At 40.7% G+C, this 128,942-nt stretch overlaps 3 protein-coding genes across 6 annotated transcripts; 2 read left to right on the top strand and 1 right to left on the bottom strand.

Moving 5' to 3' along the window:
* Nucleotides 1-3,725: 3,725 nt before the first annotated feature.
* On the bottom strand, nt 3,726-33,414 carry Elovl4 (ELOVL fatty acid elongase 4). The gene is made up of 6 exons (XM_005073689.4): nt 33,137-33,414; nt 14,236-14,423; nt 12,246-12,326; nt 9,204-9,375; nt 7,711-7,838; nt 3,726-5,810 (listed from the first exon to the last, which is right to left on the bottom strand). Exons 1-6 carry the CDS (start codon nt 33,234-33,236, stop codon nt 5,535-5,537), a joined length of 945 nt encoding a protein of 314 aa, XP_005073746.1. The 5' UTR covers nt 33,237-33,414; the 3' UTR covers nt 3,726-5,534.
* Nucleotides 33,415-41,231: 7,817 nt separating this feature from the next.
* Nucleotides 41,232-41,450, top strand: LOC101838134 (60S ribosomal protein L39-like). The gene has a single exon (XM_040739931.1). It carries the CDS (start codon nt 41,252-41,254, stop codon nt 41,405-41,407), a length of 156 nt encoding a protein of 51 aa, XP_040595865.1. The 5' UTR covers nt 41,232-41,251; the 3' UTR covers nt 41,408-41,450.
* Nucleotides 41,451-59,515: 18,065 nt separating this feature from the next.
* On the top strand, nt 59,516-98,469 carry Ttk (TTK protein kinase). 4 transcript variants are annotated; one of them, XM_040740076.1, is made up of 22 exons: nt 59,516-59,666; nt 60,708-60,861; nt 62,691-62,904; nt 63,214-63,320; nt 66,652-66,795; nt 67,233-67,347; nt 67,503-67,575; nt 67,668-67,762; nt 70,627-70,714; nt 71,758-71,878; nt 75,137-75,267; nt 77,037-77,173; nt 78,816-78,954; nt 81,568-81,660; nt 88,851-89,008; nt 89,126-89,277; nt 90,202-90,326; nt 91,690-91,770; nt 95,516-95,692; nt 96,019-96,103; nt 96,621-96,718; nt 98,032-98,469. In XM_040740076.1, exons 1-22 carry the CDS (start codon nt 59,658-59,660, stop codon nt 98,113-98,115), a joined length of 2,580 nt encoding a protein of 859 aa, XP_040596010.1. In that variant the 5' UTR covers nt 59,516-59,657; the 3' UTR covers nt 98,116-98,469. The 4 variants fall into 4 exon arrangements, with proteins under 4 accessions (XP_040596010.1, XP_040596011.1, XP_040596012.1 ...); XM_040740077.1 differs by having other exon boundaries at nt 77,040-77,173; XM_040740078.1 differs by having other exon boundaries at nt 59,531-59,654.
* The last annotated feature ends 30,473 nt before the right edge of the window (nt 98,470-128,942 follow it).

Raw genomic sequence — 128,942 nt, forward strand, 5'->3', positions numbered from 1 at the left:
ACGAAGGCCTATGTCACCCAATAAAGGAAGAGGACCTGCTTTAATAGGTCAGGCCTAGGTCAAAGGGATTGAGAGATCGGGGTTCTCAGGTACAGCCAAATCTGCTCAAATGCAATGCAGTTCTTATATCTGTCATTTCACAACCAATCTTGCAACATTCGCACAGAAAACTGTTGAGGTTGTGGACTTAAGTTTTAGCTCTTCAACCCACAGGAATAAACTTTGGATCTCATTTGGAGGCATTTTGGGTCTGCAAGTACAAAGTACCAGGAAGTCTCTTGCAGCAGCCATAGAGGCTCCTTGTCCTACTCTGGACCAAGAATTTCAGATGTGAGTTAACTCTCTGTGAGATCAGTAGTGCAATCAAGAACAGCCTTGTCACTGATCTTCACATTCGGTAACTGATCTTCACATAACGGTAAAATACAGCAAACTTTTGGCCTGCCAAATGGTTGCCTTTAATTACAATCCCATTCTAGATAACCATGGGTCTTAACTTAGCCATATGCCTCATGGAAATATTATCGTATTTCCCACTGAACATGAAGTTACTGCTCCCTACAAATTCAACTATGGCAGACAACTAATTCCATATAGTCTTTAGAGCCATTTCTTGATCATGTTTAGTGTTGTAGACATGCTGAGTTATATATAAGGTTAAGTGTATAGAACAGATAGCATTCAAGGTATCTCAAACACACACACACACACACACACACACACACACACCACCACCACCACCACCACCACCACCACCACCACCACCACCACCACCACCACCACACATACACAAAGGATTGAATACTCTTACAATTACTAACTTGGAAACGTGAAGGTCAGAAAACCTCCTTTAGCTTTGACTTCAAATGTGTACAGCTACATCTGCCATGACTGCTGTTACCACAACTGTCTGCATCTACAACACTGACATAGACAGTAGAACATACAGGCCAGCTATTGCCAACTTGTCTGGAAGAGCCCATTGTTTTAAGTGCACTACCACAAGAAGGTGCATCTGTGTCCTCTGCCTTCTTAAAGTTTCAATCGATTGCCTTGGGTCGACAAAAGTTAAAGTTGTCAGAGAAGCACAGGTCACAAAGGAATGGAAGAAATGGAAATTTAGTTCTTCAGTCTCTGCAATGCTGAAGGAAAGCAGGCAAAGCACTTCAAATGGAATGGACTCATTGTGCGGGTCAGCGTCTAGCACACTAACAAAGATGGAGCTGGAGTAACGGCATGACTAATCTGTAGGGTAGACCTCTAGGATGACAAGTTCAAATCTCAATTGTAAGAAATCTGTTCTGCAAACTCCTCTGGTTGTGCTTTCGCCTCGCATCACCAGGATATTTTCGTAGGGCAGAAAACATTAGGTTTCACTTTTATAAGGGTTGGCCATAATTCTTCAAGCAAAACCACAGCTTTTTTTCTTCCTAAACACAAACTTAACAAGTGGCTTCTTTCTCTTTTGTGATCACGAAACATCTTTAAATTTTTCCTGATTGGAACTGAAATTAGAATAAAAAAAACATGAAATCTAGGGATGTAGCTCAGGGGTAGAAATCTTGCCTAGTATGCACAAGGCCTCAGTTTGATGCCCATCACTAAGAGAGAAAAAGATATATATTAAATACCTATGAAATGAGACTATGTATGAAGAGCTACTGCTCTTAACTATGTAATATGCCTGTGGAATGTGTTGTCCAGGATGCCCAGATTAAGGACATTAGAACGTAAGCCACAAGGTGGGGCACGACTTGTTAGCATAATGCTTCCATATCATGCAAGATGATGACATCTACCCACTCCCTCATTTCCAAATAGCTAGGTAATCATTATTCTTGCAAGACTGGTTCGTAGAATCCTTTCCTCACAGGGAGGAGAGACTTGGTTAAATCTAATGTATCACCGGTGACAAAAGAATTCTAACTCGGGCTTTCCTTCGCCCCCTGGCAAACTAACACAAAGAAAAGAATTCTAAACAGAGAAAAGGAACAAAGAACGGGCTTCCCTAAAACGGAAAGGAAGGATGGTTGAATAGGAAAGGGAGGGGTGCAGGGGAGAATTCAGACGGTAGAGGTAAACCTCGAAGGAGGAAAGAGCGGAGAGTGTGAGAGGTGGCCCATTCTGATGAGATGGAGAGTGGGAAACATTCTGTCCCAGTGGTCGATATATAGAGCTTGAACTGGTGAGGTACCACAATCGTACAGCACAACAAAATAATTTCTACTTCCAGGCATTTTTTTTCTCACATATATGAGGTACTTGAGAGAACAAATCTGTAAATTACGATTTTTCTTTTTTACACCTGTCCACTTTATCTTTTATTTTTAAAAGCCTGCAGCTTAGCTCTGTCCAAGATACGTGCAAGAAACTGGAAACAAAGCAAAAGCAACAACCCAGAACATTAAATTCTGGTGCATTTGTTAGGAAAATCCCTTCTTGCTGTCAGACTGAAATGCAACCTCCCAAGTGACAGGCCATCTCTGCCTGGCACCATTTGCATCATCTCTCCTGTGTAGACCCCATTACAAAGTCGCCTCAGAAACAGGAGAACCTACAGCAGACAGACACTAGCCTGGCAAGCAGCAGCCAGCCTGCCAAAGCCCACAGGAGCAAGTCAATGGCTCTGCTAACTGTGACTTTTATCTCAGGCTGGGGAACCCGGGGGCATATGTGAGCAATGCTACCAAGTGCCACCCAAGGGACAGCTGTATGACTCAGTTATGATGTCTCCTTTCTTTCTTCCTGCTCTTCGTTTGGGAGACAGAACTGGAAAATCACTGAAAGTCCTAAAAGTCTTTCACGAATATCCACCTGCCCCAGGCTTTTGGGACTCCCTCTGAGGACACTATGGCTCCTGTCCCTCCGGAAGCAGCAGCCCTCAGTCACAGGCAACAGAATCCACTAGCAAGAGCCGTGATACTGGGAGAGGTCACGTTTCAATACATGAGCATCTTGAACGTTCAGATGCCTGGAGTGTGGAATGGAAGAATGAATGAATTAGTAATGCTGAAGCTGAAACTAGCAGCCAGTCAGTATCTGTCAGGACACAGATACGAGTGCTGGAAGGTAGGGCTGGGGGAGGGGGACACTACAGCCATTTACTATATACTGGAAAGCTGCTGTTTCAGGTGTTTATAGTCAGATATGTGAATGTGCAACTATTTAGTAATTCTGTTTTCTACTTAGGAAGGTATTTTCACAAAAGATATTTGAATACAAAGGAGGTGAAACCCTTGTTCACTGGGTGTTGGCAGCAAGACATGACTGTTCTCTGATGATTCAGAAATTACCAAAGCTATTAAGAAACCCTGTCATTTCGGCATTTAAAGTCATCTTCCATAAACTTATAGTCAGGACTGAGTGATTTAGGCATGAGATTCTAAGAGCCTCCTCGGAATTATTTAGAATGATGTTTCATGTCTGAAAGCAAATAGAAGTAATTTTTAATATAAAAAATCTACCATAAAAACACACCTTTAGTTCTTCTGGACTCCTGTAATCACAGGACTGTGGAGCCAGAGACCAGTGGGCAGTGAGTTCATGGCCAGCCTGAGCTACATAACAGCACCCTGCCTCAAAAATAAACAAATGAATACATACAAAAATGACAAACTTTGAACCAAAAACTCAGAGACCCAAGACCTAGCTTCATTGCTTTTCTGTGTAAGAAGTGGTCAACAGAAAATAAATCCAAACAGAAACAAACTTATTAACAAAAAGAATCACTTTTCCCACGGCAGTAGTATATTTATTGTGCTGAAATCGAATAGCAGGGAGTGAAGGGGTCTGGGAAGCCAGTACAGAATGTTCACAAAGATTTACACATCTCTAGTCATTACACACTGGCGAAAAAACAAAGTGTTGAGCCTCTTAGACCACACTATTACTGGATGAGCTGCTAATTTTCTGCAATGTTCATGACTGCATGCCTTCGGGGAAAATGTAATCTCAATGCACAATAAATATAGTTTACAAAATATTCAGAAAGTCTGTACAAACAGCAGACATCCTCCTACACATGCAGTTTTGACAAGTTGAAAGCTTTAGAAATATTCATGCTATTTCTGTCACATTTTCTCTTTCCATATGATCCCTCTGTGACATCCCATAACAAATTAATCTATGTCTTTAAAAAAATTGTGGAACAACGTCTCTCCTGCAGCTGTCAGTTGTTCGTTTCTATTACATGAAATACTTCTTTTTTCCAGTTGTTCGGTTCTATTACATGAAATACGTCTTTTGTAAACACCGAATTTGATTCGAGAGACCTGACTCGGTCTCACATTTTCCCATCTTGCATTAACAAGTAACACCTTGTACCAGCAAGCACTGAATTTATCGATCATTAGCACCAAGGAGTCAAGATATTGCACCAAAATGCATTGATACTTCATTTCTAGTTAATAAAGAAGATTTTGCAACATCATCAAGGGGAATTAAGCATCACTCAAAATGAGACACACTGAAAGAGATGGATGACATCCCAGAAATGTTTGGTGTGTGCTATTTGTAAATAAAATAAAATAAACAAAAAAGTTAAAATTAAATTTTACATTAGAGGACTCCTTGATTTTTTAAGTAAAATTTATTTCATTTTATTTTGTTTAAATGTTCTTTCCAACAGAAGAGGTAGGTGTATGTCCACATATGAAAAAATCAGCAACAGCCACAAATCAAAACAAGGAAAGCCTGATATAATCAATATACCCTTAGAGTTCTAACTGTATGTAAATGTGACTACCTTAGATGTTACTAACAGAGGCATGAGTTGTTTCATGCTTCAATCATTCAATAATCTTAATCCTCATAATACATTTCTGATAATAATACGAGTATTCAAAGGCTACCTTCCTCATCACAAAAATAAAAAAAAATGTTTCCCACAGTGATTTGTGCCGTTAAGTCATGGTGGCCTTTGGGTCACAAGACAGGGTTTACTGTTATTCTTTCTTATTTTCACCAACACCATCATCATCAAGCCTCTAAGATTCTACAGAGATTAGCAGAGTTTTCAAATTTAATTACAGCCAAAAGGGACTATTCCGACTAGAGGTGGAGAGATTTGACCACAAGGGTCAATACATGAATCAAAATTCAAATGTATCCACAGCTCTATCTCTGGACAAGAAAATGTCAGATTTACAACCAGTGGGGAACTGGTGATTTAGAAAAAAATTTTTTTCAAAAAACTGCATTTCTGTGATTATCTAAAATTCAGACTGAAGAGGGAGTGGATAGAAGATGGGTGACATTTTCACCCACTGAGCAGGTGGGTGTAAACAGGAGGAGGTGCTCCAGGGTCACATTGGGATTGCTTTGGACAACATCGAGGCTACCAAAAAAAAGTGTTTAAAAATAAAAACTTCATAAATAAAACATGTGGGTACCATTTGGAAAGGTTTGCTCAGTCTGAAGGTGCATGGCGCACACCTGCCTCTCTCCCCACCCCAAACCCTCCGCTTCTGTTGCCCCTGAAATTTTATATGACACAGGAGTTTCCTCACTGTCAACCAGTTAAGGCCCACGTCAGTCTACTCTCCTTTTGGCTTTCCGTTTTTCTGGGGTTTCCCGTTTTCTAACACTAGCTGCTTTTCGGACTTGTTCACACCGTTTGCTGAGATACCATTCGTGGCTGCCTTTCCGGTTTTGGATTGCTTGGGCTCATTGTACGTCCGAGTGTAGAAGTTGAGAAAGAGGAATATGAAGCTGATTGCGTAGGCGATCAGGGCCCAGTGCATCCACTTGGGGAAGGGGCAGTCAGTGTAGAGAGACAGTGCTGTGTGCCCAATGGTGACGTGGAACTGAACCTGGAAAACAAAAACAGCAGTGCAGGGGACATTCAATCAGGGCGGGGCTGGGGTCACAGTCTCCCGGGTGGGGCTGGGGTCACAGTCTCCCGGGCAGGGCTACACCGCTTGAAAGGTCAATAGTCTTTGATTAAATTTTTAGGCAAGAACGCACACAAAAAAATGGGGTTCTTTGACATTGTCATCCATGGACACCACTGTAATTGGCTCAGTCAGCCTCCTTCTCCTAAATACTCCTCCTTCTGCTCCCAGGTCATATGGAACACATTCACCTTAAAGGTGAACTTGAGCTCATCAGGCTGCCTCATGGCCCTTCCCTGGCAGCTAATAGGGTCCGGCACGTTCCTATCAAAATGAACACCATTCTTTCAAAACTTATATTCCAGTTAAAACCAGTAAACATAAAAAGATTCACCTTCAATTTTATGAACCCTCAAGAAGAGAAAATTCTAAAGTTAGACATGCTCAAATGGTAAACTTAAATTCTGGCATGCTACCCACTGAATGCCCTGAGCCACAGAGTTACCCCTGCTGTAGCATTAGCAAGGGTTACCTTTTTGTAAGATCCATATATGATTTAAGAGTTTGGAGCAAGCCGGACTCAGAAATTGAAGTTCAGCATCCTATCTGTAATGGGCAACTACAGTTTCTTTGAGAAAGATAACACTACCCACATATTTATTTCATTAAATACTAAGGTTATTTGTCCCACACACATTGTCGGTTCATATTAAATTTAACAATTCCCATGGCAAAAATCCAAATTTGTAGAACTTTTGATTTCACAATGGCTCTTAGAACCTGTACCACTGAAATAGGGTGTGTATAGGGTGTGATTGAGTATGATGTGACTAGAAGAGAGCCCGGGGCAAACCCCAACAGAAGAGACTGAACAATTTCTATGACTTCGGTCACCTTTTCATTGTCTTGGGACCACTTAGCTCTCACTGAGAGGAGTGAGTTCTATGAACTGCATCAAGCTTCCACAAATTCTGTAAGTTTCTTGGAGCGTTTCTTTACTAATGAATCCTTCAAAGCCAGCATTCCCCAAAGGTTGTGGTTCCTGTTTGGTCAGGCAGCTATGTAGCAACTCAAGGCAGAGATGGATATTTCTAAATGCGATCCCACTGATAAAAATGGAGTGTACACTATGATTAAAGCATATTAGAATACACTCTGAAGCCTGGAGATTAGTTACCAGCTTGGATTTGCATTTTCAGATTGATTACAAGGCCACACCCAAGTTCTCAACAGTGCTTTGATGCATGCACTGGGGTGCAATGAGAAGTCCTGCAAGGAGGAGCTGCTGGGAGCGTCTGCCTGGAACACTAGGAGTTCAAATCCTTGGCTCTGCTCTTCAAGCAGAGAGTTTTACAGGACCAGAAAGAATTCTCTATCCTGTGTTCAACCCCTTCCCCCACCCGTACGCTTCCTTGGTTTTGTGCTTCCTCTGCTACATGTATAGAGTCTGTTAACAAGATCCAAAACATGGGGAAAATGGAAACTTAAACAAGAACAAATGAAATAGTTAAGGTAGGAAAAACACAGTCACTCATGGAAAGTATTCTTCTAGTCACCCCATGAATCTATGTATTTTGTGGCATATTTACATTTTAACCATCCTTTCCACAGGTAGTTTTACAGACTTGCTCTTAGAGGGACAGGTTCTGAAGTTGAATTTTTAAGGGTGGTACCAAGCAAGCGACTATGGCCAGTCTACCCACGAGTGACTAAGTAGAACCAAGCCAACCTTGACACTGCACCTTGCTTATAAAGTAGATTTTGTGATGGAAAACAATCTAAAACAACTTAGCACTAGACAAATAACAAACTCCAGGTATTTTAAGTATTTTGATTTTGGCAACAGCCAGAAATAACTTTTCAAAAACATCCAACTCACCAGCTGCAGCATGGTAAGGTATCGCTTCCACCAAAGATATTTCTGGATCCAGGGGCCGAATGCAGTAAGTCCATAGTAGGAGTACATGATCACATGGATGAAAGAATTCATCTGGGCCCCAAAAAATGCTGTTGAGAAATAAGAGGCAATTGAAGAAAAGTCTTATCGGACAATGCGGACACTGAGATCAAAAAGTGAATGAACCTACATTACCTTCTATTTTAGTTTAGAATCTAAGTTAAGTAATACTAAGGGGAAAAATTCTCAAATTAAGCTTGACTTTTTTTACAATTTAACTTTGAGGGTTTCTTTTAAAAAACATATAAATAAAAATGTGTATTGCTAAAATGCAAAGGGTTTTTGAAGCTGTAAATATTCAAATGGGGTACCTCAGCAAGCTTCAGCAAACAATGTAAAATGGTGTTGCCTCCTACTTTCCTCTATTTTAATCCAACCTAACAGTAATTCCTTGGAGAGAGATTATGGTGCCTCTAAGTGTTTATGGAGACTTGTAATACATTACATTATAGTCTCTATAGACACCAATGTGCACACCAGTGGCAAAGTAATGCCCATTTCTTTTTTCCTTTTTTTTTGGTTTCTCTGTATTGTTTTGGAGACTGTCCTGGAACTCGTGCTGTAGACCAGGCTAGCCTGGAACTCACAGATATCTGCCTGCCTCTGCCTCCTGAGTGCTGGGATTAAAGGCGTTGCACCATCAGCACTGGGCAATAATACTCATTTCTTATGTCTCTACATAGTGTTAAACATGACAGCTCTCTACATAGTGTTAACATGACAGTGTTACATACATTGATGATTAATCTGTTTAGTTTATATAGATCTAGCCATATACTACTCAGTCAAACACAACAGAATTCTTTCTCTCTAGAATATTAAGTATAATGCCTTTCATCACAATGTGGGCTATGGGATCAATTTATATTTACTAAATATCCTTAAAATTCGGAGTTTCACTTTAAATTTACTAGAAATTCTTAAGTGTGAAATGCCTAGGTTGCAAACAGTGACACGATGGCACCCGGTGTCCAGAGGAAAGGGCTGTTCCCAGCTCGGTAAGTACATCACCCTTAGTGGACAGCAATCTGAAAGACTGAAGGCAAATCTCTACCCAGCTGTGACTTCTCATCCTCTTTAGCATTAATGGGCTATGTAAAAGTTCACCTGAATGAGAAGCAGTGGGGTCATTCAAGGTCTGTAAGCTGAGGGCTTGGACTGAAAATGAGACATTCTGTGTCAGTTTCTATGGTTCCCCACTCAAGGTAATACTGTTTTCTGACATTTCGGCTACTATAGTGGTTTATGCTCATCTTGGGGGCAAATCTTTATCTTCACAGATAAAGAGCTGGAGTTTTTAAGAAGTGGGATGAACATGAATGGAAACGATTACTCATGAAAGCAAGTTAAATGACCCCAGGGTAAACACACTTCCCCTACTTGGGGAATCTCATACAGGCAGGCGGGTTCCTCACCTTGGCCCCCCGCCACCCACTTGATTCCAATCCACCACAGTGTGAACATGGTGCAGTGATGGTACACATGAAGGAAAGACACCTGGTTGTTTTTCTTCCTCAGGATAAAAAACACTGTGTCCAAATACTCAACTCCTTTCGATACAAAGTACCACCACAAGGCAGCAGCTATCTGTAAAAGGGAAGGAAAGGAAAACTGTCAAACAAAATCCCCCTGTTGTGTGGCCTTCTCCAAGGTATTAATACATGCAGAACAGTGCATGCACAAGGTGTACAGTCATTCTGCCACCAAGTAGGTTTGATACTAACCACATACCCACCAGACGACAAATCCAAAGCTTTCTCTACTTGCAGCCAAGCAGTGGCCAGCTGCTGAGCACAGACCTAGCCAGTCACACTACTATGCTTTGCACCTTGTAGAGAAACCAGCATACCTGTATATAGTTCAGGGTTTCTACAGAGCCTATGTTTGTGTAGCAGCTCTTGTCTTAACATCTCTCTCCATTCCCTTTAATTTTACAAGGTTTCTAATCACTGTAGCCTGTGTTAGCAAAATCTTTTAAATGATCAATTTTAAAACAACAACTATTTCCTAGGTCACAAACATAATCCTGTTTATACAAGTAAGTCTTTTCTCAGGCTCTAATTAAGACACCAGATGGTACAAAAAGATTATGTGATGTGCTGGGGGATTAAGGATCCAGCAAGGGGTGACCTCTATATATGTTTTAAACCATTCTACAAGGGTCTGATTGCAACAATGAACAAAACGTAACTTTGCTATAGCAAACATTTTCTAAATACCATATACACATAAATATCATATGTGGAAAATTTTAAAAGTCAGTTCACAACTGAAGTGTGTTTATAAATCTTTCTGTGACAGAAGGCTAAAATGCCTTCCTCAATTTACACCTGCATAAAATGCCTACAATGAGTTTTTGTTTATGTGGTTTGGTTTTTTCTTTTGAAAAACAAAATTCCTTAAGTGCTGGGATCATAACCAGGGCTTCATGGCAATTTAAAGTTCTTAATTCTAGAATCAGGCATCACTTAGAATAAGTGTTCCCTAACATTATAATTTTAAAAGATGGAGGAAGAAAAAAAACAGAAAGCAGAAACAAAAGAAAGTGTTACGTTTATCAGCTGACAAGCCTTCCTCAACCTGAGCACTACTGTTACAAAGCATGAAACTAGCTGAAAATCTGCCTGACTTCATTTAGTTTATCCACAGTAACCCTGTGCTTAATGTCCCTGCTTCCATTGCTGTAAGATGAAGTAACTACCCGTTTTAGCATGGTAAACTGTGGGACAAAAATCTTCATTTTCCTCCCTGTGGACCACTAAGCTAGCCCAGTTCACATGTAACTCTATTTCTGCTTAGTTGGCGAGCTGCACTACCTTTGAATGGGGCTCATCCCAATGAGGGGTGACACCTCATGGTGCATGCAAGGCTTACAAAAAAAGAGTCTGAATAGTGCTCATTTCACCACGTTCACTCTCAGACCAGAGAGGTGGGCAGAATGAGACTCCAAATGCAATCCGCTCAATTGTCAGACTTTTCGTCCTAGGTCGGTTTTCACAATAGCTCAGTTTTTACTGAAAGAGTACTGCTGAATTTGACTGTGTGGGAAATCCACTCAGTGAAGTGGGTGAAATGTGTGAGTGGTGGCAGAGTGGATTCGCAACCAGCAGGATGGAAATTGGCAGCTTTACCCTAATAATGTGAACACACTGTCTTGTCCAAGTGGCTTTCTAAGCATCCTCCTGGGAGAAGGGAAGTCTTTTCCCACCTTTAACAAGAAGCCAGCTCCCAACTTAGGAGATTCTTTGGCAATACAGCTATCAGAAGAAAATCTTTCTCATATCTTGTGAATCTGAATGAAGCAACCTCGCTCATTCTCTCAGCCACGCCCCGGGTTTTATTTTCTTAACTGTTTCTTGACGTGCTGATAACCTGCCTCCCAGCCTTCAGCAGAATATGAGCACTTTGCAGGTAGAGACTTAATCTATCTTCTTGCTTCTGTGGTCAAGGCCCTGCCACTGCAGACAAAGAATGCCAACTCAACTTGTGTGCACCGAGTGAACGAAGCCAACATGACCAGCAAAGGTGTGGCTTTTCATCTGTCTAAAAGCCCTTTAGTAGGGAAATTACACGGACATGAAGTACTAACGACATTACAAGAATTTAGTTACAGCTCTTGGTGAACGTCCATATATCTACTCCCTAAAACTCATGCCAAAAAGTTATTTTTCCCAATGAATGCTATTACACACATATGGTATTATTGTACACATATATAAAAGATACATGGAACATACAAAACATGCATTTGTATGTAAACTGGGTTTCAATATAATTTCTATAGTGATCAAAAGATACAAGAGTTCATTAAATATTTAATAATTTGCTCTCTCTTCCACTTAAATGATAATTTTACTAATGTAGGTAACTGTAAAAAGAAAATGTAGCATTATATTAGTAGTGATTTTTTTCACAAATTTAATAAAGACCAACTTCATACCCAGGCAGATTATCTTGTGTCTTACTAAATATTATATAATTAAAATATTTTCTACAAATAGGTTAAGCCTACTTTCTGAGTTTCTATTTTTTGACACAAAACTTTAAAAACAAAATTGGAGATAGGGTTTCACTATATAACTCTGACTAGCCTGGATTTGCTATAGAACTGGATTGTCCTTGAACTCACAGAGATCTACCTTCTCCAGTGCTAGAATTAGAAGTGCACTATTATGCCTGGAAAAAATTGAAAATACTTTTACATCAAATATGGAACAAACTGTTTTTAAAGTACTGTATACTAGCAATTCAATAATGTTCATCCTTATAACACCAAATAAAAGAGCACATTGGAGGTCTAAGAACAGATTTTCCAATGATGTGTTTTAAAGAAAAGTAGAGCTTTCTCAACCCCACTCAACACATTTCTCTCCCATACAGCATCATATTTTTATATACTCAGAGCCCATAAAATTAAATTACTTGTAGTAATCAATGGTATTCAGTGGTATACTTACCCTGACTTCATTAACGTTATTAGAATAATCCACTGTCTGACAAATATAGCTGTATCCTGCGTTGTATGATCCCATGAATAGCTGGAAACAAAATGATTAACATGTGGAGTGAAGGTTTAGTGGACACAACATTGAAAACAGTAAATTCAACACACAAAGTGTTTTGAAAGCAGTTATTTTCTTTAAAAAGATTCCATCTGCGTTACACATTTTAAAGTTATTTTCTCATTGTTTTGTGGTGTGGGGATCAAACTCAGGACTCATGTATGCTGGGCAAATGCTGTACCAATGGAGCTACGTCCCCAGACCTTGAATGGACATGTGATATATTAGAAGTTCTAAAATTTTTTGTGTGGTACTTTTTACTATAATTTTAATACAGACCAAATTAAAAAACAAGCATATTATTTTTCATAAGATATCAAATGCATAATATTCAGTCATTATTTAAAGAACATTAAACTTGCTTAGGCAAGACCTTACATATTTAGCACAGTGAACTACTTCTTTTTTTCTTTCTTTTTTTTTTTTTTTTTTTTTTTTGGTTTTTCGAGACAGGGTTCCTCTGTGGCTTTGGAGGCTGTCCTGGAACTCACTTTGTAGACCAGGCTGGCCTCGAACTCACAGAGATCCGCCTGCCTCTGCCTCCCAAGTACTGGGATTAAAGGCATGCACCACCAACACCCGGCTGTGAACTACTTCTATAAACATAAGAAAAATACATTTAATGTTTCTGGGCCAGTATGGATGCTGACTCTATACAATGCCAACTCAATCGAAGAGAAACTTTTACAGTCACTGTGCTGTCTAGTTTTATTGTCAACTTCACACAAGATAGTCATTTGGGAAAAGAGAAGTTCAGTTCAGAAAATGCCCCCACCAGACTGCCCTGTGGGCAAGCGTGCAGAGCACTTTCTTGATTGATGGTAGACACTGGAGGGCCCAGCTTGCTAGGGGTGGTGCCACCCCTGGGCTACTTATCTTGTGTGCTATAAGAAAACAGGCCGAGCAAGCCAGTGAGCAGTGTTCCTCTGTGGCTTCTGCTTCAGTTCCTGCCTTCAGGTTCCTTCCCTGACTCTGTCTGGATTGTTACATGGAAGTGTAAGATGAAATAAACTCTCTGGATACTGAGCCAAGACCTGTCCCACCTTAACCGGTTTACATCTTGATCCAAAGTGGTGTGTGCCCAGCAAACTAAGTGAAGGTATCCAAATAAAGCAAGCAAACGTGTCTGTGAAGCTAGGATCCTATCAGCTTAGTTGTTGTTGGAGGCTTGTCTAAAGAAGGCTTCATTTTCTTAGTGCCTGTGGTTTGGTATCAGCTCACATAGAATTTTAAGAAGTCTCGTAAGAATGAATTCCTTAGACTTCAGTAACTTGAAATGTGCCAATCCAGCCTGCAGGGTTTTCTTTCAAAATACCCTGGAGAATTTGCTGATGTCCAGAAAAGTATGATGATTAGCAGCCACACCTGTATGACAGCCAACTCCTTTCCGCTCCAACACATAACACAGTAAGTTACATAAGATGAAGGCATGAAGCTGGTACTTCCAAGTATTTTGATTGGGTGTCGGGCCTGAAACTGATGAGAAGTGGTCCAGGTAGCTCCTCTGGCTCACTAAGTGCTAAATATGTGCCGGACATCCTGAAAACTCACCTCTCTCACCTCTAGCCGCCTTCCCTACTTGGCAGGTACCTCCCCGCTTGAGAGATGAGACAGATGAAACTAGTAACAGCTGGATAACTCCCAATGTCAAAACTAAGAGTATGCTGAGAATCCGTTCTATGCTTCAAAGTCCCATCTAAACAGCTACCCCACACTCCATTTCCTACTTCTGCTACCTAGAAACTCTAAAGGTCAAAAACATAATCTTCGAGTAGCTAACAGTCATTCTGCCGTGCAAGGTTGCAATGGCAGTTTCAAGGTGTCTTGTTTTTACATTGTTCCCAACAACCCTGGGGAACCATTAGAGTGACATTAATAAACCTACCTCTCTGAAGATGAAAAGGTTAAGCAAAACCATGCCAAAATTATAGATTATGAGCACTAAGCGCATTTGAAACGGCTCCCGGTCTTTCATCCACTTTGGACCCAGCCACACGAACAGGAGATACAGTGTGCTTATGCTTAGCGTCGGCCATGGAGACTGCATGAGCGGCCAGTTTTCTACGCGTTTATCTACGGAGAGAATGGAAACAACCTGAAATTTACTGAGCAATACATGTTTTACAAAACAAAATACTCTTAGGAATTAAAATGTCCCAATTTCTTAAATTGGAGTAAGCACAGATCGCTGTCCCCGTGAAAATACGTGATATATAAAACAAATGCAGACACCACCAACTCCTATACGTATAATTGGAAAATCACTTCTTTACTTGGGTTACATGGTATGTTTTATAAAACATCAAAGAAACAGAGGAAATACACTAAAAATATAGGTGATGAGCTTGAAAGTGAAGCCTTCACAGCTTTAAAATAATTGCTTTAAGGAAATACTCAGTTTCTGCACTAAGCATGTGAAATGTATCAGGCAGTATGGAACTGCTCTCTATCTCCGCCCCTCAGCAAGCACAAACCGGACTGATGAGGTGCTGGGCAATGGAGCCATGAGGTAGGATAGCTGTGGAAATGAGAGTTGCCATGCAATCATACTTAAAGAATTAAGGCAATCTCTTTACAATTGTAATTTATCATAAATGGTAGCCATATTTAAGATATGTTTGCTCCTTTTCCATTGATAGTGTGCATCAATTTTACTATCTATGAAAACTCTATTTGTATCTTCACATCTCTTAATCCACATATGAGGAAAAACCTATAGTGGAACAAGTGATTTCATTTAAAGTAAACTGACTGACCATAATATTTAAATATGCACCCAACAATCAATTTTATACTTTAACATTTTCAAAATGAGGACATTTGTAAAATAAGAAATGATAATGAAATAACAGATTAAGAAAATTCTATTTATATGTAAGATATATTAAGATTAAACTTTATATTTCTAGAGTTAAACAATATTTCATTCATTTATAATCAAATATCTATTTTGCAATACAAAACACATTTAACATTCAATGTTTAGCATAGTTTATCTCAACATAATAAATTAAAAGTCTTTTGGCCAGGTCCTAGAATCCAGTCTAAATGAATTTAATGTAGTGTTAATTACAGTAACTTCTATGTAAACTGACTTGTTTACTAAAACTATGTATGCAAAAATGGTTCTGGATTAGATAACTAAATACTACAATACTGTTTTAAAATATACTAATCAGACTGGGGGTGTAGCTAAGAGGTAGAGAAAGGATCTCTTTCTGTATACACACATATAAACATTTGCTTAAATGTACATTAATCTATTTCTACAGACTGTCAATTGGAAATATGACATAAGAAAACATTAAGTTTCATGGAATAATCTTCCAAGTCGTGAAGAGCCACAATTATGGTTTCGGTGAAATAACAGTTGATAAAAGGTGACAAGGACAGGGGGCATTCAGGCAGAAGCGTTTTGAGCTTGAGGCCAGTCTACTAAATTGTAAGAGACATCCTGTCTCAACATAACAAAGAAGGGACTCCCTTTCCTAGGGTCAGATACATGTAGTTCTCAGCCCTCATCAAGGAAACTTTTCTTTGCAACGGTCAGAGGCCATTATAGAAAGTTACAAGAGATCAAAATGCAAAATTATAGGGCCTAGTCCCAAAGGATACGTCTACGACACAAATCCCACATCTATGGCTCAGGAATCATTGCAGGAGAGGGGGTAGAAAAACCCTAAGAGCTGTGAAGTGACGTCTCCTAGAAATGTCAGAAGCTACACAGCAAGTCTCACCAACACGGCTGCCTAAACGTGAGCTAGTAAAGGATGACACCGAGAGGGGTGTGAACATGGACAGGGTGAAACCTCACAAGGCCTGAATCCTGCACAAAGAACTACAGACAGCTAAGAGATGCTGAGAGTAGAACAGTCTTCCCCAGAGAAGAACATACCAACTGCTTATCCCACACCAAAATAGCTCTGAAAACATACATACAAGGAATAATACACACACACACACCACCACCACCACCACAACCAGCAGCAGCAGCAGTTAAAGAAAAAGAGACCATGAATTTGAAAAAATGCATTCTTATATAGAGACTTTAACATCTAAGATCCCGGAAAGAAGAGGCATTCTTCTATAGAGAGACCTTAACATCCAAGATCCTGGAAAGAAGAGGCATTCTTCTGTAGAGAGACCTTAACATCTAAGATCCCGGAAAGAAGAGCCATTCTTCTGTAGAGAGACCTTAACATCTAAGATCCTGGAAAGAAGAGCCATTCTTCTATAGAGAGACCTTAACATCCAAGATCCTGGAAAGAAGAGGCATTCTTCTGTAGAGAGACCTTAACATCCAAGATCCCGGAAAGAAGAGCCATTCTTCTATAGAGAGACCTTAACATCCAAGATCCTGGAAAGAAGAGGCATTCTTCTGTAGAGAGACCTTAACATCTAAGATCCCGGAAAGAAGAGGCATTCTTCTATAGAGAGACCGTAACATCTTGAGATCCCAGAGTACATCTCACCTTTTATCTCAGCACACAGAGGATTCCTACTGACTTCAAAGAAAGTTCTGAGCAGCAAGTGAAAAAGGAAAAAATAGAAAACCAAGTTCAGAGTCTGGAGGGACGGCTCGGGCAATGAAGTCTTTGCCATGTAAGTATAAGAGCCTGAATTTGATCCCTAGAATCCTGTCAAAGCTGGCTGTGGCACTGCATGCTACAGTCTAAGTGCTGGGAAGGCACAGGCAGGAGGACTCCGGGGGCTTGCTGGGCAGCTGGCCTAGCCCCGTCAGTGAGCTCCACATTTAGTAAGAGACTCTGTCTCAGAAAATGAGGTGCCAATTAACTAAAGAAGATATCCACTATTGATCTACAGATACAACACACTCGCTTACATACTCACACGCACACACACACCTATATAAATACATATGCACACATTAGCTTATACACAGAGGCACATATAAAAGAAAAAAAAACAGAAAAAGAAAACTGGGATATAAAATAAGCCAGAAATTAAGAGTAGACAATGTACTTCTTCAATTTTTTTAGTCAGAAGTAGGGGGTCTCACTCTGTTGTCCAGCCTGTGCCTGAACATGTGAGTTCAAGCGATTCTCCTGCCTCAGCCTCTCAAACAGTAGACAGGACTATGGTGTCCCACCATGTCCAGCTTGCCTCCTCGTGTTGATGTGCAGTGTGGTTACCACCTCCGTCTCTCAGTCATCAGAAACACTTAGAGAGGACCACCTAGGAGCAGCAGAGGATTACACAACAGACAAGCTGAGGGTTCTACAACATCGAACTTTAAGGGAAGCCGAGACACAGCTGAGAAGCCAGATGACAACAGGAAACAACAGGAAGCATACAGGATGCAGCTGGTGACTGAGCTTCAGCACTGGCCCTGTCACTGTGCACAGGCCTCAAGGGCACAATCCCTTCATTTCCTTCATATATAAAACTTAGTGGTTATTGTCAGTATTATCCACAGAGCTGATGCTGACTACACCATGTCGTGTGTGTGTGTATATGTGTGTGTGTGTGTGTATGTGTGTGTGTATATGTGTGTGTGTGTATGTGTGTGTGTATATGTGTGTGTGTGTGTATGTGTGTGTGTGTGTGTGTGTGTGTGTGTGTGTGGGCTCGTGCACTTGTGTGCATAAGAGAGACAGGGGAGCCTCTCCCCTCACAAGTCCTTGGTATCTTCTGGGGCTTTTACATAGATTACTTAACTCTTCCCAAGACTACGATCACCATATATATATAAACACAGGAGAGGAGAAGGTGAAGTGATTAGTGACTCTCCAGCTTTAATGAAACAACACAAACCCCAAGAGGAGTAGAAACACACACTGAGGCTTTGGTCTGTGCTGCAGTCCATTTCCAGGGACACTACATTTTCTGTGAAGCCTCAAGTGAGGCCTGAGATTCTCCACATTCTCATGTGTTACTCCAAAAGAGTGTATGAATACTCTGCCTTTATTTCCAATGTGCCCCTTAGTGCTTGGCCTGGAACTCATGATTCTCTTACCTCAACTTCTTGGGTTTGGAATGACAGGCATGTGTCACCATGCCTCACCCTTAAAGGGTATAATGGTTTCCATTTGTAACATTATATTTACTGTTTCATGAGACTCACAGCAAGCTGGACCGACCTGTTTACAAGTATCAGTATGGACAGTAACCACATAATTTTACCTATGCTGGAAAGTCATCCATAGTTACTCAGCCATGATGTCAAAACTTTCAAAGTGTTTTTTAACTGTATAAAAAAACAAGGGGCTTGTCCATCTAAAATGGCATTTATTTATTTATTTATTTATTGGGATAGGGTTTCACTGTGTAGCCCTGGCTATCCTTGAACTCCCTATGTAGAGTAGGATGGCCTTGAACTCACAAAGCTCCAGCTGCCTCTACCCAGTGCTGGAATTAAAGATGTGTGCCACCATGCCCAGAAAGTGAACTTTCTTGAACACACCACTGACACATTTTCATTTCTAACTTGATCTATACCTTATGATCACACATGATCACACAGCACTTAATAATCCAGGCAACTGTACCCGCTTTGTGGCTCCGGTGTGTGTGTGGGGGGGGTGCAGATCACTTGGTCGCTGGCCTATTGAAGTTCATCATTTATTGGATGAAACATGAAAAGTCAACTGCTCTGTGGCAAAATGAGAATCCAAGGTGAGCAACAGGACAGGAAAGTGTACTAGGTCACAGTTCAACCACAGACATCTGACAGACTCAACGAATAAAAGTAGACCAGGCAGACAGGTAGGCAGACTGGTCCTGTTTCAGAGAAGGGAATTGGAGAAACTGACCCAGAGCTCCCTTCGATGACTGACAAGACCCTGCCTGGTAGCAGTGCAGGACAGACTGCAGGGGAAGGAGATGTTCAGGGGCCATGGAAACCATGCCAGCTCCACCTCCGTGGGAGATAAAGGAGCAAGTTCTGTTTAATGTACTGATTCCCAGGTCCATCCTAGGTTTTGAACTGACAACTCTGCAGCTGGGGCCCAGCTCTGACTACAGTGCTTTCATGGCTTCTGACACGGCTCTAGATTGCAGGAGGTGATGGAGACTCCAGGTGTAGCTCTGGAGAGGAGATAACAGGAAGGTAGATGTAATCTACATCCCTGTGTAATCTACATCCCTGTGTAATGTGCATCCCTGTGTGATGTGCCTCCCTGTGTAATCTACATCCCTGTGTAATGTGCATCTCCATGTAATGTGCAATCTACATCCCTGTGTAATGTGCATCCCTGTGTGATGTGCATCCCTGTGTAATCTACATCCCTGTGTAATGTGCATCCCTGTGTGAGGCCCCTTGGTGTAGCTGCCAGGAGGCTCTGGGGTTGCAGAGGAATTTCCAGGGCAGGAGACAGGGGGAGGAGTCACTGACCATGAAAATCACACCAGAGCTTAAGGTCACAAGCAAGTGCACAGAGAATGAGAAAAAGAACCAGAGAAAGGTCTGTGCCTGGAGTCACCCAGGAAGAGAGGGTGAAATGGCAGCAAATCAGGCAGGGAGACAGGGGAGAGAAAATAGTCAGACACTGGGAATCAGCTGTGTTCTCCCTCTGTCCCTTCTTTGATGAACCACTACCTCAAGGATTGACATGGGAGGGTTCCACAAACTGAAGTGTTCCCAGCCTAAAGGGTTCCACAACGCCCCTCCTTCCTTTCCAATGCGCCTGTTCTCTCCCCTACAAATCTTCATAGGGTTGCCTGACATCAAAGCAATGTGAGTCTCTCCCCTTACAAGTCCTTGGTATCTTCTATGGCTTTTTGTCTGCTTCCCAGAGTCCCCTAGCTCACCAGATCACCAGCGTTAGAATCCTTACTCACCAGCCAGCTGAGAGCCTCCCCAGTCTCATGCGTGATCACAGCATTGGGTAGTGTCTGACACAGCGTAGTCAGCACTGTGGATAATACTGACAATAACCACTAAGTTTTCCTCCCTCACAGCATTAGAATTAAACCACATTCAAGAAGAATGAACAATGTTAATAAAATCAGGAAGAGTTCACACTGAGAAGGCAAGGGTATTTGTAACCTATATACCGAGAAGAGAAAGTGTCTTACAGTTCACCCTTGCTCTCAGTAACTGAACATTTTTACATGTTACTTGCTACTGTGAATATATGATGTATGTGTGAGTGCCGGCATGCACATATGCCATGCCATGTGTGTGGAGGTCAGAGGGCAACCTCTGAAGTCAGTTCCCCTCTTCTGCCTTTATATTCGAGTTCTGGGGATTGCCAGGCCTGAACAGCAAGCCCCTTTACCTGCTGAGCCATGCTGCCAGCCCTCACTAGCTTAGTTTTCAAATTATGCTGAAAGGCTATTTTCAAAATCTTTTTTTAGAAGATCTTTTTTTTAAAGATTTATTTATTTGTTATGAATACAACATTCTGCCTCCATGTATGTCTGCACACCAGAAGAGGGCACCATATCTCATTATGAATGGTTGTGAGCCACCATGTGGTTACTGGGAATTGAACTCAGAACCTCTGGAAGAGCAGGCGGTGCTCTTAACCTCTGAGCCATCTCTCCAGCCCTCAAAATCTTTTTAAATGACAACATAAAACAAAATTTGGTAAAGAATAAAATACTGGGGATCCAGTGATTTTGAGTAACTCAAGTAACCTCTGCTTATAAACAAGTAACTACAGTGACTCCTCAGGAACCTCTAACAGGTCTACTGTTTCTTTTCTCTTTTTCTTCCTTCTTTCCTTCCTTCCTTCCTCCCTCCCTCCCTTCCTTCCTTCGTTCCTTTTCTCTTCTTTTTTTGTGGCTCAGGGTTTCCACTAGCCAAAATGAACTTTCTTTTTAGTAAAATTCTACTATACATCCCAGAAAAAAAATTAGTAATAAAATTAAACATTTTTAGAATATCCAGATTCTTAGGATAGATGGAACCAACGCTGCAGGGAGGAAAGGGTGATGCCTTGAGCAGGCTCACGGAACAGAGGAGCACAATACTGGAGCAAAAGATAAGACTTACATCAAGAAGAACTGGATCCCAGGGTGTGGCACATACCCATAGTCCCAGCTAATGAAGAAGAAGAAGAGGAGGAGGAGGAGGAGGAGGAGGAGGAGGAGGAGGAGGAGGAGGAGGAGGAGGAGAAGGAGAAGGAGAAGGAGAAGAAGAAGAAGAAGAAGAAGAAGAAGAAGAAGAAGAAGAAGAAGAAGAAGAAGAAGAAGAAGAAGAAACATTCCCAAATTCTGGGTAGCAACATAGAAAGATCTAGAGGAGTGGATGGGGGAATTGCTGTATTACAGGCATGCACCCCCATTTATTTAATTTTCAAATGAATAACTTAAGCTTGTTTAATGCTTCTACTTTTTCCACAGTATTTAACAGTGTGAGATTGTAGAGGAAAGTAGCAATACTCTATTCCTCTTCTAGTAAAGTGTGGTCCAGTCAAATGCCATCCCCTGGAACTGGTCGGAAACAGAATCTCATGCCTTAGCCAGGAGCATTAACTCAGAATCCTCATCACACCAACACTACCCCAGAACTGTTTGATTTGGCCCTTGAGTCTACCTGGAAAAATCAGCCACTTCTCTTTTCTTCCAACAGCATCTACACCTGTGTAATCTGCCATCATCAAAAGGAAAACACACATCTGATGACCACTAACCAGACTAGCTTTGGGAGTTTATTCAGGATGTCAGAACTATGTACTCAATGGTGCTCTCAAAATACTCCGTCCTTCTTCAATAACTAAACCAAATATCTGCAAATGAGCTCAACATACGGACCAAGCTGCCTTCAGACTGCAGGAGCTCAGCCTGCCTCTGCCTGCTGAGCACTTGGGTTCAAGGTGTATGCTACCACTCCTGGCTGAACTCCTGTTTTAAAAAACATCCATTTCCACTAACATTCTAAGTGGTTAACACTGACTGCCAATTTCTCTTTACCTAAAACAAAGGCTACATTCACCATATGGAATCACAGGTCTGTCGAAATCACCCCCCAAAGGCTGACTGCAACTCCTTTCTGTAAGAAGGCCTTGCGTCCCTCTACCTCTTACCCATCAACAATCTCATCTCTCTGATGGAGAGTAAACAAAGAGTCCCCTTAAGGCCTCTTCTCGTCTCTGCCCTAACACAGCATGTTCAGTGTACAAAGTCAGCCATGTGAGGCAGTAGGGGCTTTACACGGTTGGATAGACTAGGAATAGAACAGGTACCTGAGAAGCACTCAAGAAAGGCAGGGCAGGTTCTGTATCGGGGTGAGGTGGGATTGAGGATCCTCACAACCTCTTCCTTTCCATAGGAGGAACTCCTGTTTTAATCTCAAGTTCTCAGGAGTGGGCATAGGAAATTCAGCATTTGGACCAATAGACTTAGACCTAGGCTAGGACACACAGCAGGAGGACGGTGCAATTGGCAGGCTGGGAGGAAGGGAGCCTCTGCCAGCCAGAGAAGGGTAGATTGAGTATCTGATAGCAAGAGGGAGCAGGTGGCCTCAGAGTAGTTCAGGCTGGTTAACTAACTCAGTTGTATAACAGTCACCCGAGGAGGGGGGGATGGAGAAAGAAGCTTAAAAGCAGAGGGGAAAGTATTTTGGTTGTGAGTCTAAACAGCAATGGTAATAAAAGTTAAAGGGGAAAAGAGCATGCAGTTTCCTGCAGCAAGCAGAAGAGGATGGCTTTGGAAACTACAAAGGAAAAATAAAACAAAAGGAAAGGCCAAGGAGAGTGCAGATCAGTATGCGATACAAGCTAACAGCTCCTCAGACTGAGTTTTAACTTGGGAGGGTTAAGTATTTGAAGTCCAGGGAAAGTCAGTTTCCTCCCTGAGATGGGGATAACAATGGAACCCAACTGGAAGAACATTAAGTATTAAGTGTGTTGATAAAGTCAAAGCACTGTCTACCGTGCCTGGTGCTAGGGAAGCAGCCAATAATCACTCAGCACTCGCGGTAAATGAAGAGGCGGGCAATGCTGTGTTATAACAATGAAACTCTCGTAGCAATAAGATCCTCATTCTACCCCCGTTCTGTGGATCTAGTTCTGTGGTTCTAAACTTCTTCGTCTTTAATGGTTAAACAATAACCAGCGTAGAGGGATGCTGTGAAGACCGGATATACGGGATTATGAAGCACTACTGTCCACAGACAGCGTGAGCTTCGTTGTTTGCTGGGGGTGTCGTACTCAGTTTAAAGGCTAGCACAGCCGTTACAGCCAGTTCAAGAGAAAGGGAAACGTGCAGCAGGGAGAACATTTATAACCACGGAGAGATCTGAAAAATGAAATGATGCTGTATATCCTTAACGCCAAGAGAAGAAGGCAGCAGGTCCCTCCTTTCCGTCTTTCATGAACTCTTAGTCTGGGGGTTATGGATCCAAATGGTACTCAGAGCTGCCAATCATCTCAAAGCTTTAAGAAAATCACAATGATGCTGCCCAGTTGTTAAGGGGCTCGCAGCGTTTGCATCTGTGTGTGCATGTGTGTCTGCACATGCAGGGTGTGTGTGCTTGGGGTGGGACACTTTGGCTTTAACAGTTCTAAAAACTAAATAGCCACTGAGCAAAATTCTATCTATCCTGAATTTTCACTAACGGTAGTTGGTAGCTCTTGTCTCATGCCATTTGGCAAACAAGTTCATAATTACTCCGTATATAATTTTTAGCAACTCTACTCCATCTTACGGAAGGCAACTTCATCTCAGAATACATGTCTTATTTCTTAAATATACATTTCCATATGTAGTGTCAGCATATAGATTTTTCTAAGAAAATATCACTTCTTAGTTTATTTTTTAAAATATATGTGTATGTTTTGCCTACATATATGTCTTTTACTGCAGGCATGGCTTCTGGTGCCTACAGAGACCAGAAGCAGGCATTGGGTCCCCTGGAACTGGAATTACAGATGGCTGTGAGCTGCCAAGTAGGTGCTAGGATTTGAACCTCAGCCCTTTTAATTGCTGAGAATCTCCAGCTCCTAGACCTGACAGTAACTTTGAACATTCTAGCTGTTTTTGTTGTTGTTGTTGTTGTTGTTATCGTCATCTGTGATTTTGGTCAGATTTAGTATCTGACAGGAATACAAATTCAGTGATGCTATGTAGGTAAAGCAGTAAAAAATTAATTAATTAATTAAAAAGACGCATAGGTAAGAGGCACAAAAACTTCTTTCTTGGCTGATGTGATGACAAGAGCATCAGGCTACATGCTAATGTAACAACACATTATCTCATTTCCAGGAACCTTGGGGACTAGGAAGCATATGGAAAGAAATAAAACATTCCAGGCCAGTCTTCCCGGGTGGCTGTAAAGGTAATGCAAAGCCAACCTTTCTGCTTCCTTGTGTGCTGTGTGCTAGCCAAGCAGGTACTTCTCCAAGTCAGTCAACACTTATATTCCCTTTATAAAAGCCATTTTATATCAAGCTGAAAAAACAAAAAAAAATCCTTTGTTTCACCATCCAATACTGAAAGAAGTTCAAGTTTAGGAATGCCATTATACTAATTTTATAGTATGTGGAATTCCTGCCCATGTTTTATTAGCCTATATTAATTATTATACATAATAATGGGCTTCACTTTGATGCTTTTATACATTAGTATGCTATTCTTTAATGGCAGTCCCCCATTCCCTTTCCCGTCCCAACTTCTCACTTCCACAGATCCCGATCCACTTTCATAATGTCTCTTCTGTGTGTGTGTGTGTGTGTGTGTGTGTGTGTGTGTGTGTGTGTGTGTCCCAGTGAATTTTCTTGTAATTGTGTTAAGTACATGCTGGTGTTAGCAAGCGTACTCGTAATGCTGTACAGCCAATCTCCACAACTAACTTCACATTGCAAAATGGAAACTTCGTACCTCTTAACCACCAATCCCCAGACAGTTTCTTCTCTTTCCAGTCCCTGGCAAGCACTGTTTTCATTTCTGCTTCTATTAACTATTTTAGAAAGCTCGTGTGAGTGGGATGACACGTCTTTGTCCTGCTGTGTTGGAGTTTAATGTTCCTTAGAGGCATCCACATGTAAAATATTCTTTTATCATCAGCTCATTCATCAGTGGGCATATGCCAGTTGCTCCTACCTCAGTGTGGTGCAATGCACAACCATCAGCAAGAAGTGACCAATGTGTGAAATGCATTATCACACACATGTGTGCCTGAGTGTACATTTGAGAATTAAAAAATGAAAATAGAAATGCTTACTCCTTCAAATGGTCCAGTTCAGAATCACAAAATTATGTATTTTCTAAAGAAAACTGAGGCTAAAAATATTGAGTTTGGACTTATACTGAAGGTATTGTTCTAGGAAAGATGAAAAGTTGGTAAGTGGATTACACAGAGCCTCTGACAATAGATGCCATGCACTCTACAGTTCAATTTTCATATGGCAGAGGTAGCAAGAAGAGACCTGGGGCTGAATAGATGCAGTGGCTAGGAGCACTTTCTGCTCTTGTAGAGGAACTGAGTTAGACCTACACGGGTAGCTCACAACCACCTATAACTCATTCCTTCTTCTGGCTCCCAAAGGTACACGTGCACACACAAACACACACACACACACACACACACACACACACACACAGGCACAGAGTCACATGTGCTCATAAGTAAAAATAAATCCTTAAGAGACACAAAGAAATAATGATACTTGCCAAGACTACATAAGAAGCCATCATTGGAAGCTGCATATCACATGACAAAATTGCTACATAATTCATTTTATGCATTTTTGTTACTGCTCCTGTTTTTAGCAAATTAGTTCATTCACGCTTACTCAAGGAACACTGAGATAATTAAATAGCTATGGTGATGTAGTAAAACACACAGTACTGTCCCAGGTAGTTAGTTACCCAGTGTCTTTATCCTTTCCCTATTCCTCTAATTGGCTCTTGCAGAACAGGCAAGACAAAGAAAAAAATGACTAATTACAAATCTACTCTTTTCACTAATGGGGAGGTACTAAAAAGGTTTTGGAAGACACTTAAATCATAAAAAGATTTTCAGATTGCTCTCTCTATTCAAAGAACAGAAAAGGAGCATCTATACAGAACTATGGACCTAGCTGGGCATGGTGGTGCATGCCTTTAATCCCAGGACTCGGGCAATCATTAGAATTTACAGATGAAAAGTGTTGAGGGTTGGGGTGAAAGGAACCTGTTTAAACTCTTACACTCAGTAGTAGTAGGGTTCAGGAAGATCCTAAAAGATTATTACCTAATGTAATCATTAGAATTTACAGATGAAAAGTGTTGAGGGTTGGGGTGAAAGGGACTTGTCTAAACTCTTACACTCAGTAGTAGTAGGGTTCAGGAAGATCCTAAAAGATTATTACCAAATTTAATCCTTGGAATTTACAGATGAAAAGTGTTGAGGGTTGGGGTGAAAGGGACTTGTCTAAACTCTTACACTCAGTAGTAGTAGGGTTCAGGAAGATCCTAAAAGATTATTACCAAATTTAATCCTTGGAATTTACAGATGAAAAGTGTTGAGGGTTGGGGTGAAAGGGACTTGTCTAAACTCTTACACTCAGTAGTAGTAGGGTTCAGGAAGATCCTAAAAGATTATTACCAAATTTAATCCTTGGAATTTACAGATGAAAAGTGTTGAGGGTTGGGGTGAAAGGGACTTGTCTAAACTCTTACACTCAGTAGTAGTAGGGTTCAGGAAGATCCTAAAAGATTATTACCAAATTTAATCCTTGGAATTTACAGATGAAAAGTGTTGAGGGTTGGGGTGAAAGGGACTTGTCTAAACTCTTACACTCAGTAGTAGTAGCCTCATGACCTAAGTTCAGCCACTAAGTCTCTCCACTCACTGTGTTATGCTATCCTCAACTCCCGCACTACAATGTTTCTGCATGGATGATGAGAAAAAATTAGTGACTATCTGACTATGTATCTCTGTTATGTGCTACTAAATGATTTGATAGTTGATTCATTAGATTTAGTGGACATTAACGGAAATTGTGATTGATAAAGATAATTAAAAAAAGTTTCTGCAGGGCTGGGAAAAAACTCAGTGGTAGAATGCTTGCTTAGCATGTATGAGGTCTGAAATTTAATTCCAGCCACCACACCCACTCCCCTACACACACACACACACACACACACACACACTCACGGGTGGGTGGGCACCTTTCTGCAATCTAGTGTCATCTAAAACTGTATTACCACAACATTTCCCCAATCAAAATTATGTGAGATTGCCAGAAAGAAATTGACATAATTTCTTTCCCTCCTGGTCCTACAGCTGTTTAGTCCCAAATATATTAACTATAAACTGGCCTATGGCTCAGGCTTCTTATTGGCTAGCTCTCTCTTAATTATTAACCCATTTCTATTAATCCATGTGTCTCCATGTAGTCTTGTCTTACCAAGAATGCCCAGACTTCTTGCTCCCTCAGCAGCTACATGGCATCTCCCTATCGACTCTGTACCTTCCTCCTCCTAGCCTTCTCCTAGTCTGGTCGCCCTGCCTATACCTCCTGACAGGCTATGTCCTGCCTGTCCATTGGCCAAAACAGCTTTATTCATCGACCAATGAGAGAAACATCTTCACAGCATACAGAAGGACCTCCCCATGAGCCGGGTGCGGTGGTATCTGACTGTAGGCTGAGACTGAGGATCACATGACAAGGCCAAGGAGTGAGACAACAGCAGTGAGGCTCTCTTTCGAAAATGAAAAACAAAGCTAGATTAAGGAGATCGTCTCTTGCCACTTGTGTAAGAGCGAGAGAGATTCTCGGGGGCATGTCGAGGGGGAAACCATAAAGTGAGGAGGCAGATCTTAGGAATGGTTTATATAATTCAGGACTGGAGTCATAAAAAAGAATTGCTCAAGGTAACAGACAAATAATTGCTAAAGACAAGGTTTCATGTTACAGGATCCACAGTGGCTCCAGCATACCATGTAGGTAATGGTGTGGGAAGCAGAGCTATATGGTATCTGAAGAGGTAAGCAGAAGGAGCGCCGTATGGAGAAAGAGGGTGTGCAGGCTTTCCTTTTACTGGAGAACCAGGGACTTTAACCAAGCTGGCTAGAGTTGCAGGCCTGTGAGTAGAGGAATACTTCCTGAGGACAACAGAAAGCTAACTGATTGTGAAAGCTATGTTTTTCCCTCCTTTCCATTTCTAAGTGTCAGAATCCATATGATTTTAAAGTAATAGACTCTGATACAGTAAAATCTTGGCTTATAGATGGAATGCTGTGCTATCTGGAAAAAGAGACACTGGAAGTGAGGAATGACACAACTCATTAAATAACTCTTGTCTGCGAAGAAATATATACTTAACTCAAGAGTAGTGGCTCAGATGAAAAGCCATACTCATGCTAAATATTTCACAGGTGACACTATAACATGACTTAAGGAAAAATAAAACACTGAATTTTCAAAATGATGAACAAGTACTTTGTACCTTACAAGACACAAAACGATCGTCTGAGACCTGTCACTCTGTCAGCCTAATGGAAAGCCTCTAACCACATAAAACTGTCCTGAAATCAGTCTCAGGACTACACTGTTTGCCCCTCTGGGACCTGGTCATGAGGGGTGTTTTGCTATATGCTGTGGATAGAGAGAGGGTACAGGAGGATCAGCCACTTAAGTCCCAGGGTGTAATACATCAAGTCAGACTGTGGCAAAGGAAAAACAGCAACCTATCAACCCCCTAAAGCTGTGTGGGCCTCCAAGGAGCTTCAGGGAGGCTATGAGACAAGACTTTGAGAACACTGACAGGGGGAGAGTCCAGAAGCAGGTGGCCATATGCCACACATCTCTTCTCATGCTAGTGTGCACGCCTGTAATCACAGTACTTGGCAGGTGAAGGCATAAAGACATAAAGATCTTGAGCTAGCCTTGGCTGAACTCTGAGTTCAGGGCTGGCCTGGTTCACACATCCAGACCCTTCCTCAAACCCAACCCCTTGCAGAGACAGAGACAGAGGCAGAGAGAGAGAGAGAGACAGAGAAAGAGACAGACAGAGAGACAGAGAGACCGAGACAGAAAGAATGAATTTGCTTTGTATCAGATGCCCAGAACTTAGAATGTCTGTTCTAATATATGTATGTGTGTGTGTGTGTATAGATATATGTATGTACATATTTCCCAGACTAATCCAGGCACAAACCTACTTTAGAAAGTAACCCAGATGAAAACTACACATTAACAATGCCAAATAAAATGAATTGTCAACATGCTGTACAACACTTAAACCCTGCATCCCTCCTCTGCAGCCTGGCGAGCCACAGATGAACCTCCTCTGACTCCAGCTGGTTATGGCTGAATTAAGCGTCCCTCCCACAGCAGGTTTAAATGGCTCACTGGTCCTTTCGCAGCCCCGGTTTCCCCGGTTCAGCCCCTAGGCCCTTTGCCTGTGGCACCTTTGCCCTAGCCTACCTACTCAGATGTTTTCTGACTGTTCCCATCAGCTCACTTACTGCTGGGACCTGTGGGAAATTGATAAAATGCTCAGAAAACAGGGCCAGGTAGTCTGCTGCTTTCGCCACTGACGACTGACACATAGGGCGGGGACACTGAGATAACAGAGGAGAAGGACTCTTCGGATCGTCCCGGAGCCCTGAGAGCAGGACTTCAAGGGGGCAGAACAGCAATGATTCCCCTAGACTTCAGAAGCTTGGGACCTAGTGGCCTCTATCCCCATTCTACACGGCAAGTCCATGGGAACAAAGAACGATACGCGACCTAACTGCATTTACTGCTACAGTACAGCCTGGCTTCTGAAGTCTCTCATTAGCTCACGGGAAACACCCTCCCTCCTTTGCCACTCCTTTCTGCCTCTTCCAAAGTGAATTCAGGAACCTGGCTGTTTATGTTCTAACTTCAATGCGACATAAACAAGGACCCATGCATGAAGTAACTGAGTAGCCAGAAGAAAAACGGTAGGAAGGGACCAAGTGGACAAGGTAGCACTTAACAGAGAGGGAGACCATTCAGATGTGTCCATTTCAATTTTTCCTTATGAGTTTACTTAGTTACGCTTCTTGAGTCTAATCATTTTCACACAAAGTCATATTAGAAAAGAAAAAGGCAAATGCAAGGACATCAGAGCTGTAACTCCCAGACGGGCAACTGGGATGAAGTTGCACATCGGTCCATGCTTTCCTCCAATATAAACAACAGTAGCTGCTGTGTTGCATGCATTGAAATGCTTGGTTTTGACTATTTGAATCTATTTGTACCTTTTTTTCTAAAAGTACAGTTTTTTTTTTACAAATCTTAAATTTCAAAATATAAACTGTTAATGATACAAGAAAAGTGACATTGTTCCTGTCAGCACAGAAACTCATTGCTTGTTAGACACACGCTGTTGAAAAAGCCCAGTTTGTAGACCTCCCTTTGGCTGTGTTTTATTAAATAGCGCCACCTGATAGAAGAGTTTGAAGTTATATTTTGCCAGAAGCTATTTGTTCTAAGCAAAAATGTCTTAGCTGTCAAATATATGCTACAAACCTGTAACCTTCGTGTTACAGCAATGAGAAACGCCACTATTCTTGTGCTCGCGTAAGAGCTTCAAGAAGGGGAAAAACACACAGAACTAGCCGAAGGGAAAGAGAGCAGCATACACCTACAGTGAGGCACTCAGGGCATGGCGCCTTGCTCAGCTTGCTCTTCCTGAATAATGTCACCCTTTCATAACACTCCGCACCATTTCTCAAGAGCATCCCTGTCTCCCACCCATTTTTATTTCCCTCTTTCCAAACATCTGACTCATCCGCTTTTCTCCAACAACACTGGAGAAGCCTCCCCTTCTACCCTGTAGCCCCTTTAGCCAGATTTTCAATACTCATGGAAGAGATGGAAGTTCTTGGAAGGAGGGGGTCAGTGTGGCCCTGGTTCCCAGAAATTCATGAAACACACAGAAGTGTAAGGGAAACTCAGGAGCTCCAGGTATGAAAGCAAAAACAATCAAGAAAACCCTGAACAATGATCCTCCTTATGAGGCAGCAATGCTCTAGCCACTGAGCTTCCGGGGGTTTAAGAAGCACCTCTGGACCAGGCAGCTCATTATGGAAGCAAGAACGCGGTCTCGGGTTTCGTAAGTGGATAGTGAAGAGCATGGATGAAAATACCTTCCCACTGACCTGCTAGTAAGAGGTCACTTGAGTGTCCCTGTATCTACTCACTTCTCAAGCCTGGCCCACGAAAGTGTGTTATTTTATAGGTCCCTCGAAGAGTAGGAGCAAGCTTTCCCTTGAGTGGACACATAAAACTTCCAACACCATTCACAATCTTTATCACAGACTCATTCAGATGGCATAAACCACCACAGGAAGCTATGTTCCAGCTTTGCTCTCCCTCTTAACTTTGCTTTCCAGGGATGGGAGATGTGCCAGGATGGGAAGGGGCTGAGAGACAGCACTGAGAACTCCTTCCTAGGTGTGGCTCTGGGTGCAGGGCAGCTGGAGGACCTCAACCACATTGTCACCCGGCAGCGAGCATGTCTGATGCTCAGCTCTGCCCAATTGTGTAAGGGGACATTCTGATGCAATGTTCAGAGCAGTATCACACCGATAAAGGGAAGGGTGCTTCTTCCCCAGGTATTGCAGGTAGCAGTGGTGATAGCATTAAAGAAAAACTCAGGAAAGAAACGTCCCATTGCAACTGCCTTTAAGCCATCTCCAGCCGTGATACTTGGGAACTACAGCCTCTACTAGCTCAAATTTGTGACCTCCGGAGAAATAGTGTGCTTTTCTAAACACGTCAATGAAACCTCCATGTCAAAAAATAAAACAGTTTGTCTCTTACAGAAACAATTCCAGCAAGCATTTTATCCACAGCACATACCTCAAATGTACTGTATTCATGCTATAACACATTGTCTCATTTGCCCTAGCAACGAACACAAAAACTTCAAAAGAAACTTTTCATTTCTAAAGAAGACAACTATCATAATCTATATTGCTAACATCCTCTTCTGCTAGGATACAAAGTCCCACTGCAAACGGACAACAAAAATTTGCATCATAAAACCATTCCTAGAACCCTTTAAACCAGACGTTTAAGATTTTGAAAACGTTTTAAAGCAACAAAGCAAATGAAGAAATGGTAAGAACTTGAACATTTATGCTACAATTACTTCCCCTAGGAAAGCTACGTAAGTTACTCAAATGACAGTCCTGCCCCACAAGCTCAGGGGAAAGTTCGCTAATTTCACTAAGCTGTTCTTATGCAGGCTTCTGGGCCAACCTCTAGGTGCTGCTGCAGAGACCCCCTTCCCAAAGACTGCCTTTCTCCCCCTCCCCCTGACGGCACTGCACTGCGCAAAGCCACCACAGTCCCTTGCCTAACAGATTTGCTACTGGGGAGCCACAAAAACTAACATTCTTTGGGCTAGTTTACTTTTCAGTAGAAATCATACTACAGAGAGGTTAGCTTATTGGAAGAAGGTATGAGCATTTTGTCAAAGCCTTCAAGGAAGCTGAAGTAGCAGAGACAGGTACAATCGGAGCCTCCATCTCCAGGCCTCTTTTTTTCTACAAGGAGTGTCAGTACATAAGAGAAGTCTAAGGCGAGCTCGGGAAATGCGGGCAGTCAGGGCGCGGTGGTTCCTTGGCTGCACTGGCAGCATCTGGTAAGTCAGCTCCAGCATCCGCGAAGCTGATGAGATGGAAGTGTGGGGGGAGGGAGGAGGACGCCTTAACGTTCGCATCACATTAACCAGTGCACAACCGCGGCGCCCGCGCCTCCGCCGCATCTGGGGGGACCCGGTGCCCCAACAGCCTTAGGGCGCCGGGTGGGGGGCGCAGGGCCTTCCCTGGCACTGAGGACTGGGACTAGTGTCTGCGTCGTGCGCAGCCCGCAGAGCACCCATCGAGGATGGGAGAGGCCCTTTGCCTGTACCTGCGATGGACCACGTCCAGCGGTAGAACTCCACGGTGTCGTTGAGCGCAGTGGACACTGCGTTCAGGACGCCGCCGGGCTCTGAGTCCAGCAGCCCCATCGTGGCGCGGAGAGGTGCGAGCTGCGGCGAGAAGAGAGGCCCCGAGGGACGGTGGGCGACTGCGGCAGGGACCCTGCTGGCAGCGGTGTCTCCTCCTCCTCCGGGCGCCGCGGCTGGGGATGCAGGCGGCGAGCAGCGGCGAGCAGCGGCGACAAGAAGCCGGAGGGCGGAGGAGGAGGAGGAGGAGGACCCGCCGCGAGCGCCCAGCGCTGCTCCTCTCTGTCGCCGCGCGCTGCGGCAGCTCCAATCCCCTCGCCCGCATCACGTGGCCGCGCGGGGCGGGGCGGCGCCTCCTCTCGCCCCGGGCGCGGGGATGCTGCGGTCGCGAGTGGTGGCCGGTCTGCGCAGGCGCACTAAGGCTTGCCCCCCGGCCGCCACCCAGGCAAGGAGAGCGCCCGAGGGGGACACCTCGTACCCAGTCCACCTCCCCGCGCCTGTGTCCTCCTTCCCTGCCCGCCTGCCCACGGTTACCTCTGCTCCTCCGGATGCATCGTGGGAAACTGGGCCGAAAAGAAGGGGAGTTTGTGGACAAACATGCGTAGGCGAGGCGTTTCTGGTCCCTGCCTGTCATTCACCTCCATTTCATCTGTACTTTTGCTTTCTTCACCTTTAGCACGTGCTTGTCACCCAGACAAGGAAATGCAGGTGGTTTCACTCTAAAGGAATGTCATTTGTCTCATGCAGCGGCTGTGGCAGTAGTCCGTGGTCATCCCATAAATACATTAGCGTATAGTTAAACCCTTGAGTGTACTGGAACACTGGACCCATCAAAGCCTCCAGTGCCTAATTTGTGCCGAATTCGGCTACTGAAGATTCAGAGAGGAGGGATCCGTAAGAAAAGGTTAACAGTCTGCTTGGTCAATCTGAAAGGATGATGCAGAGGAAACAAAGGACGATCGACTCTAGAGAAGAGGGCCAAGTAATGTTGTTTTCATTTTGAGAAAAAAAATAGTTCAGATAAGATGGGAGGTCATAGAAGAAGCCACACCTGTGAAAGTAACAAAAAAAAATTACACTATATAAGTTTGATAGTTTCCAACATAAAGCAAAATTGTTGTGAATGGTCCAACAACAATTTCATCTGCACTGTATTACTCAGACTGTGCCGCCTCCTTTTGTTCCGGATTTTCTCCACCTGCTGACTTAAAATGCTTATTTTAAAGGCCACCGAGTCAAATGTCTGCAACTGTTAATGTGAGTACTACCTGGGCCCTAGCTCAGTGCTCTAAATAGCAAGTTGTAAATATTTATGGTGACAAAATTATAACTCACACCACTCTAAGAGCATAATGGGACTTATTTAAGTGCAAAGAGCTTCCGGGAGAAAGTGGTAATTAAAGTAACTGATTTGTTGTATAACTCAGGCCACCATAGCAATGTGATGTGGCTTGTTAACTTGGTAAACCTACCTGCCAAACTCCAGTTTCTCTGAAAAATTTCTCAAGTCTCAATTCCTAGTTACGATCCTAGTTAACCATAACCTAAGTGTGAGTTGGCTTTCCCTTTGCTTGTAATATTGATTGCGAGTTCTGTTGTCTTGGAGTCTTGGGTGTTTTTAAGGAGAACAGATTCCTACCCTCACCTCACAAAGCCTCTCCATCTTTGCATATTTAATATCATGTGAAATTGTTACAAAGCAGCTTATCCAAATATTTCATTGGCACCCCCTCTCTTACAGTAGAGGCCAGTTTAAGCTCCTTATTCACTAGGGGGCGCCTGTCACATAAGGAAATCATAGACAGCCGTGATCAGTGGTAAGTTACCACTGGACTTTATCACTTTGTCTGCCTTACTTGGGAGAGTACTCATTCCTATTTATACTCATCAACTGTTCTAGCATTCAAAGAAGAAACAAAGTCTTAGACTGTATCTACTCTTGAGCTCTACTACCTGACATGAAAGATTATAGTCCATTACTTAATTCACAAGCAGTTTACAAACTCCAGTGATTGTCCAGAACCAAAGCCTGCTGCTGTAGTTTGAAAAGATCCGTCAAGGTTCATGTGTTAGAACCTAATCCCCAATATAGCAAGGTAGCAAAGTGAGGCCAACAGGGAGCCGTGTAGGTCATTCTGAAGGCTCCACCTTCATGAATTAATTAATGTAAGTTACAAAGAGTTTTAAGTTTCAAGTTTGGTCTCTCACAATAAATACTTCTTAGTTATCTACCTTTTACCATGGATGACAAGGAAGAAAAAACATTCATCAGATCTAGGGCCTTGATCTTGGGTGTCCTGGTTTTCAGAAGTATAAGAAATAAACCTGTGTTCTCTGTAAGTCACTTTGTCCTTGGTACTCTTTCATAGCGACATAAAACAGACTAAGACAGGAAATGATGAGAAGCAGGTCTACGCTCATTACAGATACCTGGAATAACGAAGTGGGTTTGGAGTAAAGTGACCGATAGAGACCAGAAGAGTTTCAAGGATTAGCTATAAAATCTAGATTTCCCAGGAACACTTAGAGCAGTGCGATGCAGATACAGACAATATAGGCCATTCTGATGACGCCTCAGATGGAAATGAAGAACAAAGCATTGTAAAGTCATCCTTGTTACAAGACCGCAAAGAAACTGGCGAAATTGTGCCCATGCCTAGGGATGTATGGAAGGCAGATTAAGAGCAATGAGCTAGGATATATGTATGGTAGAAGAAATGTCCAATCAAAGGATGAGGGTAGTTGCTTCTAGTTGGATTTAGTTAGATGTGACATACCTAGCAACTCTCTGACTTAAAAAACATATAAAATATATGCCCATCCCCAAACCTACCCGTGGCTCTATGGCTCTTTCCTCCATCTTAAATCCCACAGAGACCTTCTGGGACTAGGACTTGGAAAAGAAAAAAAGGAGCCTAGGTCTGTCTGGAGGACAGTGGTTCAAGGCTGGGTTGGGTTTTTTGGGGGGGGCAAGTGTTTTGGCCAGATACAAGTAAATTTTTAAAAACCAACGAGAGCACATAGCTCTTTTTAAAGTTTAAGCTATTTATTCTCAGGTGAAATTCACTTGAGCAAGAAATGCACTTATGTGTCCAAAGCAAAGAGCAACAAAGTAGCGACATGACTCCTGGCAGCAAGCCATCCAGAAGGAAAGCAATGTGGAGAAGGGTAGCTTTCTCACCATTGACTAACGCCCATGGAGTTAGTGGTATGTTTGCACCAAATTACAAACACCATTTCTGCTAAGACCATCGAACCCAGAATGCATATGATAGTGTACCTTCAAATATTCAAACACACGGAAAGTTAGCTAAATAGAAGTGTATTTATCCTTCACACAGGTATTTGTAGGGGTTTTTATTTATAATCACTGCATGCAGCAGACAAAATAGGTAAATAAGTAAATACAGATTGCCGCAAAAGAATGTAGTAATGTTACAAAATATTTAGAACTGCTATTGAGTGAAGATTTCCCCAGGTTCTTCTTAAAAGGAAGAATTCAGAGAAGACAGGTTCAACAGGAGCATTTATAACAGAATAGGCCAAAGAGGAGACTACACTCCATACAAAGATTAGAACAAACTGACCTCAAGTGTATTGTGGAACTTTAAGAAGTACTTTGTATGACTATTTCTGAAGTGGGCAGCATATTTACTGGGGTAAGAAGACCCTTCCTCCCCTCCCAAATCATGGTGGATTATTACCCTTTTAGGGTAATTCTCCCCATAACCCTCTTGAAATGCCACAATGAGGTAGGGATGTCAAAACAACAATGGAAATATTATTTTTAAAGTTAGGGTCTTTTAGAGATACAGACTCTTCATTAATGGTCCATGTATGTCAGTTTTGAAAGTTCCCTGGTGCCTTCGTTTTTAATGTCAATAAAGACCTAGTTCCAGATTTAAGGATATTTAGCCAGAATGAAACATTCTGTCAGTAGATACATCTGTCTACATCCAGCTGGAATTTCCTTCAATTCCTTCACATCTAACTTACTTATTCATTTGCTTATTTATTAATTTGGTTTTTAAAGATGGGGTTTCTCTGTGAAGTCCTGGCTGTCTCTATAGACCAGGCTAGCCTTAAACTTAGAGATCTACTCTTGAGTACTGTGATTAAAGCATGCACCACCACTGCCTGGCCCACATCTAATATCTTATCTAACCAGAAGACATAGTCATCAATATACAACCTTTCTTAGTTACCTCATATCCAACTCCATGTCTTACTTGTCTCAGAAAAATCTCACTGAATGGGGTCAGAGTATAATTTACTGACAAAAATAAATAATAAGATTAAGGCAAAATGGCACTGCCATCAGTTAACCTCTACAAGCTGAGATAAGACCCTATTGCTGAAAACAACACGTTCTTTTTTTCTTTCTTTCTTTCTTTTTGGTTTTTCCAGACAGGGTTTCTCTGTATTGTTTTGGAGGCTGTCCTGAAACTCGATATGTAGACTAGACTGGCCTCGAACTTACAGAGAACCGCCTGCCTCTGCCTCCTTAGTGCTGGGATTAAAGGCGTGCACCACCAATGCCTGTCGACAACACATTCTTTTTTGAGGGGTGAGGGTTGGAGACATGGTTTCTTTGTGGGTTTGGAGTCTGTCCTGGAACTAGCTCTTGTAGACTAGGTTAGTCTCGAACTCACAGAGATCCGCCTGCCTCTGCCTCCTGAGTGCTGGGGACAACATTTCTTAAAGTAATGGGATATGAATAAATCAGGCTAGCATTCAATTGGAAGATTCACACAAATCCTCTTACTTGCTAGCACTCATAGTGCTAGAAGATGCAATTCACAGTATTAGAGGAGAAAGGTAATCATCAGGTCACTCAGCTATGAATTCTGTGAACTATAATAGCAACCTGCATTCAAGATGTGCCCATTGATACAATAATGGCACAGATGTTGCTGGGGTAACCAGTAACTTTTTTTTATTGGATTACAAGCCCCTCATGAGGTAGAACTCACACCTAACAATGTTGAGGTCAAGAATCTGAGACTAGATAGGTCAAGGGCCCTAGGGAAATACTGACTACAACTTTTCTGCTAAATGAACACACCAGTAAAAAAAAACACTATTAATGATATATTGCTGTACTCTGAGACCAGTGCATTGCTGAATCTTCATCAGAAACTCTCCTTTGTGCAATAGATGATAATTAACAAATGAACTATGCACAGAGAGTGAGAGATGTTGGCGCACTCAGTCCTCAACCAGATGTCTTTATCATTCCTTTCCCCTCAAGGCTCAGCAATCTATGTAAAATGGAAAGTATGAATGTTTTAAGAGCCAGAGGTGGCCACGACTGCATGCATAAAACTTGCACAAGTTCAAGCTGGATAAAACCCCACAATGAAGAAGGGGAAGTGGGCACAAAGCCCCACCCTTAGCCAAGAAGCTATTTGTATTGACAGCTATGGGAGAGGGAAAAATAAGTTTTCTTCAATGAAGTGACACTAGGCATAGCAGTTACACTCCAGGGTAGACCCCATGTTCGGGAGCCATTGGTCAACACATATTGAACTCCATGATTGTGTGTGTGTGTGTGTGTGTGTGTGTGTGTGTTTGGCTTAGTCATTTTTGTTTTGTTTTGCTAGAGGGATAAAGAACATTCAGGTGCATAGGTAAGCGATGTTCTGGGAGAAGTTAGGGGAAGGGAGAGGATATAATCAAATTATACTGTATGAAATCCTTAAAAAAAGTTTTTAAAGAAAACTAAGGTGAAACCCAGGTGGTGGTGGTGAACGGCTATAGTCCCAGCACTTGGGAGGCAGGCAGATCTCTGTGAGTTCAAGACCAGCCTGGTTTACAGAGTGAGTTCCAGGACAACCTCCAAAGCCACAGAGAAACCCTGTCTTGAAAAATCAAAATAATAATAATAAAAAGAAACCCTGTCTCGAAAACAAAACAAACAAACAAAAACACTAAGGCAAATTGACTTTATATAGGCAGTGTCTTCTGTTTCCCGCTTTGGAATGAAGCAATAATTCTGATACAGCCATACATTTACACTAGAACTCAATAATAAAATAAAAGGATGTCACATGGCATAAGGCAAATTTCTTAATAAAGAAGTATATTTATTGACAACCATAAGAAACAGGCTAGAATAGTCATTTGATACTATGTTAGAATTTGGCATAAAAGTACAGACTTATCTGGGGGTTAATATATTAATGATTGTGTGTAGATGCATTTGTTATGTGGGACTGGGGATTTAGCATGATGCCCTGATTTTTATCCTTAGCACTGAAAAAAAATTACCTTTGCAGCAAAAACTCCAAATAATTTTTGTTCCTAGCCTACCTTCATGATATCCACTCCACAAGTGTGTTCTATACATACTGACTTCTTCCTAAACAGTGCAGAACCGAGATAAGAAGGTAACTTGACAGTGAGTAACCTCAGTCAGATGCATGATAAAGATGAGTATCAAAACCACGATAAAAAACCTTTTGATGAACCCTGATGTGGTAAAATGAACTTGCCTCTTGGTCCTGCTCCTCAAAGTTCTAGTCTTGTGAGAAATAGCAGACAAGTTCCAATTGCAGACTATTCTACAACACATGGAACTATTGTTTCTCTGCCATCTGCAACCCACAGCTTGACTCCCAGGCTCAGCCTGGCTCCACTCCACACCTGTCCTTGGTATTTGTCCCAGAGTCCTGTTGTCTCCAATATATTGAGGTTTCCTTTACAGTTGAAGCAGCTCCTTCACCAATGGCTTCCTGGACTCACTTCCGGGAATCCTACCCTGACACAAGATTTGCAGTTGGGCTTCTACTCCTTGGTTCAGTGAGATTGCTCTCATGGTCTCTATGTCCTTCCATTTTGGAGTAGAAGATTATTTAACTTGCTTTTTAATTTTTATCTTACAGGAATCCACAGTTAGGGACATCAGATATTTTAAAGAGATTTGAAATTCTAAAGTGTTTGAATTTTTAAAGATTGTGGAACTATTTTCTGTTGTTGTTTTTATTTTTCGAGACAGGGTTTTTCTGTGTCAACAGCCCTGGCTGCCCTGGAACTCACTCTGTAGGGTGGCCTTCAACTCACAGAGATCCACCTGCCTCGGCTTCCCAGTGCTGGGATTAAAGGTGTGTGCCACCACCGCCCAGCCCAGATTGTGGGACTTTTTAAACTATGCTATGCTTTATATTGTGGATTAACATTCGATCTTGGGGATGAACAAGAAAGAACAGGTTATGTTTTAATAGTGATGTGTTTGTGTTTTGAATTAAGTTGGGTAGAAAAAGGAGGAATTGGGAGAAGTTAGAAGAGGGGAAAGAGTATGACCAAAATGTAGTGTATGAAATCTGGGTCAGTTGTTCTGGCTAGTTTTTGGCAATTTGGCACAAGCTAGAGAGTCACCTGGGGAGAAGGAACCTAAATTGAGGAATTGTCTTTATCAGATTGGCCCATGGATATGTCTGTGGGACATTTTCTTTATTACTGATTGATGTGGGAGGGCCCAGCCCACTGTAGGTGGTGTCACCCCTGGGCAAGTGGACTTGGGATGTATAAGCCAATTGAGCAAGCCATGCAAGCCAGTTATCAATGTTTCTCCATGGTCTCTGCTCCAGTTCCTGCCTCCAGGTTCCTGCCTCTAGTTCCTGGCCCAACTTCCCTCGGTGATGGAATAATATGATGAAACAACCTTTTCCTTTCCTAGTTGTTTTTAGTGTTTTATGACAGCAAAAGAGAGGCAAACTGCCAGGCGTGGTGGCGCATGCCTTTAATCCCAGCACTTGGAGACAGAGGCAGGTGGTCTACAAAGCAAGGTCCAGGACAACTAGGGCTGTTACACAGAGAAACCCTGTCTCAAAAAACAAAACAAAACAAAACAAACAAACAAACAAAAACAACCTGTTAGTGGTGGTCCACACATTTAATCCCAGCCTTAGGGAGGAAGAAGCAGGCAGATCTCTATGAGTTTGGGGTCAGCCTGGTCTACAGAGATAGTTCCATGGCAGCCAATGCTATAGAAAGAAACGCTATTTAAAAAAAAAAAAGGTGGGCTCTTCGCCTTCCCTTCGCCATCGTGCATTGTATGCCTGAGTCGACTTCTCACCATGTCTTCTCACAAGGCTTTCAGAATCAAACGATTCTTGGCCAAGAAACAAGAGCAAAATCGTCCTATTCCTCAGTGGATTCGGATGAAAACCGGTAACAAAATCAGGTACAACTCCAAGAGAAGACACTGGAGGAGAACCAAGCAGGGCCTCTAAGAATTCACACAATCAATGGCAAGAACTGAGAGCTTGCACTGAATCATGGTCAACACAAGCTATGCTACCTGATGAAGTTTAACATTTTTAACCTGGAGATTTGGTCATATTTAAGTTGGGAATGATTTGTTCATTAATAAAAAATATAGAGCCTTTCAAAAAAAAGGTGGTGGTGGTGGTGGGGGTGGGCAGAAGGTTTTTATTCAACTTACAATTCCAGGTTACGGTTCATTGCAAGGGAATCAGGGCAGATCCTTGACGTATCCCCAGTTAAAAGCAGAGAGAACTAAATTCCTACATACCTACTTGTGCTCACCTATTTTGCATACTTCTACAGCCAGAACCCAAACTCAGAGAACAATGGTGCCCTCAGTGGGCTAGTCTTCTCCCATCAATTAATGAAATGAAGACATCACCCACAGACATGATCACAGACCAACTGCAACTAGACCTTCATTGAGCCTCTCTTCCAGGGTCATCAAGTTAAAGAACTAACTGTCACAAAATAGGATATCATTTCACACGGTGGAGACATTAAGACCCAATCTTAGGCAAGGGAAAGTAAAAGTTAGACATGATGAAGACACATTGTATATGGGTATAAATTCTCAGCAAATAAATGCAACATGTTCTTTTTTAAAAGAAAAGGCTTCAAAGTGACAAATTAAATTTGTGCTTATCTCAACAACACTGCACATAGAAAAAGAAGGGTTGAGAGGTGCCCATTGTGAAGACCAAGGCAGGAGTATCAACTGGTGGAATCAAGGATAAAGGCCTTGGGAAATCATGCTGAGGCTTGTGTGCCTTTTTTGTATACAATCAGTATAAAAGATAATAAGCATGACAGTACTCAGTATCTATTTTAGAAAGCATCCTTGATTTGATGTTTGAAAGATACACTTCAACAGTCAACACTCTCAACAAAGCAGTTGGGAGCAATTTGAGTAGAGTAGGAAAGAGACAATTAGGCTGCAAACAGCAGCAATGGATGTTGAAAAGAGAAAGGTTTGAGTGGAGTTTAAGGGAAAGAATTTGAAGAACTGAACATGAGGGCACCCAAGAAGGACTCCACGTAACCCAAACCATGCCTAAAATTATTTATATTTATATGTTTTCTTTTTGCTGCTATAGTTGGGACTAAGAGGGTTCAAAGGCTTCGTTTGCAACATTTTTTGTTTGTTTCTATAATTAAATACTCTCTCTGCGACTAAGCCCAGCAGCAATTTCATCAGCAAATGCCGATCAGAAGGAGGTGCTCATACCTGGCACCTATGAGCTAGCAAGAGGCTGCTCCAGCATGCCCCTCCTAGCCTGACTCATCACTCAGTGCAACTACACCTTCAGTATATAATGTGTCTCTCTATTCCACTGCTATACAACAACCCACCATCACCTGCTTGGATTCCTACATGAGCCTCTGTTCTGTATGCCAGTGCAACCAGACCAAGCCAATCCCATGCTAAATATGCTACAGACAACTTTCCAAACACTAGCTCTGCTACATGCCTGCCTTTTCTTTTCTATGACATAATTGATATCACTCGATTGCCTATCTGGGGCTAATGGATATTTTTTGGTGAAAGAAAAGCAAATTCTTATAACCTGTGTTGCCCTTACCATAATATATGTAGAATTAAGTTGCAGTGGTTTAACAATGATATAGTACACACCCAAACTTTTTTTTCTACTTTAAAGCAGGAGGTGGAAGAAATACTATGTCTTCCTTATCTACTGAGAGAATCTGAAAAATGAAATCAAGTATCAATAGTCAAGTTTGTCTAGCAGAGCTGACAACTCATCAACACATTTACAATATTTTATTGCAAAAATTGAATTCATCACATTACCTATATTATTAGAGTTATTGTTTTGTACAAAATAACTTAAGTTACTTCCCTAGGTTGGACCACAAATTGTATATTCTCGAAAGTATCTGGTGGTGTGCATTTACTTACTCCTTTCTGACCTAGAATAAACAGGGAAAAGACACACATCTTGAGTACATGTAATGGATCCTAGTTAGAAGTGTGCTTCTAACACCCTTTATTTTATTTTAATGCGTGGGATTCTATTTCAGAACATTATGCACAAAGATCACAGGTTTCATGAGCAGCAGGTAAGACAGTTCAGTGTTACTGTGGCAAGCACCCCTTATCGACAATCAGGAGAGACTTTGGTTCTGTGTGTCTCTGGCCTGGTATGTGTGGCAACAGGCAAGTCAATAGAGTTAGTCTCTCCATCTGATAAATGAAGATAATGCCTTCCCTATCTACTTCACACAGTTGTGTGGGATGAATATTTAAGTTTATTTAAAGAATGGTATTTTTACTATTGAAGTAGTTCTGCACCATATGTTTCATAGAAATCAAAAATGTCTTCAGATACAATCATATCTCTTAATCAATAATTAAATTAAAAAACTATATATAATGCTCTAAAACAGTGGTTCTCAACCTGTGAATCACAAAGCCTTGAAGTCTGAACAAACCTTTCACAGCAGGTCACATATCAGACATTCTGCATATCAGATCTTTACATTATCATTTATAACAGTAGCAAAATTACAGTTATTAAGTAGCAACAAAAAGAACTGTATTAAAAAGACACAGCATTAGGAAGGTTAAGAACCACTGTTCTAAAATGTTCTTCAAATGTACAAAAAAAATAGTCATTAAAAACTGGGGTGTTGCCAGGCGTTGGTGGCGCACGCCTTTAATCCCAGCACTCGGGAGGCAGAGGCAGGCGAATCTCTGTGAGTTCGAGACCAGCCTGGACTACCAAGCAAGTTCCAGGACAGCCTTCAAAGCCACAGAGAAACCCTGTCTCGAAAAACCAAAAAAAAAAAAAAAAAAAAAAAAACGGGGGTGTTACTCTAATTATCCCTTTTTTTTTTTCAAGACAGGGTTTCTCTGGGCTTTGGAGGCAGTCCTGGAACTAGCTCTTGTAGAGCAGGCTAATTATTCTTTATCAATAAAAATTCAGGAGTCAGATGCTGGGATAAGAGCCTGAAAGATCAAAGAAGCAGAGAATTCACGAGTTCACCTACCTGCTCCATTCCTTCCTCCATACAGAGGAAGCCCCAGATCCCTTTCCTCCCTGCCTTACCACTTCCTGTCCTATCTGTCCTCAGTATTCCAAAACCTCTGTGCTTAATTTTGATTGGTTAATAGTTAACTCCAGAACCTGTAGGAGAAACTGCCTCCAGCCTACCCAAGCTGGAGTGGCCCTGTCCCTGGTGCCCAGCCCAGCCCTCAAGCACATGCACAGCAGGCACTTCCTCCTTTAGCCAAGCCTCCAAGCCTGCCGGAAAGCCAAGAGACACTGCTGGAGAGACACCTGACACAGAGACACCAATGGGAAAAGGACAGACAGCAGAGTCAGTGCCTGAGCCAGTGGGACCTTGGGAGAGGGTATAAAGGCAGACCTAACTTCCTGGGAAAACAAAACAAAACAAAACGAGTCTGTAGCATGTTTTGCTACTCACAGACTGCTGGTGTCTGAGTGGTTGATGCTGCGTGTTCTCACCTCCTCCCCTAAGGGAGTAGGGTAAGCCTCAACAAGAACACGATAAAAATTATCACACAACAAAAAACTATTTCTGTCCATGAGGAAAAGTTACAATCATCCAAGTATCCTATGATACATGTTTTGTGTTGAAACCCCGCCTCCAACCAAAATGAAGTCTATTACACAAGGCAAGAGCTATTGATGGGTAGCAATGGCATCCTAGTCACCTTTGTACTGTGTCCTAAGAACCATTTTCCAATAAATAAATGCTCTATACAGATGACAAATGTTGAATAGAGGAATGAACTGATGGGTGAGTTGCAACATGTAAGCAGTCACTGGAATAATTTATATCTTTACTTAGGTATTTGACTCCTGTGAAAAAACTAGGTCAACAGGAGTTAGTGAATCATGTGTATTCCAAACCATCAGTTTGCCAATGATGCCCAATTAGGCAGGCTCTTCCTCCTTGTCCTGCCATTTATTTCATTCTTGGAATACTGTTCTTGCCCTGCAGAGATTCGAAGGGCACCTCCCGTCCATCTACTTTCCTCTAGCAGTCTTGGGAGGCCCGGCTCATCTTAGTCATTTCCTGTCCTAATGTGCTCCTAGAAAATCTCACTAGTCTTGGGGCTACCCTGATCCAGATCTTCCCTCATACCCATAAAGGTGCCACTCAGGGTCACGACTTACACAAGCATGCCAACCCATAAATTAGCACACATGTAGATCTTCACTATTGATTAGCTGGTGCTCATTTGTACCCAGTGAGGCCTGAAATAACCAAATAGGAACTTTCTTGGATAACCCTACTTGGGACCCAAGAAATACTTTTTCAAAATCCTGTCCAATGTTTTTTTTTTTTAATAAAAACACCCACATTTGTGAGAGCCTGGGGATCTTGCCACTGACAGCATGTATAGTGGATACTGCTCCTAGAGCTGGAGAGGTCAAAAGGGAATAAGACGAAAGGCAAAGAAAATGACATGTTGAGTTCTTCTGCTCAGTCGTTCCCAGCAGTGCGAATTGGTTTCTTGCTTCTTTTCATGTATCAGTTTTCATAGTATCAATTCAATGTATCTTTCATGGATCTGGAAGATTCACTGATGAATGCTGTATTTGCAACAATTGCTCAAGGATGGTCAAGGAATACTTGCCATGTGAAGAAATTGTGGCTGTTGGACAACTGAAATATAACTCACCCAGCTGAGAACATGCCCGGTGCCAACTGCACTTACAAGGGTTCTAATTTACTTTTTTGAAGACAGTGTGAAAAAGGGTATAAAAGAGTTTATTGGTTTATATTGATTATATGTTGAAATAATATTTCAGCCATGCAGGAATAAATAAAACATAAACACCGATAATTTCTCCAGTGGCTGCATTATGCTTTTACATTTCCAATGGTAGGTAAAGTTTTAACATGAAAAAATTGGTTTGCACTCTATTTTATTAGATAATACCAATGGAGACATATGATAAGACACGTTATTAAGATTTAGGTATTTCGAACAGTGAGTTAATTTTAAGTCTAGATAATTTTTATCTATTTACAGTTTATTTTAATTATCTACAGGTTTCATTTGCATCAATTTGAATGTGGCTCTTCATTTTAATAGATCATTTTAAAGAAAAATGCTTTTTAGAACCTATAAAATAATTTTAATCATATTTAGTTTTTCTGAAAGTGTATTTAAAGTATACTTGTTTGTGTCAATAGTCATAAATTGTGTGGAAAATCCTCTTTTTTTCAGATTTGCATTCCTTTTTATTTTGTTTCTTTGAGAGAGGGTCTCATTTTGAGAGAGAATAGCCATCATCCTACACACCACGGACCTTAGGCTGACCTCAAACTCACAGCAGTCCTACTATGTCAGCCTCCCAAATGCTGGTATCACAGACATGAACCACCAGACCCAGTGAAAATCTTAATTATAGCAACTTAACAAGTGATTATTTTCTGGTGAAAATAACAAATTTGTGAAGAAAATTAATTTGTAAATTATGGACTTTCATGTTATTAATCTTTCAAAGTTTACTGGTTCATTAACAAAAATGTCTAAAATGTAAAGAAATAAAAGCATTTAAATGTGTCTTATATTTTGCCAAATACCAGAACATAAAAATCATAACTTTAAACATATATTTTAAATTGACTATTATTAAACAATATGGGTTTGGTAGGAGGAAAGGACATTTCTTATTTTACAGCTATTTATTCTGATACTTAAATGTTTCAACAAGTAAATGTGGGGTTCCTTTTGTTCTCTTCTTGTGTATCTCACAAATGTCCAAGGGCCACCCATTTCAGTCACAGTGTGGACCCACAGATCCCAGCAAGTCCTCAGTAAGCAACTCCTCCGTGTGGGAATGTCATCACGCCTGAAGCCTCTGAAGTGGCCTCTGGAGTTTTGTCACCGGCAATCTCTAGGACCTCCAAAACCTGTGTGAGTCTGCCTGGCCTGGGTGGGAAAGGAGAAGAAAATGGACTTGATAATGTCCTTGCAAGCATGTTTCACCACCCTTGCTTCTTCCAGGGTGAATTAAATAGTCTGAAAGTTGCTGAGACAGATTTCAGACAAGTGCAAAGCTTCTGCAGTATGTGAAATGCCATACTTGTGGTGCCAACTTTTGGTAGAAACTGGGTCAAAGGGTGGAGTATGTAGAAGTGATGTCCTTCAGAAGGAACATGTGTCAACTGAACTACAACAGGAGGAGGTCTCCTGGAGATCCCTAGCAAAGCGGCCAGCTTAGTTGCATACGGGTTGGTTCACACATAATTTTACCAGTGCTGGAACATGTGCCACCATGCACAACAGGATTAAGTACGTGGATTTTACCTATTTGCATATAAACCAACCCCCTTTAGACACTGATAGCTATTTTCAGTGACCAAATGTATAGATTTGAATAATATGAAAATGGACTGAGAAGCAGATGTCTGTTTGAGTCTTTCTTGGAGGGAGATTCCAGGGCAAGTCTTCAGTCTGGTCTAAACTTCAGTCTCCTACTTGGAGAACAAAAAAAAAGAAGAGAAAATGAGACTATTTGTGGTAAAGCGCGTTGATCACCACATGGCAGTGTGCAAATACAACAGGCTGGCTTTTTGGTTGCCCTCTGTGAGGGTTCCTTCAGAAACCTAGGACTGATCACTACTCCACGATAAGTGCTTGGGCCCATTGATGTGGTTCCCTGGTAATACACATTTCATTTCCCAGTGACTGCAGCCCAGAATTTTAAATCACCCAAACCAAATGTCAAAACCATTTCAGTGTGACTCCAGAAAGTTTTACTTTAAAAACTCAGAGTCCATTTGATAACAGGTATTTTTTGTTGTTGTTGTTGTTGTTTCCTTTCAAGTTCCTATTACTCTACCTTTCTCTTTTGATTTTTAAAAGTCAGATGGTTCATGCATAAGAGAACAATGCTGCCAAGGTAAACATTACCATTTATTTCAGTAAGGGCACCAGCTTTCCTTCCATTCATATCCACCTTGCATTCCTTTATGGCATTGGTGGAGGAAGGGACCTCTTAGATTTTCTCATCCTGACTGTTTTTTTTAGAAGAAACATTCCCTGGTTGCCTGCTTCCCCACCCTGGAGGTACCTGTGCTTCTGCCTAGCCTGGCTTCAGGATACTTCCTGACATCCTTGACAGGGGTGTGAGCCTCTGACAGCCACCATGCTGGGTACTCATGTGCAAGTCCCACTCTGATCAGAGCTGTTATACGAGAAGCTAATGTGGGTGACTTCTTTCCTATACACCAAGTGCCTTGTTGCATCTTTACATAGGGCAAAAAAAAAATCCACATGAATCTTTGCAATGAACGGAATGCAAAAATACAAAAAAAAAGTCAGAAAATTGCTCCTATCGTCAAAATTCATGTTTTGTTATTTAGGAAGGAAACTTCAGGCCAAAACACAGTAGAATAAACTGGTGATTTTTTTCCTAGGATTGGGGTTCTTGCAATCCAATAGCAAGTTTTGTCAGGTCCCTTATAGAAGAAACAAAAGATCATTTTCTTTCTGAAGACACTGTCTTTAATGCCAAGGGTGTGGGTGACTTTCTGTGACTTCAAGTCCTGTCACCGCTGAGTTCATGTGAAGATTTTCTTGTGCATCAGGATAGCACGGTCTTGGCTGGGATCTGAGCTGAAGCTCCCACGGGTTGCACCTGCCTGAGCATGTCTGGAGAAACTGTAACACCAGCTGTTTTTCTGGGGCTCAAAGAGCATGTGGGGAAGCACGAGCTTCGCATCCTAATTGGGCTAGTAGGCATTTCAGGTAAATCGTGAAATACTATGATAGATGTCTAACTGAAGGGAGGCTGTTGAGTCTCCTCTGAGGAACTCATTCTAAGGATGAGCGAAGGGAAATGACAAGTTCCTCAGTCACATCCCCTTATACATCAGAAGGGAAAGCGGGTTCAGGGAGAGCTTTGTGCCTGGTTCTTATTCAAAGCCTAGTTCAGGCTGGGGTCTGGGCAAATGAGGCTGGTAGGTAAGAACTACAAGGGCAATCATTGAGCATGCCATAGACCATCAGAGTGCATGAAAAGATGTACTGCAGTGTTTAGATGGAAATGGGGAGAAAGGTATTAAAAGGGGAAAAAATCAAAGCAGTTAAACTTAATAAAGTACACTTGGACAAGGAATACATTCTGGGACAGGACATTTTGGATCTAAGATGGGTCAGAATGTCCCACAACACATATGTCAATTATATTTCTAGCCAAAGAAAAGGCAGTAGCAAACAGAAACAATCTGATTGGCTACGATTAGCATGCTCTTTGTATGGACATGGTCTAATACATTGACAGCCTGTGATTGGCTAGAGCTCAAGTAATAACACACTTTCTTAGTCCGTTGCTGTCCAGACAGGTTTAAGCTCTCTTTGTACTGACACAGGTTAGACTTCCTTTATAATTCAAGCATGGAGACTAGTTCAGGCAAACATATTTCAGTTTACCTATGATGGTTGCCAGTTTGTCACGGATCACCAAGCTTTGTTGCTGTGAACTTTGAAGCTCCATGTGGAGGGCAATAAGTTCTTTGTAGTTAGTGTAGAAGCAGTAGGGTTTACTAAGAACACGGTGCTTAGAGAGATGTGACCTGGCAGCCTCTTGGTGACCCTTGGAGAAGAAGGAGTGTCTATAGGGCAGGCACATTACTAAGGCTAGACTTGTTCCTGATCACAAGTGAGAAACTCCCTGAGGAGGAGAGTGACACTCTTAGGAGCAAAGAACCAGCCTTGTGTAGAAAGAAGCACTGTGACACCTGGGTAGTCTTCTTGTGATCTCAAATGTAAATACAGCCTAGAGGGATTTGGGGCTGGTGTTTTCTGGCTCTCTCAAAGCTAGATGCAGGCTCATGACCCAGCAAAGGAAGCTGCTGCAGTTAACTACTATCTGATCAAAATGGCCTAACTTTATTAGGTTTTTACAGTGTCCCTAGCTTTACAACTACTGTTACCACCACCACCATCATCACCATCAACACCATCACTGTCATGTGTATTCAGCACATATTCTTTGTGTACAGACAAAGCAACAGCAACAACAACAACAACAACAACAACAAAGATTCTGCTCTAGTTTTTATAGAAGCCATAGTCTGGAGTACAGCATGGATAAACACATCCACTGAACACTTTGTGACAGCTATTTCTTCTAAACTAGATGCCATTTGTTGGGTTGGGCACAACAGTGAATAGTACATATCTAAGGATCTCATGCTCAAAGTATATATGGTTAAGGGAAACAAACACTAAACACACTAAAATAAATGAATAAAATTACTCTAGATAGTGATTTTTAAAAATCTATGAAAGAATAAGCATAGGAATGTGATGAAGAATTGGCAGAAAATCATGGAGGGCTTGTAGTTACACAAGTGCTCATTGAAAACATGACACAGGGCAGGGGTTAGGGGGCGCTAGATAGCACTCATGTTGGGAGAAGGCTCACAATGGCCTGTATGTAGCTCTAGGTCCAGGGTAATACAATGCTATGTGAGCACCTGCACTCATGTGCAGCTCTCCTAAAGAGATACATAACTTTAAATAAAAATAGTATGTTTTAGAAAGAAAAGGCAACATTTGAACCTAAAGGATGATCTATAATATAAAGATCTGTGGATGAGTATTTAGACAGATACTGCAACAAAACTACGGGCCCTACTCGAGGCAACCCATGAGCCAGAAGCTACCCAGGAAGGAGAAAGTGAAATGAAGTTGATCTGAAGAATTGAAAAGGGCCACTTCGGACTTGGGTTGTAGATCAGAGGTCAAGTGCTTGCCAACATATAAGGAACCCTACTGCAGGGAAACAAAACAGAGGGGAAGGGGTAGATTTTGCAGAGATGTGGAGCTTTTCCTGGAGAGCATGGCTTCACTGTTATTTTTCCCAGGAAGAGCGAGTACTGTAAGCAAGGACCCACCAAGGGCTAGGTCACAGCATGTGATCTGTTTTGCCTTCCTTCTTTAACATCACTGCCCCCCTCATTCTACAAGAATTTAAGGTGAGCTTCCTCAACCTGGTTTTGAGAAAAGGTCAAGTGTCACTACTCAGGGGCCTTCCACAAAGACCACTCTTTATGTTCTCTTTCTTGAAGAGAATATCTAAACTCCTACCTATGCTGGCGATGGGGGTTAGGATTCTTCTGCAGATGTCAGCGTAGATTTAATCTCCTCTCTCTTGAAGGAGTTTCCTTCCTCTGACTGGCTATCTAGCTACTACTACCTTTCCAAAGGTTCATGGAGACCAAGTTTCTATTGGTCTGTACCTCATAGTAAAGGCTATCCTATGACAACATACACATACATACATACATACATCCTGTGATATGACAGAGTTTCAATCATAGCATTGTGACCAGAAAGTAGAAATCTCTTTCAGACCCAGTATTATCAAAGGAGCAGTAGAGAAAGACGTTGAAAAGAACCACAGTATTATAGAGGAGCTACACCTTCTTCTATGTGAACATGTGAAAATCTCCAGGGGCTCTCAGAAATACCGAATACATGTAGCCTAGTGACTGAAATCTCCAGGGGCTCTCAGAAATACCGAATACATGTAGCCTAGTGGCTGAAATGGAAAAGATTAACCACATCAAGATTCAGGGTGGATATGGAGAGATTGATAGTACCTTAGAAGGCTGGCTGAAGGAATGTACAATATAATAACATTGGAAAACAAAATCTTAAACTATGTTTTTATCATATGATGGAGCCTCTCCGTCTCTAGGTATTTTATCCAGACAAAGTCAACTCTACTCCGTACCAAGGCCTGTGTGTGAATTCCTTTAGCAGCTTTACATGTAACACCCCAAAGTGTAAAGAATCTAAGGGTGGACAATCATGGAAATGGATTAGCAAAAACTGTGTTATTGTCATAAGGTGGAATAGTATTGGCAATAAAATGGAGTGGACAATTGCTATAGAATAAGCCTGTACACTGTGTGAATATATTGGTTAATACTCAAGCTGACTGGCCAATAGCTGAACAGGATAATGTTAGGCAGGAAAGTAAACCGAGAATGATAAGATGAGGAAGTGCAGAGTCAGAGGGTTGCTAGCCAGGCACACAACGAGTTGGATACACAAAATGGGATATTGGTAAAAGCCACAAGTGTCTGGGCAGCATATAGATTAATAGAAATAGGTTAAGTTGTTCAGAGATAGTTCGTAATAAGTTTGAGACACTGGCCAAGAATTTACAAATAACGTTAAGCCTGAATGGTTTATTTTGAGTGGCTGCCAGCACAGGAAAGATCTGCCTACAGACAATCAACACACACAACCCCATGAATGAATCTCAAAATTATCACAAAATCAGACAAAATTAACCATTATTGTATGATTCCATCTGTAGGAAATTATTCAAGATGCAAGATGATGTAGTCTAAGCAAACCCATTTGTCCTTGGGCCACAGATGAAGAGATATGTGGTAGGGAGGAATAGTCAAGGACTTGTTGTGGAATATTATTTTAACTGGGCAAAAATGTGTTACATTTGTTTGTGCTGCATTTGTTTAATTATGTAAAGATGTGTTGCTGTTTCACCTTGTCTGCCTAAGGCACCTAATTGGTCTAATAAAAAGTTGACAATAGCTAAGCAGTAGAGGGATAGGCAAAGCTGCTGACCAGAGAGAAAAAGTGGGAGGAGAAATCTAGGTTTAAGTAAAGAGAAAAGAAAGAAGAGAACTAGAGAAAAAGAGAGAGACATGCCCAGGTCCAGAAGCCAGGCAGCTGCCAGCCAGATATGGAAAAAGCAGGAAAGATACATGGAAGGAAAGAAAGGTAAAAGGTGCCAAGGCAAAACATAGAAAAAGAGAAACATATTAAAATAAGAGCCACGATAAAGCCAAGCATGCATAGCTAATAAGAAGTCTCTGTGGCATGATTTGGAAGATAGTTGGTGGCCCAAAATAGAAAGCCTGATACACAAACCCAAGGAAAATTTGGAGAAGGATGGTTGATATAGGCACTTCCATGTAATTTTATCAAATATATAAATTTATCAAAATATGTTATTTCAATATGAATGATTTATTATACATACCATCTATATAAAATTTTTCTTTCAATCATTTTATATATCTACTTCCTTCAAAGGTGTACTACAGAATTCATATATATTCTTCCTCACTGATGAGCTGGCAGTATTTAACCTATGGTTTAGTCCATTTAAACCTTTGCACTCTCCTGACTCACCACATGAGCATAGGACACAGCTGTGCATGTCTGTCTTCCTGCTACAAAATGCTATAAAAACACTCTACCACTCCCAGTGGTGATTTCCATGAGTGAGTCTGCTCTTTGCTCTGCCTTTTCAAATGCAGATTTTGATATGTCAATGTAATGAGCATCCTTCCAGCCAGCCTGGTACCAGAGCCGCATCAACCCCAAAAAACACACAGAGACTCTATTAGTCACAATGCTGTCGGGCAATGTCCAGGGCTTCTCACTGGCTAATTCTGTCTTAAGTATTAACCCATAACAATAATATATATATATTTCTATAAGGTCTTATCTTACCGAGGATGCCAGCCTCATGTGTCCTCTCTTCCCGGGATCACATGGCGACTCTCTACTCTTGACTACATTTCCCAGAATCTTCCTCAACTCCTAGTCCCACCTATCTTGATTCCCTATTGGCCAACAGTGCTTTATTTATCAACCAATAAGACAACAAATACACAGAAGGACTTCCTCCATCATGTCAATGCTAAGCATCTAATAGAATTTATTCTGGAAAAATGTGCTTTTGATATAGTTCTGTCCTTTCATATAGTTTGAGTCTCAGGAATTCCAGAAAGAAAAGAGTGAAAAGGACAAGAATTAAGCTTGATGCTAAGCATCAGAGAACTTTTCAAGACCTAGAGTCAGATATGTAAAGGTGATATAATGAGGAGGCCTGACTTTGTGGAACTCCCTTGAAGAAAAGACATGAAAGCAAAGATTTAGTGGATAACTGCAGAAGTGGTGGGTGCTAGAGAATGAGCAACATTATGCCAGGTCAGGGGTGAGGGAGGAGCATTTGGGAGGGATAACTGCTCTTTCACCAGAAACCCAGAGAGTACTGATGGAAAGGGTAAGTATAGAATGTGATTCAAGTGGCTGGGGAGATGGCTTAGCTGGTAAAGCACTTTCTTGCCAAGCACAATGACCTGAGTTTAATCTCTAGATCCCATGTACAGAAGCTCGGTATGGTGCCTGTGCTTGTAATCTCAACACTTGGGGAGGCAGAAACTGGGAATCTCCAGAGCTCACCAGCTGGTTAGCCAGTCTACCCTAATTGGCAAGTACCAGGTCAATTGAGAGAACCTGTCTCAAGAGAAAGGCTGACTTCTGGCCAACTCACATACACACAAATGTGCCTATAGAAATGTGGTTTAAGAGGAGCCTGAGCTCATTGTTATAACAACAGGAAAGACATCAAAGACATTAAACATCTGACTTATACATTTAGAGGGTGATTTGAAAGAGAACAGAGTAAATGTGAAGAGATAAATTGTGGAGGCATAATCATGTGTGTGTCAAGGAAAGACAGGTGTGTTTAAGAGTAATGGCAAGAAAAACGTGCAGCTGAGTGGTGGAATACTAGCCTACTATCTATAAGGCCCCATGTCTAACCATTAGCTCCACATCAAAATAAATGGGGTGCATTGAATCAAGAAATATAATGAAAATAACAATATAAGCTTAGGAACAAAATAAGAGACAGTATGGTTAGGAGTCATGAATAATGCCTTGGGTTTGATCTTTGGCACCACAAAATAAATAAATGGAGAAGGGAGCTTGAAAATGTCAATAAAGTGAAGCAGAGGGCATTTTGCATGGTTTGGTTTTGCTTTATTAATAATTCTACAGTCTTTTGGTATACTCGTATCCTCCAGTATGTCTTTATAATACATATCCATTAAATGCTAAATCTTACTCTGATGATTATTAATAATTATCAACTTGTCAAGATCTAGAATCATCTAGGAGACAAGCTTCAACAATGCCTGTGAGGGAGAGTCTAGATTGGGTTGATCAAGGCGAGAAAACCCAGGTGTAGGCGGCACCATCCTATGGGCTGGGCTCTTGAACTGAATGGGAGGGAGAAAAAAGGACTTCATCAGCATCCATCTGTTTTCTGACAGTGGGTGTGATCAGACCAGGGGCCTCAAATTCTCGCTGCCAAGACTTCCCTGCAATGATGCCCTCAAATTGTTAACCAAAATAAACCCCTCCTTGAATTGTCTTCATTGGGGATTGTGTCACAGCAATGGGAAAATGTGACTAACATCCCTTCCTTAGGGATGGCAGATAGTTCAGTAGTAGAGCTCATGGCCCTGGGAGTTGATCCCTAGCATTGCAAACAAAATTTCAAAGTAATAAACATTACTGAAGGACAGTCAGCTTGCAAACACTAGGCTAATTCTTCCACTCTCCCTACATATAATTCCTTCTGGACTGAATTATGTCTTCCCAAAACATAATCCACAATGTGATTATATTTAGAAGCAGAGCCTGTAAAGAGGTAGTTAAGGTGGAATGGAGTCATAGGGTGGAGTTCTAATCCAATAGGATTAGCGTCCTTACAGAAGAGCTGCCACAGACAATTTGTCTCTGCCCCCACACAGGTAACAAACAAACAGCAACAAAAACACCTTGTGTAGACACAGGGACACCTCATCTATACTAGGGGAAGAGGCTTTACGGGGAATGATCCCTGTTGGCATCTCACCTTGGATTTCCAGCCTCCAGCCTGAGAAACATGTATTTGCTGTTTAAGCTGCACGTTCTCTAGGACTCCGTTCTGGCAGCAAAGCTGATGAGTCCACACTCTATCATGACCATGCAAGACTGTCTGTCTGGTTCACCTGAAATGTTTAGCACTTTAAGTAAACCAGAAAGGGGTGCCATCTTGCTTACTGCTCAACAGATATGTCACAGGACAGTACTTCGTCACTTTCCTTTCTCTCTTCCTGTTTTACTTTCGGTTCTCTCCAGACACACTGCCTGGGTAAGACACAGAATACAAAGGTGATGCCGTGCAATTAACATGTTTCCATACAGAGCAGATTTATTATTCCAGTTACATCCCATTTCTCCACGATGAAGTTTTGGCAACACCATTTCAGCTGTTGGCTGTTTGCATCTGTCCAGGCCTGTAATTGGGTGTTGAAATGTATTTAAAAAAAAAAAAAAACTACTTGTCTCCATCAGAGAATGATGTCTGTTTTTATAACCATATGAAGATTTGTGATACAAAATGTGCAACTAGACTTCAAAGCATTTGATCTTAGCTTCCTGTGGACACACTGGCCTCTGGATCCATGTGTGAAGACACTTTCAAAACATGTCCTCCATCGGAGATCACAGGTCATTGACTCACATAAGACAAACTACTAAATCTCTTGCCCAGGTTGACTTCCTGACTTTAGTATTTCAGCAGTTTAGCATGGTACCTTTATCATTCTTTAATTTTTATCTGATTTGTGTCTTCACATTCAAATTAGATATCTGGGCATAGAAGTTCCAGCTATTAGGGAAGCTGGAACAGGAGGAATGTCTCAGCCCAGGAGTTTGAGACCAACACGTCAAAGCAGCCATCTCAAGACAAAATGAGATAAAACATACAACAAATGTATTGGCTTTTTTTAGGTAGTGAATTGAGACTTGCTTTTTTCCTGAGATTTTTTTTTCTTTATCCTGTACATTTAATGCAATTATTGACATAGCTGGGTTTCAACCTACCGTTTTGATAATGTTGCATTTTTTCCTGTTTTTTTTCTTCCATTTTGGATTGCTTACCCACTTTTCATTTTCATTCTTTTGCTCACCAGTATTCTTTCATCGTTTCTATGTGTGAAAATATCTCTAAATTTTCTTCTCACAACGAATAACTCTTTTGGTGGATGTAGAATTTGTCTAGGCTGGCTTTTCCCCCCTTTTTTCTTTTTAGTAGTCTACAGATTTGGTTTTGCCACCTACGTTTAGCACTGCTTCTGACAGGAAGTCTGCTCTCACCCTTATGGTTGTTTTCCTATGTGGAATATTGCCTTTTATCCTTCAGTTGCTTTTAAGATTTTTCTCTTTACAACCCATTTTAAGCAATTTAGTTATATATCTACAAAATTCATAAATGTTTGTGTTTTAGATATTTTGGAAGTTATTCAATTAATAGTATTGTTTTTTTTTTAGTCACAATTGAACAAGCTGACCAGTTTTTCGGTTTCCCCTCATTTCCTTTAAAAACTCTAATTTTATGTACCTTATACCACTTTGTTTCCCAATCCACCAATGCTTTTGTGCTTAATTTTACATATTTTAAAATAAAGATTTATTTTTTATTATTTTTAGGTGTGTGTGTATGTGTGTGCACGCACGTGTGTGCACCTATGGTTATATGCACATGGATACAGGTGTCTCAGAGACACCAGATGCTGAAGCTGGAGTTACAGGAGATTCTGAGCCCCTGATGTGGGTCTTCTGGAAAAATCAGATCTTCCCTTAATGACTGAGCCATCTCTCCAGTCCTTCGTACAGTTTTTAGATCATGTTTCCAAGCCTAGGGATTTTTTTCTTTTCCTAACAAAAAGGCTGCTAAACGTATACAATGTAATTTCTATTGCATCCCTTGGGCAATTCATTCCCACACTTTTATTTTGTTTTTTCCTTACACACTATGGATTTCTCCTTGACATGTCTAGCTAATTTTTCCTCTTAGCTTTTGGAAGGTATGATAGACAATAAAAATTACTATTTTAATCTTCTTATCAGCTAGATCTGTTTTTGTGCCATTTCCACATCTATTTTAATTGATCTCTTTCCCCCACTTAGCAATTTCATTTTCTTGTTTTCACAGTCTGGCGATTTTTTTTCAGTTAGATAACAGACAAGTGTAATATGATCCTGTTGAGGGTTGCTTTTTTTTTTTCTATAAATATTGCTGAGCTGTGTTCAGGTCTATAGTTAAATTACATGGCGATCATCTGATCTTTTTAAGGTTTGCTTTTCAGCTTTTACGCTTGACCAAAGAAGGCTTTAGTTTAAGGGTTAATTTTTCACTTTATGTGGGTTTCACACCTATGAATTTAACCAATTGTAGATGAAATAAACGTTTTTTACTTGCATCCTTATTGAATAGACCTTTCTTGTCGATATTACCTAAATAATACTGTATAACATCTATTCATATCATATCTATATTGAATCAGGTGTTATAAATGAGGTAGAAGGGATCCATTTAAAGTATTCAGGAAGGGGGGAGTGGTGGCATTCGCCTTTAATCCCAACACTCGGGCAGCAGAGGCAGGAGGATCTCTAAATTCAAGGACAGCCTGATCAGGATTTGGAGTTCTATGGCAGTCAGGGATACACTGAGTCCGGATCTCAAAAACAAACACCCCCTGCCCCAAAGAAAAGGAATGTATACAGGAGTAGAGTACAGGTTATGTGTAAAGACCATGCCACTTTGAGCATCCACGGATTTGGGTATCAGCAGGGGCAGAAAGAAAGGCATTTCCTGCAGCCTGAAATGAGAGTGCTGGTTACAGCTGTAGCTTCTTACACATAGCAAAACCAAGCGTCAAGACCTACTACACAGGAGCCGCCTCTCTCTCTCTTCTCTATCTGTCTCTGTCCCCCTCCCTCCCTCTCTCTCACTTCCCCCTCTTTGTCTCCCCCCCCGGCCCCCGCAACAGCCAGTCTGGAAGCCCAGAGAAGCTTTTCTTCTAAGAGCAGCTGAGCTCGTTAACTGGGACAGCATCCCGGGGAGGGGGTCTGGAGAGATGAGCTCAGCCGGGCAGTCGCGGGGGAGGGGCGAATCAGAATCCTAACAAAGGGGAGGACCGGCCTAGGGTTGAAGGCAAGGCCCGGGGTCCCTGGAGGGTGCAGGAAGGGCCTGCGGGGGGCGCCAAGGGAAAAGACCCTGACTCCTGGCCCCATGGGCCAGGCCGGGAGTGAGTGGATGGAAACAGCAGACCCAGCAGGCGTGGGTAACCCCCAGGCTTGTTTGCAGGTGTTTGCACCCGGCCTCCGCGCAGGAGGTGGTCCGGCGCAGAGAACCAATCACGGTCGACGCTGCCACGTGACGAGCCGTAACCAATAGGGGTGGCGGTGCCGTCAGCGGGGAAATTCAAACGTGGTTCGGGAGAGGGGTTGCGGTTCCGCTGTTTGCGCCTTCAGCTCGGCCTCCTGCTCTGAGCGCAGCTTTGCGGGCGTTGCGGAGCGGCTGCAGCCAGCGGGAGGTGATGGCGGCGGTAGGCGGGCGCTGGGGCCCCGGGCCAGGCGGGCGGGAGCGTAGGGCGGCGGTGCGGCCTGCAGGACCCGAGGCTGCTAGTGGGGAGCGGGGCCCGGAAGTGGGTGGGGAGCGCCGGCGGGACTGGGTGCGCTGCTCGCAGAACCTGCCCCTGGGCTGCCTGGGAACAGGGAGGAGGTGGGGGACCGCTGGCTGCCTCCTTTCCCCGCTTTTCTGTCGTGACGGTGAGTTACTGTGTTGTGGAGAATCGCTGACGAGAGTGACTGGAAGAAAGGCTGCAGACTGCTGATCAGTTACAAACCCCATCCTGCAGATGAGCCGGGCATCTGCGCGGGTCTGCGACAGTTCCTTAATCCTCGAGTTAGAATGACAAAGGCACAGATCACGGTTTTGTCATGGACAAAACTGCTGCAAGCCAGTTTTCTGTAGAAGAAATCTGTTCTTGCGTAGTGCTCTGTACGTCTGTGTTTACTCAGGCAGAGTAGGTAACCTAAGGGGCAACTTACTGTCTCTTTACCTAGCGGGTTCCTTATGTCTCCTCTATTACTACCCAGAATCCAAGAAAATGCCTTCTTTCTCTGGTTTTTATGACGAAATCTATAGACTGCCCAGAGAAAATAACTCTGGGAAAAAGTGAAAGGAAAACATTCAGTGAAATGAAGTTTTGAAGGGCGTCTGCTGGCCTTGGTGGTGAATATAATAATCCTCACACTAGAGAGGTGAGACAAGAGAATGCGGAGTTGAGACCCCGCAGGGACATAGGGAGATCAAGGCCAGCCTAGGCTACCGACACCCTGACTCAAACACACCAACAAAAACTCTGTCTTCAAAATACATGCATTGTAACCTCGCTGGTAGTTTGTTGGGAAGAATAGATGCGTTTGGCTCATTGAAACTTTTCTGGTAAATTACAAACCCATGTCTTTGTGTGCTTTGTTTTAGTTTGGTTTCGGGTTGATTTTGGTGGTCCACTAACACCTAATAATAATTACATTTAGATATGTTTACAAAACTAATGTTTTTACCTTCTTCATTCTGAAAGGTGAGCTACAATTTAGAAATGGAGGCTGAAGAATTAAATGGCAGAAAATTGACAATTGATTCCATAATGAACAAGATGAGAGATATTAAAAACAAGATAAAGGAAGACCTTACTGACGAGCTGAACCTGAATAAAGTCTGTGCTGATCCTACAGGTGAGGTTTTGTTTTTTTAAAACAACAAAAAACCTTTATTGAGTGCCTCTAACGTAAAGAGAGAAATTAACCACTGTGTGTTGCCTAACATAGGTTTTTTTTTTTCTTCAGTAATTGGTCATCCATTAGAATGCACTTCATACTTTAACTTTTTTGTCTAGAAACATTGCAAACTTTTCTGCTGTCTAGAGAGAGAAGTGCACTTGGGGATCTGAGGCAGAAAGATCTCAAGTTTGTGGCCAGTGTGGGAAGCACAGTACGATCTTGCCTTCAAAAACCCAAAACAACAAAAAAGCATCATTTATTAGTGTGCTCCCAGGTAGTTTGCTTAACTCTTTTGCTACTGCCAGCTGGCTATATTGGCTGACCTGCCTATACGTGCAGGGTTTTTTGTTTATTTTTATTTTTCTATGAACTGAGGAAGACTGGTCAATTTTTGCTGAAGTTGTATTTACTTTTTTTATTTTCTGTGTGAATGTTTTACCTGCACATGTGTGTATACCACTTTCATGCTTAGTGCTCTTGGATGTCAGAAGAGGGTATGGGTCCTCAGGAACTGCAGTTATGGATGGTTGTGAATTACCATATGGGTGCTGGGAATGGAACCTGGCTCTTCTGCAAGAACTGCCGAGCCTTCTCCCCAGTCCCCTGAAATTATATTTAATCTTAACACCAAACACTAGATTTGAAGGATCTTCCGATTAGTCTTGCAACTTCACCACCACCTTTCCTGTCTTAATCCTGTTCTGGCCAGAGGTTCCTATTGGTCCCAAGTAACCTCTGCAGGCCTTTATAAATGTCTCTTTGTGTGGACTGTTTCAGGTAGTTACCTACTGACATGGGAGTGTGTCAGCTATCTTCTTTCCTGTGTTATTTACACAGCCCTAGTACATTTCCTGTATAATTTGTTTGTATATTTGGGTATCAGTTCTCTGCTAGAGTGCTCTTGCCATGAGAACAGTTTCCAGTCTGCTGCTGTATCCAGTGCTTAGAATGAAGCCTGTTATGGAGTTGGCACTTACTGAATCATGACAACTGAGTGAAAATAGCATAATGCACTAGTTTTGTAAGAAGCATTAACTCACAAGCTGAAGTCTTTCTTATGTTTCAAATGCTGATGTCATTTTAATAGCCAACATATAGATATTCTCAGGATAAAACATATACTCTGTGCTCCATCTCTTTAAACTGCAGGTTAAAACCCCAGTAACTCTGAATGCTGGGTCAGGAAAAAATTGGCACCTGTGTCTGAATGCTTGATGACTGAAATTGAATTCAAAGGCAAATGTGGAATGAGTCCAAGGAGTTTGTGCCTGTGCATGCGGTATCGCTCGGCCGCTCTGAGGCCTCAGTTCCGAGCACACAGTTCATTCTTTGCACTGCACACATCGTCCTGCTGCTCAGTGCCAGTGACCCTGCCTGCAGTGCCTTGGCTCAGATTTAACATGATTGCATGTTTTTACTGTACATAGGAAGGGTTTTGCTCTTACAGGAATGCACAGTTAAATGATAAAAGCAAGACTTGACGTTTTCCCACTTACTCCTCATGTGTGTCCAATTGCCATTATCTTTGGATTGTGATATGTTGCAATGCTTGATTTTGAAAATTGCAGGCTTGCAATTTAAGCAAAATAATCATACGCCCAAAATAATAAAATAATTTTAAAAGCAAATAAAATTATGAACACATGATTAAAATAATATTACAAGGTGTTTATGTACATTGACAGTATTGTAAATGCTTGACTCTAATTTCAAAGAAAACGGAATTTGTTATTTGTCTTTTTCTCTGTTATGATTTTTTTCTCTTCTTTATTCATATAACTCAGAAACTGTTAACCAAATTATGATGGTGGAGAACACCCCAGAGAACTGGTTGAATTTCTTGCTGAAACTAGAGAAGAACAGCGTCCCCCTAAATGATGCTCACTTAAATAAGCTGATTGGTCGCTATAGTCAAGCGATTGAAGCACTTCCTCCAGATAAATATGGCCAGAATGAGAGCTTTGCTCACATCCAAGTCAGGCTTGCTGAATTAAAAGCGTAAGTTTTAGCTTTGAACCGTACTTAGCCAACTACGCATGTACTGTATTACTAAGAGAGAAGGTAAAAACATGTAATTTATATTTTTTAATCCAGTACTTTTGTTTTTAATGTAAGTTGTTTTCAGTGGACGTAAATTCCTCAAAGTTACATAGTTTAGAAATTTCCTAAAACAGTGCACAAATATAGCCTAGTTTTAGATTTTTTTGCATAAAAAAGAATAATCTATGTCTTTGAAAAGAGAAGTTATCAAGTGTAGGCAACTATGTCCTTTTGATTTTTTTTAAATTTGGGTCTGTTTTGTTACAGTATTCAAGAGCCTGATGATGCTCATGACTACTTTCAAATGGCCAGAGAAAACTGCAAGAAGTTTGCTTTTGTGCATGTATCTTTTGCACAGTTTGAACTATCTCAAGGTAATCAGAAAATACCAAGTTTACATTTTAAGCGAAAGCATGTTCTACTGTAACATCAATATTGAATCATAGATTTGAAGTGAAAAATTAAAGCAAAAATACTACAGTTGGCCAGATTAGGACATGGAATGGGAGTACTACATAGCATAAATGTACAGTATTCATTCTATCTTTATAAGCAGTGCTCTATGGAAATAAACACAAATACTGTATCTGTGTGCTTCACCCAGGAAACACCTGAAAGAAAGTTTTTTCACTGAGTATTTGTAGACTAAGAGATAAGCCATTTTAGCTGGGACTTAGATAAGCTTGTCTGTTCTGTGGTGTCATAGCACTGGAGGGTGTTAAAATAATGCTGTAACATTGAGCTAGCTGGTGGTTCTCCCTAGTACACCACTTCAAGAACATTTCTTGGTTATGGAATTCTTTGTAGTCTGCCTTTTGTTACTTCTTTCCCCTGAGATAAACCTGGCTATTCCTTAATCTTTTTCCTCCCTCATATTCCGAGGACCTTTGGCTGTTCCCTCAGAATACCCTCTGGCCAAGTCTTCCCTTTTCTCCTCTGCCTATTTGTGCTGGTATTCTGATCCTGTGTACTAAACAGTCAAGATACATCACTGCTAGCGAATCCTTCAGGTAGTGCCTAAAATAAGGTTTGTTCAGTGCAAAAACTTCCCCAGGGTTGAGGTGGGGGAAAACCTTCAACAACTCAGACATGGTTTGGAAATCCTGAGTTTACCTAGGGGATTCCTAAGTCGTAGCAATCTAAACGTAGTCTTCTTTACTGTGTACTTGTAAAACATACATTTTCCTCTTAGAGACATTGATTCCTCCTTGCTATTTATGGTAGGTCTGATCAGGCCTTTAAGACCCTGTGTCCTTTCAATGGTAACTGTAACATATTTTAAAATGAATAAATTGTGCTTTCTATAAAAATAAAACTAAGCTGGGCAGTGGTAGCGACTGCCTTTAATCCCAGCACTCAGGAGGTGATCTCAGACGGGATCTTTGTGAGTTCGAGACCAGCCTGGTGTACAGAGTGAGTTCCAAGACAGGCTCCAAAGCTACACAGAGAAACCCTGTCTCAGAAAACCAAAAACCAAAAACAAAACTAAGTCACTGAAGTGTAGCAGTGGCCACCAGGTCAAAATTGTGGTTATATTGAGCAGGGTGGATAGACAGGCTACTAGGAGATGTGTTTCCTGAGGCCTGTGCACAGATTGCAGTGTGCTTTTAGAGGGGAAGGGCATTCCAGAGTTTCTATCAGATTCTCTAATGGCTTTGTGACCTGAGTTAATAAAGTCTTGAATTACTGGTGCTTCTCTAAGTCTTAGGTGTACTAAAGTACTGAATTACATGTAATTTTGCCACTATTCTCAATAAACATAGGGACTTAATCATTCCCATATTTTCTGCCAGTCTTCAAAATTTGTAAATTGTGAGTAACTAGGGTTTCTTATTGAATGTCATTTTTAGTTTTCAAAGTTTTTCTTAGGGCATATATTATATGCTGAGCATATCTTCCCTACTCCAATTCTCCCCACCCTCCTCTTACTCTCCCTTTCCCTCTTTAATCACCTTTGTTACCCCAGACAGTTTCAGCTCTATTTGCATATATATTATATATATATATGTATATGTATGTATATATATATATACATACATGATCTTATGTTACTGTATAAAGTCTAGGATCATAAAAGAAAAAAATGATATTTAACTAAGATGGGCTTAATATGATTTTCTCTAGTTGTATCCATTTTCCTGCAAAGGTCATAACTTCTTTCTTCTTTATGGCTGAAAATAATTACATTGTGTATATATATCACATTTTTGTCATCCATTTCTCTGTTAGATACTCATCTTGATTTCACAGCTTAGCACTTGTGAATAGTTTTCTGTTTTATTTTATGTGTATGCGTGTTTTGCCTGCATGTATGTTCTTGAACCCTGTGTATACCCGGCACCCATCGAAGTCAGAAGAAGGCGTTGGCACCCCTGTAACTGGAGCTGCAGGTGGTTGTGAGCTACCACGGGAGTGCCTTGAACCAAACCGTGGCTCTCTACAAGAACAAGCGCTCTTAAACACTGAGCCCTATCTCCAGCCCTGTGTGTACCGCTGCAGTAAACACTACCGTGAAGTGCCTCTGTTACATGTTGAGCTCCAGTCCTCTGAGTAACTAAATGCCCAGCAGATAGTTGGGTCATATGTTAGATGTGTTTCTAGTGTTTTGAGAAACCTCGCTGCTGATTTCCACAAAGATGGGACTACTTTATATTCCCATCTGCGCTGTATAAGAATTTTCTTTTGTCCACATCTGCACCAGCATTTAGTGCTTGTATTCTTAATGACTCACATTCTAACTGAAGTAAGATGGATTCTTAATGTAGTTTTGATTTGCATTTCTCTGGTGGCTAGTGGAGTTGAATACTTTCATGTATTGGCCACTTTTATTTCTTTTTTATTACTGTCTTTCATTAGCTTATTTGTTGATTGGATTGTTTTCTTTTAGTTTTTTAAGCTGTTTGTATATTCTGGATATTAGGCCTCTATTAGATGCATAGCTGACAAAGGTCTCCCATGCTATAGGTGGTTTCTTTGCTTGAGTGTGCAGAAACTTTAATGTCAAGGTCCCATTTGCCAGTTTTGGCCTCATTTCCCCAAGCAACTGAGGGCCCTTTTCACAGTCTTTTCCTAGGGTGATACCTTGAAGTGTTTTCCCTACTCTTTCTACTATAGCATTATAGCCCATGGCTTCATGACTGTTGATAACACCCTGTGATACATGATGTACACATTGATACTTATCAGGTGTTAGGGATAAAGCTTATATTTGAAAGAAAATTTGGTAATCTTTTTAGTTAGATGTAACCTTTCTTGGTTATTTGTATTTTGGCAGTTGTGTAGATTTGTCTAACAGCAGGTGTTAGCCCTTTACCCTTCTTTTTATGTAAAACCTTTTGCCAGCAGAGTCTTTAGCAAATTTTCAGTCTTGATGACTAAATGTTACTATGAATAGTCTGTTGTAACAAATGGTCGGTACTAGGACTGTTGTACTATGTAGTGTAGTCGAGTGTTTCTAATTTGTGTAGTTAGGTTTGTTTTTTTGTGCTAATTTATTAAATTTCTAAATGGTGTTTCATTGATGAGCAGGAATTAGTAGAAAGGAACTGAGTATATGTATGAGAAGTGAGAAATTGCTTATTTGTTTGCCTGTGCAATAATGTGAGTAAGTCTCCTTTTTCTCTTATGGGCTAATGAATAAATAAGAAGCTGGAGATGGAGGGTAAAAAGTGCTGCGTCAAATAACATTATTTTTCCCTCTCTTAGGCAATCTTAAAAAAGGTGAACAGCTTCTTCATAAAGCTGTAGAAAGTGGAGCAGTGCCGCTGCAGATGCTGGAGACTGCCTTACGCAACTTACACCTCCAGAAGAAGGAGCTGCTTTCAGAGGAGGACAAGAAGAGTTTGTCAGGTGATTACCAGTGTGTACTGTGCTTTGCTGGAGTAAAATCAGGATTCAGGATACTTTAAAGACAAAAAAAAAAAAAAAAAGGCATAATGCTTAATCCTTAAAGTTAAATCATAGGTGTAGAAGAGGTAAGATACTCAGAAGCAAAAATCCTTCCTCCATTAAACTTGTGTTAGTAACTCCTTAAAAATGATTTGGTCAAAGTTAGAGTAGCATTTTATTCTTAGATATAAAGAATATACTTTTATTCTGGGGTAAAGCTATATGTGTAAAGAACATTTGAAACGATAGTTGGAAAAAAATGTATTGATGGCATTGTCATACTTCCATATCCTGCATGAGAATGAGGATTCTTACCTATTATAAATTGTCTTTTAAAATAGTCTATTTGTAAGATAACTTTTTTTGTAAATTTAATCATAGTTGTGAAATTTTTACAGCATCTACAGTACTTACTGCCCAAGAATCATTCTCCAATTCAGTTGGAAATTTACAGAATAGGAACATCAGTTGCGACTCCAGAGGACAGCCTGCTATAACCAGGATTTTATATGGGTAAGAAATTGAGATCAGCTCTTTACATGGTTATCTTTTATATATCCACATATGTGTATTTTTCATGCAAGTGTAATAACTATGTCTAACAGTAAAATGAAGATACGTATTAATAGTATTCTCTGAAAAATCATAGTTACTTTCTTTCTATTCAGAGAGAACGTGCCTCCACAAGATGCAGAAATGAGTCATCGAAATCCCTTAAAGCAAAGTAACAAAACTAAACGGGTAAGTCATTTTTGGTCTACTTTGAGGAAGGTGATGGTAGTGAATTCTTTGTGTGTACCCATTGGTTACTTAATCTTTCAAATCATTCCTAGTCATGTCCCTTTGGAAGAGTCCCAGTTAACCTTCTAAATAGTCCAGATTACCACACGAAGACAGATGGTTCAGCTGTGCCAAATTTTACAAAAAGGTATGTTTGAGTTTGTGTTTTTAAATTTCTTTAAAGACTGATGTCAGAATTTTTGCTAAGTGGTTGTAATTAGGATTGGCTTATTTTTCTTTGTAGTTCTAGGGATTGATCCTAGGGCCTTAGACTTGCTAGGCAAGTTCTCTGCCATAGAGCTTCATCCGCATTCCCCCTTTCACTGTTTCTGTACTTGAGACAAGGCTTCACGAATTTTCCTATACTCTGCCTTCTGGAACGGGGGTTGGGGGGGGTGCTTGTGTCCACCAGACTTGGCACAATTCAATCTTAATTTGGTGTTGGAAGTTACTGGGTTTCTTTTTCATTTGTTTTTTTGTTCTTTGAGATACCTGGACTACTGGTATATACTGCCATGCCTGGCTAAAGTGAATTTCTGAATACTATCAGGAACAAAAATGTGATCACAGGAAAGGACTTTAATTTTCCCTCATTTAAAATATTTGTTAAAGGAGCTGTTAAATAATAGGAAATATATGGGGACATTACCAAGTGAACATGAAGTATGGAAGCTTTGAAGAGTGAAACTTGTGGTGTTTGAGCATTTCTTGTTAATGAATAGCACCTCTAGTGGGATGGATGCTAGTCCTAGTGGGTGTGAGCATCTTTGTAGCAGGGATGGAAGCTGGTCTGAAAACAAACAAAACAAACTGTGTAATAGCCCTGGCTATCCTGGAACTCATTCTGTAGACCAGAACACATCATAAGTATGTCCTTCTTAAGGTTGGGAAAGTTTTCTTCTATGATTTTGTTGAATATATTTTCTGTGCTTTTGAGCAGTATTTTTTCTCCTCCTTCTGTCCCAATTATTCTTAGGTTTGGTCTTTTCACAGTGTCCCAGATTTTCTGGATATTGTGTTAAACTTTTTTTGTGTTAAACATTTTCTTGACCAATGAATCTATTACCTCTATCCTGTCTTCAATACCTGAGATTCTCTTCCATCTCTTGTATTCTGTTGTTTATGCTTACATCCGTAGACCCTGATTGTTTACCCATGCTTTTCCTTTCCATAATTTCTTCAAGTTTGTGTTTTCTTTATAGCCTCTATTTCATTTTTTAAGTCTTGAACTGTTGCCTCCACCTGTTTTTTTTTTTTTTTTTTTTTTGGTTTTACGAGACAGGGTTTCTCTGTATTGTTTTGGAGGCTGCCTTCACCTGTTTGATTGAGTTTTCTTGATTTTCTTTTAGGGAATTGTTGATTTCTTCCTTTTTTTTTTTTTTTTTAAATGTCTTTTCCTCCATTTCTTTAAGGGCATTTTTCATTTCCTCCTTAAGGGGCTCTATCATCTTCATAAAGTTATTTTTAGGTTGTTGTCTTCTGCCTCATCTTGTTGGAGATACTCAGGTCTTAATATTGTAGAGGCACTAGTTTCTGGGAGTGCTGTATAGCTCTTTATGTTGTTGGATGTATTCTTACATTGTTATTTACCCATCTCTTCTCTGATTAGTACAGGTGGAACCTGTGTTTCAGGGGGTCCCTCTTTCTCCAGTTGCAGTTTGGGGCTCTGGCTCTGTTGATCGATCCTCCAGGTGTAGGCAGGGCCGCATCTGATGATTGCTCCTCTGGGTATAGGTGGTTCCAATGCTGTGGAGGTCCTTATGCTGTTGGGTTTCACGTACAGAGAGTGGCACTGGAGGCTGTCTGGGACACAGGTGCTCTTTCCCAGAGGAGCTTCTTATTATAGTTTCTGACAGCTGCTGCTGTTGATGCTTCCTGGCTGCCTGGCTTTCAGTGCTGCCTTCTGGTCCCTAGTTGGTCAGTTGGGGCCTGTCTACCTGGCTCACCCAGGACAAGTCAAATTCAGAGATCTGTCTACTTCTGCCTCCTGAGTGCTGGAATTAAAGGCATGTGCACAGACTTTAAAAATCCACTTACAGGGATGACTAGTTATTGGTTGGAATGATAGTGAGTTCATTCATTGTTCTCAGAGCTCAGGGCTTCACGAAGTGGGAGAGAGGCTGAAGCTAGCTCTGGTAGAGTAAGTGCTAAACACGTGCAGTGCTCTGGCTCAATCCCCTAGCATCAAAAAAGAAATAGGATAGGTTAATTGGCTGCTGAGTGAAGTGGTGCAGACCTATAACCCCAGCTTCCAGGGTGGCTGAGCCAGGAGAATCTTTTACATCAAGAGGTTGTGGTGTTACCCTGGGCAGCATAATAAGACTCCATCTTCAGGGATGAAACATCATTCATCACATCTGATATATACTCTCAGTTTTGGTGTTTACTCTCAAATAAGAGATGGGAATGTGCTGGATGTGGTGGTAGGTGCTAATAAAATTGAGAAATTCAACTATTTTAGTTGGTATCTTCAATAATTGAGGTCCTGTTATATTTAGGCCTTGAATAAATATTGATAGTTAAAAGGGGTAGGTGCATAAAAGTTGCATATGCCTGTTAATTTATCTTGCTCCTCCATTTCAAATACCTAGTTGAAACATACAGCCATATATTTGATGCTTTCTACAATAGACTGTATGCCAGATTATAGAGGTTCACATGGCAGTTCATTGCATGTGCTTATCCTTGATCTGTGTGAAGTTTGAAATGTAGTTTCACCTACATACTTTTCCTTTCCCACATTCTTATCTTAACTCCAGCCATAACTTATTAGGTAATGAAGACATAGGCAATCACCTATCTCTTCATCAATTTTGTCATTGCCCAGTACCTAATTTTTAAGCATGCTCACCTTTGTATTAGAATTATGTCATCTTAAACATGCCTTTTAAACAGATGCATCCAATTCAAAGTGTGTACATACCAAATATGTGTATTTAAAGCCAATTTTAAAATGAAAAATAAAACAATTTCAAGTTAACTGTTAAAATCCATTTGTTTCATGGATAATAGAAAGATATCTGGATCAGAATACCGAGATTCGCTTATTCCTGGATCCAAGCCAAGTGGAAATGATTCCTGTGAATTGAGAGGTTTAAAGGTATTTCAACTTTGAATGTGAAGCAAAGGTTCCAGGTCTAGAAGTTATAGAGCTTTCTTTAGGGAAAGGATCTAGTATTTATCTGTCTTCAATATTTTGGTGAAGCCACAGGAGGTTTGAGACCACCCCTAAGAGGTGGCACAGAATCTTGGACTGTCTCTCAAAGATTAAGGTGTTAGAGCAAGTATCAGTCATTTTTTAGAAGAATCATGAAATATATTAATTAGGCATATATTTAAATGGATTAGTTGGCCTTGGGCTGGGAATCAACTGGGGGGGGGGTGACACTTTTTACCAGGCTTTGTTTATTTCTATGTTTAATCATATGATTCTGACAAAACATCTTTAAAACCAGAGAACATGTTGATGTCAAAGTTAATCTGCTCTGGTCCCAGCATTGTTAACTTTACCAGGAAGTGACTAGTTCCACATGCAGTGATTTGTAGAGGGTGTAATATTTTTAGTATACTTGGCTTATGTCCCTGGCATTGTGGTATGAATTTTCAACATAACTAGCAAGTGTTAAGTTTTACTAGTGCTGCTATTTTAATAATATAGTGCAATCAGAGCAGGGGATTTGGCTCAGAGTAGAGCACTTAACTGCCATATGTGGGGCTCTGGGTTCAGTTTCCAGCAGTGCAAAACCTATAAACACATATTAAAATAAAATATAGTAATGAAAACAAGGTAATTACATTTTCTCTTGCCATCAGGTTTATTCTGTATTAGATACAAACCTCCTAACACTGAGTGAAATATAGTGTAACAAGTAATATTAATATGCCACTGGAAAAAAAATTCACCTCCACTGAAAGCAAATTCACCAAGTTAATGGTTATGACCCTTCCTGATGTTGTAATCAATAATTGGGGAAATTAATATTTTCTGAGAGTTTGTGATCCTACTCAAATATGAGAGATAGTTTTGCAAGAAGTCATTTTCACATAGATAAAACTTTACTATATCGAACAGTAGGACAAATTAGAAGGACTGCTATTTATGATATTATTATCTTATTTGCAATCTTTCTGTTTTTTGTGTAGCCCATTCAAACTGTCCATTTCAAAGACTCTCTGGTGTCCAGTGAAAAAAGTTCTGAACTTATTTCTGATTTAGTAACCTTGAAGAATAAAGCTGAATCAAGCCTTGTAACAAAGTTGGAAGGTAAGTGCTCATGCAAGCAATCTTGATTAAACTCAGTGGGCTGTTTACAAACGAGGGCCATGAAAGTCAGAGGGGGATTGTTGGGAATAAAAAAGGTTTCAGTTAGGGAGAGGGAGAGACAAGACAAGGTAACCATAGCATGGAAAAGATTCATTCTGTATATATTTGAAAGTATCAAAGAATAAAACACACAGACTGGGGAGATGGCTCTGTGGGTTAAGTGCTTGCCATGTATGCATGAGGACTGAATTCAATCTCCAGAACCCACATAAAGCTGAAAATGGTAGTATAGATCTGTAACTCCAGCAAGCTTATGGTAAGATGGGAGGCAGGGACAAGAGAATCCCCAGAAACTCATGGGCCATCTGTTCTGATGTATGTAGCCTGGAATGAGAAGAGACCCTGTATCAGACAAAACAGAAGGCAAGAGCTGGCACCTGAGGTTCTTCTCTGATATCCATGGTTATACACACACACAAGTGCACGCACACACACACACACACACACACACACACACACACACACACACACACACACACACACACACAAACCTACATAGCTTGAGAAAACAGAGTAATGACCTATTTGTGATATAAAACTCTTCCTTTATTTTCCATTTTAATTTTTTATAGAATGTATGAAAAGTATTGAATCCTATAGGGGAGGAAGCCATTTGTCTAAAGGGTGCATAAAATAAAGAAAGGATGGACAGTAATATAATAGAAATAAAATAACTTAGTTACTTCTCTTAGACTGCTACTTTCATCAAAGGGCAAAAAAGCAATTTCTGTATCACAGCTCACTCTCGTTTTTATTTTAACTCATACTTTGGTTTTCCACTACATAGGTACTGTAAATGTAATAGAGACTCAATAATTTTAGGAATGGAGTCTCAGAATTGCAAATCTATTATGGGATGTATATAGAATAGATAACGCATAATGTGGAATAAAATGTAAAGATTGTTAGGAGAGATGCAAGTAAAATGCTATGAGAATTTAGGAGAGGGAAAAATTTAGGAACCTAATTTGGATTAGGGAAAATATGGAAGAATATATGAAAGAGAAGAAACTTGAAACCATTAGCATTGTTTTTCTCTCCCATTATTGTAGAGCTGACTTTGACTTTGACTTTGAAAACAAGTGGGACTTGCCCTGGTGTTTACCTGGTGCCTCTGTCTCCGGAGTGTTTGCCCTGATGTTGATTGGGAACAGATTTCTTAATCTTGGCATTTACTGGAAACCATATTTCATATTTTCTTGTCATCTTTTGATACCATTGGGAAAATCATTATGGCAACTATGCCTGCTAATAGTGTTCATTTGGTGGCTAATTTGATGAAATAGAATACTGAATTTCTGTGCATTCTGACTTGCCAGTCTTTGTCTTTATACTTTATCTTAATTTAAACAAGATTTATGCCAGTATCCTAAACATATTTACAGATTTTAGGTAATCATTTTATCTTTCATATTTGATTCAATTTTGTTTGAACTTAACATGAGTATATATGTATAAGATAAAGAGTCAAGATTTGTTCTTGATTTTTCTCATACAAATGTCTATTTGATCAAGGTCCATTTCAGATGTCTTCTGGACACTTAGGTGATTCTGTGTTGGTGTCTGGTTTGGATTTTTGTCTCTGTTTCACAGTTACTTTGTTTTTATTGTAGTGAGTCTTGATGCCTGTTATAGTGCTAGTGTGTGTGTGTTTTAGTTTTGGTCTTTAGGATTGTTTCAGTTCTTATTAGCATTTTGAATTTCCTTGAAAATGTTAGGATCTATGTATTGGTTTCCATCCTTTGAAAAATTGAAGTTTGATTGAGAGGCAGTTGAACCTGTAAAGACATCAGAGACAAATTGTCACCTTCACACTTCAGCTTTTCAGGCTGCTAGCCTGGCATGTTTTCATTCACTTCAGACACTAAGAGAGAGCTGTATTCTCCCTTGGCTACTATGGTAGATTTACCTAGGGGAGCTGATAGTGGTGTTGTGATAATGAAGAGTACTCTTTGTTTCACAAAATCTTTGTGCTCAACTATTGCTGGTATATAAAATTGATTTTTTTTTTACTTATATAGACATCTCTAAATTTGATGAACAATTCTAATAATTTCCCTATGTATTCTTTAGTATTTTTTTTTTAATGCTTGTTTGTTTTGTTCTTTTTGGAGACAAGGTCTCATGTTAGACTGCTTAACCTAACTGTCTTTAAACTCACAATGAGCTTGTTAAGGGCAGTGCTGCAGTGCCCAGTTTGTGGGTTTTTGTAGGTACACAATTATGTTTGAAAATAATGTCTTTTCTCTTTTTTTATCCTGTTCATTTTGCAGCTTCTAAGAGGTCCAGAATTAGCATTGTTGGAGGGATGACGGATGAATTCCTTGCCTCCCCTATTTTAAGGGGACATTTTCAGTATTTTAACTGATGAAGCTGCTATAGACTTTATTGTTGCTTTTTATCTAGTTCTGTAAGTTCTACTTTAGATGTAGACTATTAATATTTTTGTGTGTTTGTGTGGTTAAACATTGGATTTTATCAAATGGCCTTTTATTGTTGAGTTAGCATCTACTTCTTTTTGATTATAGCATGGTACACTGGTTTTTGGGGGGGTGTTTAGCGAGCAGCATTTAGGAATGAATAATATTTTGATATAATTTGTTAGGTCTTTCATTAATTGTTAATCTTTTGCTTAGAGTTTAGAATTTTGGTATTCATTGAATTATAAATGTGTTATTGGTGTTTTTGTTTTTTGGCCTTTAAGATAGTCAATTATGAACTAGTAAAATAAAATTTGTATTAAAATGGAGGTCTAAAAACAGTGGTTAGTTACTTTGTCTTTATTAGTAAGACTAATGTCCACACTTAAAAATTTTAACTTATTTATTAAAAAAACAGCAGCACTTAAATCTGGTATAGTTTCTGATGAAACTTTAAAACTATGTAGGAAAGTTACTGCCTTGCAGTTTTATGTGCCTGACTCCTTCCATCCTCCCTTCCCCTCTTGCTTTTGTTTTTTCAGAGTGAAAATGAAGCATAGTTTTTATCACCCTCCTATTGCTTGAGTTTACTTATGTATTTTGGGTTTGTTTTGTTTAGAAATGGGGTCTTGCTGTACTTACTGCCCAAGGTGGTTTCAAACCCCCTGGTTCAAGTGATGCTCTCCTACCACAGCCTCCTGAGTACTTGAGAGTGCAGGCAAATACCACTATACCTGGCCTTAATTACTAATATCTAATGATAACAATAAAATTTCAGAAACTAAAGTACGTCAAGAACCAGAGATTGCAGAGAGGAAGCACAAACCATGGCAGTCCACAAGAAAGTCAGAGTGTGTGAGCCAGAATCAGTTCCATATTCCGGAGGTAACCCCGAAGACTCGTAAAGAGGTATCTTTGTTCCCTTAAAGTGCTATCTATAGTGATGTGTGTCTGAAACTTGATGACTGTGTGGGAATTGTGTTTAAAAATGTTTATGCCATATTTAGTGGAATCGTTTATTTATGTTATTTTTTCAGAATACTGTGATCAGTAGCACCTATAGGTTTAATAAGAGTACGTTTCAGAAGAAATTCTGTTTTTATCAGTTTACTAATAGACTGTTGTAGGGTTTTTTTTTTTTTTTTTTTTTTTTTTTTTTGGTTTTACGAGACAGGGTTTCTCTGTTTTGGAGGCTGTCGGTCCAGCCTGGCCTCGAACTCACAGAGATCCGCCTGCCTCTGCCTCCCGAGTGCTGGGATTAAAGGCGTGCGCCACCAACGCCCGGCCGACTGTTGTAGTTTTGTTAATTCTTTTGTATGTCTAAATATGTGCCTGTGAATGCAGGTGCTCATGAGGGCCAGAGGCATTGGCTCTTCCTGGATATCTCTGTGAGTTCAAGGCCAGCCTGATCTACATACTGAGCTCCAGACCAGCCAAGGCTTCATAGTGAGACTGACCCCTAACCATACAATTATTTTCATTGCCACTTCATAACTGTAATTTTACTAGTTACAAGTCGCAATGTAAATATTTTTGAAATAGGCTTGCCAAAGGGGTTACAACCCACAGGTTGAGAACCACTGGTCTACAACAAAACCAATAATACTGGGCTCTGGGTCATAAAAAAGCCAGCAATTCCTGAGTTCTTCTGGCTTCTCCAGCCATCCCATAGGCGTAACCCCTCTCTAATGACCGTTCCTCCCCATAGCAACATACACTTATATGCTCAGTTCTTATTTCCAAAATAACAGGTACACACATCCCACTCATCACTGTCTCTGACATTTCTTTGCTCAGTGACTTTCTTGAACAGTTTCTCAATCACGTATTCATCACTAATCCTAGTGTACATGTCTGCACTCCTGTGTACACTAATCCTAGTGTACATGTCTGCACTCCTGTGTACACATGAGGAAGTCTTACATGAAAGAGAAAACATCTCAAGAAGAGTGGTCAGAGGACTCTAGTACAGAAAGTAGAATACGTTTATCCATTATGATTCTTGAGTATAGTCTGAAATAATAATAGAAATCAATGTAACCTAGTGCAAATACTTTCTAAAACTAAGACTATCCCCAAATTGAAGTTTGTCTCTGTAGATAGAAAAATATTATATAAATGGGTCTTGTTTTGTTAAATAATTTTGTGTGCCTTCCTGATAAATAACCAATGTGAGTAGAGTATATTAGGATTACAAGTGTGGAATAAAAGAACTGTAATAAAATTTAGCTAAAAGTTGGGCAGGGCACAGAGTCAGTCCGTACCTGCTGCACAAGCATGAGACCTGACTTTGATCATGAGCATCAGTGCAAAGAGCCAGGGGTGGTGGCATGTGCTTCTAGGGAGAGGGAGACAGGTGGGTCCCTAGGGCTCATTGGTCTGTTGACCCAACCTAGCATGATCTGTGAGCCTCAGGTCCTAGATAGAGACTTGGTCTCAAAACATGAAGTGCATGGCATCTGAAGAGCACCCTAAGTTGACCAGTGGACTCCACCTGTACATGTGCACATGTGTGTGAATACCTACACGCATGTACATGAACACACACATATGCCCACCTGCTTTAGTATGTTTTGCTTTTCATATTTTTATTATTGTAAAGGTTATATTTGTTAAACTGTTGTATCATTGTCTAATTTAAAAATTCTTAAGTCATGGAATTTTAAATTTTCTTTTAGCAGAAGCATACCACTGTTGAGCAACTTGCCTTATCAGTTTCAAAGCAGTCACCTCCGATGTCAGCTCCTAAATGGATTGATCCAAAATCTGTTTGTGAGACACCTAGTAGCAATTCCTTGGATGATTACATGAGCTGGTAATTACCTTTTGTGTCGAGCTCAGAATGCAAGGTAGTAAATAAGACAAGTTTTAGGACTAAATTGAACTTGCTTGAACCTGTTCTCTTATTTTAGACTTTGAAATTACTGTTTTTTCCAGATATCCATTTTTCTCACCTATAAAATGCAAAGGGGATAATGATTGCACATGCATTATCTTGATGTATAGTAATTCTGTCTCTAAGGACTGTTGTAGAAGTAGTAGTCTTTGTCAGTTTTATCTTTACCTAGAGCTTGGAAATCTGAGGACACTTTCTCTCTTTTGTTAGCATGTGTGCCTCTCTGATTGAGAAACATGTTTTAAGGAAGTTTAGCATTCTTAGAATGAATAAAGGATAGATGTTTGTAATGGTATTTGTAATGGGTGGCTGCTGAAAGAGGTCAGGTCTATGATTCACATGGTTTAGAAAGTATTCAAGGATACTACAGGACTTGGGACAGGAATGAGGGATTTGGGAGAAAACTGGATGGTCAGGGCTGATGAAAAGGGCTAATAAAGGTTTTGAAAAAGAAAAGAAATAACCTTCAACTGTTGGGTATATTTTTAATGTCACCCCACCCCCACCCCCAGACAAGGTTTCTCTGTGTAGCTCTGACTATCATAGAACTAGCTCTGTAGACCAGGCTGGCCTCAACTCACAGAGATCATCTTCCTGCCTCTGCCTCCCCGAGTGCTGGGATTAAAGGTGTGGACCACCACAGCCCAGCTTTATTTTTAATGTTTTTAAGGGATAATATAACTCTATAATGCCTTTGGGTTTTTATTTGCATAATGCCATTTTTTACCCTATTTAGAACTATCATTTTTATAACCAGTTTCTTATCAGTGTAATACAGTTTTATTATTGCTTCCTTTTATGCAGGCTATTTCAAAGAATGATTGCTAGCTAAAATAATAATGGTTTTGTTAAGGTCTTTATATGTGTTTGTGTTTATTTAGGTATGACAATATATATGTACAGTTGCATGTGCATGTAACTGCAGGCCATAGTGGGGTGTCACTCTCCACCTTATTATCTTTAGATAGGATCTCTCATGGAACCTGGGGCTAGACTGGCTAGCAAGCCTTGGTCGTACATTGTTAATATTTTTAAAGTTCTTTACGCCAACTGTTGTTACCAATATTGGAGCTATAATAGCAAACAAAGGGAACAAAGCATGAATGTGTACTGAACAGACACACAAGCTGAAACACCACACCTCTTTGGTGACATAAGTGGCTCTTGGCTATTTCTAGCAGACTGTCATAGAACATTATTGTTTAAAAACAGTTCTAAAATCTGTGGCAGACCTTTGCCTTGACTGAACTGTTAAAAAATTCTCCTTACTCCATATGTTTGATTTCAATTTGCTTATTTTATTATCAAGGGTTTCTTTTCAGGAGATGACAATTTTCCTGAAATTAAATATCTGGTGGTGATATAAGTAGAACACATAAATATCAACTATTATGAAAACTAGGTAATGTGCCATAAGCAGAAAACATAAATATTGTCTCTTATGAAAACTAGCTAATGTGGCAATTTTAGGCTTATATGACTCCATTTTTAGAGTATATGAAGTCTTAAAATTATCCTTATAATTTAATATTTTTATACTAAGGAAGATATTTTTTTCCAGTTTTAAGACTCCAGTTGTAAAGAGTGACTTTCCACCTGCTTGCCCATCATCATCAACACCTTTCGGACAGCTTGCCTGCCTCCAGCAGCAGCAGCAGCAGCAGCAGCAAGGCCTTAGTACTCCTCTTCAAAACTTGCAGGTTCGATGAGCATGCTTTATGGTGGCATGTTAAGGTGCAGTCTCATAGATCTTGCTTTCACAGTATCAGGTTGTTAAGAAAGGTCTTCAGACCCTGTCCATTCTTAGGAAACCTTTTTGACATCTTGATTAGAGTGTCTCCCACCTGTTCTCAGCGAGTAGGCCCAGGGATCCAGTTTGAATGACTTAGTAAAACTTGTCTTTTTTTTTTAGATTTATTTATTTATTTAACATACAGTATTCTGCCTGCATGTATGTCTGCAGGCCCAAAGAGGGAACCAGGTCTCATTATAGATGGTTGTGAGCCACCATGTGGTTGCTGGGAATTGAACTCTGGAAGAGCAGTCAGTGCTCTTAACCTCTGAGCCATCTCTCCAGCCCCCAAAACTTGTCTTGTAATGGAGCTTACTTTCTATTTATGAGCAGCTTCATGTCCGTTAATATGCAATTCATTTGGAAAAGTGGATCTTTGGAATATTCAGCGTAGCAATTTGAGGTACTTAGAATGTATTATAATTGTTGTAAACTATCAAAGATTTTGCTGGCATGTGAATTGCCATTTGACAAAAAAAAAAGATGCCACTAAATTATTGTATAGTACCTTTGAGTGCAGTGTGAACATGGGTCTTTTAGAGAGACTTCACAGAGGTGACTCTTGGCTATGTGATTCAACAGCTGTGTGATCTTTGGCAAATTACATAACTCTTTGTACCAATTTCATCATGTAACAAATGGAGAAATAACTACCTACTGCTAGAATAGTTGTGAAGGTTATGTTAATTACATGTGTAACTCTTAAAGCAGAGCATGGGCAGACACTTAAAAGTTATGTTAACTTCTGTTTTGTATAAGAGAAACAGCCAAAAGAGTGATTATCTATTAAAACCAACTAATTAAAAATAATTGAGGGAAAGTAGAAGAGTGATTACATACCGGAAGGGAGGAGTTGGGGGGTTGTTGTTGATAGGCAATGGGTATAGAGTTTCAGTATTGATGTTTCCACAATGACCAATGTATCTAATACCATTGAATTGCACTTAAAAATGGTTAGAAAGGCAACATTTGGGTTATGTATATTTTGTCACTATTAAAAAAGATGAACAAAAGGTTACCTGATGATAGGTTATATAATACTAGTATGGAAAGACTTGATAGAGTTTGCAGGCTTGAAATTACTTAAGTTACAAAGTGAAAGGAAAGCCTGGCATGGTGGCACATGCCTTTAGTCCCAGCTCTTAGGACACAGAGGCAGGAGGATCCCTGTGAGCTCAGACCAGCCTGATCTTCATTGTAGGTTCCAGGACATCCAGGATTACATAGACAGACCCCCTTCTCCAGAGGGAGAGGGAGAGATGTATGTTGAATCAAGATCTGTTTATTGACCTGATAGTGATAACAAGTCCTGTTCTGGCTAAAATCTAGAAGGCAATTCAAAAGTGACTGAGAAGGGGGCTTGGAGAAAGTTCTAGACTGCTGTCACAGGGGACTTCAAAAGGAGTCAGGTGTGGCCTGTAGCTTGGGAAAGGAAAAAACAGTGTTCCAGGCTTTTGGAAGTTATGGATGCATAGAGAAGCAGAGTAAAATGATCTAATTAGTAGCTTGGAAGCTCTGGCCCTAGTGAGGAGAGGTGGGGAGGGATAAGGAGTCTTGTAGGGAGGGACTGCTGGTATTGAGGTAGAGTTAGCTGGGGTTACTGTATTCTGAAAAGTGTTCACCGCAGGGATAAGGATGCAGAAGTCATTATTGCCTAGAAACGCTGGTTACGGAGGAACAAATAGAACACACGGGAGTCAGCTCTGACTTAAGTCTTTCATGTCCCGAGAATGAAGAAATTAGAACCCATCTGCCTGCTCCTATAGGAGACTACATGAAAGAATCTCTGTTATTTTGAATTTAAAACATGACTCAGTTAAACTGAAATTTATTCAGACTTTGATTCAATTTAGTTATTTGGCTAATCAAAAACTATTCATTTCAGCTTTATTATCTCAAACTATGACCTCTTAGCATCTTTATAAGCGCAAAGTGAGATCATCCAGTTATAAGAGAAGGAAGGAAAGGGCACTGATGTGCATCAGTTGATAGATTGCCTGGGAAGATGCTGAGGTTTGGAGAAATTATGCAACTTGTTGAACTTCGGTCAGGACAGAAGAGAGGATGGGCGTTGATGAAATTACGTCGTCTAGCTGACTGAGCTTGCTGCACCTTAGCACATTATTTTTGTATCGTGTTAAATGGGGTGGGCAGGGGAAGGGCTGGCCACATGTATGTGGAAGTAAAGAGGTGCAAGGAAGAGAAGAGAAACAGGAGAGAAATATAACATGGGTAGCTCATGAGTTTGTCCATTGGATGTTAAGAGGCATCATTCAGTTTTCTATTCAGATTAAGAAAAATCAGTTAAAGAGGGAACCCCTTTTATAAGTTTATCTCTGAAATCATTTAACATACTTTTCTCTTATTCATCTTTTATGATTTTTGTTGTTTTAGTTTCTTTTTGAGATAGTCTTTTGTAGATTGGGCTGGCCAAAATTGGGAGCATTTCACCATACCTAATGCAAAGTAGTTTCTTAGATATGTTTCTTTGAACTTATATTTACATATTTTAATTGATTAGATTTCAGGAGCCTCATCAATAAATGAATGCATTTGCGTTAAAGGAAGAATTTATTCCATATTAAAACAGATAGGCAGTGGAGGTTCAAGTAAGGTAAGTATCAAATGAGTAAAAATATTCTATCTGTATGGGAGCTGTTTTGTCTCCTAGAAGCCTTGTTTGGCTGTAGTCCTCTCTTCCTTCCCTTAAAATGACTTACCCTTGTTAGACGTACAACTGGATCTCAGTTTCATGCCTTTTCTCCAGTGTCCTGTGCTTTCAGATTCCTTCTATGTCACATTAACATTGGCTAATCCTTATAGATTATCACAAGGAGACTGGAAAGTTGAATGAGGACATGGCATGATCTGCTGGTGTGCTTAGAGTCATTCGAATTTTCAGTAGTGAGTTTCTTTTATTTGAGGTTTCCCATTTTAAAAATGTTCTAGTCATATAAATTCCTGCAATTAGATTATTTCCTAAATTTATCTGAGTGATTTATTTTTAAATGTATTTTTATTTTTTAAATTAGTGTGCAACATATTAGCATTATGGCCTTCTGTTTCCTTCAGATTTCATTTTTCCTTATAGCTAACTGAAATCTCATTAAGAATATACATTTTTCATTATCCATTCAATTGTGGATGAACATTTGGGTTGGTTTCATTTCTTGCTGTTGTGAATAGAATGGCAATTGCCATAGATGTACAAGTGTCTGTTGTAGTATACGGAGTCCTTTGAGTATACATCTACAAATAATATAATATAGCTGGGCAATATTAAGAAACTCCATACTGACTTCATAATGACTGTATCAGCAGAGAATAAGAGTTCCTCTTTCCCCACATTTCACCAACATTTGTTGTCAGATCTTGATAATATCTATCCTGACTGGGATGAGGCAGTATCTCAGAGTAGTTTTAATATATATTTTCTAGGGCTTTGATCACACCTAAATATATTCTTTGGTCATTTATGTTTCTTTTTTATTTATTTTTTCTTTTATTTATTTTTTCAGCTTTTGCCTGCCTGTATGTATCGCAGAGCTCCTTTTGCCTCTCCCTGCTGAGTGTAGGGTGCTTGTACAGGCCTGAAGAGAGTACTGGATCCTCTGAAACTATAATTACAGACAGTTGTTAACCACCATGTGGGTGCAGGGAATTGAACATGGGTCCTCTGGGAGAGTAGTGTTCCTAATTGCTGATTCGTCTCGGCAACCCTGTTTCTTCTTTTAAGAATTGTCTATTTCATTAGCGTGTTTGTTGATTAGCAATTTTATCCTTCTCTGTAATTCTGGATATTAGTCCCCTTCCTGAAGAATAGGTAGCTAAGATTTTCCTCTTTTTCTATAGGTTGTCTGTTTATAGTTTGTTTTGCTCTACAGGAACTTTAGAATTTCATGTAGTCCTATTTGTTGATTCTTGGGGCTATTTCCTGTATCTCAAAGTATATTCCCTCTTCCTCTAGCAGATTCACTGTTTTAAGTTTTAAATGGTCTTTGTTCTACTTCGAATTGGCTTTTGTACAGGATGAAAAATAAAGACTTAACTTCATTTTTTGCAAGTGAAAGTCTAGCTTGCCAATGCCCTTGGTTAAATGGACTGTCTTTCTGATGCATTCATTTGAGATTTTTGTCAAGTACTAGATGGTAGTAGTTTTGTTGGTTTGTTTCCAGGTGTTCTACTCTGTTTCATTGGCCCATCTGTTTTTATGTCAGTACCCAGTTATCATTACTACATTTTCCCTATGGTATAATTTGAAGTCAAATGTTACGCTATCTCCAGATGTATTCTTTCTCCTTAGGATTGCTTTGACTATTTGTGGTCTTTTTGTTATTCCATATGAATTCCCACATTGTTTTATTTTTTTTTTTTCTAGTTCTGTGAAGAATAGCATTGGGATTTTGACGGATACCACATAAAATCTGTAGATTAATTCTAGTAATAAAGCTATTTTAATGATACTAACTGCCATTTCCGTATCATGGAAAAGCTTTCTACTGTCTTTGGTTTCCTTTTTTAGTGACTTAAAATTGTCAGTAGGTTTATTTCTAGGTACTCTTGTTGTAATTGTTATGACTGGTATACATTGTTTAATATCTTTGTAAGTTCATTGTAGATATATATGAAGGGTACTTATTTCTGTGTGTTGGTTTTAAATCCTTTAAAAACTAAGTGTTTACTGGGGCTAAATTTTCTGATAGATTCTATCACATCTTTTAAGTGTGGAATCGTGTCATCTGCAAGTAGTGATTTGGCTTTTTCCTTATTTTTATCCCATTTGTCTTGTCTTAATGCTGCTTTGAGTGTTATATTGAATAAGAAGCGGGAATGGTTATCCTTGTCACACTTATCATTTTAAAGGAATTCACTTATTTAATAGAATGTTGTTGTATACAGCCTTTATTGTTTTAAGGGATGTTCCATCTATTACCAATTTTTATAGGATTTTTATCATGAAACCATGGTGAACTTTGCCAAATGCCTTTTCTGTATGTGTTAAGATAATCATATGATTTCTGTATTTATTATATTTACTGATAAGTATGTAGAAGCCAATCTCCAGAATGAATCCTGCTCAGTTGTGACATTTGATCTTTTCAATGTGTTTTGAGTTTTGTTTGTAAGTATTTTGTTGAGAATAATTGCATCTATGTTCATCATTGAAATTGGTTTGTTTTTCATTTTCTTTCCTTTTTTTCCTCCGTCTTTATCTGGATTTGGTATCAGGGTAGCACTGGCTTTGTAGAGTGAATTTGGTGCTGTTCCTTCCCTTTCTATTTTGTAGAATAGTTGGAGAAGTGTTGGTAGCTCTTGTTTTAAAATTTGATAGAATTCAGTGAACACAACTGGTCCTAGGCTTTTCTTTTTGGGGTATCTAGATTACAACTTCACTCTCATTGCTTATAATGCTAAGTTATTTACTTAGATATTTATCCATTTGTTGTTGTCTAGCTTTTTGAAATGTGCATTTTCAAAGTGTTTTCTAATGATGTTCTGGATTTCATTGGAGTCTTGTAATAACAGTCTCTTATCTCTAATTTTGTTAATTTGGCCCTTCTCTTCCCTTTTTGTCAGTTTGTCCAGTTTGTCAATATTGTTAACGTTTTTAAATAACCAATTCTGCTTAGCTGACTTTATGTGTTATTCTTTTAATCTCTAGTTCATTGATTTTTTTCCTGTAAATTTTTATTTATTTCTGTATTAATATTTTTAATTTAAATTAGAAACAATCTTATTTTATATATTAATCCCGGTTCCCTCTCCCTCTCATCCTCCTCTGTCCCCCACTAGCCCCCATCCCATCCCCTTTCTGCTCCTCAGTGAGGGAGAGGCATTCCATGGGGATCATCAAAGTCTGTCATATCATTTGAGACAGGGCCTAGGCCCTCCCCCGTGTCTCTAGGCTAAGAGAGTGGGCTCCCAAAGTCCATTTGTACACTAGGGATAAATATTGATTTACTACCAGAGGCCCCATAGACTGTCCAGGTTTCCTAATTGACACCCACGTTCAGGGGAATGGTTCTGTCCTATGCTGGTTTCCAAACTGTCAGTCTGGGGTCCATGAGCTCTCCCTTGTTCAGGTCAGCTGTTTCTGTGGGTTTCTCCAGCACGGTCTTCACCCCTTTGCTCATCACTCCTCCCTCACTACAACTGGATTCCAGGAGTTTGACTCAGTGCTTAGCTGTGGGTGTCTGCTTCTGTTTCCATCAGCTACTGGATGAAGGTTCTAGGATGCCATATAAGGTAGTCATCAATCTCATTATATGGAAGGGCATTTAAGGTAGCCACTCCACTGTTGCTTAGATTGTTAATTGGGGTCATACTTGTAGACTCCCACTATTAATGTGTCAGGACCTATGTGGCCTTTTATGTCTTTCCAGGTTTGTTTTATGAAATTGGTACCAATATTCATCCCATAAATGCTTACAAATGCTATTTCATGATAAGTTGTTTCTTTTATTAACATGAAATAACCTCTTTATCTCTTTGGATTAGTTTTGCTTTGAAGTCTACCTTATTAGATAGAAGAATAGCTATGACTGCTTGTTAATACTTAATGTTTGCTTGGCACTTTGATATCTGTCCTTCAATATGGAGGGTTTTGAGTTTTGTTTGTTTGGTGTCTTTATTCACTACATGTGTTTCTTACAGACAAAAAAAATAATTGATTCTTGTTTTCTAATCAGTCAGTCTTCTTATTTATAAGTTGAGGCTGTTTTCATGTAAGATTATTATTGAAACAGACTTGCTATTTCTTAAGAATTTGTTAGGCTGTGTTCTGGTTGACAGAATTTTTGGTATTTCTCTTCTGTCGATTTTGGGGTTTGCTGATTTGCTGTGTTAGATACTTGATTGTCTCCTGGCCCTTCGTTGTGCTTCTGTGGAGTGTGTATTTTTATGTGTTCTCCTGGAGAAAGCTATATTAGTTCATTTTCTGTTGTTGTGATAAAGCCCTATAACCAAGGCAACTTAGAGTTTAATTTGGCTGACTTTTCTGAAGGGAGAACAGTCCATGATGTCATAAGTACGACAAGCAACAAACGTGGAGGCAGGACTAGGAAGCAGAGAGGGCAAACTGGCAGTGGAGTGGAGCCGTAAGCTCTCAAAGCCCGTCCCGTGATCCACTGCAGCAAGGCCGCATCACGTAAACCTTCCCAAGCATCACTGCACACTGGGGACTTTCTGCCCAAATGCTTCAGGAGACATTCTTTAATTATTCACCACAGAAGCTTTCTTCTTCTTTCCTGTATTATATTTCTTTAAAAAAATTTTCTGTAGTGCTTGCTTGGTTTTATGAGTTGCTTTAATTTGTTTTTCTTAAACTATCCTTATTTCTCCACCAATTTTAAAGAGTAACTTTTTGCATTCTTGGTTCTTAGGTACTCCAGGGCTTGAAATATGTCATTTTAAGATGTTCTGGTTTTTAGGATTGCAGATGACACAGATTACTCTGTGACCCCTGCCTTTATGTGTGAGTGGCATTTTTCCTGTGCTACTTTTTATATTGTTTATTTGCTTTGTGTTCTGATACTTCAGCGATGACATATCACAGAGCATTCAATGCCTCTTCTATTTGAATATCTACTTCTTTCTCCAGCTATAATTTGATTTGTCTATTCTTTTCGAATTTTCCACGGATCTTTTTCTAATCTGTGAATTCTCAAATTTGGATTCTTGGGTATATCCCAGACTTTTAAGGAGTATTGCCTGTGTACTTTAAATGTCTTTTCTTTATGTATGTCTAAGTGTATCATGGTCTCAGCTTCGCCCTTCATCCCCAATATTTTAGTAATGATACTTTTTTAAATTAAGATTGATTTATTTATCATGTGTACTGTGTTCTGCTTGCATATATGTCTACATATGAGAAGAGGGCACCAGATTTCATTATGGATGGTTGTAAGACACCATGTGGTTTCTGGGAATTGAACCCAGGATGTCTGGAAGAGCAGCCAAGGCTGTTAACCATTGAGCCATCTCTCCAGCCCAGTAATGATACTTTTTGGTGTGGCTTTTATTTAACTGAACATTCGTTCCTATTATTCGTTTGGTTCCTTTTCAGTATTTCAGTTTCCGTGTTTTTTTTCCATATTTTGCATTTTTCCTCCACATTACTGTTTTGTTCACTTTGGAGATTGTCTTTTCAGGGTCTTGGATTGAATTCCCTAGACCATGCACGTGTTTGAGTCTTTTATTTGGTCATTAACTCATTTAGAGTAGGGCTCTGAATTACTTCAGTCTCAGTGGTTTGTTTTCTTCTGCTTGGAGCCCTGAGCTCTCCTCTTATTTCCCTGACTAAGGAGGAAAGCATTGTGGGGCTGGGTTTGCAGACCATGATTCTTGGCCCACTGCAGTCACATCTGCCTTCTTCACTCACCAATAGAGCCACATTCAAGATCATCAGACCTCCATTTTTTTGTCAGAACCGGTTCTGTGCTTTGCCTGTTAGGCTTGTTAGGAGACGGTTGGGGTTTGTTCTTGCTGTAGTTGTTCTCACTGACAAGCACACACAGACATTTACACTTGTATTATTCTCTCACACTGACCAGTCTTTTTCAGTCTTCCTCGCTTCCCTGAACCTTAGCTTTGACCACTTTTCTTCTCTTTCTGAACTCAAGCCTTCCTTTGGTGTTTTCTTCCAGTGTTGTGATTGTAAATGCTGTGTTTATGCTTACAGTTTCCAAACTTGTATTTCTAGTTCAGTCCTCTCATTTCCAGATGAGCTTTCCAAACTTGACTGCTCAGCATCTCTTCTTGGTTACCAGGTGTTTGAGATGACTGTGTAAACACTTGCTCTCTAGTTTTTCCAGTTGCAGTAAATAGCAACTCCATTCTTACAATTAGTTGTGTAAAACCTATTGACTGCTCTTATTCTCATATACACAGTTAGCCAATCAGCAAGCCTTGCTGTTCTACCTACCTCTTGAGTAGCCTTAGAATCTAGTTTTTTGTTAGTCTGAAGCAGCTATTAAATAATAAGCTCACTCAGTGTTTGTTCTGAGTTGGTTTGGTCTATATCTTCCCGCCCTCTTTTTTCTACCATGTCTTGCTTTATAACCCAGCTAGCCTTGAATTTGTAGCAGTTCTTCTGCCTCAGCCTCCAAATGTTGGGATTTCAGGAATGCATCGCCAGCCCATCTCTGTCCTCATGTCTTTGCTTGTGTCCTCTCGGTCAAGGAGTACTTGATCATACTCTACAACTGCAGCTCCTACCTTCCAATCCCTTTTGTTCTCCATTCTCTATCTTTTTACTGTCGTTTTCTTTCTCTCTCTGTCTTTTCTTTTTCTTTTTCTTTTTTTTTTTTTAAGGCTGGGGTCAAACTCAGATCAGCCTGCCTCTGCCTTCTAAGTGCTGAGATTAAAGTGTATGCAACTGTGCCTAGCCATAGCTGTCTAAGAAGTGAGGTGTCTATCAGAGCCCTAGTCATCCTTATCATTTGTGAATCTCTTTTCCTCAGTGTTACTTCCCTGAGACCTCCCAAGAGTTTTGTGAACATAGCAAATTTCAGTTACTTTCCTTGGATGTTGATGTGGAAAATGGAAAAACACTTCAGGTGTTTGTACAGTTAAGTCATTTGAATGTCCGTTATCACAGGGGCTGGAAATGGACACTTACATTCTCATAATCACATTTCTTTTTACTTCTACATTCCAGATAAGCCCAGAATCTTTCAATTGTTCATGTCGGTATTCCTTTCAGAATTTTCTCATCCTAAAATTGTTGGTCTAAAGTTAAAAAACATTGTGATGGCTTATAGAGGGAGAGTATATCCTAAACTTTTCCCTTTGCTGATTGTGCAGGTATTTCAGGTATTGAATGAAAAGAAACAAATATATGCTATTAAATATGTGAACCTAGAAGATGCAGATAACCAAACTATTGACAGCTACCGGAATGAGATAGCTTATTTGAACAAACTACAACAACACAGTGATAAGATCATCCGACTCTATGACTAGTATGGATCCATTTTTATTTTAAAAAGAAAACTTTGTTTTGCCATAATTCTTAGGCAAATAGTAAATTTAATGTAAGCAATTATTGTTTTGTTGCTTCTGTTCATTTTTGACTGCAGCGAAATCACAGAGCAATACATCTACATGGTAATGGAGTGTGGAAACATTGACCTGAATAGTTGGCTTAAGAAGAAAAAATCCATCAATCCATGGGAACGCAAGAGCTACTGGAAAAACATGTTGGAGGCAGTCTACACAATCCATCAGCATGGTTATTTTAAAATTTCTTCATATATGTAAAGTTAAAATAGTTGTTCATTCTGTCATATTAGAAAAATACTCTTATTTTATCAGTACCTACCTTTAATAATTAATTGGAAGTTCATTTTGGAACAAACCCGTTTCTTAAGACTAAGGTTATTCACAGGACACAGAATACAAACTTAAATCCACACATGTGCAATGTAACTTTATCTTCCTCAATATTAACTGGTGCCTCTTACCTTCAAGTCATTGGTTGTAGTTGGTCCTAGACTTGAGGATCTGGGCATCCTAAAAATAGGAGGGTGATGGTCAGTACTGCAGTCTGCAGAGAATTTTGTTTTCTTGTGTCAGTTGTTTTGTTCTCACTTTTGTGTTTTACTATTAGCCTCTGGTTTTTTAAAAAATGTGTTCTTCTTTCAGAGCTTTTCTCTGCCCTTTACCCTGTCTTTAAAACAAACTTGTTCAATTTAATATGTTTCGCTTCTCTTTTTACAACCTAAAAATAATTAGTCAGTGATTAGGATTCTTGGGTGGCATGGGAAGCATTTGGTCTACTGTCTGACAGGGATTGGTGGTGCTCTCCTGGGCAGCCAAAATGCCTAACTTCAACTCCTCCTCAATTTAGGGGTAGGCCATATAATCTTGAGCAATTCACTTAAAGTCAAATTACATTAGTGTTCTCACCCTTAAAATGAGGATGAAAATGGTACCTACTCATTTACTCAGCATCACAAACAGGTCTAAAGTATTCATTACAAGTAACAAATTTAGAGTGGCCTCTGGCTCACTGTATTTGCTAAGAAGGTGTAGACTGTATAATAAATGAATATTAACGTATTGACTAGTTGAGTCAGCTTGACCCAGAGATTATGAAATCTTTTTGTCCACCGAATGTTTTACTTCATCTAACATAATGAATTTTATTTTGAAGGCATTGTTCATAGTGATCTGAAGCCTGCTAACTTTCTAATAGTTGATGGAATGCTAAAGCTAATTGATTTTGGGATTGCAAATCAAATGCAGCCAGATACAACAAGCATTGTGAAAGATTCTCCGGTAGGACACCTTTTTGCTGTTTTTGATTGTGTTTTATAGTGTTTTGAACCAGTGTTTCACATAATGTAGAATGGCCTTGGCTTTGCTCAGAATCAGTGGCTAGGCTAGCCTTCAATTCCTGATCCTGCTGCCTATGCCTTCTAGGTGTGGGATTACAGTTGTGAGCCCAAAGCCTGGCTTCAGGTAGAACTTGTAGTGTTGGCTGACTACTAAGGTTTAGTTCCTTTTATATGTCAAGTATTTTGCCATTATATTTTTTACTGGCTGTGTTCTTCAAAAAATTTGAAGTCTTTAAAAGAATAGAAACTGAATGTAAAAGATTCAAAACCATAGTCAGTTTATTTAGAAAAGAGTTCAAAATCAGATAAATATATCAAGGCATTTTGAATGGTTTTTCTCATAGGTGAGGCAGAGCAGAGAGGAATTCCATGGTCTCTCCATTGTCCTGTATTTTTTCTTAGCACGTAAATTGGGGGAGGTTTTTAAGAGCCTTGTTGGGAATATGGAAACATTCCACCCAGCTACATTAAAAAATAATTATTTTATATACTATTTGTGGTGTGTGTGTTCAAGTGCAAGGATGCTACCTGCATTTAGAAATCAGGAGAGCTGTCAATGGCAGGATCCTATCATGCAGGCATTTTGTTGTTGTTGTGGTTCTTAAGCTTCCTAATGCTGTAACCCTCATACAGTTCCTCATGTTGTGGTGACTCACAACCATAGAATTATTTTCATTTCTACTTTATAACAGTAAATTTGTTATTGTTATGAATTTTAATGTGGATATCTGATATGTGACCCCTGGGAAAAGGCCATTGGACCCCCCCCCAAGGGAGGTGAGAACTACTGTACTAAAGGATTATGCTGTATCATTTCTGACTGTAGAAATTCTTTTATGGTTTAGCTTTCCAGCCCATTTCAGCCTGCACATAGGGGCCAAAGAATATTGGGAAATAAAGCTAGCTGGTTCTTTTTGTTTATATATATTAACTTGGTTGGTTGGTTTAGTGAAGGGGGGAAATGTTGAACTTATTTGAACATGGAAGTGATTGATACTCATCCCTCAGAGTTCAGAATGAGCCTAGATAATTATAAAGGCAGATAATACTAGTTCCCCAGCACACTTACAGACAAAGCACAGCATTTGGAAATGCACCCATTCATTCTTAGCCCAACTTGTTTCTGTTTGAGTTGCAATGTGATCTTACATGTATTTTTATATTCTTGGCAGTTATTTGAATTTTTCAAGTCTGCCACTTAAATCACTAGTTATCCAAGTTTCCAAGAATCTGACATTTATGTGTTTATAAATCTAGAAAGATGTTTTCATTGATTTCTCTGTTTTCTGTGATTTGACAAATAGGTTGGCACAGTTAATTACATGCCTCCAGAAGCAATCAGAGACATGTCTTCATCAAAAGAAAATGGGAAAGCCAAGACCAAGGTACTGGAAATAGCTCACTCACCTGGCACCAGTGGACTGCACCTTTTGTAAATTGTTTTGGGAGTCCCTTTCACCATTCTTTTAATTATTTTGTTTTACTGTTTTATGCGTGTGCACTGGTTTTGCCTACTTATATGTCTGTTTACCATGTGTATGAAGTGTTCTTAGAGACTGGAAGAGGACATTGCATCCCAAGACTGGAGTTAGAAGGTTGTGAGCTCTGGGGTGGCGTTAAGAATGGAGCCCAGGTCCTCTGGAGGAGTTAGAAGGTTGTGAACTGTGGGGTGGGCGTTAGGAATGGAGCCCAGGTCCTCTGGAGGAGCTACCTGTGCTCTTGACCACTGAGCCATCTCTGGCACCAGTTTCCCCAGTCCTTATTGATTTGTAATTGTCCTTTAATGCTGATCTTCTGTGTGGTGGTTCCACACAGTGTGTTCATATAAAGTAGACCTGGGAGAGCTTTTTGGAGTTTTAAGTTAAAGGCAATTTTAACAAAAACTCTGATTTAGACACCAGAAATGATATTCCTTGATGTCCTTTGGAGTCTTTTTGTTTGATTCCTTTCTAATTTTTTACGTTCATTGTTTTTGTAGTATTGGGAATTGAAACTAGAGTCTTGTGTATCTTAATAATCATTTATTGTGAATTCTACATTTCAGAATTTGACAGGCTATATAAAATTTTGTAGCCTATGGGTGGTAACTTTATTTCAGTCTTGATAAGTGCTGTTAGCCTTCTTGATGTCCCCTACCAGAGGCCCATTTTCTCTGTCCGGGATGTGTCAAGCTACCAGGCTGATCTTTACACTGCTAAAGTATTTGCAAGAACACATGCTTGGGTCCCAGTGACCTTCATGTCCATAAGTCTGCTTCTTCAGCAGTGACATAACTTACCTGGTTTCCACTCTGTCAGTTGGACTTGTGAATAATACGTATTTTAAAAGAAAACAAAGATAACTGAGAAAAAAAAGTTTTCAGTGCAGCATCTGGCTCACCATTGTAAATTTGCCTTTTTTCTCTAGAAAACTATGGTTTTTTAGTTAGTTATTCAAAGAACTTGCATAAAGTCTGTTTATATGTCCATGTTGGGTCGCTCATGCATTCATGCACATTTATGTTCTGAGTGTGGGCACATATAGTTGGCAGAGGGCAACTTTGGGTATCCATTCTACCCATCTTGTTGGAAATAAGTCTTTCTGTTGTTGTATGCAGATGTATACAGCTAGCTAGCTGACCCACAGCCTTGGGGGTTTCTTTTGATTCTTGCCCTGGGTTACCATGCCTGACTTTATATGGACTCTGGGTATCTCAACTCAGGTCCTCACACTTATGCAGCAAGTGCTGTACCCTGTCTCCCCAGCCCAGCTTGCATGAAACATTGGTGAATATTTTGTCTTAGCTATTTTCATAATTGTTTGCCTTCTGATTTCTTCATGATTTATATTTGCTCTTATTATTAAGTTTTCTTTAGACTTCCCATGGTTTGTTGAACTTAAAAAAACACATCTTCATCTATTCACAACTATTTCACTTTTTCAGTTTGTGTTTTTGTCTTTGTTAGGTGTTTGGGTGTTTGAGCTCTTTTATGTACTCTGTTTTTTGTTTTGTTTTGCTTTGCTTTTTGTTTGAGGGCAGGGTCTACCTTTGAACCCTTGACTGGCCTTAAACTTGAGGTGAGTCTCCTGCATTGGCTTTCTGGAGTGATGGGATAGGCCTTACATTGCTTGAGTTATCACTGACATTACCCAGCTAAATATTTTCACTTTATTTGTTTGTTTGTTTATTTATTTTTGGTAGTTCAAGGAACTTGTGTTTGCCTCTTGAGCTGTCTTTCCTTCTGTGTCCTGGGTATTTTTCCTTATCTCTTAATTGAAATCATAACTGATTTAAATGTAGTGTTTAGACTTGGATTAAAACTGCTGATTTAACTGGGTGTGGCAGTGCAAGTCTGTAAACCTATAATCCACCATTGAGAAGCTAAGGCTAGAGGATCTTGAGTTTAATGAAAGTGTGGGTAATGTAACATGGCCTTGCTTTTAAAAAGACAAAAAAATTTTACTTAGTTTTAATTTGGCCATTATTTATAGGTTTTATTATAGTATTTTAAATGCCTATTAATTTCTAAGGTTTGTAATTTCAGTTAAAATTTGTCTTTTTTGTTTTTTTGAGGCAGGTTTTCTCAGTGTAACCTTGGCTGTCTTGGCACTCATTCTGCAGACCAGGTTAGGCTTGAACTCAGATCTGCTTGCTTCTGCCTCCTGAGTGCTGGGATTACAGGTGTGCACCACCACCAATGCCCAGCAAAATTTGTCTCTTACTTTTAGGTTTTAGATTATACCTAGAGGTTATAAATTCTTTCAATTGTCAACTTAGTGATTTAACATACAATGGCAAATTTCCTCTCCCCATTTTTCTCACCTCCCCACCCCCATTTTTTGAGACATAGTCTTCTTATATTGCCCAGGCTAGCCTTGAATTCTTAGATCGCCACCTTAGCCTTCTAAAATGCTAGGATTACAGATGTATGACACCACCTGGCTCAGTTTTCAGTGATACAGTAACATTTTAAAAATTCCTCCTTGGGGCTAGAGAGTTGGCTCAGTGGTCAAGAGAAAGTTCTGCTCTTGCAAAGGACCCAAGTTCAGTTCTCAGCATCCATGTTGGGTAGCTGCTTATAACTCCAGCTCCAGGGGATCCAATGCCCTCTTCTGGCTTCTGTGGAATACCATACATGTGACACACACACACATAATCATTTTTTAAGTTTATCCTTTTTCTTCTGTATGTGATGTTTTGCTCTCATTTCCTAATATTAAATTGTAGTTTTACTGTCATTTCTTCTTTTAAAAAAAAAAGGTTTTGAATGTCTGGGTTTTTTTTCTTTAGTTCCACCATCCTTCACCAACTTTCTTTATCATTTACTTTAGATTTATTCTTTGTGAAAATTATGTTTGTGTTGTTATCATTCTCCATTTTCCTGTTGCTGTGATTATTCCTAATGTGACTTAATGCCAGGAACGTTCAATAGTATTGGGCTTGGGGAGAATGCGTGATACTTACTAGGACTTATTCAGAAACTCCTGTGGGCTGAAGAAGTGGCTCAGCAGTTAAGAGTACTTTCTGCTCTTGCTGAGGACCTGGGCTCAGTTCCCAGAGCTCAGGTCCACACACATACACATAAAGTAAAAATAGGTAAACCTACAAAGAAAAAGAGACTTCTCTATGATAGACTAGGTTCAACTTATTTAATACCCATAACAATATACCTTGTTTTATTTTTGCTGTTGGTAATTAGACTTGTGGTTTTATACATGCCAGGTGAGGGGATCTGCCCCTGACTCTGTCCAGCCTGTTTCTGTGGTTTGTATTCAAGAGATTAGGGTTGTGCAATTTAAATGACCTTTTAAAATATAAATATATACATATATGTATAGTGAGTTCAGATATAAATGTATTACAACCCAATCATTCTGGGACAAACAAGTAAATTCAAATTTATGGGTATGTGTTTTTACAAGATGCCAAGAGTTTCTTTATTTCCTTTAAAAATAGTTTTGAGTTTTTCAAAGGTTTAAAGTTCTCTATAAATATAACGAAAACTAGGAAAGGATGTTTGCCGTTAAGTGTAATCTTATACTTTGACATTCATTGAGGTTTTAAGTATCGTTAGGATTACAGATATATAATATTCTTATGTTCCATTTTATATTTATATTAAGTAAATTAACTTTTCTTCTCCTACTTAGATAAGCCCCAGAAGTGATGTTTGGTCCTTGGGATGTATTTTGTACTATATGACTTATGGGAAAACACCATTTCAGCATATCATTAATCAGATCTCTAAACTACATGCCATAATTGACCCTAGTCATGAAATTGAATTTCCTGATATTCCAGAAAAAGATCTTCAAGATGTTCTAAAGGTAACATTAACAGAATGTGGATATCGAAAATTATGTCTCATAATTTCATGTTTGTTTAAAAGAAATAGTTGAGGTGGTTGGAATTATTTAGCTATCTTGAATATAGCCTAGTGAGAGGAGTACCTAGCAGGAGTTGTTTTTAAAGCATGCTTACTATAAAAAGTGCTTGAATACTTAGGAATTTCTAAAAGGTGACTCAGAGAAAACCTCTTACCATTATCTGAGTAGGATGTCTGGTGCAGCTTCTGTAGTATGATGTCATTTGGAAAGCTACTTTGTCGGCAGCACGTATGAAAACTTGCTTTTTTTTTATTATTATTTTAAAGCGCTGTTTAGTAAGGGACCCTAAAGAGAGGATATCCATCTCTGAACTGCTCACACATCCGTATGTTCAAATTCAACCCCACCCAGGTACTGTTTCCTTAAAGGTTACTGTTTACTATGTTATCAACATGAATGGTGTGTTAACTGTAGAAAACCAGAATCTAAATTGGCCTCTCCCTTATACCCTGCCTTCTTCAAGGAAGTTGGCATTTTGCTAAATAATCAAGTTAATAACATTGGCCTTTTAAACTATGTTATTTAATCTTTCCTATCCTCATATGGGATTGTGATAATTAAAATACTGCTCAATGGTGTACAATTCATTAAGTAGGATGTATTCTTTTGTTGTTGTTTTGGGGACAGAATCTTACTATTATAGCCTAGGCTGGCCTTGAATTCACAATCCCTTTCCCCTGCCTCCAGAATGAAGCTCTTTGTTTGTTTAATTGGGGGTGGTGTGTTTCCTCAAACTTAGAGCAGTACTCATACCTTAGCCTCCTGGGGTCTGGGATTACAGGCATGTACTTTGTCAGTGTGCGTTCTCAAATGAATTTATACTGTTGTTATTAGTGCCAGCCTTTTGTTGATTATATTCCTTTCACAGGCAGCCAGATGGCTAGGGAAGCCACTGATGAGATGAAGTATGTTCTGGGTCAACTGGTTGGTCTGAATTCTCCTAACTCCATTTTGAAAGCTGCCAAAGTAAGTGCATCTACATTAATTCCATGTCTTAATATAGTACAGTGAGTTAGACACTTAAAGAAGCATAGCCAAAAGGGAAGTTAGCTGTTCACATCTATGGTGAAATTCATTTCTTCGAGTTGGTACTTTTGAGTGTTTCTGACTTGTGTTTTTGTTCTTAGGATTCCAGCTGGAATAAATAGGAATTTATCTTTTAGACTATCTCAGCCACATTCTCAGCACAGCTCTAGAAATCATTTCTTCTAGTCAATTTTTAATGCAGCCTTAGGAAAATAACAGCAATTTTCATGTGCAATAGTTTCTGTAGCAGTTGATGCATTTCCCCAAAGCACATCTCAGACTTGGCAGCTTCCTGGGACTTTCTCCATGGTGGTGATTTCATGTCTCCATACATTAAGATCATAATAGTGTATTATTCAAAATGTTCTTTTATATAAAATTAAGGTGAGTTAATCATCCCGCCGGGCGGTGGTGGCGCACGCCTTTAATCCCAGCACTCGGGGGGCAGAGGCAGGCGGATCTCTGTGAGTTTGAGGCCAGGCTGGACCGACAGCCTCCAAAACAATACAGAGAAACCCTGTCTCATAAAAACCAAAGGGAAAAAAAAATCATCCCATCACTGAGATTTTATATTACTTGATAGCAAATGTATCTGTCACCTTCATAAATTAGAAATTAGATGTTGACTTAGCATTCAGTCTTATTTTTTAATACATACCTTTTACTAATTCAGTTGCCCCCTATATCCATGGATTCCCTATCTAGAGTTAACTGCAAATCAAAAACATTCTGAAAAATAATTTATGTATACTGGACATATACTTGCTCTCTTGTTATTCTGTAAAAATGCAGTAACATAATTATATCATGTTTACATTGTATTAGTTACAAGTATGAATTAAAATATTCAGCAAGTTATGTACATATATATGCAAATAGTATGCACATTCTGTAAGGGGCTAAAACCATCTGACAGGTAGGAAACTTGTTAACCAGTCCTTCAAAGGTATACCAAGGGACCAGGGAACCTATTTAAACGGATTTACATAGTACTTTTAATGTCTTCTTTTAGTGTAAGTAGCTTCTGAAATTATATGTTGTTTCCTAAGGAATATTTGATATGTAGGGATCTATGAGTAAGTTACTTTAAGGAAATGTGGTCTCATAGGCATGCGTGTGTGCTGATTGTGCTATATATTATAATTCTCTTATGAAAAGATTGAGCTGCATTTCTTTATATCCAGAAAAGTCATCTTTACTGATATAATACATTGAGCTCAAATGTTGAAAAGCAGATTTTTGATGTATTTCAGACTCTATATGAGCGCTATAATTGTGCTGAAAGTCGAGATTCTTCATCGTCCAAGACTTTTGACAAAAGGGGAGAAACAAAGTGATGCACAGCTACTCACATACCAAAACACTAAATCTGTTCTTCAACAAAACTCTTCAGTGTGTGGAGATCTACGTCAGGAAACAACCTTGCCTGAATTTTATCAATAAACACTTCAGTAAATTATCCTCCAAAAAACAAAAACAAAAAAGCCACTGTAAAGCTAACCACTAATGGCACTGTATATATTAAATTATAGAATGTGCTTTTTGTTTTATGCTTTTCTGTAAATTTATTCTGTCTGGTAACATTTCATGCTTGAAGCAGTGGGGGAATGCTGGAATGTTGAACATCTCTGTAATTGAAGATGTCTGCTGTGAAGACCGTGTAAATAAAACTTAACCTGGCAGACACCACAGTCCCAAAGGCCTACAGTTGTTTCTTCAGTTCAACGTGTTATTAACATGGTAGCAATTCTTAGAAGCAGATTAAGAATAGACCTTAGTAAATGAAGTATAACAGTTAAATTTCCAAAGGGTTTAAGGTTGTAAATAGGCCGTGTGGTGGCAGCAGTGCACGATTATTCCCAGCACTCAGAAGGCAGAGGCAGGTGGATCTAGCCTGGTCTGCAGAGCGAGCGCCAGGACAATCAGGGATAAGAAATGGTGTCTCACAGAAAACAAAAGCAAAAAAAGGAAAAAAAAAAAAACAGCAGCAACAACAAAGATTGTAAACCGATTTCCTAATTATCTGAACCATCTATAGTGCTTGGTCTACATGTGGCTGTTTCAGTTCTGCCTTTGGCTCTTCATAGTACAAGTTAGTTTTGATGCCCAGAGTCTTGTCCTGGAATCTGTGTTGAAAGTTGTATAGTTTTAGTTGCATGCCATTATTGAATACTTTTTGGTAATGGATTATTATAAATGTGGCCTCAGTGTATGAAACCTGTCTTCCTCTTGTTCCCAGCCCCTCCCTCCATATTGGGGATCAAATCCAGAGCCTTGCAAGAATCACACTATATGTGCAACTACTTCCAAACCAGAACTTGAAATACTTCCCTCAAATATTTCCAAATATACTCAACTTTGCTTTGCATTAACACTGTATTAGTTTCTAAAAAATAATTTATTTTTTAAAATAGGCTCTTTTTTTTTTTTGATTTTTTGAGACAGGCTTTCTCTGTGGCACAGTCCTGGCTGTCCTGGAACTTGCTTTGTAGGCCAGGCTGGCCTCAAACTCACTGAGATCTACCCGCCTCTGTCTCCCATGCTGGGATTAAAGGCCTGTGCATCACCACTGCCCGGCTAAAAATAGACTTTTTAAAGAGCAGTTTTAGATCTATAAGAAAATTAAGCAGAAAATACAGAACTCCTATGTGTCTTTTACGTTCTCTCACAGGCTGCCATCACTTTTGGCATTGTCATATCAGTGATACTTTTTGTTACAATCTATGACTATAAATGGATAATGTTTATAAGGTACATTTTGTGGACTTTGACATGTAATGCAGGCATTTATCCTACAGAATGGTTTTGATGTCCTTGCCCCTAACTCTGGGGAAACACTGCTCTTTATACCTTGTTCCTTTTCCAGCCATAGTAAAAGTGACATCTACAGTCCTGGAAATGCTGATGGGGAATTCCAGAACCTCATAAGTGTTCCCCTTAGCCAGGCCTCCAGGCCAAGTATGCACTTGAGTTGCTCACCCTCCTCTTCAGGCAGCCAAGGACGGAGCCTCTTTCTAGTAAACTGACATGGCAAGTACCACTTCCATTGTTTCTGACAGAGACTTGGTCATAGCAATGAACACACTAACAAATGGAGTTGTCACCAGGTGAAATGGTAGGAATTTCAAGGGAGCAGGTTTGGTCTTTTGTTTGTTGTTGTTTTGAGATAATCTTGCTATGTAGCCCAGGCTGGAATGCTCAACCCTGCCATCTCTGCCTATTATTATAAGTATGTAGTTCCATGACCAGCCTAGAAAGCAGATCTTGATAGATGCCAATTTTACTTTGCATTTTGAGTCTGAGATGTCCATATGAGCATTCAAGTGAAGATGCCAAATAGTTAATTAAATGTGTAAGTTGTATACAGTCCTGGAATTAGTCACATGAGAGGATGAGCCTAAAGGAATGCTTAGTGATGGAGATCCCTCTTCCATTAAGCAGAAACCTGCAGAACATGGACCAGCTTAGCATTCACTGTGTTCTAAGTATCTGACCTAACTTTGGTCGAAGCTTTGTTTCAGGACTGCAAATATTACCTTACTAAAGACAGATGGAAAAATGGAAGACCAAGAACTCAAGAAAAAAATTAAACAGCCAACCTACATAGTCCACAATAGTGCATCCTCATACTCCTTGTTTTGACCTGGTCACAGGTTCCATTCAGCCAGTAGACTTAATGGGGGATGGTGCTTTCACCTGGGTGAAGTCTAGTCAATGCAGTTAGAATGTTAAGCTATGCTTAGCGCAGTACTCTACCTAGTGCTGAGGGGAAATGAGGCCTCTTGGCTTTGTGCATTTAGGATTATCAAGCTAGGACACTCCCGAACTCCATATCAGTCTTCAGTTTTGGACTCATACAGGACAGTTGCTGCCTCATAGATACAAGGATTTTTCCATCTAAATTCATTTTTGTATATGAATTAAGACGGGGACTCGGGGGTGGGGGAGAAGGGAATATTCCATTGTTGTAATTTTCCTAATTAAGGCTATCAAGTTCCCCATCATTGGTAACTGGCTCAGCCCACAAACTTGCCAGATAATGCCTAAATCTAAGGCCTTTCCAGAGCATGTCCACCTGGCCACACTCTGTAACCAGCAAGTAAAAAGGCATTCAGAAGAAAGAAACTAACATTCAGAACACTAACTACTAAAGAGTATCCCTTTGCGCATCCCAGATAACTAGAGAACATTAACTGCCAAGATGTTTTCTGTTGTGGGTATTTGTCCTCTGTGAAGGTGTGTTGCTGTGACTGGTGTAACAAAAAGTTGAATGATAATAACTAGGCAGGAGGCTAGGTGGGACTTCCGGGGACAGAGAGGGTTCTGGGAAGAAGAGGGCAAAGTCACCAGACAGATAGGAAACAGGAGGTGAAGATGGAAGAGAGGTAACTCCATGGGATAGAATGTAGATTAATATAGTTTGGTTAAGTTGTAAGAGCTAGCTGGGGCAAGCCTAAGCTAAAGGCCAAACTGTCATTATTTTTGGGCTGGCCGTCCTGATGAGAAAGTTTGCTACAGTTTTCTAATCAAACACCAGCTTACACCACTGAAATTCAGTGTCTGTGAGATCAGTTAACAGAGCAGACTGTCAATCTAGAAGAATATGGCGGCACACTGATGTTGCTGATTCAAAGTAGTTAACATGCACACATGCTTGGGGAACCTGTGCACCCAGGCCAGTGCTCACCTTAGCTGAATGTCAAAGGGCACAGTTGCTGTTCCATGCTGAGGGTTAGAATAAGTTATTTATTCTGGGCCCACAGGTGCTCCTTCAAGGTATTGATGGCTTTCCCAGAGATATTTTACAACTCATAATGTGACAAGTATTTTTAAAGGTTACAAGTGCAAGTATTTCAAGACGACCTTTCGAAATTAGCAGTATTTACAAAAAGTCTATAAAGGATAATTTTCTAACTTTAAAGTCGGATTTCTACCATGCCTTCTACATGAATGGGTTTGCAGAACTGCAGTTTAAGCTTACTAGTTAATATGTTTATTACTCCAGGCGGTGGTGGCACACACCTTTAATCCCATCACTTGGGAGGCAGAGGCAGGCAGATCTCTGAGTTTGAGGCCAGCCTAGTCTACAGAGCGAGTTCCAGGACAACCTTCAAAGCAATACAGAAAAACCCTGTCTGGAAAAACCAAAAGAAAAAAAAAAGAATTTCACGCTTAAGATTGTATTTTTATCTTTGGAATTCTGGTAAGTATAAGGCCCAATGCATTTAAGAAGATAAAGTGAATTCCAGCCACTTTTGCTGAAACCTCGTAGAAAGGCAAAAACTGCTGCAAGCCTGGAGACTCAGCACTTTGGACACTGGGGGCAGAAAGATTGCCACAAGTTTAAAGTCAGCTTTAAACCGTCTCATCCCGCCCAGCCCCAATTTTTTAAATATATAAAAATAGTAACAGCTAATGTTTTATATTCACTTGGGGGCACTGCCAGGCTACCTTTCACTTTAGGGGCCAACAGGTCAATTGTGAGTGCAGGATTTCAGACTCCCCTGTAAGAAGTTACTGTCACCCAAGGAAATTGGTTTGGATAGTAACATGTCACTGGTTTAAATCCGAAGCAGGCCAGTCATCCCTAGTCCCCTGGTATTTACACTCAGAAAATTAAGATTAAGCCTCAGGCCAGCAGTGGTGGTGCAAACTGTTAGTATCAGCACCAGGGAAGCAGAGACAGGTAGATCTCTATGAGTTCAAGACCAGCCTGTCTATGTGGTGAGCTCCAGACCAGACAGGGCTATAAAGTGAGACACTGTCTAAAATAAATGTTTTATTTTAATTTTTTCTTCCTTTTTTAAGTTAGAAACAAGCTTGTTTCACATGTCAATCCCAGTTACCTCTCCCTCCCCTCCTCCTCTGCCCCCGCCTCCACCAGACCTCCCAGTCCTGCACCCAATCTCCACTCTGATCTCTAGGGAGGCTGAGGCCCTCCATGGTAGATCTCCAGAGTCTGTCATTTCATCCAGGGCAGGGCCTAGGCTTCCCCCAAGAGTTCAGGCTGAGAGAGCATCCCTCATTGTGAGATGGGCACCCAAAGTCCATTTCTATGCCAGGGATAAATACTACCCAAGGCCCCGTAGATTGTCTAGGCCTCCTCACTGACAACCACATTCATGGGGTCTTAAATGTTCTAAACTGTAAACGTTAGTTGTGCTGGTCCTGTTTCAAGTGCTCAGTTGCCAACTGTGACTACTGGCCGAGGTCCTGGAGAGAGCTGATCAAACATATCACAAGTGGCCGCTCCTTTCGAGAGTCACTCCAGGAACTGCCACGCTGAAGTCTATCTATGCCACATCATTCCTGGCTCAACCTAATGGGTCTTTATATCAGCGGCTGACACATCTCAATCTTAACTTTCACTTATCTATTGAAAATACATCCATGGAGACTAGGGAGATGATGCGTTGGCAAAGTGTTTGCCATGCAAGTATGAGGATCCAAGTGAATCCCCAACACCCACATTCAAAGCCAGGTGTGGTGTTGTGCAGCTGTAATTCCAAGGATGGGGTGCTGAAGCAGAAGGATCGCTGGAGCTCATTGACAATCTAGTCTTGCTGAAATAGTAAACCCTAAGGTTCAGTGAGAGACCATGTCTCAGAGACTAAGGTAGGGAATCATAGAAGTGCACATCTCTCATCATCCTGTGGGCTCTACATACCTGCACACAGGCATCTGCACACACATGGCACATATTTTGTCATTCATCTTTAGTGGCGTCTTCCTCAAACCTACTCGTGTGTGTGTGTGTGTGTGTGTGTGTGTGTGTTTAGAAGTGAGATTCTTTTTAATTTGTGTTTACTTATGTATATGAATGTTTGCCTGCATGCATGTTTGTTCACCACATGTGCGTCTGGTACCTGTGGAAGTCAGAAAAGGGCTTTGGGTCCCCGGAACTGGGTCACCAATGGTTGTGAGCCACCATGTGGGCTCTGCGATTTGAATGTACATCTTCTGCAAGAACTACAAGTATGCTTAACAGCCGAGCTATCTCTGTTGCCCAGGTTTTTTAGAAGTAGAATCAGAACTGATTTGATCAAAGTTCTGGATTGATATTTAAACCTTAAATTACAGAGTTGAATTACACTCTAGAGAGTTGTCTACCCGCAGCTAGAAATAGTGCTTCATGGTTTCTTTATAATTTTTTAAAAACTGGTTTGGAGAGATGTCCCAGGAGTTAAGACCTTGTGTTACTCAACAGCAGGTGGCCTGCCTTGGGTCAGGATGCCCTGCTTCACGGGAAAGCCTTGTTTGTTGTTCCTGCCACTGACTCAGACCTCTCTTCACCCAGAGCCTCAGCAGCTACTAGTGTGGCCATGCGTTTCTATAGGAAGTACGAAGTTTGCACTCTTTATCCACTTTAGTGAGTTCACACGGGCGTGGCTGGCGAAGAGTTAGCTGGGCACAGTCCACCACCTAGAAGGTGGCACAAGGGAGAGCCGTAAGTGTGCGTCCTCAAACACTACATTGACACTCCTTCCCAGCCCCTGTGCTGCTGAGCTTTTTGTCAAACTGACCCAAACTAGAGTCACCTGGGAACAGAGACCCTTAGTTGAGAAAATTCCTCTATCAAGTTGTCCTGTGGGTATGTCTGTGGGGGAACTCTTTTGAATAATGCTTGATGTGGAAGGACCCAGCTCATTACAGGCAGTGCCTCCCTTGGGTGCTATAAAAAACAAACAGCCGGGCGTTGGTGGCGCACGCCCTTAATCCCAGCACTCGGGAGGCAGAGGCAGGCGGATCTCTGTGAGTTCAAGGCCAGTCTGGTCTACAGAGTGAGTTCCAGGACAGCCTCCAAAGCCACAGAGAAACCTTGTCTCGAAAAAACAAAAAAAAAACAAAAAACAAAAAAAAACAAAACAAAACACAGGCTGAGCAAGCCCGAGAGAACCAAGTGTCCTTTCCTGGTTTCTTTTCAGTTGCAGGCTCCAGGTTTCTGCCATGAGTCTGTCCCTGCCCAAACTTCCCTCAGTGACAGACTGTGACACAGAATTGTAAGACAAATAAACCCTTTCCTCCCCATGTTGGTTTTGGTCAGTGTTTAATCATAGCAACAGAGAATCCAACTAGGACCGTGCACACACATACACTGGATAAAATGTGCCTTATTTCCTAAGAGCATGACTGACTACTTGAAAGTTCTTTCTTGCTGGCAGATATTTAAATGATCTTTTATTTTTTAAATTGCATACAAGGTATTAGCTAGTATTACAGTATTTTCAAAGTAAGTGTATTTTAATGGATTTCCATGCCCTCATCTCCGTAACCCTAGCTGCCCCTAACCTCACCATGTAAACCCCCTGGCCCAGTCTCCTTTCCTCTTTCATGGATCTCCTTTTAATGTTTCTAAGTAACAGGATGCTCTATGCAGAAGAGTCTGTAAGCAGCTAATGGGGAGGCATTTAGTGTCACAATGCACAGCATAGCCTTCCAAACTGTCTGGTTAGTGATGCTGTTTAAAATACCACTTCCTAGAGTCTAAATAGCTAACATAGTTAATAACACATGACCAATAGGATATCCTTTCATGAGCATCGGGGGAGATGAAGGCCCCTGGCCTGACAGCCAGAGTTTTTCAGAATACCTCCATGAACCTGGCATTCCTTCTACAGCACTAGATGAAGGAAACAGAAATCCCTTCCATATTTAAATCCATTTCAGGTTTAATTTTACTGATTTAAGTGCCAAATTTTCCCTATGTGGCTATAGCATATGCTTTATGCTGTCTGAGCAATATGAACCAGGAAGAATTCTGCCAGGAAAACATGAACCAGGGAGACATTGCTGTATGTGCTGGTGATTTGGGGCTGGCTGACTTCAGACTTTTATAAAAGAGCTATTGTGATGTGTGCTCTTCTGAGATTTCCTCTTGTCTTTCACTGTTCACTCAATTTTACTCAAAACATACCCATATGCGTATTTAATACTCTGTCATCTTACACCATTTATTATACTATAATTCATTAAAAGTCTAAATATCTCCTCCTGTCAGTAGACATGGTATATTTGCAATTTTCATTTTAAAACATGGTGTTCTACCACATGCCTAGAGCTCACAGCTCACGGGTCATGCATGCAACCTCTATCTGTTAGGAGAACTGCATTATGTTAGACAAATGTCCTACTTACAAAACAATGACAAACGTTTCCGCAAAGTTCTGTGCCAATCAATAGTTGCTCTGTTACTGAATGAACTGTTACTGACGCACATTATCTTTTACCATGAATGAGCTTAAATATTTTGGCTATTTTACATGGTAAGATTGTTATTTATCTCATTTTTCCCTTGAGGAATACAGTTGAGCATGTTGCCATATCCTTTTGTGCTGTAATCCTTGGCTTTTTAGAGTAGGGGCTTGCTGGCCTGGATCTTGTGATCCTCCTTCTTGATAGCTGGGATTGTGGGGGACTCTGTCATGTGTTTATTCAGTATTCACATTTGTTTGTTTCCCAGTTATTGAGAGTCCATTTTATTCCTCTCTGAAATTAGAATGTTTGTGCCAGATTTATTTTTGGGGTGTCCTTTTTTGACTTGAAAGTGCTCTTTGTATTACAAAGACTAGTATTCATAAGCAGTTCATGTCATAAAAATATATACCTCAGAAAAGTATTGGCTATTTGTAGCCATTGATTCTTTATAAATATGTCACAAAAAGCATATTTAGATTGTGCTTATAATTGCATTGGACATGCAGAGCATTTGGAGATAAGTAACACTTTTATGGTGAACCTTCCTAGCTACAAACACCATGTGAATCTCAGCTTATGTCTCTGTTTCTTTCCTTGAAAGTTGTAATTTTTATGTAGGCATTTTCTATTTTGTTTGGTATGTTCCTGGCTGGTTTTATAGTTTTGTCACTATCATAAAAGTATCTTTTAAATTTGTATTTCTAAAACTGTTAATCTTAAGAACGAATACTACATTTGCTAACTTTTCGATGCTAGTTTCACAGGACTGTAACTAGATTTAGTATATTGAGCTTATAACCAGCCACTTTGCTGAATTCTTTTATTTCTCATCATTGCTAAATAATCTAGGGTTTTAGATCTAAGCAATCACACATGAAATAGAAGGGCTTTCTTCATTATCCAGTTATGTTTCCATTTATTTTTGTTTTTTTTTCCCTTTTAATATAGGGGAACTAACTAACATCTTCTTTACAATCTTGTATAGGAAAAATGCTAGTTATTTTTACCATTCAGTTTTGTGGTGTGTGGTGTCTTTGATACATGTGTTGTATGTGTGTGGTGTAATATGTGTGTGAGTGTGTATATGTGAGGGCTGTGCATATACTAAGCATGCCCTCTACCACTGAGCTACATCCTTGTCTTCAGTTAATACTTGTTTGAGGCTTTTGACACCTTAGTGATGTTAAAAAACAAACCCATAGAATACCTTTATATTATATTATTTTAATAATGATATTTTTAAAAAATTGAATAGTTCAGTCTGTGTTCAGGGACAATGCTAAAGCTGGTGTCTGCATTGTCCACCAAAGATCTGTGTGTTAAATGCTTCTCAGCCCATACTGTGTTAGGGAGGCATCCCTGTGGATGTGTCCTTGAAGGGGCCTGTGGGACCCTAGTCTCTTCCTGTCTTCATATCCCAACTTCAGTGAAGGGAACACTGTGCCCCACTACACAGTACCTACCAGATGTACTTTCTGCACACAACCAAAAAAACCAACAACAAAAAACTACAGGGCTAATCCCACCATGCACTGGGACTTCCAAGATCTGAGCCACATAAAATTTTCTTTTTTTTAAAGTTGATTAACTCAGGTATTTGTTATAATAAAAGAAAACTGATGCCGATGACATATTTTTTTCTGACTTTAATTTTGTTTGTTTTTATTTTTTGGAGACAGTGTTGCTATTTCAAGGAGGCTGTCCTTGAACTCATGATCCTGCTGCCTGAGCCTCCAGCATACTGGGACTACAGGCATGTGCTACTACATCTTAAATTCTGATGTAGTAAATGACATGGGGTTTTCTAATGTTAATTTTTTTCTTTTAGAAACTATCTTATTTTTCATATCAATCCCCCATTCCTTTGTCCTCCCATCTTCTCATGTCCCCCAACCCACCTTCCACCCACTCCCCAAGGATAGTGAGGTCTTCCGTGGGAGGGTCATCAAAGTCTGTCATATCATTTGGGGGAGGACCTAGGCCCTTTTTCGTGTATCTGGGCTGCAATAGTATCCCTCCATAGGGAATGGGCTCCTAAAGTCCATTTGTGCACTAGGGATAAATACTGGCTCCACTGTTGGAGGTCCCCATAGACTGTCCAGGCCTCCTAGTTGGCACCCACATTCAGAGGGCTTGGTTTGGCCCAATACTGGTTCCCCAACTTTGCTCTCACTAGGTCAGGTCAACTGTTTCTGTGGGTTTCTCCAGCACAGTCTTGACCCCTTTGCTCATCCCTCCTCCCTCTCTTCAACTGGATTCCAGGAATATGGCTCAGTGCTTAGCTGTGGGTCTCTGCTTCTGCTTCAATCAGCTACTGGATGAAGGCTCTAAGATGGCAATTAAGGAAGTCATCAATCTCATTATAGGGGAAGGGCATCAAGGGAAGCCTCTCTATGACTGCTTAGATTCTTAGTTGTGGTCATCCTTGTGAATCTCTGAACATTTCCTTGGTGCCAGATTTCTCCTTAAACCTATGCTGGTTCCCTCTATTAAGGTGTCTCTTTTATTGCTCTCCTCTATTCCTCCCCTGTCTTAGGTCTTCCTGATCCCTCTTGTTCTCCTCTCCCTCCTCTTCTCCCCTTCTCTTTTTTGTTACCCCCACCACAATGCTCCCAATTTGTTCAGAAGATCTTGTCCTTTTCCTCGTCTCTGGGGGACCATGTATGTCTCTCTTAGGGTCCTCCTTGTTTCCTACTTTCTCTGGTGGTGTGGATTGTAGGCTGGTAATCCTTTGCTCTTCTATGTCTAAAATCCATATATGAGTGAGTTTGTCTTTTTGTGACTAGGTTTCCCCAGTAAGGATGGTTACTGCTAGTGCCATCCATTTGCCTTCGAACTTCAAGATTCCATTGGTTTTTTTTTCCCCTGAGTAGTACTCCATTGAGTAAATGTACCACATTTCTCCATCCATTCTTTGGTTGAGGGGCATCTAGGTTGCTTCCAGGTTCTGGCTATTACAAACAATGCTGATATGAACGTAGCTGAACATATGTCCTTTTTAATTGTATGATTGTACATTCTTTGTGTATATGCCCAAGAGTGGAATTGCTAATTCCCATTTTCCTGAGAAACTGCCATACTGATTGCCAAAGCCAGCCGCCAAAATACCAAACAATCCTATTAAAAACTGCTCAACACCCTTAGCCATCAGGGAAATGCAAGTCAAAACAACTCTGAGATACCATCTCACACTGACCAGAATGGCTAAAATCAAAAACAACAATGACAGTCTACGCTGGAGAGGATATGGGGAAAGGAACATTCCTCCATTGATGATGGGAGTGCAAACTTGTGTGGCCACTAATGTTAATTTTCTAGTGAATTCTGACATAGGTTAATTATTATAACATCTTTTTTAAATATGCTAATCATTTGCCAGCCAACTTTTACTGCATGATGAACCACTTTAAAATGTACTAATTTGGGACTAGAGAAATATTGCTATTGTAGAGGTCTTGAGTTCAATTCTCGGCACCCATGTAGGGTGATCCATTGCCTGAGGACCTGAACCCTTTTCTAAGCTCTACAGGCACTATATTCATGTGTGTGTGACACACACAATTAAAAATAATAAGAGAAATGTACTTTTTGCTGGGCGTTGGTGATGCATGCCTTTAATCCCAGAACTCGGGAGGCAGAGGCAGGTGGATCTCTGTGAGTTCGAGGCCAGCCTGGTCTGCAGAGCAAGTTCCAGGACAGCCTCCAAAACAATACAGATAAACCCTGTCTCAAAAAACAAAAATAAATAAGAAAAGAAAAAATATTTTTCAAAAAAATATACAGTTGTAGTCTTTTTTTCTCATTTGGGGAGGCAAGTGTTTTCCCTCTGACCTACTACTGCCCCAGCAAAACTTCCTATTTTAGAACAAGAAATTCATGCTATTCATGGTTGTCAGAGTTGTCTGGTTGGCTTTTTAAGCTGGGTATAGTGATCCATGGTAGCCTGACTCACATGTGTACAGCTTTCTGCTGGGGAGCTAAGATGAACCATGAAGGTCTTTGGGAAGGATAAGTTTATTAGAAACCACTATCAGCAGAATGACCAGTCTTTCTGGGCACACACATCACAATGAATCACAAGATACAGGCTGTTTGGCGGCTAGGCTGGCAGCTGTGAGCTGCATTTCCTGTAGCTAGGTAGCACACTCTTCAGAGGGGAAACTGAACTTATCCCCATGGTGACAGACAGGCATATTGTACAAGTACCCTTTAGGTCTGTGTACACTCAGTTACCAAAGCAAGACAGGACTGTCACATCACAAACAGACGTAGACACAGGAGCAGGAAGCACTCATGACCATTTGTTTCACCATTTTCAAACTGCTGGTTCATTTTGTTTGATATATTCTTTGATCTTTATGTCCTTTAGCAAAAATCTGTAGACAATAAATTAACTTTCAGTTATGTAAAGACCGTTTTCATAAAGGCTATTTTTCTTTCAGTTTCCCAGTTGTCCTTGAGTGGTGGTTTTTCTTTTTCCTCTCTTTTCTTCTGAGTGGTTGTAGGCTCACAGCAGATTCAGAGAAAGGCACAGAGATGTGTCCTATGTCCTTTCCCCAAATAGCATGACTTCCCACTGTCAGTATCCCCCAGCAGAATGCTGCCTATTTCCTTTATTTCATGTTATAAATGGCGAAGTGTACATTCATCACAGTGATGTAAGACCATAGGCTGAGCACAGTCTTTTTTTAAAAAAAGATTTATCTATTTTTATGTGCATTGGTGTTTTGTTTGCACTTGTATCTGTGTGAGAGTTTCGGATCCCTTGGAACTGAAATTATAGATAGTTGTAAGTTGTCATGTGAGTCCTGGGAATTGACCCTGGGTCCTCTGGAAGAGCAGCCAGTGTTCTTAACCACTGAGCCATCTGTAGCCCCTAGCACCAGGATTTTTATTTTATTTAGTTAGTTTAGTTAGTTTTGATTTATTGAGCCTGCAGTTGTGGAAAAACTTCTGAAATTCCTGTTACTCAAACCATTTTCCCCCCCAATGTTGGTGTATTGAAACTTGAATGCAGTGACTTGCACATGGTAGGCAATCATCTGTCCCTGGGCTAAGCTATAGCTTTATAATTAAAGTTATGGCGATTTTTAAAAAACTTTATTTATTTTACATCCCAACTACAATTTCCCCTCTCCTCCCACTTCTCCCTCCACATCCCCTCTGCACCCCCCCACCCCCACCCCCATTTCTGTTCAGAAAGGGCTAGCCTCCCAAGGGTGTCAACAAGGCAATGGCATATCAAGTATCAAGTTGCACTAAGACTAAGCACCTCCCCTGAACAAGGACTTTAAAGGAATAAAGCTACTGGGCTTTGCTCCTCCTTCTGCCCACCCCTGGCAACTATTTAGCGCTTTCTTTACCTTTTCTAGGGTGTTAAGTCTTTGAATGTACACTTTCAGCTTAGCTTCTTCTTCTTTTCATGGTTCCTGTGTCCTTTCCAAGGCTTCGTAGATCATTTCTGTATCACCGATTAATTTTTGTTTGTTTGATTGTTTTTGTACTCCGTCTCATGTAGCCCCGGATGGTCTTGAACTCATTATGTAGATAAGAGTGATCCTCCTGCCTCCCCTTCCTGAGTACTGGGTTATAGTCATATGTTACCATGTCCAATAGGCTGCAGTTCATGCAGAGGTGGGCATTGAAACCAGGGCTTTGTGAGTGCATTGCAAACACTCCATCCCTACCCTCCTCAACCTTGTCGTCGTTTTGTTTGGGATAAACTATGCTTTTATACCTATGGGTCACACATAGTTTTGATTTTGAATAGTTTCAGCCACTGTCTCTTCAAACCTATTCAGTTTTATAAATTATGTTCTTTAAAAAAATGTTTTGCTTTGTCCTAAAATGGATAATTGCATCATTTTTAATTATTTCATACTTACTAATTTTATGTTTGGCATCCAACAATGCCAGTATTTAAATTTTTGACTTGAAATCCATTTTGTCTTTTTTTTTTTTCCTTATCCTGTCTAGTGGTTTCTACAATCACACACCCGAGTAGGTTTGCTTGCTTGTTTGTTTGAGTAAGCAGCTCACAATGTAGCCCAGGCTGGCCTTGAAGTTTTGGCAGTCTTTGTGCCTCAGCCTCTCAAGTGCTAGGATTACAGCCATGACCCACTACTTCTGGCACCCGGTTTAATTGGTCCAAGAATTTTCCAGTGGGTCCACTATCAGGGCGTGTCTATTATTAGAAAAGCTCTTGCCACTTCCACCTTTCTCGGTGAGATCACCGTAGCAACTCCTCTCCCCACCTACTCGTGTCCCTTGATTCTCTAAGGCACCCAAAGAGCTTCATTCATGTCATCCGATCTCATTGCTTCTCTCCGAGAACACCAAATAAAGTTCCAGGAGGCTAGGTCTGTCTGCAGCTGAGCTGTGTTAGGAATACACCTGTCTGGCCCCTGGGCTGCTTCTCTTGCAAAAATGCATTTCCCCAGTAGTGACTGGACTTGTCCCCTCCTCTTCTTGTGTTTATTCATGTATTTCTTATTGAGATCATCCTTAAATATCAAAGTTAATGCTAAAGGTTCCCTACCCCTTACTGTGAATTCATAAAACCTTCCTTGCTTTATTTACTTTTATTAGATCCCCACCCATATTCTCTACAGCTCTTCAGTTATTTACTATTTACCAGTTAACCCAGCACCAGCTTTCAGAATACACACACTTAAAACAAAAATCAGTGCTGTTCACTGCCGTATGCCCAATTGCTCACTGTAATTCTTGGTCCATAGTTGGCATTCGGTTAATAGTGTTTGAATGGAAGTTCATTCTTTTGGAAGGAAAGAGTCATAACTTTTTAACAGAGAAAGAGTATTAGCCCCAGTAGCAAACTGTGCCTCACTTAGACCCATATGCCCCCTAACATCCCAGACTAAGGGGTCATCTTCATGGGTATGACTCTTTCTGGATGCTCTCTAACTCGATAAACTCATGGGGGCATCTTCATGGGCACCACTCTTTCTGGATGCTCTCTAATGTGCTAGACTAAGGGGGCATTCTTTGTGAATGGTCTAATTTATAATACTAGGATTTTAGAAATGTAAGGCATTTTCAGACTCTCAGGAAATGTCCTTGGCTAACAGAATGAGTACTATGCAGAATTTGGGGTTTAGTTTTCCATAGAAACATTGTGAGATGCATGGTCCCAAGTGAAGTATTTCTATACTTGTTTATGTTTTTGTCCTCTGTCTGTGATCTGAGGGGTCACAACTTTGTTCATTTGTTTGAGGCTCCAGTGCAGGGGTCCTAGAACTCACTTATGATCTTAAAGCAGATTCATAGGCATGCTGACAAGACAGGGACAGCTGTGTAGCTGTGTGCCCATAGTTCTGGGAGGTTTTCAAGGGGATGCATGCCAGGTTGTCCTTATCTACTCTGTTGCCAGCAAGGGAAGAGAGTAATCTCTTGCTCCTAGCTCCAGGGGAGTATCCCCCAAGGATTCTGGATGCTTCTGTCCCAGACTGGACTCCACCTCTGTCTTAGACTTACCCAACTTTACAATAGGGCTGGGATGGCATCCCCTGGCGGTAAGGGCTAGAGAAACTTGAGGGTGCTGCCCATCCCAAAAGTTTGGGAGCCACTGGCTTAGTGAGTCAAGGTTCACAGTTCCCAGCCCTGGGGTGGGGGTGGGGCAGCAGTGACAACAGCTGTCATTCTGGTCCTAAGCAGGAATTTCTAGTTTGGGTGTAGAGTCTATGCAAATGGATGATATGAAACAATGTTATAGGGCTCAGCCTGGGACAAGCATGTAAGTGGGTCAGGTTAGCTTGGAGGACACTGCCAATCACAGTTACCCAATCTATCCCACAGTGCCTAGAGCGTGGTTCTGGCAGTCCTGTCAACGTCTGCTTTCATTAAGTCCTCACTAGCTGCCTGTTGCTACCTAATTTTACATCACCAGAAGCAACAGAACAAGCAGGAAGGATTCCATTTTCTAAAGATTCACTGCAATAGAGACGGCTCTTCGTAGAACCTACCCCTTTATTCTTGCTATTTGGGTCCACAGAGCCGAACACTTAAGTATTCCTTCATTTTCATGGTTCTACCATACCCATTTCCAAGCACACACTAGCTCCTTGACTTCCATTCTTTAGACTACGACCCTTTTCCTGGCACTAGTTCCTAGTTGTGGTCTCTAGTCCAACCAGCACAACATGGCTTTTCCAGAGTGACCCGGCATTAGAGTCGCTGGAAACTTGTTAGGAAATGCAGACTCTCTGGCTCTACCCCTGACTTCTAGATTTAGGAGGTGGGGCCCAGCAATTTGCTTTTAACAAGCCCTCTGAGTAAGAGCTTCTGGGCCACGGAGGGAAATCCCTGGCAGATGCACCTGTTACAAGAGTCGTTTCCTCAGCTGCCCCACACATCCTGAAGCATTCAGACCTAATTTCTCCCCAGCCCTAGATGGAATTCCGGGCCCTCTGCATCACAGGGGCTCCTGTTTTTCTGCATTGTCTTTGTTCCAGTCAGGCCTTTCTTCTTTTCCGCTCCTGTCAGTCATTCCAGGCCATGCCCAACCCAGGATTCCTCATGCTTATTCATATCCTGAGCGCCTTGTAGCAGCGGAAGCCGTGCTTCACTTCTGAGCCCAGCCCCTCTGGACCTATCCTGCGTCTGTGTATTCACATGGTCTAAGGAATTGCACAGCGCCTGTCCATTGTATCTCACTCCACAGTCTTCACTGTGCATGCATCTAGCCCATGGCAAGCTTCTTGGTGTTTCATGGTATCAACTCTCTTGGTATTGTGCTACAAGCGGCAGGATCACACAGTAATTATACAGCCTTTGTATCACAAATAACTTAGAAGAATTAAGGATTCTTCTGAAGGATGAAACCAGTACAAAAGCTGTACCTGGCGTTACAATGTCGTGAATGAATTGGCTGTGTCTTGCTGTAGATTCTTCCTGTAGCTTATTCCTTTCTGTAACAAATTTGGGATTAATAGGTCAGCACCATCTGATCCTTTACTGGGAACAAATTTCTCCCATGTATTTGGAGTTTTACTGATTACACTCCCTAGCTATGTGTAAATACCTATTCTCTATTAATAGGTCCTAGTTTACTGTTTATATTCCTTAGCTATGCATGAGACCTGTTTCCCCCTATCGGGTCCTTGTTCCCCTCTCCATTGTAATTTTAGAGATCTGCTTTCCTGCAGTTACCTTTATTGACAGGCATTTGGTCAGTGTTGAGGGCCCAGGCAAAAGCATCCCATCTAAGCCATTCCCAAATATCTGAGGACATAGAATTACTACACATCCAAAGTTGCTGATTCATAGTTGCCTTGATGGATAGAAAAAAATAAGCACGCCCTTGGCTTTACCTCACTGGCAGACAGAGAAAATCGATAACCTAAACTAACCCTGCACTAAAAGATTCTCAAACTGCTTGTTTTATTAACTCAAGATTTTAGATCAGAGATTTACTTCTCCCTCCTGTTTCCCCTGAGAAGATAAAGACAAAGGTAATCGGTCCATTTGCTCATCCTCAGGGAAAAGTAAACATTCCTGAAGGCCTGTGCTGCCACTGAGGTTAGAGCACTGGAAGGTGCCAGGTTTTGTTTCTTTTACAGATCAAACTTAGACCCTCTCTTTGGCCTACAGCACTAAGTAATGGATGCTAAAAGTTTCTCCCAGCAGTTTTAGTTGATTGCTCTGTGTGTAAATCTTATCTGACCCTGAGAAACTCAAGCCTCACAGTGTACTGTAAAAGAAGTACTGTTGTAAACATATATATATATATATATATATATATATATATATATATATATATATATGTACCTCCAAGAACGGGGGAGAGACAGATATAGGAGAGACAGATATAGAGAAACAAAGAAACAGAGAGACAGAGACAAAAAAAGAAAAAAGAAAAAAAAACATGCAGAGGAGCAATTGTGTGTGAGTCAATTCCTTTTTCCTTTAGATTTTAGTTCCCTTGCTTATTTGTAGTTCCTTTTTTGAACCCTGAGTGAAAATTTGAAAAGCTGGACTTTTAAAGTTTTCGATAGTATTGCAATATGCAAATATTTTCTTTTATTCTGCAGCAGTGTTTACAAAACTGGTCTCATAAAACCACCCTGTGCACTTGTGGGGACCATGGACTCTCCAAGGCCCCCACCACAGCTCTGGGCACTGACCATCCTCCCTTCCCTGGGTGTGTTTGCCAAATACCCTAAGTGCTCAAACTTGATTTCTTTTAAATGGCAACTTTTCCATTGTTCCTTAAGCAAACAGGAAGGAAAGGGACTTTGTGAGGCATCCTGCGAGTACTGGAGGCAGCTTAAGTCTGGCATGTAGGAAGCTTGGGAGGAAAGAGCTTTTGTGAGGTCCACCTGAGTACCTCGTGAGTTACCTGGGGCAGCCTATGTCTGGCATGCAGGAAGTTTGCAAACAATTGAGGAGGGTGAAAGGGGAACAGATGCCAGGAGGAGGAGGAGAGGTTGGGGATTGAGAAGAAATCCATGCTTGTGGGCATGGGATTTCAGTGATTATTTCTCCCAAGCATGGTGCCTCATGCTGCCTGGTAAGACAGGACAGGGGAGGGAAAACGAAGATCAAATGAAGAGCCTTTTTTTTTCTGTCTGAGTTGAGGGATTTTCACCATTCATAAACCAGTAGGCACCTGAGAGTTGTTTTCTCCCCCAACAATATGTTGTGGAAATCTGTGGGAAGCTAGTCTTTTAGAATTGTGGCTACGTGAGGTGGCACAGGCCTTCAGTCCTAGCACTCTGGGGGCAGAGGCAGAGGCAGGCTGATCTCTGTGAGTCTGAGGCACCATGGGCTACATAATAAGTTTCAGGTCAGTCAGAGATGCATAATGAGAACCTGTCTTGAATGGGAGGCAGAAGTGTGTGATTTGGGCTAAATTATATACTTTTCTAGATAAATTGAGCCCAGCAGGTTTAATAAACTGTGTGTTGCTAGAGCTGATACTAATTTTGATTTATCTATCCTATTCCTCACCTTAAAAAATCATAGCTTTAAAAAGTTATATTAATTTTTGTTCATTTTATGATTCTCTATTTATATACAAAACAAGAAAAGTTAACACCTAATTTAATCCCCAAATTTCAGAAGTGAGACCCAGTCCTGAAAAAGTGCTAATATCTGAGATGGATGGAAAGAATTATATAGAAAATCACTTTAAGACGGGCTGAATGTACTGAAAATGAGTACCAGAATGTTCTTCCAGACCTTGAGTTAAATATTCAGGCCCTAACCTGAGCATTCTATTATGTTCACTGTTTGAGTGACCAAAGGCACTGACCTTGGAGTTGCTCAGATCAGTTGGAATCCTTGCTCTGTTGAACGTACATCACACAGTTTGTTAACCATTATTTGATATCTAGTACTAGTATTTAGTAAGAACATATAATAATGTGTTCATTTCTCTAGACCTTGGCTTCTTTGTCTACAGTGTGATAATGATAACATTTTGTATGGTAGCTCTGAAGATGGAATGCCATGATGTTTGAAAACCCATAGAAGCAGGCATTGAACAAGTATCCTATGAATGTGGTGGCTTTATTGGTTAATAACAAAACTTTAGTTATGTATTGTGGGAGGGTGTATATGTGAAAGTCTGGAGACTACTTATGGAAGTTGTTGTCTCCTTCTACCACATGGGTTCCTGTGACCCAACTCATGTCATCAGGCAAGTGTCTTTACTTACTGAGCCCCCTCGTGAACACTGACTGTACCCTTAAGACTGGTAATGACGGAAGGAGCAGTATCTGAGACAACCACCTGAGATACAGTCCTAGACCCACTGTTTGCTACTGTGTGACCTTGGAACTGTCACTTACCGGCTCAATTCCTCAAGTTATAGTCCTGTACCTAACTCATGAAGTCACTGTAGGAAATGAAGACAATAATAAAGGAAAAGTGCTTCATTCAGTGCAGGGCACTAAAAATCTACCCCACAAATATTCAGTATTGTTATAGACTTCTTCCTATGTTTATTGGTCAGGAGATTTTCTGACTTTGAAGATACAACCCTTCCCTGTCCACCTGGAAAAACTCCTTCCCAGCCATGTACGCGTAAGTTAGTGCTCGGACTGACTGGCCCACACCTGCTAGTCCATCATCCACCCCTTCCTTTATTTTTCCTTTTTCCTCTGATTCATGAATGTGGGGTGCAGGGGTCAAACTGGGGGCCTCTAACAGTCAGTTACACCTCTCCCTTTCCCTGTATTTCTGCTCAGAAAAATAACCAGCTAACCATGAAAAACATGGTAACTGTGATTGTAGGCTTGTACCACCGCACCCAGACCCCCTCCTTTTGGTTCTGCCGTGGATCTAACTCTCCCCTGCACTCAGAACAGTAGGTGTGTCCCCCTTGCCCCAATCCCACGGTGGTGGTTTCATTTTCTACTAGGTTTTGGTTTAGTTCAGGGCACATGTCCTCAGCTAGAATGACAGCCACAGCAGGCTCATAGGTACACAATCTTAATTCTGACAAGCCAAGTGTGATCAGAGTCCTGAGGGACTCTAGGAAATGTCTCCTTGTTCTTAAAGGAAAGAACTGGAAAGAAGCCTCCTCTATGGTGCTTCATGTGGTGGCATTTGAACTTGACATAATTAACTGTAGTAGCTTTCCTTCAACCAAGAGGGAACCAGGGATAGGAAGACAGAGGATGCTGTCTATCAGGAGGTTGGTCAGTTAGAAGCGATTTGCCATGGGGGTCCTTGGTATGTGAGAAAACACCACCAAGAGCAATGTCAAGACTTAGGATGTTATCTGTTAATGTGCCAATGGAAGAACCCTACATAACATGAGATTCTTGTTTTCCACAGGAAAGTCTCTGTGGGTCTCATAGCTTTGAGTTCCACTTCTCTGTCAAAGCCTGAGCCCAGGGCATCCTAACTCCTTTATGATTCAGTATAGCCTGTTTCCATTGCCTCTTTCTCCTCCACTCTTTTCCTCTTCCCATTCTTCTCTTCCTTCTCTTGTGCCTCCAACTCCCCTGCTTCCTCTTTCTCCGTCTCTTCGTCCCCCTCCTTTCCCTCTCCCCCCTTTAAAAGTAAGAGCCTAGAATGTGATTTTTTTGGGGGTTCCTTATTCGAAGCACACTAGCTGAAAAATGTAAACTCCTGAACATATGCAGAGATCAGCACTGCCCACCAGTCTACACACGGACGTAGACATCTTTATTGTGGCAGGTGTATGTTTTAATGGAAAGAGTTTGACTCTCTTCTCTCAAGTTTTACTTCAAAGATTGTCACCAATGGTAGACTTGCTACAAAGTGGTTAAACCTTCTAGTTTTCTTTTGTGGCTAATATGATGAGTAGTTCTTTGTAATACTGTTATGAAGGTTAAAGGAGGTGTGTGCAGAATACACCATCATGTATAACATCTGACTATGTATGAAGGCCCACAGCTTCTCCTTTATTTATTCATAGCTGACAGAAAAAGAAAACTCATGAACAGCCATGGGTTATTTAGACATCGTATTTAGACATGAGCATAATAGACTTATTTTACAGGAGACAGAGAGACCAGGCATATTCTAAGATGTTTAAGTTCCACTGCTGCTTTGTGTATTTTAACATGAACAAATGAGCTCACTACCCCAGAGCATGTGATTTTGATAATTAAGACAGATCTGTTCCTCAACTTCATCGCTTCTACCTACATGAGGAATTAGATCAGGTGACAAAGAAGGAGGTGTCAGTAAGTCCAATGCTCCCAAGACTGGGCCAAGTGGAATTGGGTGAGAGACTACTTGATGAGAAAACCACACGGTCCATGAGAGAGATACAGCATGCACTTTGCAAATGAGAACTGTATCAACCAAAGCAAAGAATGAGTAATGATAGGGACCATCTTTTCTCTTGAGACTATGTCAGATATTCAGCTTTCCCTAGTTTCCTCATCTCTGGCTCCCATTTCCTTACTCTTATTTTTTTAAAAAATCATGATACACGGGAGCGGAGGAGTCGAATCAAGGAGTGGTACCGAGGGTGTGAAGAGAACCGTTTGCATGTCAGTCTACACATGGGTTTGCATGCATTTGTGTAATTGAAGAAAACCAATGGGAAGAGTGGGACTCTAGTTTTGAGTTTGACTCCAAGGTCACCTTAAATTAAGCACCAGGATCTCATGGGACTCTTAGCTTGCTCAAACCCAATGCTATTGAAATCTGTACAAAGGAACACTCAATCTGCTTGTGCAATCTAGGCTTAGTGGAACTTGTTGATATTTTGATTGCAGTCATTCCCTATGAATTTTTGCACAGCAGGTATCTGTGGATAAGGAGACTGCGTTTCTAAACCCAGGAGCCATGACACAGACACCATGCCCTGAGATCAGTCGTTGCCAGGTGAGGAAACGGAAGAAAGCACAAGTAGTCATTAGTCCCCTGAGCAGAAGCGGAGGAGACTTGGCAGCTGGTTGGTGTTGCTGACTATGGGGGAAGGGGTGACCATTGCAATATTAAATCATGATACATGAGTATATTATATATGTAAGCCAAGGACATGATGTTAAGGCAGTGTTTAAGAAATTAATGCCAGATGTCGACCATGAATCTTGCCAATCTTTGATCTGCCTTTCTTCCCACTACACACACCTTAGAAAGACTAGAAATTAAAACGAAACTGATAATTCCTACAGTTCAGTCTATACTCTTGCCTGTCTTACATATATACCACTGTTTCTTTTATCATCGTCTTTATTTTATTTTGGCCTACTATTGCTAAGTGCTCCATGCTAGCCTCAAACCTGTGGCAATCCTCCTGCCTGAGTCTGAGTATTTGCAGCAGCGTGCCACCGTATTCAGACTCTCTTCCTACTTTAGAAATGATTTTTTCTTGTTTGTTTCGATTTTAAGCTCCCCCCTCTCTGTCCCTGTCTCCTCTCTCTCTCTCTCTCTTCCTACGTTACCTAGGATGGGTTTGACTCCCTGAGCTCAATCTATCCCCCTGCCTCAGTTTTCCTAGTAGCTGGGATTGCAGGCCTATGGCACTCTGTTCAGCTACTTTCCCACATCTTAGTTTTTTTTCTCTCTCTCCCTCCCTCCAGTCTTAGATAGTAGAGACTACAACTCAACTATTTAAAGACTGTAAATTTCGCCTCTCAACTTCCTTCTTCATGATAGTAATTCCAATTGTCAAGCTTGGCTAATGGATTTTCAAAGAGTCACAGGAAAGTTATCACAGTTACGTGAAGAAGCACATTCAAGAGTATCTGAAACAGTATGTTTATGGGTGTGAACTTCAAGGCAACTTAGAAGAGTGTAGGGGAGCAACAGGGCAGAAGCGGTGGGTGTGCTGACATCTCCGTGCTGACCCCCGAAGGCTGACGCCCCAGCAAGCATCCTAAGGGGCATGAGCAACGAAGTGAACTCTGTAGCACAATAGTAAGTAAACTAAACACACAAGGGAAAGTGTATGGTTTACAGGGATGGAAACAAATAAAATGATACATTGCAAGTATTAAAAAGGATGTGCATTTTAGGGGGAAGCAAATGTAGTAGGGGAAGGGGAAAAGAACAAATCGACAGAAACCTAACACGCTTGCAGGTCTCAGTGCTCCATAAATGGGGTGATAATGTGGTGAGTACAAACGAATCAGCCTTCTGTACGTGTGAGGTCCTGGAAATCAGGCACAGGGGTAGCAAAAGCGGGGACTTGTTGACAATAGGAGAGTTCAGATGTGTTCCTGGGCTAATAGGAACGAAGTGCTGTTTCTATAGAAACAGGCTCTCCAAGTCTCACAAACTGGAGCGTTTGATGCAGGTCAGTGCACCCTTGCTATCAAGTGACAGCCTTCCTGGTAAATGACTGTGAATGTGGCCACGCTTGTCACCCTGGAGGTCTGATTGGTGAGAGCCGTGGATCGGACATCATTCAGAAAGACATCAAATATTCCAAAGGCAATTATCCAGCATTCTGTGGGGAGTAATTTCAGGTTTGTACCATCGTACAGTATTCAGAGCTCTCCCTAAGTGGCATTTGCTTCTAGAGGGGGCTAAATCACCATTTTAGGCGTTTCAAGGTGAGGTGTCTGCGCTCAGTGCTCAGAGTCCCTAGGTCACATGAATAAGCAGCCCTGACTGTGGTCTGGAAAGTGTCTCTGGAAGAGCTGGCTGGCTCACTCTTGTGTCCTCTGTGTAAGAATAGACAGCTGACTGAGTTCTGTCTTTCTGCTTTAATTTTCAGGAAGTTCAAGTCCAGATTTGGAGCACTTGTGAAAAACAAGATCTGTTGTTATGGTTTCCATACTTGGGTTCAGATTCTTGGGTTCTTTGTTTTGTTTATTTGTTTGTTTGGATTTTTTTGTTTTTTGTTTTTTTGAGACAGGGTTTCTCTGTGTAACAGCCCTGGTTGTCCTGGACCTTGCTCTTTAGACCTGGCCTTGAACTCACAGAGATCCACCTGCCTCTGTCTCCTGAGTGCTGGGATTAAAGGTGTGCACCACCACTGCCTAGTAGGCTCTTGTTTTTTATTCCTGATGATCCTCGATATTTTTTCTCTATGCTGCTGTTTCTAATTCCTTATTTTACCTTTCTTTCCCCTTCATTTTATTCTAAAGCCCCTACAGGCTACATTTAATCGTAGGTAGAGTACATGAGTTAAATTCATAGTAAATGCATGAATTTAAAAAGAATTTTAAAAGCCCACAATACGAATAGCATGTTTTCCTGGGAAAGTTCATTAGTTAGCTTCCATGAGCCTGACCACAGTTAGAGCCTCTGTGTTTGGATTACTCATAACATCATCAGCACTAAAAACTATGACAGAAAATCCTCTGCAACATGGAACGAAAAGTTAGCTTTACATTTTCAAACTTAACAAAGCACAGGACCATAGCTCAGAGTCTTGTATTGCTTTATGGATAGAGAATAAAATAGCCATCCAGTGACATCACTCTCAGGTAGTCTGATTCTGGACACCGGACTAGGACACTCTGCCTATGACCTGTTTCCTGCAGTCGTTATTATTTTTTTAAAGATTTATTATTTATACAGTATCCTGCCTGCATGTATGCCTACAGGCCAGAAGAGGGCACCAGATGGTTGTAAGCCACAGTGCATTTGTAGAAATTGAACTCAGGACCTCTGGAAGAACAGTCAGTGCTCTTAACCTCTGAGCCATCTCTCCAGTCCCAGCTCATCTGTTCTTAACCTCCATATCCAACCTCATCTCTCCAGCTTCCCTCTGACACCTTCCATCCCACAGGCTCCTAACTTTCTTGATGCTGGTTCTCTGACAGATCCCTTCACTATTTCCCCTCATTGGCCAGGCTCATGTCACAGCCCTGTTTTGATCTGAGGCTCTGATTGGTCCTTTGTTTAAGAAGAAGTCCCTTGTCTGTGTGCTGTGGCAATTTACACTGTTGTTATAGTTGGTGGCTCGCTTGTCTCCACTGGAGGATTCTAAAACCCGTAAGTTCAGAATTGTTTCATGGTGCTCTAGGCATAGATGCAACCCAGCACTTAGCTCTTGGGGTAGCTTGACAGTGGACTCTTCAGAGTCAGCCACACTGTCTTGTGGTGGATTATCCCTTTACACTGTGTGAAAGCATGTCACTGTGAGTGGTTTAATAGAAAACTAACTGGCCGATAGCTAGGTAGGATTTTCAGAGCAGAGAGAATGCTGGGAAGAAGAAGGGCAGAGAAACCAGACAGATGTGGAATGAGTCAGACACACAAAATGGGACGTAAAAGCCGCATGGTAGAACAAAGATTAGTAAAAATATGGGTTAGTTTAAGTTATAAGAGCTAGTTAAGAACAAGCCTAAGCTATCGGCCAGGCTTTCATAACTAATGATAAGTCTCTGTGTGGTTATTTGGGAGCTGGCAGGTGGGACAGAAAAATCGACTTTACACTTTCATGCCATTTGTCTATTCCTAGGCCCCCAATAATAGCAGCTTCTTCCTACCTACCTTCTCTGTGCCCTGCCCCCTCTCTTTGTTACTACTATCTCCTAGATGGTCTATTCTCTATTTCCAGCAATTTTATCTCAAAGCCAGGATTCCTGCTTTAGGTCTTTTAATTGCTAGTGCTTTGACTATGTGAGTGCAGGCATTTCATCCAGGGCTTCATGCATGCTAAGCATGTGCTCAATTACTGAGCTATACTCCCATCTTGTATTTTAATGTTTTTATTAAATTTTGAGAATTTCATATGTGTATGCAGTGTGTTTTGATCATATCCTTCCCCCTACACTTCTTCCCTTAACTCCTCCCATGTATGACCTCCACATCCATTCTATTTTATGCCCTCATTAAAAAACAAAACAAAATTTGCCAGGCATTGATGGCACACACCTTTAGTCCCAGCATTGGGAGGCAGAGGCAGGTGGATCTCTGTAAGTTCAAGGCCAGCCTGGTCTATAGAGCCAGTTCCAGAACAGGCTCCAAAGCTACACAGAGAAACCCTGACTTGAAAAGCCAAAAAAAAAAAAACCCATAATCTATGGGAATTTCAATTTGTGCTACTATATATACTCAGGGCTACAGTCAAACTACAGGGGTCACACCCTTAAAGAAAACTGAACCCCTCCCCAGAAGCCTGCAACTATCAATAGCACCTTCCCAAGCTCCTCTCTCCCAATGCTGGAGTGTTGGACTGGCTCGGTCTTCTTCAGGTCTTATAGAAGGAACTGCAGTTGATGAGGGTCCAGGAGTGCAGCAATCCTGTCATTTCCAATAGACCGTGCTCCTCTATGATCACTCCTGACCTCCCGCAGTCTTTCCACCACCACCCCCTCTTCCAAGGTGGTCCCTCAACCTTGAGGGATTTGTAAGGATTAGGGCATTATGCTGGCCTGCCCCTGTCACCTGGCAGAATACACTCAGGCAGTACCCTGCTCAGTCCAGGGTTCCCTGGCTAAATAGTCTGCATGCAAGGCAAAGGACCCCTTTAAAAGAAAGACCCCAGCCTGCTTATGCTCTTTACCTCTCTCTTTCCCACTGTTCCCCTGGGGGCTCACAGGACTTGTCCTGTCTTCCTCTTCTCTCCTGTCCTCTCTCTGTCTCTGTGTCTCTTTACCTCTTTTCTCTTTCCCTCCTTCCCCTTTCCCTTTATAATAAAACTTCTCACTAAGCTCTGTCTGCCTGCCATGTTTGTCCTTCACCTTGGTCACCCTTGCCTGCCAAGGTTCCCCTCGTGCTTTATCATAACAGGGGTCCCTGTAGCTCTTAAAGTCAGTCCTTAAATGGGCACAATTCAATTTAAAAATCGTGTCTTACCTGGCCATAAATTACAGATTGAAGATGATGATCATACTGGAGATGATATGATTTTAGGAATTAGAAACAGCTTTATTCTTTGACTGCTTCTGTGTACACAAACTGACTAGTGTTACTAAGTTTTCAAGTTGAGATTTAACTGGATTTTAAAGTTGAAGTATCTGAAGATGAAGTAAGTCTGAGTATAGAAAACCTATAGATGCATGATATTTGTTTTTTTGTTGGAACCAGGGACTGCCCATGCTCATAGAGTCTTTGACACTGAGCTGCACCAGACCATCCACATTGGTTTTCCAAGTTCATTTTTGCTCTCACACAGGTATATCTGTGTAATGTGAATTTTTCTGTGGCCCTGATAGGTCCTGCTTTCCTTCTCTGCCCCAAAGAAACATGCAGATGCTATATTAGTTATAAATACTGTTGGCCTTTGGTTAAGGTTTCTTATTTGCTAGCTCAGTCTTAATTATTAACCCATTTCTAATAATTTGAGTATTTCCACATGGCCTTATCTTACCGGAGATAAGGTCTGGGCTTCTTACTCCCTTGGGGTCTACATCGAATCTGCTCTGCATCTCTGCAGAGAAGAGAAAAGAACAGAGCGATTTCCTGCGTGTCTCTGCTTATATACTGATTCTGCCCTGCTATGTCATGTCCTGCTTAGATCACATGGTGACTTCTCTTTACTACATTTCCCAGAATCCTCCTTGACACCTAGTCCCACCTATCTTGCTTCCCTATTGGGCAACAGTGCTTTAGTCATCAACCAATAAGGCAAACATATACACAGAAGAACATTCCCCTTCACACCTGTCCCCCTTAGGTATGTGAGCCTTTATGGAATCCTAATGTGGGTTAAATGGTGAGGTGTGTATCTACACTCCTGAAGCAAATGGGAGCCCAGCAGGAGCTGATTCTAGAAGTCGGCACAAAAGCAGATTTACAGACTAGGAATGCCATGCTAGGAGAGGAATGCGTTCTTCCTGCTAACAGCTGGGAATTATAAAAGGCTCTGAGGAAGGCTTCTTGTCCTTTCACTTAAAAACCTTCCAGTTCTTTAATAGCAAATGAACAGTGGAGATGCAAGCAAGGAGATCCTTGAAGTCCAGGAGTGTGATGAGGGCCTGGCCCATGGCAGTGAGTTGGGGGTGGAGGAGGAAAGACAGGTTTGATTTAGCAAACAGTGGAAATCCACAGAATAGTCCCTTTCATCAGGGGACTTTCTCTATTTCCCCCCACTGGCCTGCCTCATGTCACAGCCCTGCAGAAATGCTTCTTGAACTGAGGTTCTGATTGGTCCTTTGTTTAAGGTGACGTCCCCTTGTCACCTTTTAAAGTGTTGGTGACTCACTTGTCTTCACTGAGGGATTCTAAACTCCTGAAGTTCAAAACTGTTTTGTGGTGATCTAGATACAGATGTAACCCTGATGTAAAGGAAATGGCTGGGGCATTCCCCTGTAGGCTGTTTAAGATAAACTGGAAAGGTTGGGATGGAAGTGTAGCATGGTGGTAAGCTATGTACCTGCAGTTCTACTCCCAGCTAATCAAAATAACAGACCATGTCCCAGGAAATAGCCCAAATGGGTCTAATACTTGGTGACTGAGCTACAGTCCTAGCCTGGCTCCTCATTTTATTATTAAAAATCGAAGAAAAGAAAAAGTTGGCACATATTGCCAAGAAAGTAACATTAAGTATAATTAGTGACAGAATTCATTTATTTATACAAAAATCCCATCATCTATTTTATAGCTTCGGGGTTGTTAATGTAATAATAGCTTTCCCATGCCTCCCAAAGAACAGAGAGCTTAAATAACAAGTAGTTTACTCAATATTCGTCAACCTGGGGGTTTGGTGATGCGCTGTGTGGTGACAAGGACACAATTTAAGACGACTTTGATAGCAGTGGCATATCTCATGGGACCACCTTCATGTATGCAGGATATCATCAACTGAAATGCTATTATGAAGCAGTCATTAGAATTATTCTCATGTCATCCTTGCTCATAACAATTACTCATAGTTTTTGAAGAATGTGTATCCATTGATTGAAATGTACAGGTCTTAGCTATGGCTCTGACAAGTTCATTTAACTGTGTAACCCATATGATCATCATAACAGACAGCATTTCTGTTTCACCAGAAGGTTTCTTTGTGTTCCTCCCTGCATCCTCATGCTGGCCAGCTTCTACGGTGGCTGTGGTTATCTCTAGCTGTTGCTTTTATGCTCTGCGGATTCTTTTCTCATCCAAATAAGGCTGACCAGAGTAGCAAATGTGCAAAACACTGTAGAAATGATTCTCTACCTTCTGCCTACTAATGTCTGTTAGGTTTTTGAAACAGGATCTCCCTTTTTAGCCCAGGCTAGCCTGTAGCTCAAGATCCTGCCTCAACCTCCCAGTGTGTGTGGTGCTACGCTTGCTTGTGATTAGCTTTAGAAGTGTTTCCTCAGGCTAGGCATTGGTGGAACACGCCTTTAATCCCAGCACTCGGGAGGAGAGAAAGGCGGATCTCTGAGTTCGAGGCCAGCCTGGTCTACAGAGCGTGTTCCAGGACAGCCTCCAAAACAATACGAAGAAACCCTGTCTAAAAAAGAAAAGAAGAAGAAGAAGAAGAAGAAGAAGAAGAAGAAGAAGAAGAAGAAGAAGAAGAAGAAGAAGAAGAAGAAGAAGAAGAAGAAGAAGAAGAAGAAGAAGTGTTTTGCAGCCATCATCTGCTCAGTCGGGGTCACTTACTTGAAGAGCTAGCTACAAAGTTGTGAGGACATCAAAAAGGCTCAAAGAGATATCCAAGTGTCAAGGAACAGTCAGCAGGGGCCTATGTGAGTGGACAATTTAGGAAGTGAATTGACAGTCCCAGTCTCATCAGACTTGGAGGTCACCGTGGACTCACTTGTGAAGGCTTCCTGGGAGACCCTAGCCTGTAACTATTAGGCTTGCCACTCCCCAACTTCTGCCCCACAGTGAGCATTGGTAACAGATGTTAATTGTGTAAGTTGTTGTATGTGTGGAATTTACTAGGCAGCTGTAGAGGCCACTCTACTCCCACTAACTGTCCTGGTTAGCGTACTTGTTATTATTGTGTGTGTGCTTGGGGCTGCTGGCTCCTGACATAGCACATATGTGGAGGTCAGTGGACAACTTGCAAGAGCCCCTTCTTTCCTTCCATGTGGATACTGGGGATGAATTGCCGGTCATCAGGTTTTTGATGCCTTTACTTTCTGAGCCATCTCTCTGGCCTGCACTTACCATTTCTATGTGTGTGTTTTGCATCTTCCAGTGTTTATTTAACCTTTTTGGAACTTAAAAAAAAGGGAAAAAGTACTTTCTCAAGTGTCTTATGCCACCTGGTAAGCGCTTGGTAAATAAATACGGTAAGTAAACACCAATTAAGTTAATGAGCTGCTGCCATCAGTACCAGCTGTGTGAATGGTAAGTGATCGGACTGTGGGCTCCTGGTCTCTCAGCGCCACCTCTCAACTGTCACACTTTTTGAACTTTTACCCATGTCATAAGCCATACAGAGTGGGTGTTGGGACCAGGCTAGGCTTTCTGTAGCAATTCACAGCAGTTGGCTTGTTCCTTTCATCCCTGTGGGCCTATGACACACACCCCACTCAGCTCCAGAGGCTTTGTATAATCCCATCCTCAGCAATGTCAAAACTGTGGGCAGAACACGGTATCTTTATTCGGAATCTGTGTTTTCATGACCTGTCTGTGATATTGCTGTTTGTTTTGGACAGAATACTCATTTCTTCATTTCAAAGACAGA

Source organism: Mesocricetus auratus, unplaced genomic scaffold (genome assembly GCF_017639785.1).
Source record: "Mesocricetus auratus isolate SY011 unplaced genomic scaffold, BCM_Maur_2.0 Super-Scaffold_100691, whole genome shotgun sequence".
In the NCBI taxonomy this organism is placed as follows: Eukaryota; Metazoa; Chordata; class Mammalia; order Rodentia; family Cricetidae; genus Mesocricetus; species Mesocricetus auratus.

Bases quoted from the DNA above. Each gene is read 5' to 3' on its own strand.
- Elovl4 (XM_005073689.4), bottom strand. From the start codon at position 33,236: ATGGGGCTGCTGGACTCAGAGCCCGGCGGCGTCCTGAACGCAGTGTCC. The intron at 14,424-33,136 runs GTACAGGCAAAG...TTCTCTCCGTAG, and splicing joins CTGGACGTGGTCCATCGCAG to ATAAACGCGTAGAAAACTGG. The intron at 12,327-14,235 runs GTAGGTTTATTA...TTTTGTTTCCAG, and splicing joins ACCTTTTCATCTTCAGAGAG to CTATTCATGGGATCATACAA.
- LOC101838134 (XM_040739931.1), top strand. From the start codon at position 41,252: ATGTCTTCTCACAAGGCTTTCAGAATCAAACGATTCTTGGCCAAGAAA.
- Ttk (XM_040740076.1), top strand. The intron at 70,715-71,757 runs GTATTTCAACTT...TTTTTTGTGTAG, and splicing joins GTGAATTGAGAGGTTTAAAG to CCCATTCAAACTGTCCATTT. The intron at 96,719-98,031 runs GTAAGTGCATCT...GATGTATTTCAG, and splicing joins CCATTTTGAAAGCTGCCAAA to ACTCTATATGAGCGCTATAA.